General features: G+C 40.5%; 7 protein-coding genes across 7 annotated transcripts in view; 3 read left to right on the forward strand and 4 right to left on the reverse strand.

Moving 5' to 3' along the window:
• Positions 1–1,156: 1,156 nt before the first annotated feature.
• On the reverse strand, positions 1,157–6,735 carry LOC137287830 (peptidase M20 domain-containing protein 2-like). Its single transcript, XM_067820216.1, has 6 exons — positions 6,367–6,735; positions 5,210–5,358; positions 4,857–4,999; positions 4,450–4,604; positions 3,246–3,492; positions 1,157–1,290 (listed from the first exon to the last, which is right to left on the reverse strand). The coding sequence occupies exons 1-6, from the start codon at positions 6,733–6,735 to the stop codon at positions 1,157–1,159; spliced, it is 1,197 nt and encodes a 398-aa protein (XP_067676317.1).
• Positions 6,736–13,986: 7,251 nt separating this feature from the next.
• Positions 13,987–20,235, reverse strand: LOC137286222 (peptidase M20 domain-containing protein 2-like). The gene is made up of 6 exons (XM_067817946.1): positions 19,856–20,235; positions 18,656–18,804; positions 16,981–17,123; positions 16,365–16,519; positions 15,243–15,489; positions 13,987–14,524 (listed from the first exon to the last, which is right to left on the reverse strand). Exons 1-6 carry the CDS (start codon positions 20,213–20,215, stop codon positions 14,391–14,393), a joined length of 1,188 nt encoding a protein of 395 aa, XP_067674047.1. The 5' UTR covers positions 20,216–20,235; the 3' UTR covers positions 13,987–14,390.
• A 24,325-nt stretch (positions 20,236–44,560) lies between these two features.
• On the reverse strand, positions 44,561–53,182 carry LOC137286220 (xaa-Arg dipeptidase-like). Its single transcript, XM_067817943.1, has 6 exons — positions 52,490–53,182; positions 48,883–49,031; positions 47,589–47,731; positions 46,989–47,143; positions 46,380–46,626; positions 44,561–45,747 (listed from the first exon to the last, which is right to left on the reverse strand). The coding sequence occupies exons 1-6, from the start codon at positions 52,850–52,852 to the stop codon at positions 45,614–45,616; spliced, it is 1,191 nt and encodes a 396-aa protein (XP_067674044.1). The 5' UTR covers positions 52,853–53,182; the 3' UTR covers positions 44,561–45,613.
• Positions 53,183–61,878: 8,696 nt separating this feature from the next.
• On the forward strand, positions 61,879–84,336 carry LOC137286219 (leucine-rich repeat-containing protein 74B-like). Its single transcript, XM_067817941.1, has 13 exons — positions 61,879–62,149; positions 70,784–70,971; positions 72,344–72,451; positions 76,467–76,560; positions 77,573–77,622; positions 78,267–78,348; positions 78,692–78,777; positions 79,519–79,713; positions 80,152–80,244; positions 81,424–81,541; positions 82,276–82,412; positions 82,917–83,014; positions 83,366–84,336. The coding sequence occupies exons 1-13, from the start codon at positions 61,957–61,959 to the stop codon at positions 83,841–83,843; spliced, it is 1,920 nt and encodes a 639-aa protein (XP_067674042.1). The 5' UTR covers positions 61,879–61,956; the 3' UTR covers positions 83,844–84,336.
• Positions 84,337–102,441: 18,105 nt separating this feature from the next.
• On the forward strand, positions 102,442–104,794 carry LOC137287649 (uncharacterized). The gene is made up of 2 exons (XM_067820031.1): positions 102,442–102,686; positions 103,729–104,794. The coding sequence occupies exon 2, from the start codon at positions 103,736–103,738 to the stop codon at positions 104,684–104,686; it is 951 nt and encodes a 316-aa protein (XP_067676132.1). The 5' UTR covers positions 102,442–102,686; positions 103,729–103,735; the 3' UTR covers positions 104,687–104,794.
• A 4,738-nt stretch (positions 104,795–109,532) lies between these two features.
• On the reverse strand, positions 109,533–113,010 carry LOC137287184 (ciliary microtubule associated protein 1A-like). The gene is made up of 5 exons (XM_067819359.1): positions 112,796–113,010; positions 111,490–111,679; positions 110,982–111,106; positions 110,397–110,537; positions 109,533–109,711 (listed from the first exon to the last, which is right to left on the reverse strand). Exons 1-5 carry the CDS (start codon positions 113,003–113,005, stop codon positions 109,619–109,621), a joined length of 759 nt encoding a protein of 252 aa, XP_067675460.1. The 5' UTR covers positions 113,006–113,010; the 3' UTR covers positions 109,533–109,618.
• A 30,254-nt stretch (positions 113,011–143,264) lies between these two features.
• The window catches only part of LOC137287831 (uncharacterized protein C17orf113-like), a 2,600-nt gene continuing 1,685 nt past the window's right edge, over positions 143,265–144,179 (forward strand). Inside the window, exon 1 of the mRNA XM_067820217.1 lies at positions 143,265–144,148. Within this exon, the coding sequence (XP_067676318.1) occupies positions 143,265–144,148 (884 nt within the window). The remainder of the gene's footprint in view (positions 144,149–144,179) is intronic.

Consider the following 144,179-nt stretch of genomic DNA (forward strand, 5'->3'; position numbering starts at 1 on the left):
CAAAAGATATCTGACCCAAGGACTCAAGTTTGTATTATGCCACTGTCAGAAGGTTCTGGTGTAGGGATCTTAGTTCCCGTGTTGGGACAGCTCTGATACGTATGCAAGAGATTGCAGAGATTTGTGTCACAGAGAGAGAATTTTGAACTGGATCCTTGTTCTTATTCAAGCCAGTGAAGATTTCTAATAACAGGAGTGATGTGTGATTTCTTGGAGGTGATGGTCGCGATTCATCATGGAGAAGATATTTATCCATACAGAATTGCGTGGCATGAAACATTATAAACATTCTTGATACATGTAGGGAACTTAGCCCTTGAGCCCGACAAGCTTTCGATTTAACCATTCGTAGTGGCAGGCTCTACTATTCTCTGAGCAGGAGCGTGAACAGGTTGATGATTGAATGTTATCTGTGTAACGATTCCGGAATCGATTGTATGATGTCCGGGTCCAAGCAAATTCTTTCGATTTCTCAGATGCGAGACATCACGGTCGTAAGCATTTGGATGATAAAACTGTAGATGTATACCGAGACGCATACCTCACAATGTCTATATTTGTCCGCAGGACCGCAGGTAACATTGTAATAGGAATAACGTGTACTGAACATAGCTGCGTTTGAATATGTGGTATACCCTAATTGACGGTAAATACAGCAACTAATTATTATAATCATTTCTTTGTTATGCGGGCCTGTCTATAATAAGCAAAAAATGTTGAGCCAGGTTAAAACTATTGCAACAATGCTAAATCCAATTTTTAGTAACCAACTATTTTGGTCAGCTGTATTTCACACATTCCAATGATTCAAAATGGCTGACAATATGCAGTATAACTGCAATTTCATAACTGAATAAACTCAGATTTAATGAATACTACATCCGTCATGGGGTAAGGTTGAGATGATTCTGAAATAATGTATTCTCTCATCCACGGGAATGGATTCAAAGAGTGAAAAATGTCTTTGGAAAAAACGTAAACAAAACGCACTTCAGACTGGTTTAAGGGTTTATTTTAACAGCTACTAGAAACAACCAGCACACATACTATTTTACAATTTCGTCAGCAATAACAGGTCGTCAAGTAAAAAAGCATCAGTTCGCAGCATATTTTGTAGCTTATATTAAACACAGAGTGACCTTGCATCCGAAAAGAACTAGGCAGAACTCATGTCTCTTCTGAAGTCCTCCTTCATCTCTGCCAGGGTGTTTGGTGATGTGTAGATGTCAACAGCCGTCATGGCGAGGGCTTTTCCTACGTCTAGCGTGTATGGCTGTGCTTCAGGCGAACCTGGGAACAATCATGTCGCACAGCTACAAAAGTGGTGTGAAAGACGTCACTCTGGACGATTTTAGTCAGACATTGACAAGCGTTTTATCAAGGTGTGAACAACAGTACTGGGACAAATGCTCGTCATAGTATTTGTGTTTCAGATGGAATCATTCCTTGCATAATGTTCGCCAGTTACTTCTTTCTTCCAGTCAAGGAAGAGTTAAGCATATGAGTACTGAGGATGTAGCTTGCTCTAAAAGCAATATTCATTAACAGATTTGTGCTCGCGTCTCGGTGGACCACGATGCCTAAACTAAACTGACGGACAAAGCACACAGGTTGCATTTCTTCCAATAAGATAAAAATAACAAAACCTTTTGATGAAATGGAAAATGTATATTGAAGCACACTGCGATACGCGTGTTTTATCTGTAACAGTAAACAGCGATGTAGTGATGACAACTGCAGACGGTTCCTACGATGCTGAAAGGTCAAGAACATTAACCGCAGCGGTCGTTTGGCCCATATGCCAGCAGCAAGAATTCGTGTTGTTACTGTGAATCGGCTTACGCGATTACCTAATGATGCGGCGGCTGATAACGTCACTATCAACATCCGGTTACGTAGATGAACAAACCGCAGATCATCTTAGAATGTTGTGACTCTGGAACGTCCTATTGCAGGAGGATTACATGTCTGGCCTGTCATATTGAAACAGTTAAATAGCGGAATAATGGTTTGTCTTGTGTCTGTGTCCTTGCAATATGGTTGTTCGAAGCGTCCGCTTGTGACATTCTTGCGCCGACGTCAGTCTTGGCATTTTCTCGTGAGATTTTTGTCAAGTGATCCTTCAGTCTCCACGAAAAATAGATTTAATGTTCTCTCTCTCTACGAAACTTGCTCGTGCGTAGGACAATAGTCATAATTTTGCATTCCTTTTGCATAGGAAATGAAACATGATGGCTGTGTTCTATACAATCAGTGTTCTTTAATAATTTTATGGTTTGAACATAAATTACGCCTGTATACTTTCTTTTGCACGTCATTTCTATTCAATTTTCTCTGTAAATGGAGTCTGGATATTGTAGGACTGTGGACAATCACAAAATGATGTTAGTCATCATCAAGCCAACTGATGGAATTGAATTGATTAACGTCTTCTTCATAGGAGATGTTACCACTATTTTGGCCGATGTCCAGCCTCAAGTTATGTATTCTATATTCTGTATTCAGGTTTCCCAGTGGTGACAATAAAGATAATCCTCATCACTGACAATTTTCGATTCTCTCTGTCTCTTCTCCACTTCGAGTTATTATCCACATGGAAGTGGACAAGAAGGAACACCATTCCCGGAAGTGGGCACTATTTACTCATGGTTGACTAGTGGTGTAAGATACGTCCGTCATAAATATACTCGATGACAAGCCGGTAGCAATGTTCGTCAGGGCAAAGAATAGGTTTAATAGGTTTAAAGGATGCAGACAGATTCTGCCTGTTTGTGCATTTGGCTGTCATGAAGCTTTCAAACATGGAGAGTATGTACTTAATGCACAGAGAATAGAGTGAGTGAACGCTATGACGAGGGAAGACTGTTTTAGAGATATTCCAAGTTCGTAGTTAGGCTCAGCATGTTTCAGTCACCAACTGATATCAAAATTTGAAAACTAAGAACCATGGGGATATTTACAGCAGGTAAATATATAAAGCATGTCTTTTACTAAATCCATTTCTGAAACCTTGAAACAATTGAGATCATCATAGTGCAGTAAATCGTCGACATTATTTCGATTGCCTGAAACTTACCTGAATAGACTAAAACGCGTCTCCAGTAGGGAACTGTTAGCGACCTTTGGTTTCCGTGATCAGTTTAACGATGCTTTGCTATTTGTGATGAGTGATGACATGACAATCTGAAAGCTTTTGACAAAGACCTGTTTTTTATCATTGGGTTGATATGATACTTTTTACTCACCAGCAGCCGCTGTAAACTCCCTCGTGTGGTTGGGACACCCTCCAACTCCAACAAAAAATATGGGATGGATGCTTGGAAGAACGTAGGACACATTTCCCATGTCGGTGGACCCACAAATCATGCCCTTAAGCTGTTCCTGCGGGGTGAACGCCACTCCAATACTCCTGGCGTTAGCTTCAAATGCATTAGCCAAAGTTTTGTTGGTGACAAGGTTGGAATATTTCTTTCGATCGAACTCGTATTCAACCTATGACATAACAATCAAATACATCTCCTTGAATAGTCATCTGGATGGCTACCATAGGCTGACATAGGCTAACATAGGCTAACATAGGCTAACATGTGTTTGCATGAAGATTATGTTACTGTGTCCGTTCTGATTTTGTCATAAGAGAAATAATATTTTGGGGAGCAGCGGCAGCATCCCATGAGCCATGTACTCTTGACATCCTGCCAGTAAAGAAATATTAGTTTTGTTGGACTTTAGAAATATTTTCAACACTCCCATTCAATATATGCTTCGTTCATGTGTTACAACCAATGGTGGTCGGCTGTGATTACATAATACGCATATAACAATTGTAGATGCATACGAAGACTCCGAAATAATCTCATAAAATTAAGAGTGTGTGTTGAAGAATGTTGGAAATCTTATATATCCTGGTCGATCAGGCAGTAAGGACACATGTTGATAAATAATTGTGTGTTTCAACTAACGGAAGACGAACGGCTGGGATAGGAAAATCCGGACATAACGCCCGACACCTGTTTGTGCATTGAGTTAGGAGCATATTTCGGCGTCTTGGGGCTTTATTACTGACATTCACTTTTGTTTCTATGGCCATACTCGTTGGTATACACGACGTCTCGATATAGTGGGCCTTTTGCTGACTGAGGTGTGTTCAAAACACAACCTGATATTCATTTTTACTACTATGCTCACATGAGTATCATGATCACAAACACTTCCTTGGGAGGCACGTTTATAGAAGACAGGACAGTTGCCATTTGAGAAACGGCTAAATGACACACTGCTATACCTCAGTTTAAGACTCACGATAATCTTCTAACATTTCCCACAAGACTGACTGGAAACGTTTAAAGACCATTTGTTCCAGCAGCTCTCGAAAACCAATGTGGACATCTTGTAAGATACGGGCTACAGGTTCTGGTAAAGTGCTGCCAGAAGCTAACAGATACTGACCGTGCATCCTGTTGCTGAAGCAGCAGCTTCAATACACTTGGATACTTTCTCCTTTAGAACGTTCAGCTCTGCGTCAGTGGGCGCCCTCATAGAGAATGTTAGTTCTGTGAGCTCAGGAATGATGTTTTGCTTGACACCACCGTTGTTTATGATTCCTAGATAAATAGCATGTATTCGGTACGATAAGAGTAGTGCAAAATACAATTTTCGTCATTCCAGTTTGATTAGCTTATAATGGTTTCCCGGTCATTGCTAAACTCAAAAGAAACTAGCCACGTTCGCAGAAGGTAAAATGCGCAAAAGTCTTATATACTATTGCAGAGATTGCATACTGAAGCACTGATAGGGATCGGTGTGCTTTATTTTGGAATTGTTGATTAGAAGAACAAATGTGGACCAAGCATTACCATGCACTCTCCAGTCAGGTTTCATCTGTTGTCTGAGACAGGAGATGTTCTGGTAGCACAGTACGGCAGCGTCAAGGGCGTTGATGCCTTCCCAGGGAAAGCCTGCAGCGTGAGACGCCCTACCGTGGAACTTGATGACGCACCTGATTCATAACAATCAAATATGTTCAGGACCACCTGTTTCGTGATTAGAATTTATCAGTCATGGCATGATGGATGACATATGGTAACAATGAAATTAACGGACGGTGCACTTTTGGTGAATATTTTATAGGACAGATAAGTGTATCAAAATATGACCACATCTGCTCTTGTTTACCGAAGTGACAAGTATATTACGGTGTATATCTTACCCTACGTCGGATAGATAGACAGGAAATGCAGTTACATATGGTGTAGGATGCGCCATCATTGCAGCATCAACATCCTTGAAGACGTCGGCGTTGATGAGATCAATTTTACCACCACCTTCCTCTTCCGCTGGAGTACCCAGAACGGTTAACTTAAATAGAACAACATTTTGAAATTAAATTCGTGGAAGCAAATGCATTTCACTTAAACTGTCCTCTTTGAATACTGCTTCGGTTTTCAGACAAACTCTCTCTAGGCCTGGAACTTGCACTTGCTCTTTCCCTCTTTAGCTCATAGTATTAGCGGGTTGACACAAGGGCGGTTAGGTCGGAGTAAGTAAGTGTGTCATTGGACCACGCATGGTAAACAACACCCATAAAATTTCCCAAGGCACGGCATGTACAAGCATCCGTACGTAGACGAAAATGAGTTTGTGTTCAGTCGCATTCATTCTGGTCGTTGTAAAACGTGGTCGCGTGGTTTATCTGTCTTGACTAAAGTGACCATTCAGCCATGTTGGCAAGGTTGGTGCTTTGGGATGCCTGGGTGAAGAAGGCGGAGTTTTTGGAGGAGATGCCAGATGGAGAGCATATACGTCCGAGATTTTGGTGAAATAAGTTATTTAAAGACGATCGACTCAGGTTGAATGTTATACAATTTGGATACGTGGTAACATAGTGGAACTGGCCACACAACCAGCTGACGGCCATCTCTCAGCCTGCACATAGAGATATAAGAACCACACCTATACCAGCACCAAGAGCAGTGGCTCGAGTATGGTCTAACGACGTTATTCGTTTATAATTTGGGCGTTGCTGACCTCTTTTCAAAGGGACAGAAGCCATAGTGCATTCATTGTTGACATGCAACTCTCGGTCCATGTGGAAACTTTGAATCAATATAACGCAACAAAGTAAATTAGTTATCTGTATTGTTTTAAAACAACAGTTCTTGGGATAAAAAAGTGGAAGACAAAAGCAAATTGTATAAACTTACCATTTAAACAGTATGCCATGTAAAAGTTTCGTGCGCGGATGGTGCAAGGGTCCGGCCAAGAATGAACACTGGTATCTATGCAAATGCAATAACGTAAAACCACTTTCACTTGTCAAATGATAACTACCTGTGGCAACATCGACACTGCTTGTACAACACTAACCTTCCCTCCAGTTCCAGAAGCCTGTAACGCTGCCTTCACACCAAGACCCGCAGCAACGCCCACTTCAGCTATCAGGTTGTGGCCACAGGCGTGTCCGATCTCCGGCAGGGCATCATATTCACACAGTATGGCCACATGAGGACCTGATCCATCTTTACCAAACACGGCCCTGAAGGCTGTATCCAGCTTGTAATTCCTCTCAACCTCAAACCCATGCTTCTCAAGAAAATCTGTCAATACATGATGCGCGCTCACCTCTTCGTAATATTGCTCAGGATTTTTCCATATAGCCTGACTGATTTTGTTTAGGTCAGGCGCAAATCTGTGTATTTCCTCACATGCTGTTTCTTTCATGTTTGTGGCTGCCATCGTGTATGAAATCTTGTTGCGGGGGCTTTGATCAGTAAACGCTAAGCCAGCACATCATACCATTCCATTCAGGTCAACTACAATGACACAATCGCTTGCCGTGAGTGCTTATGAATATAGACCAATTACAGCATTGAACCGGTAATGCTTTTTATAACATATACGAGAAATGCACTCAGCGTCATTGATAAAGGGTCAAATGACATATAGCACATGTTAAGGAAAGTTTTGCAGAAATAACAGAACTAAACGTGACACATCGTGGCATATAGAGAAAGAGTTCAACCAACACGAGCAAACATCACTTGTACAGACCAACCCTCTAAAATGAAAAGGACAAACATGAAGCACTCGGTAGTGTACTCGGTTGTGTACCATCGACTGGAGCACCTTGTTCTCATGCTCCTTATCAAGCTCATAAAGAAAGCTTGTGGAATCGCATTTCATTCCTCTAACAAGACCTCTGGGGAAATCCTGGGTGAACAAATGTCAACCGAGTTCATCCCAGGCATGCTTAATTTGGCTTTGGTCTGGCGGGAGTGCTGGCCAAGCCATCTGCCGGTTTCTACTGGAAAAGTGTGGTTCTTAATTTCAAAAATGGGGTAAACTGCACTTTACGGGTCCCCGGAAGTGTACGTGACGGGCATGCGCAGAAGCCATATTTACATCGAAGCGAGCACTAGAGACCTTCATTCCTCAACATTATTTTAGGGTCAGTATTATGTCATGGTATTGTCAACTGCAAAAATTTCCCTTTGATTACTAACGATTGGATTGCTGTTTTGGAGCATTACTAAAAATTCGTGTTTAAAACTCTCGTCTCTTAGACGAAGTTTTGAATTAAACTTTTGCCAGTGAACACGAAAATGACCTCTAAATTCGTTTAAAATGCCTCCTAACGGAGATCAGCCCGCTCTCGCGTGCTTTTCTTTTATATATGACGCACTGCGCGCGTCGCTTACTGCCAAAGGCAGTACGCTCACGCCGAAGACGCGTACTCGTTATTAAAATTCGTGTTTAAAACTCTCGTCTTTTAGACGAAGTTTTGAATTAAACTTTTGCCAGTGAACACGAAAATGACCTCTAAATTCGTCTAAAATGCCTCCTAACGGAGATCAGCCCGCTCTCGCGTGCTTTTCTTTTATATATGACGCGCTGCGCGCGTCGCTTACTGCCAAAGGCAGTAAGCTCACGCCGAAGACGCGTACTCGTTACTATAGAATACATTTCCCACTTCCGGGTGATTGCCGAAGGCAGGGACCCGTAAACTGCAGGTGTCCCCAAAAATGGGAGATACAATGATTTGCCGAAAAGTAAAAATTGTTCGAAAAACGGTATTTTTGTAATTCATTTATCATTAATTCGTTTAGGACTATTAATAACGGAACTTCGCTAGGGTTGATAGAAATGAAGCATACAGCTTTATGGATTACAACTTCTTGTATATTGCGTTGAGCGACGTTTCGATGTAAATTCTTACATCGTTATCAAGCGAATAAATGTGAATACAAGTAAATAGTGAGAAGCTTTATATACATGGTATGTTGTAAGCGGATTAAAGATCACATATGCTCTAGAGGGTGCCAATGCTTAAATCACTTATTGACAGCGTTGTAAATGAAACCCCGTCCTTAAAACTGCTCATTTCGATCTTTAATTACCTTAAATCGACCTTTTTGACAACAGTGCACAATTCTCAGCCAATCAAAGCGGCGCGTTTCCGTGACGTGATAGTAGGTATACATATTAGGGTCTATGCAGAATTGATCTACATTTCAGGGTATAAACTATTTCGTTTACAGGTTTCGTTTACAGGTAGGTTGTAATCCGTGTCAGGTGGTATAAACCTCACAATCTACTATCATTTAGTTTTGTCTCCTGCTTTACCTAGTTTCCGAGTTACAATCCTTGTTTTCATAGACGATTCTTTGAAAATCACTTGGTGTTGGTAGGTTGTAATCCGTGTTGAGTGGTATAAACCTACACGTTATTTGTCATCATTCACTTGATGCTTAGTCAATGAATTTATAGCAGGTATAATTATTACTGAATACGCCATGTAGATTACCCGACAAAGGTCCCAAGTTGGCATTTCTTGTATCTGGATTGATCAAAGGATTAACCGATAACATGCTGATTGATTTATTACTTTTATGCGGATTTAAATGGGGATTTGTCAAAAGGTAGTGTTTATGTATGTACATTTACCACTATTAATCTATACTGAATACCCTCTGTCGTCTCCGTGTCTGTGCAAAAACAACATCCTTCTTTCAAATAACCGCCAATATATTGATTGATTGCTCATTATTAGCTAACTAAATTACTTCTTTTGCACATGTGAAAAACCTGAAACGATACATCACGTTTTCGTATATTAGACAGTTAAAAGACGCATCACTTGGGAAATCTGCAGATGAATTATATGCCACTCGTTTATGTAGATATTGATGGATACATTCCTCGAAGAAGGTAATAGCCTGACATTGCTCCTATAAGTTTAATTTGTTTTAATTTTTATATTTGCATTTTATTTTGTTGTCGTAGCATTCAACACAATCATTGTTTTGGTCGTGAAGTGTAATATTACAGACAACATGTAATAGGGCGTGCGTGCGAAATATTTACATTGTTAAACCATACATTAGTTATAAGTAATGCATACAAGTATGATTATAAACTAATTAGGATTTTAAGATCAAATATAAAGACATACATTGGCAAGTTTGTAGTTACTGGTGAGTGAACGTTTACATACCAAATGAATTTAGCAAGTGAAGACATTTATCGCGCAGTATTTTCACTTCGATCCCACCTCGCTTCCGTGTAAGAAGTCGTTATGTTACAAGTTGTGTCATGCAAAATCCTCTTGGCCATGATTCAAATACATATTTAACTACTAGTAGAAGGTAGTTTTGATTTTCTAGCTTGCTGAAAACAAACCATAATATGACTAATTCAAACGGACTTTAGTCCGTGACGTCACGATTTTCAAAAATGGCGGCGCCCTGTCTGAGGACTATTTGTTATTTAAGTTTGTTTTCACTGACTTACAGAATCAAAATAACTTTCTTCTGATAGTAACATATGTACTTGATTGATGGACAATAGCATTTTGCATGACACTGCTTATAAAATAACTTTGGTGTTCTGCTTATGACTAACCACAAGTCTTTCATATGTAATGGTTAAAAATACAAAAATATGAGTTTATTCGATCTTTAACGTTAACAACAACGAGTGAGAAAATAGCAAGAAGCAATGCCTGTTCTGTGGTTTGTGTTTATGGATGCATTTGTGTAGATGTGTGTGTGTGTGTGTGTGTGTGTGTGTGTGTGTGTGTGTGTGTGTGTGTGTGTGTGTGTGTGTGTGTGTGTGTGTGTGTGTGTGTGTGTGTGTGTGTGTGTGTGTGTGTGTGTGTGTGTGTGTGTTGACAGACAGACAGATTGTTATTCAGTATATGGAATTTGGCCCAAAATACAGACAGATTTAGGGTTACAAAATATCCAAGCGCATGGAACATATTTGTATAAAGTACAAGAGCGTGTCATAAATATAGTATGTATTATTTTGTCTTATTTGTTGCGATTTGTATAAAAAGACTGAAGTTTTATGCAAAATATCATAATCACGAGACAAAAGTCTGGAAACAATGTTTTGTTGAGAGGTGTACTTGATGTATTTGCCAATACGTCTTTCACGAAAAAACCGCTAAGCTTCAAAGATTAAACGTACATGCTATTCATTTTCAATAAAATACTTGTTTGTTTGTTTGTTTTTATAAACAGAGAGGACAGAGCTATTCTTGATATGGTGTAACTTGGTGTTTTCCAGTGTTGACAGCTATTCTAAAGTTACTGCATCTGAAGTGTGATAAAATCCTTTTAAGTGAGATGGTAGTGATGAATTCAGATAGTATTCAACAGTGAGTATGGATTTATATTGTTTATATGAATAAGAGTCTGGTAAGTTATAAACATTTACACTCCAGGTTTGTTGTAGATTGTCAAATAGTCTCTGCTTGAACATTGATTTGATAATATTGTTGTCGCCAACATCTTGGGAGATGCATACATATCCAAATCCGCAGATTGTCGTGATTTTAGCTTGTAATGGGAGGTGCGTGGTGGATAGTATTTAGTTGTTGTGCATGTAGCAGACTTTGAGGTGTGAGGCATTGAGCTTTGGTTGGGTTAGATTTGAACCTTTCAGGGTTTGAGTTTCAGTACCGTTGCATTAGTGTGTAATAACTTTGAAAATGGGGTTGTGTTGGGCCCTATCCCAGTAACTGGGCGTAGATTGGTTTATTATGTGTGTGACTGAAGCGGTGCAGTGTAAGAGTTTTAAACATGTCGATAAGTGCGTGTTTACTCCAGTTAGTGCCATTGATGGCTCGCATTAATTTTAAGTCCTTTTGACATGAGTTGACCAAGTTCTCAGTGTGGGGTGTCCATATTGTGTGGTTGTCAAAAGTTAGTCCTGAGAATTTAGCTTCCCTTTTGAGTTCAGTTTCTGGGTTATTTAGGTGAAGTATATATGTATAATTTTGCAATCATTTGGATATGATGCCCACCGTATGTTTTACATTTATGAGGAACCCCATCTCATGGCGGTCGAGATCCCAGACCATTTTCCCGGGAGGACGTCATGAATCATTATAGCAAAGAAAGTTGGGAATAATATGCTCCCCGTTTTCTTTAAGAAAATGGTCCGAAATGGTGTTGCGAGATTTTTTAGTTATCTGTCTACTATTTAGAATCGATTGTATGGAATTTAGAATTCTACGGTGTCTGGCATTGTTAACAAGTATTTGTATGTGGCCGTTGTGCCAAACCAGAAACAGTAGCGCTTGATCTTTGGACTCTAGTCACATTTGACGTCACAAGTGGAAAGGTCACGTGACTTCCAGCGGAATATGCATAATGGCCGAAGCTCAAATAGCAGAAACTTTATTCGCGATTAAGACGTAAATATGCATAATTTGCAATTGAAAAGTTGGATACATGTTCCCGATGACTTTATCTTTCAACCAACAGATTATTGCAATTCTCTCATATTCTCCTTTAATTAGGTTCTTGGTTTGCATGACATGTTTGAACCTTATATTTATCATTGTTTCAAGTGTGGGTGGCGAGGGAAATGGAACGGTATTTGGGGTGAAAATGGTGTTTTGGTTGTGACCGAGAAGCAAGCCAGCGTCAGCGTTGTCTATATTTGTGGCTAGGTCCTGAAGGCATATTTTTTTTTAAATGATCGTTATGTGTTTTTTTTAAATTTGTTTTACGTGGTGTTAGGATTGTCATGATTTAGCCTTAGGGTGAAACAGAATTTTCTCCAATGGTTTATTTTTGCTGCCTTGATATTTTAGGTCTCTTTTATAGTTATTGAGTCAAATATAATTTTGAACGGTCTCTTTCTGTTTGGTTAAGGTTCTTTTTTCTTATCTTTTAGCGTTAGTGATTTCTGTGTTTTGTGAAGGGTTGAAGCGAAAAGCAGGAATGCATTTATCTGTGATGTCTAGGATAGTGTTTGTAAGGCTGGTGTCAATGTCGTTGTAGATGGAGGAGATGTCTATTTGTTTGCGTAGTGTGGTCAATTTATGCCAGTCTGTTTTATTGATGTTGTGCCTGAAGTGGGGACATGAACGTGTGAAGTGACAGTGATTTTGATGGGTGCACTTACCGCTGCCCCAAATGTCAGTGTGTACCTCCCAGATACAAACTTGTGTGAGTTTGGGTGTGGTGAATGTGATGTCTGTGGCTGTGGGCGGGTGAAATGGGAGAGTGGGTAACGGATGGGTTGAATCTCGTTTACGAAATTGACGTTATGTCTGTCTAGCCTGTCGACGAGGCTGGATCCTTTGATATCGATGAAAGGTCTTGTGCATCACTAATGTGCATGGAAGTCTCCGAGGAAAGTGGTTACGGGGCCTAGGGCCTATGAATTAGAAAGAGTGCACAAACCTTCGTAAGCGATTTTGATACTATGTCTGCTAATTTTTTGCGTTGTTGTTTTCGTTGTTCCTTCGTATATTTCTTCCTCTTGTTTTTGTTTTGATTGTATTTTGTTTTTCCAATGAAAATTCCCACGCACGACGAATAAAGGAGAATGCAGTGAGTGAGTTAATGTTTAGCGTCACATCGGCAATATTGCAGCCATATCGTGACGAGATCCATTAGTATAAAGGAAAATGTAACAAAACGGGGTAGTTACGGCTGAACATACCATTTACTTGGAAACGATACAGGATCATGTATCGAATCGTCATGCTCTAGGATTAAAGAAATTGTCATTCATGCGTACTTGTTCCATCCTCATGTTTAACGCCATAAACGTGTAGGTTATTAAGCACCAAATGCCAGTCATTGCCAATACGAATGGAGCTAGTGTCTCATTTCCATGAATGTTAAAGAGCTTGTATTTCCATGCACTGGAATCATCATCGTCTGCATAAGATGGCATTGCAACGTGAATACTCACATGAAGTAAGATACAGTACCTGACAAAAATATCTCATCGAGATGTTGATATTGGGAGATATAGGTTTCGTGTGGTATCATGTTTGCAATACATACGAAATTTCGACGTAGATGCTAACAACGTTATCAAGGAAGTGTTTCTGTGAAGATGCTAACACCGTTATTAAGGAAGTGTTTCGGTGAACACGCTTACACCGTTATCAAACACGTGTTTCGGTGAACATGCTAACGCCGTCATCAAGCAAGTGTTTCGGTGAACATGCTAACTCCGTTATTAAGCAAGTCTCTCGGTGTAGACGCTAACACCGTCATCAAGCACGTGTTTCGGAGAATATGCTAACTCCTTTATTAAGCAAGTCTCTCGGTGTAGACGCTAACACCGTCATCAAGCACGTGTTTCGGTGAACATGCTAACACCGTCATCAAGCACGTGTTTCGGTGAACATGCTAACACCGTCATCAAGCAAGTGTTTCGGTGAACATGCTAACTCCGTTATTAAGCAAGTCTCTCGGTGTAGACGCTAACACCGTCATCAAGCAAGTGTTTCGGAGAATATGCTAACTCCTTTATTAAGCAAGTCTCTCGGTGTAGACGCTAACACCGTCATCAAGCACGTGTTTCGGTGAACATGCTAACACCGTCATCAAGCAAGTGTTTCGGTGAATATGCTAACACCGTTATTAAGCAAGTCTCTCGGTGTAGACGCTAACACCGTCATCAAGCACGTGTTTCGGTGAAGATACTAACACCGCCATCAAGCAAGTGTTTCGGTGACATGCTAACTCCTTTATTAAGCAAGTCTCTCGGTGTAGACGCTAACACCGTCATCAAGCACGTGTTTCGGTGAACATGCTAACATCGTTAACACCAAGACTCCGCATCTATTGAATTAAAGAAGCTGTTTATCCATAAGATTTGTCCCTCTTCATGTATATATTAGTATGTTTGTTTCATTATTTTCTTTCAATATTTTGTATTCCACTATATTATATCAGAGGCAGTGTCAACTGCAAAGTAATATTATATTTTTAATATCTTTGTTTCCGTGCCACGAATATAACATTCATAAGCTGTACTTCATCTTTTAAACATACAGTCATTTGCAATAGATATTTGTCCTTAACGTAGTCACAATATATTCAATTTACTAATCAATTCTGACCACAGGCCAATGGTTAGCTGGCGTGTACGTCACACCTGAAGTCTGTTTGTATGTCCGTCAGCATCTCCGCTGATGTGTAAACGTCGACAGCCGTCATTGCGAGCGCCTTGCTGATTTCCAGTGTCAAGGGTTGCGCTTCCGGAGTTCCTGTGACAAATGATTACCATCCCTATAAATTTTTTGAATACATAGCATTTCAATTTCATCACATGATTACCGATTCATATGGTGATGGATGCGCAACGGTGGATAGAGGGTACCTTTAACACAACGAACGTTGTCAATATGCTTGAGAATGTATCTAGGTTATGAAAATACTGCCAATGTGAGCAGCAGCTGGTACTATACGCTGTATCATTAGCCAACACAACAGATGTGACTAGGGAACTGTTATACTGTGGTCAACCGTGTTTTGCAATGCTTAAAGCAAGGAAAATAACATTGCAGCTTAGTATCAATTCGGGTTCGTAAGTTTGTTGGATGCTGGTTTATTGCTTAACGCCACACTCCGCAATATTCCAACTATATGTCAGTGGCTTGTAAATAGTCTAATCTGATCCTACCAATGTCAGATCTCCGTTGAACAGGAAGTTGGCAGGTGCAATGGAGGCGAAGAACAAGCGGATACGCCAATAGCGTCACTTCAAATGTTGAATGAAATATATTTTACGAGAGTAATAAAACATATGAGTCTGGAAATCGGACAGCAGAAGTGAGGAAATGGGCGTCTGCCTTTGATGGTCACGATATTCAATTTGGACATTAACAATAGTTTTCGAATCGAAGCGAGGGAAGTGCTTTTGCCAACCGCATATAGGAAGACTGCTCATTTTTCTATCTATTGCGCAACCCTTTTCTGCCTCACCCGATGCTGTAGTGAATTCTCTTGTATGGTTAAGGCAGCCGTCGACTCCAACGTAGTACATGGGATGGATACTGGGTACAACATACGACACATTACCCATGTCTGTAGACCCACTCATCATGCCTGCACACTTCTCCTTCGGTGTAGGTTCTATCCCTAGGGCGGTAGCGTTCGTGGTGAATGCCTTCGCCAGTGACCTGTTTGTGACTACGTTGGAATATGCCTTTGGATCAAAGTCATATTCAGCCTTAAAAGTAAAGAGGTACCCAGTAATATTCCTTCAGAATCTTCATTAGAGACATAATATACGAAATACGGTGATATGCGGGGAAAAAATAGTTAGAGATATATGTACTTCTTGAAATCATGAAATTAAGGATCTATGGATTTATTGACACACTGATAAAATATAGATTTTAAAAATACCAATATCTCTAACTTATTTTGTTCAGTATATATCCTAATGATGATTTTCACATTCTCAAGACGAAAAATAAACTGTCGCTTACATCGAATGTTCTGTTTGTTGTTTAACGCCGCACTCAGAAATATTGCAGCAATATTCCAGCAATATTCCAGGCTATCCCGATAGTTGCCTATTAAGACAAGGTAAGATGGTGATCTACCTTCACTTGTTGGCAATCTACAGCCTGTTTTCATATTGTATTGCCATCTATAGTTAGAATATTTTAGATTTAGTCACTAGTCGTAAATTTATTCTGTGAAAATCTAGTAGTTATTTTGTTGTTCTTCGTCAACAGGTTCTTAATTTTATTGATCCATAATGTAATCATTAGCTGTTTTCATTACGATATGGCTGAAATATTGCCGATGTGACGATAAATCGATAAATGTTACCTTACTCACTAGCATTGGTTACTGAAGATCAGGTCCTACCCGTGTATTCACGGGTGGCATCGGATGTGCAAATTATAACAATGTACCACCTGTGTGTTTCCAATGACAATTTGATATGCTGAACTGCTTTGGTAATACTTCAACACTGTTCCCATAGGCGTTATATTATGTCCAAGGCGCTCACTTTGAAGAGCTGACAAAGATGCGATGAATGCCATACAGTTACTGAGTGAGTCAATCTAGACATCATCTCGAACAATCTACCTTACATCCGCTTGCTGCAGCAGCAGCCATGATACACTGGATAATTTTCGTTTTGAGAATTCCCATGTCACTATCGGTTGGTGTACGCAGGTAGTATTCGAGTTCCGCCAGCTCAGGAATGACGTTAGCCTTGACTCCACCATTCTTGATTATCCCTATAATACAAAATCAGTAAAAAATATTCAGCATGCAGCACGAGAGTGTGTTGATAGCGGTAGGCTAACACAGTGTGTGACTGCATCAGCAGACATGTTCATCATGGATTCTGCGAATTATATACTCGTCATAAAAAGGAAACGTTACAGGTAAATTCATGTTATCGTAATGTTGCAGCAGATTGAAACAATCAAACACACGCACACGCACACGCACACGCACACGCACTCGCACTCGCACTCGCACTCGCACTCGCACACGCTCACGCGCACGCATGCATGCCATGCACACACATTCCGGAATATCCAGAGTTCGTCAGGAATTTCATAGAGATAGAGATGAACTTAAATTCGTTATATCTTTTCATATTCACATTTGTCTAGATGTCTTATACCCATTAGGGTATCTCGTCTTTCAGGTCATGTTTTGATTTGGCCGACTGTTAACGCAGAACCCTTACCATGCACTCTCCATTCAGGTTTCATCTGTTGCCGGAGACAGGAGATGTTCTGGTAGCACAAGACGGCAGCGTCCAGAGCGTTGATTCCCTCCCAGGGAAACCCTGCAGCGTGAGACGCCCTGCCATGGAACTTGACGTTGCACCTTTAGCAATAAAGACATATTCTGGTCATTACTGGCAGCTGTCATAAAAGGCGTTAGAATAAGAGTTTGCATCTCTCACGAAAGCTGTCAGTGAGCATTTCCGTGAGCGGTGGAGAATCTCTGTCAGTTACCCTTGTTCTAACGCTGCTTTTTGTGGTTAGCGAATGCACGTACTGCTGGTTGTAACATCTGCAGGCACGTCTCGTATCGATAAACATGCCATACAGATACTCAGTAGAATAACTGAATTACCATACACAGTAGTCAAACTAACCGTATCCTGTTTGACGGAAAACTCTCTTTAGGCCTTAACACACATGCTGATACACACGATATCACGTGAAAACAATCTGAAAGTATGTGTGAATTGTGTTGTCAGATCTTTTGTGCCATATCATGAATAAAGTGCTATAAAACATTAGTATAACATCCGTGAAGGTCCCGGGGTAGAATAGGCCTTCAGCAACCCATGCTTGCCATAAAAGGCGACTGTGCTTGTCGCAGGAGACGATTAACGGGATCGGGCGGTCAGACTCGCTGACTTCGTTGATACATGTCATCGGTTCCCAACTGCGCAGATCTATGCTCATGGTGTTGATCACTGGATTGTCTGGTCCAGACTCGACTATTTACAGGCCGCCGCCATATAGCTGGAATTTTGCTGAGTGCGACGTAAAACTAGACTCACTCACTCACTCATTAGTACAACACCTGTCGTATGTGCCGAAACCAAATGACGACTCAGTCTATAATTATTTGTTAATTCGTTTCTCTTGATGTAATTTATGCTGTATATATGCAAAATAGCATATAGGAAAGGGACATCGTAAAGACACACTGGCCCTTGCCTCTATTTCGAATTTCTCACAAACAATAACTAAATATTGTGCTACTTTAATAGTAAGCATTGTCATATATGTACATATTTCTGAACACGCAACTGCCCTCGAGTCACTTATGTGTTCTAAGTCATAGAGTAAGCATAGGGGTCATCTAAGTCACAGAGTAAGAATATGGGTCATCTAAGTCATAGAGTAAGCATAGGGGTCATCTAATTCATAGAGTAAGCATAGGGGTCATCTAAGTCATAGAGTAAGCACGGGGATCATCTAAGTCATAGAGTAAGCATAGGGGTCATCTTAGTCCTAGAATAAGCACGGGGTCATCTAAGTCATAGAGTAAGCACGGGGGTCTTCTAAGTCATAGAGTAAGAACGGGGGTCATCTAAGTCATAGAGTAAGCACGGGGATCACCTAAGTCATAGAGTAAGCATAGGGGTCATCTAAGTCCTAGAGTAAGCATAGGGGTCATCTAAGTCATAGAGTAAGCACAGGGGTCATCTAAGTCATAGAGTAAGCACAGGAGTCATCTGAGTCATAAGGTAAGCACAGGAGTCATCCGAGTCCTAGAGTACGCACAGGGGTCATCTGAGTCCTAGAGTAAGCATAGGGGTGCGTCCCTTGGTCGTGCCAGGCTCCGGTGGCCGTTTAATCGAAAACCAGATGTGATCAGTGTTATGAGCATGCACCTACTTCTCTCTCGACAGAAAAGACATGTCCACAACTGTGATTGGGGCGGGATGAGCCATCATTGCCACGTCCACACCTTCAAAAGCATTGGCATGGATCAGGTCAATCTTGCCGCCTCCGTCTTCTTCAGCTGGCGTGCCAAGAACAGTCAGCTGTAAGTGAGTGAGTGAGTGAGTGAGTTAGGTTTTACGCCGATCTTGTCAATATTCCAGCAATAACAAATGCCACAAGAAACATGTTAGACTGGCATATACGGTATCAAGCACAGTTCGAATGCTTTTTATCATAGCAAGGGGCAGTGGTTAAGTTGCCTTTAGCTGTCTAGAATAATAACAGTAGCTCATCACATCACAGCTCATGGTTTGGTTACCTGTAGAGGTCCTGTTTAGAATATTGGCCTTCAGTAACAAAATTAATGTATGTCGTATGAGACGACTAACGGGATCGGGTGGTCAGGCTCGCTGACTTGTTTGAAACATATCAACGATTCCCAAGTGCGCAGACCGAGGCTCACTTTATAGCCACCATATAGCTGGACTAATTGTTCAGTGTAGCGTAAATCTAACCTCACTCGCTCATAGTTTGGTAATGAGCAACTCTTGTCAGTGGCGTTTCAGAAGTTGAGATGATGAAGAGGAACAAGTTATATTCACTGGCAATTTCTTTATTACAATGCCTGCGACAGTTTCATGAAGATGATAACACTGCTGCTTGATATAACCGAAACGTCACCAAAATGTCGCTTCCATTGCAACAAAGACGTTTCAGTTATAATTAATGATTTTTTTACCGTCCTCCCTCTTGAAGCACGGGGGTTGTAAGTGAATGAGTTTAGCAATATTCCAGCGATATGGCTGCGATTTGTGTCTGGACAGACACTGTGTCTGAACCAGAACACAGACAACACAGCCTGGAGCAATGGTTTACATTCCATATATGGCAAGTGTTTCAATAAGCGATTTAAGACAAGTCGTAAAGGATAATAAGCATTTTATTGCATCAAAAGGAACCTAAAGAGATATGCCTCCAATCTATACAATATATGCCAAACTACTGTCGAAAAAGCGATACATTGTGCCTTTAAGGGCAATGTTTTGCCCTGTTCAGACATGGCGTTTAAACGGCCGCCGTGACAAACTGTTACACTACTAAGCACATTTGAACTCAATCACCGATCATGCAAATTCTGATGTTCATACTCACCTTCCCACCCATACCTGTGGCTTGTAGCGCTGCCTTCACACCAGGACCCGCTGCCACGCCCACTTCAGCTATCAGGTTGTGGCCACAGGCGTGTCCGATCTCCGGCAGGGCATCATATTCACACAGCATGGCCACATGAGGACCTGATCCACCTTGATCAAACACTGCCCTGAAGGCTGTATCCAGCTTGTAATTCCTCTCAACCTTAAATCCATGCTTCTCAAGAAATGTTGTCAGGTAATCGTGGGCAAAGGTTTCTGTATAACAAAGCTCTGGGTGTTTCCAGATTTCTTGACTGAGTGTGTTGAGTTCTGACGAGTGACCGTCGATCTCCCGGCAAGCCACGTCTTTCCCTGACATCACAGTTCGTTGGTAAATAACGGAATGACGTTGCTGAACATTGCTATTATTCTATCCGTTGCACACGGCTATGACCACATTACCATCCAACGACAATAGAGAGTGTCCACGCTATTTAAAGATCGATAGGCTACAAAGTATCGTGTTTAAACAAATAAACAAGCATTGAAAACTGTTATACACATTTCAGACAGCATTTGTTATGGAATATGTTATTTGTAATTAAATGTCTTTTGTTTGCTTGTACGTTGTTTTACGTCGTACTCAGCAACAATCACGCTATATGACTTTGGTCTGTAAATAACTTAACCTTAGCCAGACAGTTCAGTGTTCAACAGCATGAACCTCGATCTACGCATTTAGGAACCGATAACATGTGTCAACCAAAATCAGCGATCCTGACCACCCGATGTTGTTAGTCGTCTCTTACGACAAGCATGGGTTGCTGAAGACTAACTCTAGCCCGGGTCTGGTAATTAAGTATATAGATGGATTTGTTGTGTCTTTGTTGTGTGTTTTGAGGTACGAGTGTACGTTCCGCGATGTTTAGAATTCACAACTACTCAATATCACACATCTGGTTTCGTTGATTGACCACTCCGTTCTCACTGGTCTGAAATGACGTTACGCTAGTACAATAACGTTAAGTTGAAGTCGGTCACTTACTATCAGCTCGGAATAAAATTTCAACTTGGAATAATATAATGTGCGTATAGCTGTCGTCTCTTGAACACTTTAAAAGCTTTGAGGCAAGGAATTTATGGGAAACGTTTGAATTCTTAAAGTGAATACATTGCTCCTATCCGAACATGGCCTTAATATTTGGATAGTTCATTAGTATATTACACTGAAAAACTCCTAAAACCTGTTTGGAAGTAAATCAGGAAATGTGCTTCTGTGAAAGAAGTAGGATGGACAAACAAGCAACAGTCTCAACTGCGGATTTACAAACTGGACAACGTTTCCTATTCTTACCTATGAACCTTTTCATACGTTAGCATACCAGTAAATCTAACAAACCAAGTCGAAAATTCATTAAATCTTAAGAATACAAAATAGACAAATATCTATTTTTCTGAGTAAACTTCTAAATGACCTGTATCAATCATACTTTGAGCTGTCAGGATGGGTAGAATGCCAAGTATGATAGAACATAAGCAATAGCTTGGTATTTGAAATTATATAAAAACAGATTGATAATTTCGATGGTTTGTTTCATCCAAATAAAATCAAACCCATGCGAGAACAAAATATTACGTACATGGTTCATAACATTAGAATTGAACACCCTGGATGAACAAAATATGTAGATTGAAGGTGACACAAACAAGTGACACGAGGATTCGGAGCTCGTTTAAACTGCTTTGATGCACCGTGCACCTTTAATGCCTCGTGATGTTGCCTAGATATTGTGCAGCAGAACAATTAGCTAGGTCAGATGAGGTCTATGTATCGGTGCAATATGTGTGAGCACAGAATGTCAGTGAAATAATGTCACGTGCTTTGTTAAATATCTGTTAAAAATCTACTTTGTCACGATCGTGTTGATAAAGTTCCTCCGTGGTCATGATCAAAGTAACGTGTACTATAAATAGTGTCTTTCCATACACTGAATGCATTATTTTAATGTAAGACTCTAGCGATGTATGCATTTGAAGTCCCCTGTTCTATTGTTAATGTTTGATGGTTATTGGACCAGTCAAACTGTAGCCTGGACCCTAGACAGCTGACAATAACAAGACAAAGAACTTTGATCAGTGGAAACATTCATGCCAGCACCAACCATGCAGTAAATATGAAGGGGGTTGTTCAAAGCGTTCGTATGGGGCTCATTTCTGGTGTTCCCTGTCGTGGTATTTGTGGACTATTGCTGAAAGCGGCGTAAAACCCAACTCACTCACTCACTCACTCCTGCTGCGACACATTTGAATGGTGAAGGAAGACCGGAAAACATTTCAACATATAATCAGTAAGTTTATAGCTATGTTTAAATGTCAGTAACGTAAATGAGTGAGTGAGTGAGTGAGTTAGGATTTAAAGTCACATCGGCAATATTTCGATCGATCGTGACTAAAACTAGTTCTAAATTCATAATACATACATATGATATACTATATAAAAACCTGTCTACGAAGGACAGTAAAGCCACTATATTATCACAGATTGAGTTAAAACTAGTTAGCAGATATTCTTGAAAGGAGAATACAATTTGGACAATACAGTGTAAAAATGGGCTGCAGATCTCCATAACTGAGGCTAGATCACCTACAGTGCCTTTGTTACCTGCATGAGCCTAGTTGGTCAGTAGCGTAGGTAACATGCTGTCACATATCTCTAACACAGATGCTACGATCTCATGTACACACTTCACTTGTGTTTGATTTGATATTTAATATATGAAATATAAGACTCTTATCTTCTTTTGATGACACTTTAGGTCAGTTACTTATATCTTTGGAGTTCAAAACATTGAACCCGGGAGGTACGGGTTTTGAAGTGACCTTCAGTAACCAATGCTTGTCGTATGAGGCGACGAACGGGATCGATTGGTCTGGCTCGCCGACGTACATGTCGTCGGTTCCCAGTTACGCAGATCGACGCTAATGCTGTTGATCATTTGATTGTCTGAGCCCGACTCGATTATTTACAGATATCCGCCATATAGGTGGAATATTGCCGAGTACGGTGTAAAAGTAAACTCGCTCGCTCACATCCAGTAATGAAACCAATTATGAGAAAAGTAAGTTAGCATAAACGTCCGTTGTTACGAGTGTGTATTTTCTGTAAGTTGTATTACTGAATAAGTATATACTAATAATTATTATTTGGGTCACAATGTTTAGTGGTTTGAGTGATGATTAGTATGGGTCACATTTCGCATCATAAATGTTCAGCGCTTTTTGTACTTTGGCAGCAGGTCTTTAAGGAAGTGCTTCAGAGTCGCCTCCCTTGATTAATTGCTTACTTCCGGGAGACTACTAGAGAATTCTACGTTGAACCCGATGGTCACATGTCGGTGACTGTGAATTTAAAGGGTGGTTGTCGTGTTGACGACGGACACACACACATTATCTGGAGTACATCATTCGGCCATCATCAATCTTCGTACATAACCGCTGGCTGACCGCTCGCTGTGTTACATTCAGTAAAACTGTTTCTCACTCTGACACCAAGACTTCGGTGAGCTGACATTATATTTGTGGCCCATTATTTTAGATTTGACTCAGTTATATTGTACATGAAATCTCATTTGTGAATCTCTGTATCTTGCCTTTGTGTAGCTGAATAAAAAATTATTGAAAAGACTTGTCATTGTTATATTTTGTTGGTTCTGAAGGGATTTCTTATACCTTTTGTCACGGCAATTTTTAACCGTGGCATCGTTCAGTTTAACACACTGACATTTTACTCTACAATGTCAAAACTAACGCGACAACAATGTCATTAGTGATTGGAATATAGGGAAAGAGATCGAATGAGACAAAATGAACCTGTATGTTTCATCTGATCTGCGTGTACAGTACTTGGCTTTTCGTTAACATCAGTATAACGATCACATTCACACTGCTTTTCCTACTCCGTACATCACAGATCACAGAAACAGCCTGATGCATTCATGTAAGTTTGGGCTCCAGTATTTGGAGGAATCGATGTTGAATCTGGATCGAGAAAAGTTCTTAGTTTGGCATTTTAGAAGGTGTGTAGTTCAATGTAGAGGGGACTAAATGCATAACATCATAACAACATTTTTATTCAAACGTGCGACGTTCTGATACAGATTCAGTCTGCAGCTGATACAGATTCGGTCTGAAGCTGATACAGGTACAGTCTGCAGGTGATACAGGTACAGTCTGCAACTGATACAGATACAGTCTGCAGCTGATACAGATTCAGTCATGCTTGACAATATGTTGTTTGCAACGCACCCTAAGACTAGCCCTGCTTCGTCTCGGTTAATTTGCTTCCTCTTGAACTATAAACAAATAACTCGATTTGAAACTATGATCGATTGTTAAACAACTTGTATCCTACGTTGAATACAATTCTCAGATTAGTTCAATTGGCAAGGTAAAATTATGAGGATTCGCATTTTACTTCATTCGGTCTACTTTTTCGTTTAAAGTGAAATTCATCGGTTCGTTTACACTGCAAACAGACTATAGTTTCATTGTGAACCAAAACTCACAGTGTTCCTTAATATGATTGGTTGAAAAACATGATCGAATGAAGGCCGGGCGGGACAACTTAGGAATGGCCAGCGAGTCCTAACTTCACATACAGAAGGGAGCAAGCAACAAAGACATATTTTATATCATTGGAAAGATCTCGAGGAGATGAACACGAAAAGTTCATTTGCCAGTGTGTTCACGTGTTAATAAGCTCACAAATTGGCTCGGAAAATGGCAATTCCTGAGCTGAAGGAGAGGCTGAGGTAGTTCTATGCCGAAGTTCAGAGCGTGAATGGCCATATATACTCCAAGTCAACCATTGTCAGCCTAAGGACTTCCATTCACAGGCACATAAGAGCGTCTCCTCATGATCGTAAACATGCTCCAAGATACATATTTTCACACAGCAAGCAATATATGTTTGTCCATGATCAGAAAGCTAAAAAAAGAAGGACTTGACAACACAAAACATCACGCCGCAATCCCTCCGCGTGAACATGACACAATCCGCGAAAGTTTCGATACAAATAACCCTCTTGATTTAATTCAGAAGGTTTGGTTTGATCTGACACTCGGTTTTGTTCCTCGTGGTACAGAGAACCAGCGTGAACTTCATCGGTCACGAGTTGCCACGGAGGAAAATCAGCACACGTATTTTTTCAAATGACAAGTTCCGAAATGACAAACAAATCACCGTGGTGACCTGAAAGATGCAGTTGAGCCTAACAAGCGAATTTATGCCACGAACACACGGTTCTGTCAAGTGTCCTCATTTGAAAAATACGTTTCACACATGAATCCCGATAACAACACTTTCTTCCAGCAGCCCAAACGATCTGTTTGTCAGTCTCAAACGCTCTGGTGTAACACCCGTCCGGTTGACAAAAATTCAAATTTGACAAACCTCCTGGTGAATCGTTGCTTTAAAACTGTGGCCTTTTCCACATGCCACACTCTAATGTAATCATCAACAACATCATGTTGTCAATTTGGGGGGGGGGGGGGAGGTTCCAACTACTTTGCACAAAGCCGACAAGATATTTTATTTTGTAATTGTCTTGATCTAATACAATGCTCTTGTGATCTGGGGAACAGAAAAAGACCCATATTCGTAGTAATGATGACAGAACAAGACCAATTTGAGAAACTCCCTTACAGTATCAATGAACACTTTCTTCCAGCAGCCCAAACGATCTGTTTGTCAGTCTCAAACGCTCTGGTGTAACACCCGTCCGGTTGACAAAAATTCAAATTTGACAAACCTCCTGTTGAATCGTTGCTTTAAAACTGTGGCCTTTTCCACATGCCACACTCTAATGTAATCATCAACAACATCATGTTGTCAATTTGGGGGGGGGGGGAGGTTCCAACTACTTTGCACAAAGCCGACAAGATATTTTATTTTGTAATTGTCTTGATCTAATACAATGCTCTTGTGATCTGGGGAACAGAAAAAGACCCATATTCGTAGTAATGATGACAGAACAAGACCAATTTGAGAAACTCCCTTACAGTATCAATGAGCAATTCTAGATACTACCATGGGGACCAGCTGAACCGAATCGGCTGGCTGACGACGCTTCACTCACGGGGGCTTGTATTGCTGAAAATAAAACATCATGGGTCCAACAAGCCTACAGTGATATCCATATACGTAAAAAGAAGGAAAGGGATGTAACGCGCACAAAGTTGTCAAATATCTCAGTCTCGATTATGGGCGAAGTCTGGGTGGGAAATTCTTACTGAAATAAAGCCCGATAAATTCCCTTTCGAATAAATCCAAAATTATCGAAATCAGTGCACTGTGTACCGAGTAACTTCGCTCGGAACTCGCGAAAAGACAACCATTTCATTTGGACGCCAATAACATGCCTACGAAAATCATCGCCTCTCGAAGAAGAAATGCTACGTATTTCACTTAGAACACCCGATCGGCGAAAAAACATAACCTTTCCTTAATCGCTAGATATTTCGCTTTCGTTCTACAACCTCTCAAATGAAATAGGTTATTCCTTTACCTTCAATACACGAATTTATTGTGAAAATAGCGATATCGAGTGATCGAGTCCACCATGTTTGTCCTTCACCCTAAATAGGCTCGCACCAACACGATATATCACGCCACGAAATGAAAATAATACTGGTGTTTTATTTTTGACCAATCAGAGAGCAGCTCGTCGTTGGTGCCAGCCTATTGAGGGTGAAGGACAAACATGGTTGATGGTTGATTTGAGCCACTGGCTTCCGCATGTTTGAATCGATGGTGATTGTTCACCTTATTGTTGATCACGGCAATTCTCATACTTCTGTCTGCTGTACCTGTAACACCTGGTGATTGAATAATCATAAGAACAGGCTTCAGATTACATTACTATTCATGTTGTATGTATAATATAGCAATCACCAGTTTGTAAAAGTCTATGTTTCACTAATGATTATGCAACAGCCGATACCTGTGTCATCTTCTGAAATATCCCATCAGTAGATTTTCCCAATCATCAAACATAATTGCTGCATTGTGACAGATGTCTGTGTTTCGGAATGTTGTCTGTTGATTAACGCCACATACAGCAATATTCCGGCTATATAGCGGCGGTTTGTAAATAATCGAACTCGGATACCCCAGTGATCAACAGCATGGGCATCAATCTACACATTTAGGATACGATGACGTGTGTCAACCAAGCCAGCGAGCCTGACCGGCCGATCCCGTTAGTCGCCTCTTACGAATAAGCATGGGTTACCAAAGGCAAGTCTAACCCGGATGTTCACGGGCCACATGTCAGTCACATATGACTCTCCTGGGGTGATTGTTTTTTACAAAAAAAAAAAAGGTTACTACACAAAGACGGTGCAGGTGATATATAAACACAGATGTGCTTTGATTTGGGCGATTCAAGAATACAAGAATCTGGGTCAGCAAATAGTTTCTGAATATACGCACCACAGTTACATTGTTTCTGCGTCACACGCAAGCCTTAAGGATTTTGACAAAGAATGATAAGTCAGGGATACTGGATTAACAAGATCGATAAAATGCAAATGATGAAGCCAAGGAGGAAACAGATGATGAAGAGAAATGAAGGGAAAATGTGACATGACAACAGCTTCTTGAATTATTTATTGATGCATCGGAATCTATTGTACGATGATTCAAAACAGTACCGTATATGTACATTACACCCAGCTTCACGTGCAAAGTTTTGGAGAGAGTGAGTGAATTGGGTGTTACGCCGTTTCGAAAAGTATAATTCCCGTTGAAAAAAATGCGTGTGAGCTTGATGGGTGAGGGAAGATCAAAGTCATGCAGGCGTTTGAAGTGTACCATGTCGATGAAACCTAAGAACATCAATTTGATGCTGACAAACATGGAAACGAGGAGAACGTAGTTGGAACCAGTATCACACGTTTTTCGTCTGCTCAAGGGAGGTAACCCTATCGAACAATTTGCGGATTGTAAGGAGACTATCCATCCATCACTCCAACAGTGTAGAAACATGATATAGTAATATATAGAGATGATCACGCTTGTGTGTTTTGAAAAGGAAAATAACACCGCAACCAAATAATGGACGTATCCCGATTGTGTGTTCATGCTGTTGATCACTGGATATCTGATGCAGACCATTTACAGACCGCCGTCATACGGTTGGAATACCGTTGAGTGTGGCGTTAACCTTTAGCCTGCTGAATTAATTTCAGCATAAGGCGCTGAGAAGAGGGTGGGTGATTTCAAACAGTCGGGGTGTCACTAAATAAGGAACAACTGAATAAATATTCAGCTCATTAATACTAGATAGAAAAATAAACATTATTATCATAAAATATCCAGACAATTTCAAACGTACAGATATTAATTGCAAGACAAACATAAATAAAGCAAATTTTATTGAATTTAACTGAACTGCTCGATTGACAGCCGGATGCATTTTATATTAGGAGCCGTATAAATTGTCCAATTATCGCAAACCGATTTCAATATTCTTACTACTGATATTTCATAAGTATCTGACTTTAATTTCGTATGTTTGTATGGCAAATATCCGCGCGACGACCAATAAAAAATTAATTCTGAAAAAAATAATCGAAAACGTTCGTCGTAAACAAATCATATTTTCGATGTCATGACAGGTCTTACTGAAATGGCACGATTACGTTTATTTAAACGTGTCATGTTTTGAAAATAGCAGAATAAAATACATGATTTATAAACATTCATGAGTGCAAATTTCAAGTGTTATGGTTCAATAAGTTTTGCACAAACCCGCAAAAAGACGGTGTTAGATCGTGTTACATGTACGAAAAACAAACATGGCGCGCTTCGTCCAACTCCTCCATAAAGTGAGTGAGTGAGTTAATATTTAACGTCACATCGGCAGTATCAGCCATATCGTGACGAGAACGTTAATTCCTGAAATGAAATATATGGATACTATAAAAACCTGTCAACGACGGACAGTAAAACAACTAGAATATCACAATTTGGATTAAAACTAGTGTGGAAAGATAAAACTAATATCACTATTCGGACAATACAACATAAAAACAGGCTATAGATCGCCAACAACTGAAGGTAGATCACCATACTAGGGGCCATGGGGACTTACAGTACTTCTGCTACCTGCATGGTCCCTAGCTGGGTTTACACCATCCCCTGAGCTGCTGGCGACTGTATGCAAGATTAGCCACAATTTAAAATGACACATATTCTACGATTAAAAAAGTGGAAGATTAAATCTGACTTATCCTTTTTTTGATACTTACGTACCCTCTCAGGAGGACAATAATTTTACGGTACTTCAACCCCCTTCGAGGATACAGCCACTAACAATCTTAAGTTGTTAATTCAACTTCCAATTATAAAATAGTAATCTATTTACAAGTCATGTAACAGGTCTAATTCTTTTAAAAATGCAATGATTAAATGAGCACTAACATTACTAAAAAGATCCTTCATAGTTCTTGATTTAAAAAAGTTATCCCTTGTGATGGAATATTCCACACAGTCAAGCAAGACATGCTTGACTGTGATTCTTTCATCACAAGGGATACAAAACGGAGGATCTTCACCTTTAAGGAAATATTCATGTGTGTATCGTGTGTGGCCAATACGACATCGTCGCATGATGACCTCTTCAAATCTGGACTGACAACCCAAGTAGGTGTAACCAATGTAGGGTTTTATTTCATGTAATTTGTTGATACCTACTTGAGTGTCCCACTTCTTCTGCATCAGACCACGGATGTAAGACCTAATGATAGCTTTATAATCAGTGTATGAAATAAGAAGTGGTATCACAGATTTGTTGAGTGCCGCCTTAGCAGTAAGGTCAGCCAATGTGTTCCCAGAAATGCCCACGTGGCTGGGTAACCAACAGAAGACGATGTCGTATTGGCCAGTAGCAAGATCATTATACAGTTCAATTATTTCAATTAAAAGTGGATGTTTACAAGAAATATTTTTAATGGCTTGAAGGCAAGAAAGAGAGTCGGAATAGATTATATAGTGTTTATCTTTAGGGTGTTTTTGAAGATATTTAAGAGCCGTTAGTATGGCATTAGCTTCTGCTGTAAAAATAGAACTGTTGTCTGGTAATCTAGAAGATATTGTTCTGGATCCAATGACAGTGGCAGAAGCCACTGCGCCACCGTCCTTGGACCCATCTGTAAATAAGGATTTATAATTGTTATATTTATGTTTTAATTGACTATATTCTTGTTTATACTGTAATTCATTTGTTTCTGATTTTTTAAACGAAGCTAATGTTAGGTCGACTTGTGGCCTAACTATCTGCCAAGGAGGAGAAGGAAGAAGACGGGAGGGAGCTATGTTTTCCAGCTCAATGCCGGCCGAAGAAAGAAAGGGTTTAATTCTATGTCCTAGAGGAGGGACAAGCGAAGATTTCTTGTTGTATAAATCCCCATAAAGGGGATTGAAAACACACTTATAGGCAGGATTAGATTCATTAGAGTATAACTTAGTAATGTACTGTAAAGCTAGCTGTATACGGCGCTGTTCAAGAGATGGCTCACCAGCTTCAACGTAGAGACTGTCAATAGGTGAAGTTCTAAAGGACCCAAGACAAAGGCCTTGGTGGTGGACAGAATCAAGAAGTTTAAGGTTGCTTTTGCAGGCTCCACCATATACGATGGAGCCATAATCAAGTTTTGAACGGACGAGTGATCGATATAGGTGTAAGAGGGTTGCTTGATCCCCTCCCCACTTTGAGTTGGAAACAACTTTCAACAAGTCAAGAGCCTTCAGGCATTTAGTTTTAAGGAACTTAATATGAGGCAGAAATGTTAAGTGGGAGTCAAAGATTAGGCCCAAGAACTTGGCCTCTTTAACAACTCTGATGGGAGTGCCATCTAAAGATAATTCTGGGTCCTTATGTGGCTTATATTTTCTACAAAAATGTATACAATTAGTTTTGTATTTAGAAAACTTAAAGCCGTTTTCAAGACACCATTTATTTATTTTGTTCAAACACAGCTGCAGTTGCCGTTCAATAGTATGCATATTTTTCCCACGACAAGAAATATTAAAATCATCCACAAATAAGGATCCATCAATTGAATCATTTAAAACTTTTGATAAACTATTTATCTTTATACTAAAAAGTGTGACAGACAAAATACTGCCTTGTGGAATACCCTGATCCTGATTACAATGGTCAGACAGGGTTGTACCCACTCGGACTTGAAATTGCCGGTCTTGTAAAAACTGTGATATAAAATGAGGCAAACGGCCTCTCAAACCAAGATCATGTAGATCCTTCAAAATACCATGCTTCCAGGTAGTATCATATGCTTTCTCAAGATCAAAGAAAATTGATACAGCATGTTGTTTACTGACTACAGCATTTTTAACAAATGATTCTAAACGTACCAAATGATCAATGGTACTACGGTTTTTCCTGAAACCACATTGAATATTTGTGATAAGGTTATTGGTTTCAAGATACCATGTTAATCTATTGTTTACCATCCGTTCCATGGTTTTACAGACACAACTCGTTAATGAGATTGGTCTGTAGTTAGACGGATCAGAATGATCCCGGCCAGGCTTTGGAATGGGAACTACAATGGCATTACGCCAGGAATTTGGGAAATTCCCCGATGTCCATATAGTATCAAATATATTTAGCAGCGTTTCTAAACATGACTCGGGCAAATGCTTCAAGAGCTGGTAGTGGATATCATCAGCTCCTGTTGCTGTATCATGAGCCTGCTCAAGGGCGACATGGAGCTCATGTAGTGAAAATAATTCGTTATAATCTTCACCATTGTGTGAGGTAAAATTGATTTTCTCCTTTTCCTGTTGTTTCTGAAACCTTTGAAACTCAGGAACATAATTTGATGAAGATGAATGTTTGGCTAAAGTTTCACCAAGTTTATTTGCAATGTCAGTTTTATCAGTTAAAAGACTATCACCATCCTTCAGATGGTGAACTGTAGATTTAGAACCTTTGCCCTTAATCCTTTGCACCATATTCCACACCTTGGACATAGGTGTACGTGAGTTTATTTTGGAAATATAGTTCCTCCAAAACTGACGCTTATTCTGTTTGAAAGCGCGTCGAGCCTTGGCATTTGATATTTTAACACTGTCTAAATTATGGACTGTAGGATGTTTGCGGAAATATTTTTCTGCTTTCTTCCTAAGCTTTCTGGCCTGTTTACATTCATTATTAAACCATGGTTTACGAATATGTGGAATTGCAGTGGACTTTGGTATAGCTTGGTCAGCAATGGTGTTTAGTATATCTGAAAATAACTGTATAGGATCTTCGCTGTTCGCTACGACATCATGGTTTAAGTGATCAGTACATAGAGTCTTATATAATGACCAATCAGCCTTGGCAAAGTTCCGTCGTGATATAGGTGGATCATCACCTGGGCTGATTGTTTTGAGAATGGTGGGACAATGATCACTCCCACATAGGTCATCGTGGACCACCCACTCAAATTCATTGTATAAGCTGGAATCAGCAAGTGACAGATCCAGGGAAGAATATGTTCCCGTAGCTGGATGTAAATAAGTGGCTGAATCATCATTGAAAAGACATAAATTATTATCTGATATGAAGTCCTCAAGGATTTTACCTTTAGAATTAGTGCGGTCACTCCCCCAAAGCGGGTTGTGTCCGTTGAGGTCACCCATAATTAGACATGGCTTAGGGAGCTGATCATATAGATTTTGAAGTTCCGATTGTCGAATATCAGAAGAAGGAGGGATATACAAACTGCATAGAGTCAATGCAATGTGCAGGGACAGACGGACAGCGACGGTCTGAAGGTTAGTTTTAAGAGAAACAGGGCTATGAATAATACCCTGGCGTACCAAAATGGTAGCACCTCCAGTTGCTTTATCTCCCGGAGGAGAAAAGGAGTGATAATCTGTATACTGTCTTAGATTAAAGTTATCAGTATTTTTTAGATAAGTCTCTTGAAGACATAACGCTGACGGTTTAAAATCTTGTATCAACAAGTGGATCTCATTGAAGTTATTATTGAGTCCTCTACAATTCCACTGCATTAAAGTGGACAACTGAGTCATGGTGCCTCAATTGGAGATCGTTCTCGCGAACGTGACGTGGAAGTATTCCTCCGTCTGTCTTGCGTAGACAGAGTAAGTTCCATATCGAGAGGCCCAAAAGAGTTTTCAGTAGGAACCTCTGGAGGGGAAGGGTTGGTTGGGGTTCGTTTTCTGTGTAATTTCTTTTCTTTCCTTTTCATGGTACTGGTGTTTGAATTTTGGGAAGGAGGCGGTTCAGATGATGAGCCAGGCAGACTCTCTGTTTGGCACCCAGATGTAGATTTAGTGACAGTTACCTGAGTGACTACAGTCGTAGATGGGTTAGCTGACACAGCAGGTTTTTCTGACTTGACCCAAGTCAAGTCAGTCTGACAAGCAATAGATGATGTTGCCACAGAGCGTGTAACTGCGGCAGAAAAAGTAATATTCATTGGAGGTGTGGTCTGGTATGTGAAAGGTTTTTTGGCCTCAAAGTATGAAATATTCTTTTCACACTTGAGTTTCATGATTTGAGATTCTTTTTGCCATACAGGGCATGATCTGGAAGAAGCGGGATGCGAGCCATCACAATTTGCACATTTATAATCCTTCTCACAGTCAGTATCATCATGGTGGTCTCCACAACGGTGGCACACCACTGAATTACGACAGGATTGTGAACCATGGCCAAACTTTTGACATTTATAACAACGTAGTGGACTGGGTACATACACCTCCACTCCAATGTTCAAATATCTAGCTTTGATTGATGATGGAATAGTAGCGCGAGCAAACGTCAAGAGATACGTATTAGTTTTAATGGTAACCCCTTCTCTTTTAACTGTAAAGCGTTTCACGGCTGTAACAGCTTGGTCTTTTAACTCCAACGCAATGTCTTCTTCACTCATTTCAGACAGACAACGAGCTCTGTCGCGAACAATGCCGCGACAGGAATTTAAAGTTCTGTGCACAGACACAGCAACCTCAATATTTGCAAACATTTTGATTGACAAAAGATTCAGATATTGCTGTCTCCGTGCACACTCAATCAAAAGCGAGCCACAACGAAGACGAGTTACGTTCGCAACTTCACCACAAATTCCAGAAATGGCTTTAGCAATTGCAAAAGGATTCAATTTGATAGGCATATTATCTTTTCCTTCAATAACCAAGAATCTCGCCCATGAGTCACCAGTAGTAGACATATTTCCTGTATTTTGGCCAAGTTCATCCAAACGCCTTTTCTTTTCACTTCTATTTGAACCAGATTGTTGTAATGCCATAATGAAAGAAAAATGATTCAACACCCCTGCTCCCCATCCACCACGGAATGTCAACAAGGACAGTGTCATATAGCACCGGATCTCCGTGATGCTGACACCAAGGATACAGGGATGTTATAGTCCAGAGAATATGACATGAACAGATGCATTTATCTACCAATTTAATGTCAGACTGGTTCGGCCCTAGACACGAAAGTGGAGACATACATTATTCAGAGGTCAGATTCACCAGATTGGCCCATGAGCCACCGCCTTCTGGCATAGGACTCTAGGCAAATATGTAGAATATAATTTGAAATACGATCATTCTTTTTCCAGAAAACACAATAATGAACAATAATTGCATACGAATGTTGTCCATGCACAGGGCATGGCGTGACCAGCCGATTGATAGACCCGGGCCAGTTCTACCACCCGTCTAGGTGAAGTAAGGGTCAAAGGGGTGTGTTGAGCAAAGGGAACGTGGTTGCAGGCTCCCAGTGCCCTCAACCCCCAGACTCCCGTCCTCCACCGACACAGGGCCGCAACCCACGGCAAACGGGTTGGTGGACCAAATATGCCCCCGGGTCCACAACGGGGGTGAACGGCTCTCAGCGTTACCCAGCACCCACCACGAGGAGGTGGCCGTTCACGGGTGCCAACTCCTCCATAAAATATAGCTCTTTTAGTCAGAAGAAAGATTACAGAACTCTTCTGTGTAAGACCTGGCGAAAGAAGGAGAATTTCTCATTCTACAAGTGTTCCATGTATCATTTTCCGTTTAGTATGACGAGAGACAGATGAAAATTAAGATCGTGAAATCTAACTTGTTTTCTAGTAAATGCAAAGGTCACCGGATGTGATGTCACAGACAGGGATTGTCTGATGAAATTCATTCGCAATTGAATATTAACAGAAAAGTTGGAGATATTTCGTCTGACAAACCCAACTTTAGCACAAATAACTGTTTAAAATGATTAATCAGAGCTCATAGATTTTTCTTGGTGTATTTGTGACTATATAATTCGCACATAGCCGAACCAGTTTGACCTTGTATGCTCCTGTGACCCAGAAACAGTAGTCGGTCAACATTGGTCAGTATCTTTATTTGAATTATTGTTCATATTAGGCCCATTACTTTATTGTCCACTGAATATAAAGATAGCAAAGATATAATTGTGATGCATGTTGATCCCAGCTTATTCTTTTTTTCACATGATCCGACACAAAAACGTTTACAAACATCATTCTCAACAACAGGTTTGCGGATATGGGCGTGGCATTTGTGTTTCAAAATAACATTCATGCTTTCCTTTTTGTGACGATTTAGTGTAGTAGCAACTGCAGTATACATGTTTTATAAACTAAAATATATTTTCACTTATAGTTTCAAATAACATCGGAGATGATTTGATAAATATTGCGTTCATATTACATGATTGAAAAAAATATATGTCTCACTTCAGAACAAGTTGAATTACGTTCATAATTTTATGCAATAAATTAACGTTCTTGCTGAATAATTATGATAGATTTGTCAATACTTTATGTTTCATAACTGGTTACAACTTTAAATCTTTTCATATATTTTCAGATGTTAATTGATATTAATAATATAACAATTATTTTTCTCTCCAAAATACACAAGGGCAAAGACACTTAAAGTCTGTCAATGCATTAGCAACGTGTAAATAACCAAATTTTATTTAATGTCTTTCAGTAATGTTGAAAACTGACAATTTTACACAGTTCTTTAATACAACTAAATATATGGATAGATGTTGCATATTATTTTGTGTATTTTATTTCTTTAAAATATCGTGCCAAAATGTACATCAAATACAAATGGGTGATGGGCTATTTTTGTTTTCACCAGTACCAATTTGTTTACTGAATTATTTTGAATCACACATGACTAATGTCATTTATGTTGTTGCAGTAACAGTATATTTATCAGAAAATGTTATCATTTGATAAAAAAAGAAACCATATACATATAATAAGTTATATCGACGTCGCAGAATTAAATAGTCGTATCTGACACTTACGCCCAAAAAACTTTTTTGTTCTCTTTTTACTTGTATTAGTCTTGTGCATATTCTAAATAAAAATCGTGAAATTATCTCAAGTCATTTTTCTGATATATTGAATTTATCAAAGGTCGTAAGTACTCATGCACTGTTGAACGTAGAATTAAAAAGACGTAAGTGACACTCTCACATCACTTACGACCCTCTGGTGTTAAGTTTAGGATGAGGTGGAAAAACAAAGAGTTGTAAGTGGTACTTCCGACTAACTAGATGCACTGCAATTAAACATGTGCAAATTATGTCAAATTTGAAGTTCTACGAAAGAACAGTTTAAATGGTATAGATAAAATATTACATTTCATGGACCAAAGTATCCAGGTTTTGATTTTGGTGGATTTGCAATACCACAGCGATGAATCTACAAAATCAGGTGACCATCGAGTCTAGGAAACACGCACTGTGTGAACTGTGACAGAAATTCGGTAAGTACGGTCTACAAGCAATGCAGAGACTTAAATAATTGAAATATAATCTTGCGTGTATGTTTGCTATTGCATATTTACAGACACATGTGGAATATATGTTTATATCATTGTCAATTTTGTGAGGAAAGTTTGACAGATAATAAAGTCGTAACTGTAAACATTCTGCTGATTCTGGTATATCACTTCAGGGTCGTAACTGACACTTGCGACATTTTGTCACCTGATTTGGAAGTCATATCACAGTTTTTCAAACAGATACATATACACTAATAATTTCATCTTTTGTTGCAGGTTAATGCTAATGAAAACTAGGAAATTGTAAAACACTGGTCTTTGGGACGAATTTAACACGTCCCCAAACTGACATTGTAGGAATTGTTAACTGGGAACTCCTGCTTTTTGTGTTGAACAGATCTGGAAGACTTTAAAGTAGGCATACAAGTTGTTACATTAATGTGCAGTAAAAAGGTTGTACGTTTGCCATCCTTGTCTTTTTGGACTTATTGACTGCAAATCCATAATATGTGCTAATTAACAGATCAAACCAGTGGGTCAGCAACGAAGGGGAAAACAGTCACGTGTGAAGAAGGTTGAAACTAGTGAGATAGGTGAAGATTATATTTCACTGAATATTACTGCGACCTATATCGGTGCTACTGACATGTCTGATGACAGTTTGGATGAAGCTAGTATCTGCATGAATGAAAATATTGACGTCACCATTAGTGACTCTCTATCAACCAGTCTTCCACAACAGAATGGTACTGTTGCTACAAGTAACATCAATGAAGATGAGATGTCAGATGATAGTTTTGTTGAAGCACTTGTCACAAGTTTTGAGGAAATTGAAAACAGTATTTCAAAGGCTCTTGCCCCGAAGTGTATGGCGACAATGGGGTAGAGAAGTTTCTTGCCTTTGATGACAGTGGGGCACGAAAGATTCTTACCCGTAAGGACCATCAGATGGATGAGAGTAGCGAAGAGAATATTCTCGCATTTGAGGAGCAGCAGATGGGTGGCTGTAGAGCAGAGAAGATTCTTACCTCTGAGGAGCAGTTGGTGGATGGCAGTAGAGCAGAGATGATGCCTACCTGCGAGGAGCAGTCGGTGGATGGCAGTAGAGCAGAGATGATGCCTTCCTGCGAGGAGCAGTCGGTGGATGGTAACAGAGCGGAGATGATGCCTACCTGCGAGGAGCAGTCGGTGGATGGCAACAGAGCGGAGATGATGCCTACCTGCGAGGAGCAGTCGGTGGATGGCAACAGAGCGGAGATGATGCCTACCTGCGAGGAGCAGTCGGTGGATGGTAACAGAGCCGAGATGATGCCTACCTGCGAGGAGCAGTCGGTGGATGGTAACAGAGCGGAGATGATACTTACCTGTGAGGAGCAGCAGGTGAATGGTAAGCGAGCAGAGATGATGCCTACCTGCGAGGAGCAGCGGGTGAATGGTAACAGAGTGGAGATGATGCTTACCTGTGAGGAGCAGCAGGTGAATGGTAAGCGAGCAGAGACGATGCTTTCCGGCGAGGAGCAGCAGGTGGATGAGACTGGAGAGGGGAAAATACCTCTACGTAAGGACCGCCAGATGGATGAGAGAGGTGAAGAGAAGATTTATATAAGTGATGGACAGCAAGTGGATGACAGAGCACAGACGATTCTCACCCGTAAGGACCATCTGATGGATGAGACTGGAGCAGAAAATAATCTTACCTGTGAGCAGCAGATGGATGGCAGTAGAGCAGAGAACATTTTTACCTGTGAGGAGCAGCAGAAGGATGGCAATAGAGCAGAGAAGACTCTTACCTCCACGAATACGACATTCAGTGAATATTGTATCCAAGATAGTACATGTGAGCATGCAGAGCGTCCCGATCTGAATCAGTTTCCAGTGCTTCAAACCCATGTTGATAACATACCAAGCTTTACTGAGCAAAGCAGAGAAGATCAGCACTCTCTACCATTTGACAATCCTCCAAGTAATAATTACTGCACTTTCTCAAGCCATAGTCAGACATCTGACTTAATCAAAAACAAACCGTATACAGTTGACATCAATAAGATTCCAGTTTCAGATGTCATAGAAGTTTCCTCAAATGAAGTAAATCTTTGGTCATTCAATGATAGAGATGACGCTTCTAACAGGCAGTGTACACTGATGAAGGAAACCTCAAGTAATGATGACATCCAATTTGACTCAGATGATGACATACCCCTGAGCCATTTGCTGTCTAATGCGCTATTTACATCCAACAGTAGTGGGTATCCTGTAACTTCCATGGAGTTATGTAGTGGTTCATCAACTCCTGAAGACATAAGTTTCAATTCAGACCTTCTTGAATCTAGTTCTTATGATAAAACATCTGCATCTAGCGAACTCACTTTGCTATCGTCGTTTGATGACACAGCAGAAGGGGATACAACCAGCATTTGTAAAATGAAACCACTCCAGAATATCAGTGACTCATATTCACAGGACGAATGTGAATCATCTGGTGATGAGTACAGACCACCAGATTCTTTATCTGACTCTACAGATGACAGTGGCATAAATCTGAAAGAAATATTGAAGCGTAAACGCCAGAGGTCTTCCCGAACTAGAACATTTCAAGTTTTTCCACAAGTGTCTTCTGAAAACACAGAAAAAATCTTTGATACTAATGGAGATAAAGAAGGAGCACAGTTAGCTGATAAAGGACCAAACACAGCTGACAAAAATGATGATAAGCAGCAGCCTCGGTTGTCAAGAAGTCGTACTCGCAATCCTGAAAAATGGAAATCAAATGAACGGAAAAGAAAAAGAAACAATGGAGAGGAGTACACAAATACTCGAGGAAAAAGAGTCCCAATGAGAGAATGTAAACAATGTCCATGCAAATGCAAATATTTCTGCAGAGCATTCAAAGATGAAGACAGGTACCATGTTTTCTCATCCTATTGGAAATTATCGTATGAAAGACAGCGTGATTTTCTGAAACGTCACGTAAAGGCAACTGAGAAAAGCAGACGTACGAAAAAAGAGTCAGCTTCAAGACGTAGTCAGACGTATGAGTACCATCTCCCATCCGACACAAATATGCTACAGGTGTGCAAAGCATTTTTCCTGTCAACATTAGACATAGGTGAAAAGACCGTGTATTACACGATTATGAAAAGAAATGACATTCACTCTGTTGACCAAAGAGGGAAGAAGAGTCCAAAGACCAAAATCCCACAGGTAGAACGCACTCGAGTTCGGGATCACATAATGTCTTTTCCGAAAGTAGACTCTCACTATTGCAGGCTATCTTCTCAAAGACAATATCTTTCAAAGGATCTCTCAATTTCAAAAATGTACAGACTGTACAGAGAAGAATGCAAAAGAAACAATCACATTCCCGTCAAACAACACATATACAGCTCAATATTTAGAACTGAATTCAACTTGGGTTTCCATGTGCCCAAAAAGGATAACTGTGCGTTCTGTTTTTCATACCAAAACATGTCTCAAGAGGACAAAGTGATCAACAAACCCAAAATGGAGGATCACACACGTCGTAAAATGGAAGCACGCACCATGAAGGAAGCTGACAAGACAAGGGCAAAATCCAACAGTGCAATAAAAGTTGTAAATTTTGATTTGCAGAAAGTTCTCATTACTCCCAAATCTTCAGTTTCCGACTTTTACTACAGCAGGAAACTTGCTACATATAACTTATCTGTGTATGACATGGCAACACACAATGTTAACTGCTACATGTGGGATGAAACTAAAGCCAGAAGGGGAAGTTGTGAGATTGCTTCTTGTCTGTTTGAATATAACAAAGCCTTGGGACCTGTCGACGAACTTATCTACTACTCAGACAGTTGCACCGGTCAACAAAGAAACATTCAGTTTTCGACAATGTGTTTGCTTTCAGTCACAAATCTTCCCATCAAGATAATAACACACAATTACTTTGAAAGAGGACATTCACAAATGGAAGGGGACTCTGTACATGCAACAATAGAGAGGTACACCAAGTATGCAGAATTGTACACTCCAATGGAGTGGATGGCTGCTGTCAGAAATGCAAAGCAAAAACCTCCTCACTACAAAGTGATTGAGGTTGACCGCAGGAGTGTCTACAACTTCAAATCTATTGTTGATACTCTGGTGACAAACAGAAACAGAGCTACTGATGGAACCAAAGTTGAGTGGACAAAGATTCACTCATTTCAGTACAGAAAGGAGGAACCTCAGAACGTGTTCTTCAGATATGATTTTGGAGATGAATACAGCTCATTCTCAATCAACAGGGCAAATATCAGACATGCAGCTGGACAACGTGCTAAATCCCTCAAAGGTGTTGAAGTTAGACCTTTGTATTCTGCAGCCATACCTATAAGCGATGCCAAATACAGAGATTTGTTAAACTTGTGTTCCAAAGGCCTTATTCCAGAAAACTGCAGGTATTTCTATACATCACTGGCTCATGGTGACCACAACAAAGACAGACTCCCCGAGCCAGACGAAGAGGAGAGCTCTGATTCAGATATTTGAAAAATATTGCTGAAAACTTCCTTTGAAATGGGGTTTCTCAGAAATAATTATGTTTATGAAAGTGTTGTTCTTTAATCATTCGTTTAACAAATAGGTTTGACAGTTCTTTAATATACTTAATGTTTCAAAAGCGTTACTGTTATTTCAGAGAATCATGTATGGTAACTAAGTTTAATTGGTCTGTGTGAAACCATAGCCATGTTTAGAATTGTCTAGTTTTGTCAGTTTTGTCAACTGAGTATCAGTTTGCAAATGGCTGGTTATATTTCAGAAGGAAAAACATTTAGGTTATTTGTTGCCTGTGGATAATGTTGCTGAGAAATCTTCTCGTAGTCATTCATTTATATCCAGTTGTCACTGCTCTTTTTGAAGTAATGTTACCGATTGATATTGCTCAGTTGAGTAAAGATTCATGCAAATGATAACCTTGAATTTGTTTTTCATCCTAGACTTGTAAAATCCCAGCAATCGTTTCCTCCCGTTCATCAGATACGTTTAACAATGTTTAAAACTACACACAGTACAGATTTATTTGCAATTATATCATAAAAACTCCTGCACAAGCATCCCTCAATATGGTGTACAAACGGGAATACACAGCTGGACGTATCTCTGCGTATAGGGTAGACTATCATGGTCACTTGAAAGGCCGTAAGTGCCATTTACAGCCTTAGTGTACATTTATACAAAGCATCAAAAGGCAGTATGTGTCACTTACGACCACTGTTTTAGGGAACTTCGAGACATGTGTCAGAATAAAAACGAAATTAAACTTTAAAAAATAAATAATGCCTCTTAAAATGGACAATGAATAAGGTACATAGCATGAAAATACTCCTTTGTTATGACTTTACTGACATGAAAAGGTTCAAATCAAAATTTCAAGAAGTATGTGTTTAAAACAGTTTTTCTCGATTATCTCAGAAGTTTAAATATTTGCAAATCTGCAGATACAACCTTCTAATTCTGCGACGTCGATATTGTCTCTGGTGAAAGTAAACAGGCTTCATGTTCTGTAAATATATATTATTCTACCTTATTGTCTTTTCCTGGGTTTAGGAGCAATGTCACAATATGAAATGAGTCTATTGAAATTTCAAGGATTGTTTCTGTTTGCTGAAGTGTCTGATGGTGATACTCCAGTTATTTAGTGTTCAATAGCCTAAACCATCATAAAACAAGAAACATCAAGAACAGTCTTCTTTGAATAACAAAATGCCAAGGACTGAGCAGTCTTTGGTTTAAGATCTGGAAGTATTTGATATATATGTCTTTGTCATATAAGTATTGCAATGAAAAAAATCTAAATTGAAATCATAATGAATAGTTCCAAACTGGACAACAGAAACCACTCACCGCAGAGCTCAGTATTAGGAAAAAAGAAATCTACTTGTCCCTGGTGCCACCACATGATTACCTTGATGCCACAGACTAACACAGGTTGCACCTCCTGCTCAGCACTTAATTATCTGTCACTTGTAGTTCTGATATTCCATATTCAAAACATCACTACAACAAAATTATTCTAGGTCTGGTATAATAATTTCATATTACTTCATGAAATTTCATCACAAGAAAAAAATGAGTCTGTCTTTCAATCATATGTCAGTGTAATCACTGCTCCAAGAGTTTGGAATATCAGTCTGTTTCCCAGATGAAGTCTGTTATAACAGTAAACTACGAACATAGACACTTTAAAAAGTATGGCCATAAACATGAGGTACATTTTGCAGTTCAGATTGCACTAGTGCAATATCTAAAAGCTGTATGGAGCCACTGACTGAGCCACATGCCATGATTGTTTTTATACAAATATGCACACACGTCAAACAATTTGATCTGAAACATTACCTGCATTATACTAGGTAGAATTAACTCCGAAAGCTCTGCTGTTTGGAGTAACAAAATAATTTCAATTTTGCTCCAAATTCGTGAACAAAAGATGTGATGTTTAGCTGTTTTAATGTCTAAAATAAATACTGATTCACAAAGAGAATGACAGTTGTTTTCTAAGCAGTAATTAATTTTTATGAAATACATTTACTGTTTGTTACATTCTCACACTAGCTCTGGTTTCGTTCGTTTCTGCAAAAGGAAAAATGTACTTCTTGTGACGATATACACAGAACAATATAATGTTATTGTTACGACACACTGACAATTTATAAGTCTCCCCGTGTCAGAACATTCTTCGAAAAAAATAGACCGCGAAAATCATCGACTTCGGATTTGCTAAACTAAAGATCAACACATCGACGGCTAACTTGAGGAGAAATACTACAACACAAGCAACAAATGACAACTGCTATTGAACACAACTAACAGTAAATAACTGAGGATGACTGAAAGGTAATTCTGGTGTATAGTATGGATCTTACGGGAATTTGAATCAGTTTAGAAAATGTATCAATGGTCCTTTTCCAACTCGTTCATATTTTACTTCCACGAGTGCCATGCCGTGTACGTGCTTCCGGTTTCATCAAGGGTGGGTACATATTACAAATACTGTGATATTGTTTCATTATCTGCTTTATATAGGTACTGCGTCGTTTTCTTTCAATGTATATGTGTTCAGATTCTGCTTATGAACGCGTTTTTTCAAACATCCTTCGTATCTTGTCACTTAGAATGACCGCGAGTTTGGCCACGCCCTTTCGGGTCACCTACGGCTGTCAACTTTGTGAATGTTGGAAGGTTTATCAAACAAAATCAAAGTAAAATCGCTAAATCTGGTAATTTCTGTGCAGAGACAATAACATTTACCTATTAACACCGTGTAATTAATTCCAGATAAAATAGTCAATGTCAAAAGGATGGCACATTCTCTTCGGCATCACGATACATGTGGAGTTGTTTGTTTACCGCCGTTGCCATGATCGTTCCTGTTCGTCCAATCGATGATGTAACATTGAGATTGGTTTTGTTTATAATTATTTGAGCCGAAAGTTACTAATTTTTAGAAAATGGGAAACTTATGGACTTTCTCTCCGTCAAGGAACAACAAATATTGATTAAACTATCAAAACATATTTCATTATGAAGAAAATATTAGACTGGGTACCACACGACGGTGGTGCGCTGGAAGTCAACAATGGCCGTTATTTTCGACTGCGTGCCGAGAAATTCGGCGATCTCATTTTTAATTCGCGGGCGTTTCGTTTTAAGGTATATAAACGTATTGAACATTATATATTTAAAAGGTGAGAATTAATACATTCCATACATAAACCATATGACACGTAAATCCGACTCGTTGAATCATTATTGCAAGTTTTGTTTGGAGATGTCATTATCCTGCACTGCTGTCGAATGGGTTCGACGGCAGCATTGAGAGGATTAAGCAACAACAAACAAACGTAATATACGTGACATGACTTTTAATTGCTGATGTAGTACGATATCTCCCCGCCCCTTGCTTAACATGAATGACATTGTGATGAAGCAATGCATTATAGTACAGTAAGTCTCGTATTATGTTGAGACTGTTTCTTGGAGCCGGTCACAAAAACGTGTGTCTCTATTAACCAGTGAAAGGATATCACTCCCATTAATTTTATCCCTGCCAATCGCGTATATAATACACAAATTATTCAAAATTACTGTAATTTGTAATTTACATAAATTTACAAAATTATGATGTTAGAAAACATCTAACTGTGCGTACTAAATACAACTAAAGTTATATCTGTACTCCTTGAAGTAAATTGTCAGACACTAAAGTTTCTGATCGACCTGCGTACATACTGAAACATGCAATGTGAATATTGTTTCTTGGTGTTACCAGGCTTGAAACATGTTTCAAACAGGCATATGTTCCAACATCTACAACACTGTTGGGTAATACTAGAATATTCGTTGAGTAAAGTTTCCAATATCGTTGTTACATACTCTTCAAAATTGTAAACCTGAAATTTTCATGTCATACTCCAGTCTCCTAACAAGGGGATAACTGAACAAACAGCTTTGCTTTGAAGGAAATCCATGGGGTGATGCATTCTCAAAATACCCAAGGCATTATTATTGTATCAGTATTGATTCAATCCCATATATCTCCCAATTTCGACAATCGTACATTGAAAGTATAGTTCCCCTGCGTTTGTTTAAGAGTATATAATACAGTCATAATTTACTGGCACGCTCGGCCCTATCTAGCGGTCCTATCTAGCTGAGACACTAAAGAGGTGATAATAAACCTTGCCATTTCAGCGGGACAGTTAAGTAGGACACTGACTATAAAAAATTGTTCAGTTCTCTTAACTTGGCGCTCTTAACCGGAATATCAGACGTGACAGGCAATAATAACTTTTGCTATCAAGTAATATAAATTGTGCATTGTAAAATAGATACAGTATATGATTGAGCGTGTATCAGTATTCACAAAACCAATACATGAATTATGAAATGAATGCATCATCATGATAACTGGAGATCCTTTTGAAAATCACGTTTAACGCTCTGTAACAACGATGGCTGTAGGAGTAGGTCTACGCCCGTCATGGCCAACGCCTTGCTAACTTTCAGTGTGTAGGGCTGGGCGTCGGACGAACCTGAAATACAAAACGTCAAGCAGTGTTAGCATTAAATCGGTTTCGATTAGTAATTCTAATTGTTATATTATCCTAGTTTTCTCTGTGAATTCTTCGTTTGGGCTTTACGGACAAAACCAGTGTCATCCAGCGCTAAGACTAATATTTACACTCTGATATGAACATATTTTACAAGATAAACGGTTTCTAAATTATGTTCATAAAATAAGACACCACATAGCCCAGGGACTATCTTTCACAAAAACTGTGGTAATCTAGTCTTGCCACACGTGGTAGACTTGCACGACATCCATTGCGAGTATTTGCTTAAGATTCTGTACGACAGACACCACAGCCTTGGAGAATCCTTAAATATTGTGATTTTTGACATCGGTGACATCCTCCGTTTGTGTTACCACACATTTGCCTTTCACCCGACAATGGCATTATATAAAATCTCTCTCCTAAACGAGAGGGAACAAGCGGCAAAAATCATTTCCTTCTACAAATACAAGAACAACTGAAGTCATAATGTGATACATTAATTAATTAAGGCCAACAATTCTAAAAGCAACTAAATTATAAGGAGATATTTTCTCCGACCGTTGCTCGGTCTGGGATAGCCGATAATGTGGGGATACTAATACCCATACCTGCTGCTTCGGTAAATTCTGTAGTGTGGTTGATGCAGTTTTCCTTCCCGACAAAGAACATTGGGTGTATGCTCGGCACGACGTGAGAGACGTTACCCATGTCAGTTGAACCAACATACTTCCCTGCCACACGCTCACTGGGCGAGAACTCTAGACCAAGTGACTCGGCGTGGTCCCTGTAGGATGTCGCCAGGGTGTTGTTGGTGATGAGACTTTCGTATGCTTTTGGATGAAAATAATAGTCTGCCTGTAACATAGGAAAAGCAGGTTTATATATTATATTTCGATATCTACTGGCGTTCGTGTAAGTTTTACTGAATAACAGCTGATAACGGTTGAGTATACCTTCATGGCATTTACAGGTGTTCGCAAGAGAATTTACATGTTACAACATAGCTGGGGCATCCCGTTGCAGCCTATAAGAGTGTGTACAACGTACACAGTGAGTAAACCGTGTATTCACTGTTACAAAACAGTGTAGTTGAGGCTTCACCTTACTCTGTTTTAAAGTGTAGTTATGGCATTGCCCTGTGGCCTGTAAGAACACTTACAAGGTACAAGATAAGCTCTGTTGCATTCACCGTTATATTATACTAGTGGACGCGTCACCTTGCAGCCTGTAGCTGTAGCAGCAGCCTCCACGCACGCTGAGAACTTCTTGACGAGCTCAGCCACTTCACTGTCAGTGGGTGCTCTGCAGTTAAACTCCATCTCCGTCAACTCGGGGATTATGTTTGGCTTTACTCCACCGTTGTGTATCACACCTACGTTTCAAACCAGAAGCATTCGTGATTTTGTCGAAACATCACGTACTACTCATTTAATATCTACGTTTACATTCGTAACATATATAAAATCTGGCACAATATTCTTTTGCCAGGACATTTATTCCAACATTGCTTTAAAGAGAACAATCGTTTTCAGAGTCTCATGGATATTCCTACCGTTGTCCACGGACCTTTACATTCAAAGCAAGAAAACACATCATGTAAATTATGAAGGGTTCAAACATGTACGCGTATGACATTTTGATATTCCCGAAGAAAAAAATCATGTAATCTTTCAGCGAGACAAATAGAAATACATTTGGAAATGCACAAAACAATCTATAACCCCTTCTTTACCACTGTTCCACCGAGCCATCATCTCTGTCTCACTCAATAATGCACAACGGTTACATTAAATTATGGCCCACACTAAAGTACTTACCATGCACTCTCCAGTCAGGTTTCATCTGTTGTCTGAGACAGGAGATGTTCTGGTAGCACAAGACGGCAGCGTCAAGGGCGTTGATGCCGTCCCAAGGAAACCCCGCAGCGTGAGAAGCCTTACCGTGGAACTTGATGAAGCACCTTGGTTTATCACAAAACGTACGCATAATCAAGAAACAGCCACGAGGTTAGAAAAAGTGAGAAAAATCGTAATTGCACTGACTCCATTATCATTTCAGGCACATCTGTGTATTGTTGCCGTCATAATGACGGCAATGTTGACCTTACTCGAATCTTACTGTCACGTCAGCTTGGCATGATATCAAAAACAGAAACGCGTACGATTCACGTTATTCGACAACTGGTTTTCTAAAGTGGTTGTCATTACGCTGAATTTCTCAAAAGGGAAACTCAATAGGAATACAAAATATTCACGGGCGTAGCTACCATTGTAAAGAAGGTCGGGCTAACACAGTACTGTTGCTCAAAAGGCTGAGAAAGCCCTCAGTGCTATCTAAATAATATTATAAATTTTGCAACCGATCTGGCTTACATGAAAAAAAATGGTGTGCTTCGCGCCTGATACTGGCAGGGATAGACATGCATTTTTCCGAAGACGTTACAGGTATCATACGTAGGTCTGCTTTTGTCACAGTGACCCTATACCATAAAGAATCTTACCCTCCTATACTATTTGATGATCATGGCAAACTTAAAACATCATAATAATCATTATATTTTAATCTATTGTTTGATAAACCTGTAAACCTGAGAGCAGGATTTCCTGAATACTAAAATGCCTTCAAGTCTAACTTGTCCTGGACTCAACTGACAAACCATGTTACCATCTAAAACGGGATTTTCCCCTTAAACACACTGAATTTGAAATGGCCACCCCCATTTTACGCCGAGAGATTGACCTGGATCAACAGTTTGATGGGTGTAAAATAGGTTTTGAAAATCCTGAATTGGTCATATTTATGTCTTTTCCTTTCCATTAAACGAATCACGGTGAGTACCATGGTTCTAATTATTCTCGAACTATTTGGATCCCTGAATAGGGAATAAAAGAAATAATGTCACTCGCATCTTTGACTCGGGAAATACAATAATAGCCTGGTAAAAATCACCAGATGTCGCGTAAAACTCTGTTTACGTCATGCTAGGAGCCGTAATACCATGAACATTTTGGCTTAATACTCCTGACGAAACAATGTCATGGGAACAGATGTGAACATCCCAACTTTAATTATTAGTTCATAAAGTTAAACAGAACCAAACACGATGAATACTTTTGCCTGGCTAATGCTGGCATGTATTCCGCCGTCTCCGGTGTTGGGTGAGCCATCATTGCCACATCCACATCTTTAAAAGCTTCAGCGTTGATCAGATCGATTTTCCCTCCCATTGATTCCTCAGCCGGGGTCCCCAGTACCGTCACCTGTTGACACAAGTCAGTGAGTGAGTGAGTGTAGTTTTACGCCGCACTCAGCAATATTCCAGCTATATGGCGGCGGTCAGTATATAATCGAGTCTGGACCAGACAATCAAGTGATCAACAACATGAGCATCGATCTGCACAATTGGGAACCGATGACATGTGTCAACCAAGTCAGTGAGCCTGACCACCCGATCCCATTAGTCACCTATTACGACAAGCATAGTCGCTTTTATGGCAAGCTGAAGGTCTATTCTACACCGGGACCTTCACAGGTTGCAGACACAAGCGTCCACGCTGATGACATAAACACATCTGACAGATAGACAGACAGTTTACTTGTGATGTGAGTGAGTGAGTTTAATTTTTATGCCACACTATGCAAAATTACGATCTGCAATATGTATTTGATGGAATACTAAACACAGATTGCTGATTGTAAATACATTCATATTTTATCCTGAAAGTAAAAAAAACCTTCAAAAAAAAACACTATGAAAAGTTGGTGTTATTCAGGGACGTGTAGATCAGCGGAAAACAAAGACACAAGAAAGAAGTTTTGTGCAGCCATGCATTGCTATCTTGTCCATATTTCTTGACAATAAGAGGCATTACTGCTGTCATTACTGCTGTTTACCAGGTGGTTTTGAAGTCAGTACCTCGTATGACAACCTCTAGCTTTACCACTAGCTAAACCATATGCGCTTCCAGGTTCCAAGGCGCCACCGTGTTACACCATCTCACTCGTCAACGTCGATGTAGTCGTGTCAAGGAGGGGGCAACTTTCGGACGTTGGGCACGTATTCCTACTTCTCTGAGACGCCTCCTGATTATCTAATCGGACACTTTTCGGGCCCCAAACTGTTCTTGTGCTGTGTCCAGGGCGGTACGATGACGGCCACGTAGGTGGGTTACCCCGATCTACCGATCTTGAGCAGGTGTGGTGACTCTAGGTCTTCCTGATCATGGACAGTCATTTGTCGAATTTGTTTGACGAAATCGATACCACAGTCGAGTTTTTGTGCTGGCATGAACGCTGAGGATCCTTGCCACCTCTCTCTTTGAATCGCCAGGTTGTAATCGTCCAATTGCCTGATTTCGGTCGGCAGCGTTGAGACGTCCCAATTTCGTGTACAGTACTTGCAAAGATCGTGGGTGAAATTGTGAAATTCATTTAGGTATTTTATAGTCGCACGTGAGAAACAATCATTGTGCCTGATATCCGTGCTGCATGACATCCACGCACATCATGACAATCCTGTGCGTAAAACCTTTCAAAATCATTTTTGGTTGCGTTTGGTCAAGCATGATCTTCCAAAAAAACGATACAGAAACAATGTGCAACCCTAAAAAATGTTTGAGTTTCCGAATATGTGTACAAAACTGTATGTATTTTGTTGTTGTTTGTTTGTTTGTTTGTTTGTTTGTGTTTTGTTTTGTTTTTTTTTGTTCTTTTGGGCCAAGTATATTCAAAGAGCATACCACACCTCATAATTCCCTCTCTTTCAAAGCGTTCTGATAGTGATCGAAAACGGCCACGGAGTGCGCCACAATACATTACGCTATAAGCTGTATGCCTCTCTCGGGGTTATACGGTCTGATAGACGATTGTTTGTAACAGTGCTACTCGAGACGATAGGCGATGATATCACTGCTACAAAAGGGGATACATCAGGCCGTATTGTGTATACATCAGGCCGTATTGTGCGAGGGTGAAGTTTACAAGTAGTTTATCTTACCGCTTTTCTAAATGTACAAAATATCGTCATTTTATCTTATTTTGAAGATCGCTATGCTTGCTACCGACTATATATGTAAACAAAATGGTGTCTGCCTCTCGACTGGATTTTTTAAAGCAGTGAAACATGATCTGACAAGCTTAAAAGTGCTATACAAATGGTTATCATGCTTAGGCTTAGTTTTAAGTTGAGCTGGGCTTGACGTCAGGTCAACATCCAGCCATATAGTGACAGGATCAAGTTCGCATTCATTACCACTTAGAACCATGGTCCATGGTCCAAACGATTTTTGTTTCAAAAACATATATTTTCATTAGACTAACATTTAAATGAGTAAGTGAGTGAGCTGCGTTTTATGCCGCAGTTAACAGTGTCCTAGCTAAATGAGGGCGGTATGTAAACAATAGAGTCTGGACCAGAGAATCCAAAGATCAACATCATGAGCATCGATCTGCGCAATTGGGAACCGATGACATGAATGTGTCAACCAAGTCAGTGAGCCCGACCATCCGATCCCGTTAGTCGCCTCTTACGACAAGCATAGTCGCCTTTCATAATACGCACGGGTTGCTGAAGGCCTATTCTGCCCCGGACCTTCACGGGTGACTACCATTTAAAAACAGACACCAAACACAAAAGCAAACAATTCGTTATTCTCATAATTGTTTATGGTCAACTTCCATTAGGTAGTTTACAATCAGATTCCTCGTATAATAACGCGAGTCTTTTGCTGTCGAAAAGTCCATACAGTCAAGCAGAAAATGCTTGATGGTGTTTGGTTGATGGTGTTTGGTTGAGCATACAGAAGATACACTGTATGAAAAGTTTAAATAAAGTAGAGAATGTCGGTAAAATACATGTGAACATAGTGAACACAACAACAGCTTATCGAACGGTTTTCTAACTCCGAGCACTGCATGCGTCATATTGTGACGTCATGCGATTGCTGAAACGCGTTAAAGAGTCATTGACCAATGAAATTCAAATATTTTACCAGGGACCATATAATATAAGATATAAAATAAAGAGAAAAAGTCCATCCTTTTAATAACCTCAGAGCAGTACATAATAGAAAGAACGACACTCGGGATCACCTGCCCTGGACATGCACCTTTTACAGCTGATACCGTTAGTAATCGTGAGCTGAATATTCCAGAAGCATGTGCTTGCATATTTTCACTAACGCGCTGCTTAGGTGTTACTAAACTTTGAACCCTTTACGAGCAAACCTGGAAATGTTCAACCCAAAGTATGAACACCTTTGGACAGGGACAGTACTGAAAGGTTAAATTATTCCTATCAAAAGACAAATTAATGGTACGGGTTCGTTATGGAGTATCTGTATATACAAAATTTATGTCGGACTGAAAAACGGTCAGTAATTAGGTTAGTCCTATACATCTTGACAACGATGTGTAGTGATATAAGATTAGCTGTAGGGAAAGTTATCTGCGGGCAGTGAATTCCTAGCATGTGTGTTCAACTCTTGTGTGTCATTCTTTCGAGTCACCCGTGGAGGTCCGGGTTAGAATTGATCTGGACGTAACAGGAGACATGATCGGATTTTCAGGTGCGCTGACTTGATTGACCCATGTCGCATCCCAGTTGCGAAGATCGTTGCTTATGCTTTTGATCACAGGATTGTCTGGTTCAGACTCGATACAGACCGCCGCCATATAGCCGACATATGAAACAATAACCCAACCAACCGACCGATCATACCTTTCCAATTGGTTTTCCCGCCGCTTGAATGGCTGCCTTTATCCCAAGCCCCGCTGCCACGCCCACTTCAGCTATGAGGTTATGGCCACACGCATGACCGATGCCCGGGAGGGCGTCATACTCACAAATGACAGCCACATTGGGGCCTGGGCCGCTCTCTCCGAAAACTGCCCGGAACGCTGTCGGGAGTTTATACCTCCGCTGGACGTCAAACCCGCATTTCTCGAGATAACCCGTGATGTAGTCATGTGCGAAGGTTTCTTCAAAAGCAAGCTCAGGGTGTTTCCAGATTTCTTGACTGAGAGTATTCAGATCTCTAGCATTGGCGTCTATCTCCCGACAGGCGACTTCTTTCAAGGACATGATGACGCGAGTGTTGTTGATACAGCTACGTGTACTAATACTGATCAGCTACAAGTCGCGCAAAGTAACCCGGGACCGTTGTGCACACGGCACTTTAACCACCGCCCATTGACCTGACATGCTGAGTGTTAGTCTGTCGCACAGTGACCCACGTTATTTACCATACTGCCTAGCCCTCTCTGCAGTTCAAAAGCCCCACATATAAAGGCGACATTTCTGAATCTCTGCTCTCCCTGGGGCTCGTTTTCAATTTATAATAGGTTCCTTACAATCAAAATTATATGATCTATTCAGAGACTAAGCATTAGTCTAGCTGACAGCCTAGCGACTGATAATCACGCGGGACTGATGACGGAAGATGCAATGTCGTTCCCTTGCACGTGGTGTTGACGAACAAGGACGCATTTATAAAACTAGGGCGAGGACGGGTAACCCGGATATCCTGGACGGATGGGTATAGGTTTGGAGCCAGACTTCCGTTTTGACCATGTGCCTAATTGCCTAAACGATGTAGTATGTTATTTTTCAGGATTAAACACGGGTTGTATTGTCTTTAGAGATTTAGACATAATTTAAATTAATTTAATTTGAATATAATACACGGTTAAGACAATAAAACACTTGCCTCCGAGCTGAATGATATATTGTCATTTCTTGAAAATTCGATGTCAGGAATTATCGTAACGGGTATCCGGGTGTGGGTAATAATGGGTGGGTTTCCCACGTGGAAAATTTGAACCCGTCAAATTATACAATCGGAATTTGTATGAGAACATGAAACTACAACTTCACTGTAGCCACTTCAGATTTGAAGCAGTCTGTGGTGTACTGGACCATGCAGGTGTAGCTCACTGCCTAAATTGGGACAACTGGTGTGACCAGATACGATCAACTAGGTCTCGTCTGTCGATTAAGCACTGAGGAGGTATGTAAAAGAGGTTAGAAAAAGAAGGATGTCTTATTTAGATAACTAATTTCTGGAGTAGTTGAAAGAGGGAAGTTCATCTCACATACTAGAAAAGAAGGATCTTTTATTAGATGACTAATTTGCGGAGTAGATGAAAGACATCATTTCTTTCTGCTTGTGGCAGTGCGCTGGCTGGAGCTATGGAACATAAGGAATACTTTGCAAATGCATTGTGAATAAAACACTCGTCACCAACACGTGTGGCAGTGTGCTGGCAGGTGGAACATTAGGAATAATTTGCAAATGCATTGTGAATAAAACACTCGTCACTAACACGTGTGGCAGTGTGCTGGCAGGTGGAACATTAGGAATAATTTGCAAATGCATTGTGAATAAAACACTCGTCACCAACACGTGTGGCAGTGTGCTGGCAGGTGGAACATTAGGAATAATTTGCAAATGCATTGTGAATAAAACACTCGTCACCAACACGTGTGGCAGTGTGCTGGCAGGTGGAACATTACGAATAATTTGCAAATGCATTGTGAATAAACAATCGTCACCAACACGTGTGGCAGTGTGCTGGCAGGCGGAACATTAGGAATACTTTGCAAATGCAATATGAAAAACGTTATCATCACCGATAAAAATCTTTGTTATTTTGTCCTCTTCTTCACTCTACATAGGAGTTGACTTTCTGATCAACACACACGAAAATTAAGCGGAAAATAATTAATTCCTTCATATTTTCCAGACTTTTTAAAAGCGGACCAAGAAAACTGCAAAATGTTTATGTCCTCTGGTTTATCGTGCGTAAAGGTTAAATAGCAAATTACAATTTCAAGTCACAGATATTGTTTGTATAGCTATTGCGGCCTGTGTAGAACTGGCCTCCTGCAATCCATGCTTGTCGCGCGGCTTGACAAACAGAATCGGGTTGTCAGATTCATTGCCTTGGATGATGCATGTCATCCCATCTCAAATGTGTAAACCGATTTCATTAGACATTCGTGTCGATAGGTTTAATAAATTATTCACCTACCGGCGTCATATAGCTGGAGGTAGTTGATAGTAGTGACTGGGTGAATATTGTTTTACGACGCTTTTGGCAATATTCCAGCAATATCACGGCGGAGACCCCAGAAATGGGCTTCACACATTGCACTCGTGTGGGGAATCAAACCCGGGTATTCAACGTGACGAGCTGGCGCTTTACCATTAGGCTATCCCATCGCCCACATATAGCTGGAACATTGTTGAATATATACGACGTTAACTCCAAACTGACGCTCAAACGTGTTCTCGTCCTCCTGAGAGGGTACGTAAGTCTCAAAACATTTCCATGTACATTTAGACTTCCCACCTTTTTAATCGTAGAATATGTGTCCTTTTAATGTATGGCTAGATATGTATAAATTGCTAACGGCGAAAGGGATAGTGTAAATCCAGCCTAAAGGGATGGTGTAAATCAAGTATGTGTAAGTCCGCATGTTTCCTAGTATGGTGATCTACCTTCAGTTGTTGGCAATGTATAACCCGTTTTTATGTTGTATTGTCCTCAATAGTTCAACTCTTTTAGATTTAATTGCTAGTTTTAAAGGGATCCTGTTGTTATATTAGTGGTTTTACTGTTATTCGTCAACAGGGTTTTAATTTCTGATTTTCTTGATCTCTGATTTCTATTCAATGTAATTCTTAATTGTTCTCGTGGCTGCAATACTGCCGATGTGACGATAAATATTAACTCACTCACTCAAACGTGTTCTCTTTATGAAGGTTGCCTCTGCTTTGAACAGCTTTCCAGGTTTATCACGCCTGTTGGGCTGATGGAGGAGGGCAGATTGGAGAGATACAGGTCCTAATTAGATGTTCACCATATTGGCGAAAACCACATACATCGGCATGGTACGGAAAACCTACAGTGAGTGAGTGAGTTTAGTTTTACGCCACACTCAGCAATATTCCTGCCATATGGCGGTGATCTGTAAGGCGGTGATCTGTAAGTAATCGAGTCTGGGCGGCACAATCCAGAGATGAACAACATGAGCAACTGGGACACGATGAGGTGTCAACCAAGTCAGCGAGTCTGACCGCCTGCCGCCGATGTCGTTAGTCGCCTCTCACAACAAGATTGGTTTACTGAAGATCAATTTGTCCACTGGTCGGAAAACCTATTAGTACACAGAGGGAAGGGAATGTTTACCGAATTTGTTTCGTTTGTTTGTTTTGGGTGTTTTTTCGTTGTTGTTGCTCTTATTCGGGGCGGTGGGGGGTGAGGAGGTGTTAGGGTGTATCAAATTTTGTTGCAGAGAAATTTTTGTATGCTCTTTGTACCATTACTGATTCGTGGTAATGTAAAGCCGTATAATTTTGTATAAAGACAAACCGTTTTATCAAGTTGATTGATTTTCAAATTCTTTCAAGCGTTGCATTCCCGTGTATAACCTACCCAAACCATAAATACATCCAAACACGGTCCTGCGATATCATACCGATAACGAAGGGTAAACGAAGGTGTGACGACAATCTTCAGAACACAACACCCCCGCTGGGATTCCGGTTTAGACCAGATTCTCAAAGGCAGGCCAACGAATAATATTATCAGATTACTTTGTCGTAATATGTATTGATTTGTCCACACTGTAAAATCTATAATACATTTGAAAACTGTATAACATTTTTTGTTGCTATTTATTAGGTTCACACCGAAATCCGTTAGGAACACTTTCCTTATTAATTTGTTGTTTCAACTTGGAATTCGACGTAGCACATGTAGCAATGCAGACTGTATGGTCAAGCATCGACGGTCGACCACAAAGAAACTAGAGAAAACGACAAAACTTTATCCTGAAGTAATTTTGTTTAGAAGCGTGATATGAGAAAAGAAACATTTTGTATGATGGGGATTTTAAGAGCTCTTGCATTCTGTCGTGAATTCAAAGAAGCGCTTGTACAATACCTCAGTGACCATGTACGTTGATCATATGATGCCTCGAACAACTACAGAGGTCACAGTCGATGACACCACCCTTTGCCTGAAAATATAATATGACTTAGTAATGCTTTGAACAGATGTATTTGTGGACATCAATCAGTGTTGATATTTGATTATTATTTGTCTTTTTATTTCTGTTTGTTCCAAGACCCCTGAAGATCCGTGGTAGAATAGGTCTTCAACAACACAAAAAGCGACTGTCCTGGTCCGACTGGATTTTAACTGGCCACGGACTAGAGTGCCCGTGCCTAGTTCGCACACTGCCCGCACCCATCACAAGACCACCGGCCACACTAACGCTTTAGTGTCTGAATATGTATAATTTTGACTATGAACCAAATGCACCTATTACGTTGATGCTCCATGGAGAGCAGAGGTGAAATCTAGACTTGCTTATAGAGGGGCTTTACCACTACTGTTTGGGCTAAACTGAATGGAAAATAATATGGTTCAGGGACTGTGAGACTATAACGAACCACACAACTGACGAGCCTAACCCCTGACCTCGTTACATCCTCCACGAGGTGCTTGCCAAAGGAAGAGCCGGCATACAGTACTGACACATAGTGATATATCTTGATATACTGCATACTGCATGTGATATGCTATGTGTGAATCTGGAAAATGTATGTTGTAACTCGTGAATGTGTGTTCTGTAGTATTCGACTGAATAAATATATCGTGTTAAGTGTATGTTAAGACGACATGATTAGTCGTCTTTACCGAAAGAGACTGATCAAACGTGGAGTGTGTGTGATCCATGCCATTGAGAGAAGAAGAAATATGTGTGTGTGGGAGTGCGTGCGTGAACATGTGTGTACCCTGGAAATGTATACGCGAGACATTAGTAAGAGAAGATTTGTTTTTTCGTCAACAAACAACACCACTCATTCCTGTTAGCTGTTTAGAGTGATCGGACTCACGACATGCTGGAAGGGATCAGGATAATCGGTTCAGAGCACACATCGTGACACTAAATGTAATCTGCTTATGTGGGTCACATTCAATAACACCGGTACCTATCATCAGACTAACCGATCTTACTTCCACGACAAAGATTAGGAACGATTCACGTGTAGTACAATGTACGCTGATATGAAAAGGAAATCGATTCTTAAAATATTCTTAAATCGCACTTTTACGTGTAATTTTCATTGCGATACCTACAGCGTCAGTACACAGCGTTAGAAGTGTTAGCAGCAGCAGCAACAGTAGTAGTAGTAGTAGTAGTAGTAGTAGTAGTAGTAGTAGTAGTAGTAGTAGTAGTAGTGCTGTAAGTAGTACAAGCTATGAGAGTAGTACTCTTCATGAGTGGTTTCGTAAAACACGGGTCAACGTAGATCTCGTCTGCAGGGAAACAAACACTGAATACTTCAGACTTGGTCTGTCCTGGTAGTGTCCTACCGAACCGGACCGAATCGAATCAAACCGAACCCTACCCTACCCTACCCTACCCTACCCTACCCTACCCTACCCTACCCTACCCTACCCTACCCTACCGAACTGAACTGAACTTTATTGCACTTAGGCCGTAGAGGTACAAGTTTACATCCTCATGTGCAGCGTAAATACATGTATGAAACATGAAATGCTCATAAGTACATTTCAAGAATAAACCGCTGGGAGACAAACATGCCGTACTGAATACATAATTTGTACTGTAATGCAACATGGAGTACAATGGGTACAAGGGACCTGGTCTGTCTTGGCATTCGCAGGGAGACACACATGGGGTACTGGGGACTTGGTCTGCCCTAGCATTACTGCAGGGAGACACAACTGGGGTACCGGGGACTTGGTTTGCCTTAGAATTACAGCAGGGAGACACAACTGGGGTACCGGAGACTCGGTCTGTCCTGGTATTAATGCAAGGAGACACACAAGAGGTACGTGTAACCAACTCTGTCCCTGAAACCCTGCACTTAAACCAGAGATGTATTTGTGCATTGAATACTGGCACCCAAAAAGTTTTATTTCTGCATGAAGGTTGTTCACTTAAATGTACATACGTAAGAGATGGAATATTAGTGACGGACCATGTGATGAAAAGAAGATGGGGCACTTGATGGGATTCTTTCAACAAGAACCTGGTGTTCAAATAGGTTTACGTAAATAACTTTCAAATAAGTGACATCCGATTTCCAAGGCAAAGCATGTAGATTACAAAATCCACAAATCTATCCGTCTCTCTATTTGCGTATGAGGCTAAATAAATATTGTTATCCCACTGAGATCCCGACTTGCAGTTATAAATCCGCCTCAGATACGATATATACACTGACTCGGATAGGACCACTACTTGCTAATTGCTGCCTTTGCGTAGGGTAACGACAACTAGTAGACTGTTGCCTAACTCCTTTTTGGCATGGCATGGCCAAGTATCAACACCGACCTTCCCCTGCAGGAAGCAAACGGCACCTGCGTCAGACAATGAAAATTGTCGCCTTTACAGTCCTCGGTGCCAAGGTACATTTCCATTAATAGAAAGATGCAGTTAGTAATCGATCAGTCCTAATAGCTAAGCTATTTTATACTGACGCAATCATGTGTACATGCATAGATGGGATCTTTTACAAAAACATTGATTACAAACACTGGATTTATTAGATATGTTTCATGAGCAGTTAGTCGTAACAGTGCAGGTTCTCACAGTTGACAGCACACAAGCATGCGGGTGATTCTACATCCTCACAGCGATTATAATCGATTCTGCCCAATATTCTGCACCATACATGCACATGTGGGGAGTATAATCAGTGACTATTCACAGCGGAATCTAGGAAGAGGACAATAGATGGCGTATGTCCACATATACTACATCACAATCTCCTTCACACCTCCTTCAGCCGATGAAACAAAAAGCGGACGAAATTAGGAACTCACTTTTACTCTGTGAAGGCATTTTGCTAAAGATTATGACCGAACGAGTGCCATATTTCTGTTCTTCATGTAAATGCGACTCATGCATCATGTAACGCGTGCCAGCACAATTACCATATATATTTTACACAGATAATGGATCGATTCTAAATGGACCGTTGTCGCGGCTGAGGCAAACGAGAAGATAACAGATTGTTGTAAATTTCGATTCATTGACTAGCCCACTTGTTTCACTTTGTTTGCCGTCTCTTGAGCTATTGTAATGTAAGTGAGGTCTTTCTTCACAGTACACACGGGCTGGTGTCTGTCGATATGTTCTCTTGTGACGCCAGGCTTTTGTCACGCTCTGCTGATAACATTAAACTTTCATCGTGCAGTACCTAACTTCTACTAGCATCCTGTTTATTCCCAGACTGCATTAAACTCATATTAAATCAATATAGACCCACGACAACCAAACACACAGGAATCGATTATATTCTGTCAGTATATCCAGTGTGTTTTGCCCTCGCTGCTGGAACCATGGCAGTCGTATTAACTTCCTAAATAAATCTGAGGTATTACGATGTGAATGTAATGATTTAATAATGTAATAATTCCTCTTCAGCCAGGAAACCCCAACTTGCGGGATGTAGCTCTTTACATTTTACGTATGACCGAGTGAGTGTAGATTTACGCTGCTTAAAACAATATTCCAGCAATATCATGACGGACGAGACCAGAAATGGACTTCACGAATTGTAAGCATGTTGGGAATCGAACCCGGGTCTTAAACGTGACGAGCGGACGCTTTAACCACCAGGCTATCCCTCCGCCCCTTTACATATGCGTGAGTGAGTTTGGTTTTATCCCCTTTGAGCAATATGCCAGCCACACCAAGTCTGGGCATACCAGAAATGGACTTTTTCCGACGTTGGGAAGCGAACCCGAGTCTCTCTTTTACGCGTGGAACGTTGGTAGTACTCTTCTCCGTGAATACTTTAAAGTAAAAAAGGATTACTTAGTTTAGCTATTATATAGTCACATACACTTACATGTATATAATCAATCATTGATAAATAATATTTTGCGAGTCTCAGTAAATAAATTTTAACACCTCTTGCTGGAACAAATATGGGGTTTGCTGTCCTACATCTCATTTCAAAGTCATAAACATGTCCGTATATTACCATTTCTAGACCCGACCGAATGTAATGAAAATTCTGACATAATCGAACATGAACATTAAAGTCAGCATAGATTATATTGATTGAGGAAATTATACACGCATAACCATAAAACAGCACCAGGCTGTTTAACATACCTAATAAAGTTATTCTTTTGAAATATAGTACACTGAAATGTAACGTATGTTTTGTTCATGCATGCGCGTTCGATAGAAAACAATAGATTGTGTGAATTCCTCTCTGTGACAGATCAACAAAAGCTTTACTATCCAACACATGACATTTATAAAATAGTTCGTGCTGAAATGAATCAATCGTAATGACCAGTTTCTAAATTTTTCCACATCAAAAGTTTTGTGCAGATAAGAAAATGCGTTATGTCATACATTCGCAATGATTTGCAACCACACAAAAACACCACGGTTCCGCTCAATGGGGTTGTCATGGCTGCACTCATGTTGTGGGTGGCAGACGACAAGTCACTCAGCAGATGACATTGCTAAGGGCAGACGACATCCATTCAAAAGCAACATGGCGTGAAATATCGATCACATTTGTTTGGAACTTTCTTGGATGTTGCTTTTTGTTGTCAAGGTAGCATTTAGGTGATTATATACATCCCAAATTAATTATTGAGTACATTTCATGGTGCATTCCCCTTTATGTACAATGAACATCTTCTTCAAGGACAGACAAGGCATTGGCGGAGAGTTGAATGTTTCTGAGCCATCAATGTGTCAGTTCACGTGTGATGCTCCACGAAAAATGATCGTTACGTGACACAGTAAATGCCTCGGCGCTGAGAAGATACGTGAACGAAAAGGGCAACTAAATATCGAATTTGTCTTCAGTTTCTGAAAAGATATATTGATTCGTATTTCGGACTTTTCATCCCCCCAAACACCGTTTGTAGGGGACAGCCGAAAACCACAATTCGCATAAACGAAATGGGAACTTTAAAGACTGATTATCACATATTGAGACCTCAACTATAGATGTTGTATATCTGTTGATGAATCAACTGCATTCGTGATTGGACATTGTAGACTGGTTACATCGGCGTTATTGATATCCGAACAACACTGGAACATAAGGATATAGAATATACTGCCGACTGGTCCCTTGAGAAGATTCAGTGACATCACAAAAGGTAGCCATGAGTGTCCAGGTTTTAACGGACAGTGGTGTGAGCTCTGCGGCCAAATCTGAGACTATATTTTGTGGTAGTCCTGACGAGGAGGACAAGATGACAAACACGACATATTTCTCTGAAGAAGGACCACTTGATTCATCGGACGAGTATGACACAGATCTGGATCTACCACTGCATGCAAGATCACCGCCTCCTGGTAAATATTAAATATTTTAAGAATTTGTTCATAACTACAAAACAAAAGTGATCAGGGCACAGGGTTGATTCAAAGATTAATCTCGCTGTCGAAATTTGAATCACAAATGTAAGACATTCAGATAGTCAGGGATTAACATATACTAGTGTAACATAAATGACAACCAACACATAGGTCATTACCATGTTGATAGTTTTGACGTCACTGTTTGTGATGGCGGGTATAATTAAAAAATTTCCTTGTTATCTTTACAAAAGCACATTAAAACTGGGAAACATTTTCTAATTACATGCATCTTTATTGGAACAAGATTCATATATAGATAACAGTAGCAAAACATCAGTAGAAGTTGTCTTTAATTAAAAAATTATCTTCCCTTAATTGTTGCTCACCAGCTTCTAAAATGCCAATCAAACAGATCAAACGTGTGTCTCACTGTGTTGTAAATATCCAGCGTTACCATGTTCATTCATCATTACGTCATTTTATGGAATCCGAGAAGGGACATTGTCGCGTTGTCGCATTGTCGCGTTGTCGCCCTCTCAAAAACAAGCAAAATGAGGTGAAAATTAACCAAAGCGCGACAATGCGACAATGCGACAACGCGACATTTCGCCTGTTTGTCGCATTGTCGCGATGTCGCGTGTCGCGTTTCGAATAACATTTACTCTGTTCCTCCAAAGTGCGACACGCGACATAGCGACACTTTTCAAGGTCAAAATATGTCGCGTTGTCGCATTGTCGCCCTATCTAAGATATGTAAGAATTCACTAAAACGCGACACGCGACAATGCGACAACGCGACATTTCATCAAAATGTCGCGATGTCGCACTGTCGCGTGTCGCGTTTTATTACAATATTGACCATAGTATGCATTTAACAAATTAACTGAAACGCGACACGCGACAATGCGACAAAATGTATGTCGCATTGTCGCGTTGTCGCCCTTTTTGTTACCTGTGCGCATGTGTAGAAAGTAAATTAATCTACGCATGCGCAGAAAATGTTATACTCTATTCCATACTTCACTGGTCTTTCGTTACCTCCAATGGTTTTTTAAATGAAGTAGTGCCCGAAATGGCCTTTTCTTCTTGAACTTAATGCAAATCTTTCTTTATTGTTTTACATATTGCAAATGTATTTAGCCATTCAAGTGTGTTCTAGCAGCAAAACGAATTAGTAGCGCAACTATTCATTGTAATCACGGCGCACTGTACCCCTGTCATTCAAGGCCGGGCAATTTGCTGAGCAGTTAGTCTCTTAGTCACACCAGATAGTTATTACCATACGTTCGAATACCAGCATCATACACATTAATCACGTTGGAAATTTCGATGACAGGTTGTGATTACAGGTTGTGAAAAACTATAATATTGTTAAAATTCAAGCCACATCGGCAAATTCATCAGGTGATGTCCTCGAATGGGTCACTATGTTCCATAATGTGGCTCCTGACAGTTTCGTGGTACAGTCCTGTCGGACGCTGATGAATTTGTCTGGGATCTGCCTCTGTTCAGCCAGCAGTGGATGGATACCAAGTAGAATTAGATATCACTTAACCATCCGTCACCTCAAGGACAGTTTTGGTCGACTTTGAACGTGATAATGGGAAAACGCCTTACAAATGGACTGTTAGCAGTAGGATATTAGAAACAATGACATCACTTGGTAGAGTTGCGTACACTTGTAGTGCCAGAAACCAGCTTTCCCTCCCTCACTCCTCTTACTCTTCTCGCCGCTCCACTCCACTCACCCAAGGGTTATTGGTATAAATAGCACGGTATTTCATTACAATCATGTATTATGATGCCCGTTTTCATTTCTGTTTGAATCCTATATTATTAATCCTGCACACAGCCTGATTCACAATATGCCTCATAATGTTTTCATACGGATACTATATCCAGCGATATACATGTACTTGTATCGTTTTAAACCTACGGCTGTTATATCAAAAAAGAAATTCAGCAAAAGGGTCAGTCTGAATAGAACATTCCGTTAAGCAACGACACTCAGCCACTCTGGACTTCACGACTAGATGTACGTTCATTTATCATTGTTCTGATGTCGATCCCTGGCTATCTGAACCCTTTAAAAATATCGAAAAATAATCATGCTTGTCATATTTTCTTTTTACATTCCGCTGTAACTACTACAATTTTGATGAAATGTCGTATTCACGCATTACCGCGCGTCGCGCTTTGTTAAAATATTGACTACAGTATGTATTATAAGATATTAACTAAAACGCGACACGCGACAATGCGACAACGCGACATTTTGATGAAATGTCGCATTGTCGCATTGTCGCGCGTCGCGTTTTGTTAAAATATTGACTACAATGTGAATTATAAGATATTAACTAAAACGCGACACGCGACAATGCGACAACGCGACATTTTGATGAAATGTCGCATTGTCGCATTGTCGCGCGTCGCGTTTTGTTAAAATATTGACTACAGTATGTATTACAAGATATTAAGTAAAACGTAGTCTGTCGTACAGACCCTGAGGTATATATATCCAAGAGAGCCCAAGCAAGTCTAGAAAATGTGGCAAGTCTAGATTTTCATAGCTTCAGGGTCTGTACCAATCTGCTGAATTCATAGCCAGTATATGGTTAGTAATTATCAGTTGATCTCTAGCTGTCACTGGTGTTTAGTATAAATTCATGGGGAGGCTCCCCTACAGCTCCGCCATCGCCCCACACTTGGCTAAGACCTCGTGCCCTGTCCTCTCACCGCGAGGCAACATGTGTCGGGTTTTATTCAAGATTCCTGATCTTCCTCCCTGGAATTCTTCCCTCAACTCACAATGTCATCGGTAGACTAAGAACTACTCTCTCAAATGAACATATTTTACTGGGAAAAGGTCATAGTGAAAAAATAAGAATAACATAACTAGGATTGCCTCATGGGCAATACTGACGGTCTTCAGACTTCCTCCATACACCCTCCGAGGCTATCTTCACTTGAACAGTTTCTTTGGACGCCAGCTGGACCGTCCATTGCGGTAATTTTTACATTCATTTGGCACTGAGTCAACACTGCTGACACGACCACATAATTCACAAACTGCAGAAAAAGAAACTGGATGGCAAAGTCAGATATACAAAGTATTGGAAAGATTACAACCTGACATTTCCCATACACTGTTTTGTTTGTGGGTCATAGGTTCCAAATTGGGTAGGTCGATGCTCATGCTGTTGATCACCGGATTGTCTGGTCCAGATTCGATCATTTAGAGACCACAGCCATATAGGTGGAATAGTACTGAGTGCGGCGTAAAATTCAACTCACTCACTGTAACAAAATCGACTATTTCCTTAATCCTCATGTATTTCTGTGAACACTCACTGCTATGCCAGTGTAACGCAGGAATACGACTGAATGTGGCGTAAAGCAATATACAAACTAGTGGAAAGATTAGAATCTGACATTTCCATACCACTAATACTGCTGAGTGCGGCGCAAAGCAATATACAAACTAATAGTTTCCACATTGCGCAGATCGATGCTCATGCTGTTGATCACTAGCTGGAATAATGCTCAGTGCGACGTAAAACTCAACTCACTCACTTTTACACAATCGACTTTTTCCTTAACACTCATTTATTTCTGTGACCATTCATTGTTAACCCAGTGTAGTGCAGGTGAAGGGAAACTCGAGTTGTAATTTCAGTGTGCCAAAGCGGCGTTCAAAATAGATATCTGCCTGTCACAGCCGGACGGGAACATTTTGTTAAAACTTGAGTTGATTCAGGCTGGAAATGTACAAATGTTCTTTCCGTCGTAATTGTGACGTAAGTATTAATTTTTTACATAACCATAATGTGAAGCAAAGATGTTCGCCGTTCAATTAGCTACAGTTTGGTACCCTGAACGATGAAATCCAGTGTGTTTTCGCAGAGTTATGACATTTTAATGAACCCTGTGAAACGTTGACCAACTTTCAAGGGCGATAACTCCGAAGCTATGTAAGATATCACGATGCCTTGAACAAATTAAGCTTTCCAGTGTATGAGCTTTCTAATGGTGTAACAAATGGTGATTGTGCTATATGCCGTTCTGGAAAAGAAGGTTTTCAAAGACAGGCACTGGCAAAACGCGAAAATCGGCGAAAATTTCAGTTTTTTCAAAATAGCGGAAAATCTGTCACGGCGGCCAACTTCCACTGTGCTTTGAGTCGATGGAGAATGATGTTGTCTCCCTTGTGTGAAAATTTGGTGAATTTATCTCTTATAGGTTCCGAGATATTCAGGGTGAAAGATTTTTACATTTTGTGTTGTCTGCCCTTACCGGAAGACGGTAGAAGTTTTTTCCATTGTATCAATTTCAACATACAGGCTATCATCCCTGAAAGTTTGATCGAAATTCATCCTGTGGTTAGGTCAGGAGAGCTGGTACAAAATTCGTACAAATAATAATAAGAAGAAGAAAAAGAAAAATGTTCGGATAATAACAGTAGGTCTTCCAGACTTTCAGTCTGAAGACCTAATAAAATGGAGACTGAGACCTTCTTCACTAAGCCTTCTTCAGAAGCTAAGGGAATCTAGACTTGCCACATTTTCTAGACTTGCATGGGCTTTCTTGGATATATTTGCTTCAGCATCTGTACAACAGACTGGGTTTTTTTTATCTCAGTTCTTTTGCGACTTCAATTCCACAGGACAGGTACAAATCGATGGCAGTCTTTTCAAAGGGTTTTACAAGACGGCACAAAGTATCGTCGGTATGAGTGGCCTCGTGAACATTTTCTACACGCTGTGTGTGTTGAACATTTTCTGTTAACTGTTACTTGAAAAACATTTCAATCAAAGACATGGATGGCTCTCTTTTACTACTTTCAATAAACAGTTTTCTCCTGTACCATGCGATTTCAATCAAACTGCCGTATATATTGCAGACAGAATATTTTGATTTGACAGAAAAATTATATTTGATATCTTTGTTGGAGTTTTGGATACATCCAGTTTTCCAGCCATAGCATTAGTCTCAAGAGATGCTAACCCTGAGCTCTGTGTTTGCTACAGTTGATACTTCCCCAGAGCTGCTCACACCACACTGAGAGGGAGTAGGGGTCCGGCTGGGTAGGGTGATGTTGGGGGCAATAAAAAGTCCTGAAAATGAAGAAAGTCTCAGGACTCCATTTCATTATATTATTTTTTTTTTACCTATGAACGTTTTTCAGTAAAATATGTTCATTTCAGAGACTAGTTGTTAGTCTAACTAAAACGCGACGCGCGACAATGCGACAATGCGACATTTTGACGAAATGTCGCGTTGTCGCATTGTCGCGTGTCGCGTTTTAGTCATTAAGCTACAATACATACATTGGTCAAAATTTTAACAAAGCGCGACGCGCGACAATGCGACAACGCGACATTTCGTCAAAATGTCGCGTTGTCGCATTGTCGCGTGTCGCGTGTCGCGTTTTAGTCAATAAGTTATAATCCATACTGTGATCAATCTTTTAACAAAGCGCGACGCGCGACAATGCGACAACGCGACATTTCGTCAAAATGTCGCGTTGTCGCATTGTCGCGTGTCGCGTTTTAGTCAATATGTTATAATCCATACTGTGATCAATCTTTTAACAAAGCGCGACGCGCGACAATGCGACAACGCGACATTTCGTCAAAATGTCGCGTTGTCGCATTGTCGCGTGTCGCGTTTTATTAGTTACGGCGGAATCCAAACACTATCACAAGCATGAATATTTTTATATGCTTTTTAAGAGCTGAGATACCCGTGATTCGAACTCAGAACAATGATAAATGAACATCCATGTTGTGTTAGTGTGTGGGTTAAGGGTGCGTGGTTAATGGAATGCCGTATTCAAACTGTCCATTTTGCTGAAGAATATTATGATTCAGTAGGTGCATGTTTGAAACGATACAAGTATATAAGTATCGCTTGATCAAGTATCCATAAGAGAAAAGTATGAGATATATTGTGAATTATCTCATATCAGGGTTAATAAGACAGGATTCAAATAGAACTAAAAACAGACATGACAACACATTATTGTATTGAAATACCTTGCCAATTTGCGAAGCTTCCCAAACCTTGAGAGAGTGCAGCGGCGGAGTGGTGTGGAGCGAAGCGGAGAGGAGTGGGCTAGGGTGGAGTGGAGTGGAGTAGAACGGAGCGCCGGAGGAGTGAAGGAGGAGGAGGGTAGAGGAGAGGTGTGGTGTGGAATGGATTGGAGCGTCGCAGAGTAGGGGGAGGGAGGGAGGGAGAGTTGGTTTCTGGCACTTCAAGGGTACGCAACACTACCAAGCTATTTCATCGTTTCTAATAAACCATCCCTCCAAAAGAAACGCATAGGTGATTTGTATTTTTACAACTCTTCTGTTGCCAGGCGTCTGAATGTTAGTCGGAGCAAGATATAATGACTTGCAGCTCGTTGCAGCCAAACAGATGTAAGAAATCACCGCCCCTTTTCAGGCAGACCTAGAGTTACCACTGCAGCTCAAATAGGTACATGCGGGTACTACAGTTGCGTGATGGTACTCCCACGGGTGAGAGCACAACAGCCAGGGCACCTGGGCTTCAGAGGATGTCAGGTCAAACTGTACGGAACAGGCTGAAAGTGATTCGTTTGAGAACCAGAAAACAAGACGTCGGGGTCGTGCTACGTCGTCATCAACGTCTTCGCTGTCTCGAAGTATATTATATGCTTTATAGACATTACCTTCTTCTAAAGCACATGCACTCATTACTGATGTAAAATTCATGCACAAAAGTCTGTTTATGGACGAGTTATAAACTTTTCTCAACAGATTTCTCGTCTATGCGTTTACTTCTTGGGATAGTATATCACAATGATAACAGTCCATTTGTATGGCGTTTTCCCATTATCACGTTCAAACCGACCTAAACTGTCTTTGACGTGTCGGGTAGTTACGTGATATCTCATTCTACTCGGTATCCATCCACTGCTGGCTGAACAGAGGCAGATCTTGAACAAATTCATCAGCGTCGGACAGGACTGTACCATGAAACTGTGACAGGAGCCACATTATGGAACATAGTGACTCATTCGAGGACATGACCTGATGTTTCTGCCGATGTGGCTTGAATTTTAACAATATTTCAGTTTCTCACAACCTGTCATCTGGATATCGGCGAAATGTTCAAAGTGATTAATGCGTATGGTGCTGGGATTCGAACTTATGATAATAGTTGTCTGGTGTGATTAAAAGACTAACTCTACACAGCAAATGCCCCGCAACCGTGTGCCGTGATTACAATGACAAGTTGCGCAAATAATTGTCTTGCTGCTAAAACACACTTCATTGGGTAAATACATTTATATGTGAAATAATTTTCAAATCAACAATGAAGATTTGCATTAAGTTCAAGAAAAGCAGCCCAACTGCCATTTCGAACACTACTTCATTTTAAAAATCATTGGATGTAGCAAAAAGACCATTGAAGTATGAAATAGAGTTTAACTTTTCCTGCGCATGCGTACTATAATTGACTTTCTACGCATGCGCACCGGTAATCGAAAAGGGCGACAACGCGACAATGCGACAATGCGACATTTCAATATGTCGCATTGTCGCGTGTCGCGTTTTAGTAAATGTTTAGTTTTTTCTTTACACATCTTAGATAGGGCGACAATGCGACAACGCGACATATTTTGACCTTGAAAAGTGTCGCATTGTCGCGTGTCGCACTTTGGAGGAACAGAGAAAATGTTACTCAAAACGCGACACGCGACATCGCGACAATGCGACAAATGGGCGAAATGTCGCGTTGTCGCATTGTCGCATTGTCGCGCTTTGATTAATTTTCACCTCATTTTGCTTGTTTTTGAGAGGGCGACAACGCGACAATGCGACAACGCGACAATGTCCCTTCTCGGATTCCATATCATATTGTTTGATTTTGTCACTTCCTTGTCACCACACAGCGGGCCATATGAGCCGGATTTTGTTGACAAGACCAGTGTATTTCCCATACTTTTATATTCATCGAAATATTACACGTGTTATGCTGCATCCGATTAGGGCGTAGAGACAAGGGAGAACCAATATACGAATGGATCACTGAAAACAGACGACAGAAGGTCTACGCGGACACAACAAGATACGACAGTCAGATGGGACTTTAGTCTGCAGTGAAGATGTGCCGATGAATTTCACTATAAACAAGTAAATCGACTAAAGTGAAATTAAGGCTGCGAAATAATGTTACCTTGCCAATTGAACATGTATATCTCAGAATTTGAAAGAACTTAGGATCACAGCTGTTTATCAAACGATCCTCGTTTCAAATCGCTATAATATGTTTGCATTACGAAAAGGTATGCACATTTACTGAAACACCGAGCACAAGTAGGGTTGGTGTAAATTAACGCTCATCACATGCCGTACATGCATTTGTTTCGTTGTTCTATTTCACTTCCTTCCTTGTAATAGAACTAGTAATAGCGATTTGAATCTATGATCATTTTTTCACCTCAAAATGTTATCCAAAGTTGAATAAAAATCTGAGATTTAGATGTTCATTTGGCAACGTAAAACCAGATTCTCAGACCGCGATATAGGTGTTGTTGTTGCTACAATGTTGAAGTGGCAGTATTTATAATATTACTAACAAATATGGGTTTGTTCGTTCCAGAAACACCCGAGAAAGATAAACTGGACGTGATCTGTAGGAAGGTGTATCGGAGGGCATGCAGCCGCCAGACCCCTGTCACAACGTACCCACAGCGCCGGATAGAGGACGGGTTGGCCGAAAGGACCATGCACCTTAAGTACCGGACGCTGGGTTGTGACGCCGTGAGACCTCTGTCAGTTGCCCTGACGGTAAGTACACATATATTAATGTGCATTTTATAATGACCATGATTTAAATACATAAACATATGCTGAACAGCAAAACAAAATCTCATAAAAGTAAGCGTTCGTGTCTATGCCTTCCATTTAAAAACTTGCTCAAAATGATGCGTTTCTTTTGCTGTCAGTATATGTATGGCCGCGCAGATCTACAGAACGAGATCGGTGGTAGACTTTTTTTAAGGGTAGTCAAGCAATATTTCGGCGGTGAATATCAGACATGGGATACACACTAGAACCCCGGGTTACCTTCCTGCGCCATCACATGAAACAGGCCATGCTGGATGAAATAAATACACCCGCAGCACTGACAACAGGTTTAGCCTCGTCTTGAACATCGAAGACATGCCATGTCTTTAGGTGACATAATTATCACTTATGTCATCAATAGCGATAGTGGGGGTAGACTAGTGGATACGGTAAAGTGTCCGCTCTTCACTGTGATCATTCTCCGCATGGGTACAACGTGTAAGAAGGCCAATTCTGGTGTCCCCGCCTTGATATTGCTTGAATATTGCTAAAAGCGGTGTAAAACCGCACTTACTCATTTGCGATAGGGTTGTCCTGACAGAAGCACCAGCTTCTATTTTCACAGGTCGCACTGAGAAGACGATGCCATTCGTACGTGACATACTTCATTCTTGTTACACAGTAGATCGGTTCCTTCTCGAATGAAATGCATGTCAAACAGCAAACCAAACACTATTCACAAACGTTATTGTTAACCATTGTATTCCTGTAATGGAGTGTTGAGTGATAATAACGGTTTAATCCAACTAGTGGCTAAAGTCCCTTCTTGCGCAAAGTCATATTTTATACTATTAGTAAACCCTCATTAATCAGGGCTCGTATTTACATGTTTTAATTATCCAGGTGAACTGGGGCTGGGAGAAGTATTACACTTACATAGCGAATTACGTCACTGTTGGTTCTTGAGACTCCATGGCCTAGTTTAAAACAGATACCTCACTCACACACAATATACTCTCACCGACCCGAACCTCTGGTTCTTCCCCCGAAATTGCAGAGCACGAGCCACGGTAACAACAAGTATCCTTATTCTTGCCGCCTATAACTGCAGCTTGGATCGCCAGGTTTCATACATCTCCACATTATAAATCGACTGTTTTCACGCCGCCTTCATATATACTGAGCAGCAAAAGAAACGCAAATTTCGAAAGTATGCAGTCTCAAAAGTAAGCGTTCATATTCATTTCCTCTGTTTGAAAGCTTGGAAAAACAGAGTTGACTTTCTTTTGCTATTCAGTATAGTTGGTTGTGAATCACTAAACAGAATGATGTTACTGATGATGCTCACGCCACGTATTGGACTTTCTTTCAGAACAACCTGCGCGTTGAACGCCTGGATCTTCAATACGCAGACATGAAGGCTGAAGGCGTGAAGGATCTTGCCATGGCCCTGTCGGACAATATCACTGTGTCTTACCTGGTAGGTGTAAGGATCTGCACCGTTTGTAGATGCCACCTGTAAGTTAAACCTTTCATGCGTCAGTACAAAAGAATAATATGCTAATGTATGTTGTAAACTAATCTGCGTAAAGATCGAAAAAGGTTAATGCAAATATGTGAATGAAACGTTAATCCTGCTGAACTGAACTCCTCAAAGTTCAGATGGACTTCGTACTATGGCAATTACGACCGCCTTTCTGAAGGTAGAATGGGTCGTGTTTATGTATACGCTTCCCCAAAAGAAACGCAAATGTGACATTGGCATATTTTATTTCAATCATCGTTTATTTTGTTTAAATTATGATTCGACTTTGTGTACGACCCGAAAAGGTCCGGTTGGAATTAGCCTTTGTAAAGGGACAACCACGTAATCGGTTGGTCTGACTCGCTGACTTGGTTGACACATGTCATCGTATCGCAGTTGTGTAGATTAACGCTCATGCTGTTGATCAGTCGTTTATGGGGCAAATATGAACAAACCAACTCGACTCAAGTTCGGTTACAAAATAGTAGGTCTCTGATTACCACTGCAATACTGTATAGTGCACCCGAGAACCGAACTGTCAGAGCAAATGCTATTGCAAAGAGTGTGCCTGGTTTGGGAAGAGAGTTGGCGCGAACGAAATTCAACCCAGAAGGCACCATTTTGGCTGGAACGACTCAATGGCATGGGCGAGTTCAACTGCGCAACAACGTTCGAAACTTGAATCTAGCAACATGTTGCGTTCGATGACGAATCGCAGCTTCCGCTTCAGTACCACGAGGGAAGGTTGCGTTACGCCGAGACCTTTGTCGCCAAACTATGTAACTGCCACTTGGTACAAAGCACATCTTCCGATCCGATGGTTCCGATCATTGGTCGGCAGGGGGATTCTTTCCAGCAAGATGCTGACAGGTCTAACACAACACGAGCCACTATTAAATAATATCTTTAGAATCAGAGAGCATTGTGTTTCCATGACCTTCCTAATCGCCCGCCCACCACATCATCGAGGATTTGTTAAATGGCCTCTGCTGACACGCAGTTAAACGTCAGCCGGCGCCCAACACGTTAGATCAGCTCTCGCAGACTGTGCAGAATTCCACAAAATCGAATTCAAAGACATATTCATGTTTCTTTAGTATACTGTTAGCAAATTATACTTGCGAAAATACACATGTGCATTTCTTTTTGGAGCATATATCTTAGCCATGTCATGACCCTGCATTTAAACCAGGGAGTCTATTCGACTAAAGTGTTACATTTGTCCAGCCATCGTCCCTAAGGGCTCGGTGCTGGAAGTTGCCTTGGTGTTTTGTCATTTCTAAGACCCCTGTGGATTAGCCTGGTGGTTAAACGCGTTCGCTCGCTAAGTTCGACACGCTGAAAACCAGGGTTCGATTCCCTACATGGGTTCAATGTGTGAAGCCCTTTTCTATTGTTCCTCGTCGTGAGATTGCTGATATCACTCACTCCACGTTCAAATTCTTCACTCACAATTTAACACACTATAGACTAACATACCCTACTCCAAAGAGGTTAAACTACACTATCCCCATGGTCCCTAGTGTAGTGATCTACCCTCAGTTGTTGGCAATCTATAGCCCATTTTGTATATTGTATATTGCTCTATAGTTAAACTGATTTAGATTAAATTACTAGTGTTAAATGGATATCTGTGATATATACTGGTGGTTTTACTGTTCTTCGTCAGCAGGGTTTCAGTTTCTAATTTTCTTGATCTACAATGCGATTATTATTTGTTCTCGTCACGATATGGCTGCAATATTGCCGAAGTGACAAACATTAACTCGCTGACTTGGTCACTTAAAATACACTCACGTTTAAAAGGACATGTCTTTCATTACGAAGCAACCATGACATAAGTTCGTGTGCATTTATCACATGTCATGTCCAGATACAAATACATGCTAACGGTATAAGTGACATTCACACATGTGTAATTGTAATATAAACTCCGCTATCGTCATTTGCATGGAAACTACATTTAGCTTTTGTCTGAATGGTGTTATGCTCACTGGCACCAGTATTCTGTTCTGGTATCGTGACCCACAAGCACGCCCTTTCCATGCCAGTTGTGAAAGTTGCCATTAGGTCTGCAATATATGAGATCAGCAACTGTTCTTGTGGTGATGACAGAAACGCCTGAAACGGATATTGTTGTCTCTTGTGTTGCTTTCTTTTGACACAAGTCACGGCGCAAGAACTGGTATCAATAATTTATATACCTCCTGTAGGAGTGTAAGAATGGTAGGCGAGAACGAAATCAGCAAGTCAAAGTAGCCTATTTAGACAACTGCAACTCGATATACAGGCATACTTTGTTGTGATCGTTAGATTCGGGAATGTGCTACCTTCATTCATTAACTCACATGGGCTTATATCAAACACAGCACCATTGTTTTATTGAACAATTTGGAAACGTAATTTATATGTTTGTGTAGCATAATACATCATTTATCATCAGCAGAAACACAAAGCTCTGTCAGTGACAAATTATACCGAACATTTTGTGTACATGTCTTCCAAATCGTTATTACGGCTTCACTTTGAGAATTCATTATTATCCTCAGCCATCTCATAATATCGGCATATTGATTCATTAAACACATGACATATATGTGGTCATTATGGCGCTTGTGAGTTTCCATAGGTGTTTAATGTAACGTGAGATGGGATGAAATAAGGCTTAACGTCTCATTTAATAATAGTTTGTGATTGAGTTTAGTTTTACGCCGCACTCAGCAATGTTCGAGATATATGGCGGCGGTCTGTAAATAATCGAGTATGGACCAGACAATCCAGTGATCAACAGCACGAGCATCGATCTGCGTAATTGGGAACCGATGACGTGTGTCAACCAAATCAGCGAACCTGACCAACCGATCCCCTTTGTCGCCTCTTATGACAATCATAGTCGCCTTTTATGGCAAGCATGGGTTGCTGAAGGCCTATTCTACCCCGAGTCTTTCATAATACTGTTCGCTCATATGACGATGTGCATGCGTGTGTATGTGTGACTGCTTGTACTAGTCCAAACGTAAGCTGGTTTTACGGAGGTAGCTTACTGAGATGCCATGCAACAGTTAAGCATAAATACCCCCACTCACACACATTATACTGACACCGAGCCGACCACTCCTTGTTTTATTCACTGATGCCGAGCGCCAGGCAATGACCAACAAGAACCATGTTCTTTTGGCATGACGCGTTGGGGTATCGAACCGCTGTCAAGGCGGAGGCTCTAACCTCTATAACCAGGCTAATATTTTAAGTTGTTCAGTGGTCCCTCGGGGATCATGGGTTGAGGTACCCTCAATGTTTGTTTATGTTCCCTGAGCCTGATGGGCGAGGAGAACATAAGCAAACATCGAGGGCACCTCAACCCATGTTGCCCAAGGGACCAGTGAAGAACGTATTTATCATACCGAACACCTCAATGTTAATTTTGAACTGTTTGAAGCATGGGTATCGGACCGTACACTTCAGTCACCCTGTGTGAATCAAACGATTCGAATTTTGCATCTTGCTGTTTTTTCCCCCGCATGTATTGTCTTAGTAAAGTACCCGCGATGTACTTCCCCTTCTTAATATTCACATCATATTCAAAATTTATTAATTGGAAAGAGGGTCAAATTTGTACGTAGCCAGCGCTAGATTTTGCGGACGACACAAGAACAAGAGAGTTAGAGTTATCTCCCTTCTATCGATTTCCCTCGGCAAAATATCGGTAATTTCAGTGCATCATGCGTTCGTTAATGTTAATTGTTATCTGAGATAAGAAAAGTAACTACCACGAAGTACCGTGTTGCTTCTGGCTTGTACACCGGGTACATTGAAAATAATAGAAGAACGCTCAGCCAATCAGACAACGAAATTTATGTGTGAGGTGAGATAAAAACCCATGTCTGTTTATCACTTGAAATAATTCAAACATGTTACCCTTACCAGGATTCATTGCTCGTCAAAGATTGCACATTGTTGTCTCTTCCAGAATCTTGGAAACAATGACATCGGCACAGACGGAACAAAGTGGATAGCATATCTGCTTCTTAAGAACAAGCTGATAAAGCACCTGAATTTAGAAGGTATGTCAAATCACACGTTATCTACATTTTTATTTTTTGTTTTGCACATATCAGTGACTGTTTGACAATCCCGGATTACAAGTATGACAAACACTTTTCGTCTAGCCATCCCGACTGTACTTACTGCATGTCAGCATGAATGTGCAAATATGAATTGCGTTTTTTCTGTTCCCTGTACGCTACTTCAAGTGAGTGACTTTAGTTTTGCAGCAGGGCAGTGAATGCACAGACGACAAACACACGCTGCGGGTGTGAGCTATTGCCCGTGGAATCTTTACTTTTATGGTCGATAAGTCACCCCTGTGGGTGAGACTGGGGTGACGACAGAGCACAGCAACAATTTGTATCCCGAATACATCTGATTTGTCAAGTGTCTGTCAACTTGTCTGTGTGGTGACTTTGTGCAGAGTGCAGGCTATTAGACAAAAGATTTAACTTGGAGGTTTAGCTTGGCCAATCAGTTGATCACGTCATGGCTTGGGTTTGTTTAGGGCTTGAGGGACACATGACCCATTAAGTAGCCTACAGGTATACATATACAGAACAGAAAACATTACAATAATAAAATCCCTATGTACATAGTTGTGTCTGCCACAGTTTTACGCCGCTTTTAGCAATATTCCAGCAACATCACGGCAGTGGATACCAAAAATGGGCTTCACACATTGTGCCTATGCGGTAATTCGAACCCCGATCGTGGGATGCTAGGCTGCCCCACCGCTCTTCGGTACTTCACGGACACCTTCAAAACAGACGTCATTTCTATAGGATGGTAACGGCTATATCAGGATCATATCAGGCATAAAATCCATCGTGTACGTGTTGTATAGGGTTGATATTTGCGATCTTCTTGTGAAGTCTGTTTGTTCCGATGTACTGCACTTGAATCTTTGTCTGGCTTTAATGAACATCGGAATCAAAATCATTTCAATCAAATGAAACGGATATACGATAATATCAATTCCATGTCGGTGATATTTGTTAATTAGCATTACGGATTTGTATATTTCAGGAAACAAACTCACGGACAATGCCGCTCCCCACCTCGCTATGGTGCTGGAAGTAAGCCAACTGAATATTTGAATGAGTCAGAGCACAAATGTCGCTTAGAACAGTTTTTCAGTTTTAATGTGACATGTGGCCTTTCTAAGAGATTTTAGTTTACTAGTTACTACTTAACTTAGCCCTAGTCCAAATGGTTTGTAAAAGTTCTTGTTCAGACCAAACAATGGTTGACAAAATACACCTCCGTCTACGCAGTTGTATACGATGATATACATCAAGCAATTCAGCGAGCATGATCACCGGATGTCCTCGTTCTGATCGGCAAACAAGGACATCTGTTGATCAAATCCTACCTGGATTTTCAAGAGGATTGTTGCAGGACGGTTAATGCTATGTACATGGGAAACGTTAAGCACTTGACTGATACACATGTGCACTGGCAACTATCATGATCCCGATGAATGTCAGCATTGAACCCTGTACCAGATCGCTCGTGTAGCCAAGGGACGCAACCCATCAGAGTTCTTCAACACCGTTATCCTTATTATTTTTGTGGAATAATTGTAAATTTGTGAAAGTATATTTACATAAACGAAATTAAAGTCAGTGCATATAATTATGTTTAATTTGGGTTTGGTGATATTGGGTGTGGGATGATTAAGAGAAAGGAATTTATGAATTAATGGTCTCATACTTTTCAGCACAACACTAGCCTGAATATTTTAGATCTAAGCCACAACGAATTCTGCGACAATGGACCAAAACTTCTAGCAGCAGCTCTTGGTGGGTTCGCTGATGATAATATCTTACTATTTACTTCTTGTATGTCGGTAACATGATCCATACAGCGATATATTTAAAACAACTTATACGTCCTTGTCACTATACTGCATCGACGAAAATAGCACAACTTGTCTTAAACTGTGTTTAAGTCAAGATATAACAGTACTGATTGGTCATATTATAACAGAGCACTTCTCAACACTGTTCATTTTAATGATGATGGCAATGAGCTGTATGAACCCATGAGGGTATGTTAATGAAGAGATACTCTGGTGATATGCTGTTTTACGAGATAATGGTCAACCGACAGGTGTGATAAATATTTATCTGCGTCTTCTTCCAGGCCTTAACACAGGTTTAGAAACGTTTCGAATCAGCTGGAATCACGTCAGAGGGAAGGGGGCTGTGGCCATGTGCCAGAGTCTAAAGGTAGGTTCACATGAAGGTGGCATCCTGTAGGAAATAGTTGGTCAGTTAATCCTGCCCGGGCTATTTGCAAACAACGAAAGAAATAATATACTTCGGTAAATGTTTGATAGCACATGCCCCTACGATAATAGATACAGATCATAATAGTTGCTTGCATACTTGATACATCCCTGCAACGATGTCTGAATTAGGAGCCGATGGTAATAGATATTTAGAAAACAGTAAGATTGGTTCTCGGGAAATGAAAGGGTTCAAATCCACCACGGCATCATCTGAATTGGAAACACTGGAGGTTTGTGTCCTTCATGGACAGTTAATGTCGTGAATATTCAATTAGTCATGCCGACACAATTGTCACATAAGACTCCATACACAATTTAGTGATCAGGCCCCGATCTCGAAACAAACGTAAGCCTGAACTTTGATTTACTTAAATTTCAGAAAATTAATTTCCCAGAATGAACTGAAATCGATCTTAAACTCAAACATAGTACATGATTTGAGTTTGATGGAAACATTACATAAGTTGCTTGGGCATTTGTGTTTTAAAAATGTAGCTGAGTTGAAAATTCAGCTGTCACAAATTGTCTCAATTTGAAATTTGAGGAAAACTTAAGTGTGTTTCGAGAAGACTATCCTTAGATCAAATTTGTCCAATCTGTTGACATGACATTCGAAGGCGTCGCCGATACAATAATTGTAACATTGTAACATTGTAACATTGTAACATTTCACCATCAGTACAACGAAACCCTGAAACTGTTCGATGTCTCCATGAATGGATTCGGGTACGAAGGTTCGGTGGCCATGGCAGAGGCTCTGAAGGTCAACACGACCCTCAGAGAGCTGGATATGTCCTCCAACCGGATCACGTGGAGGGGAGCCCTCATCATATCCAGGGGTCTCAAAGATAATGTTGGCCTTGAGATACTGAGGGTAAGAGGAATTACGTTAATGTGGTACAAACAAAGCGTGTTTATAGTTCTTCTGCATAACCCACGATAAATATTATCATCCGAGGTATAATCGTAAGTTCAGAAGAAGTTGAGGGGAGACCAAGTCGATTTTTCTTCCCGGTTTTTGGACACAAAAATGTTGAGGTCTTTAGTATAAATTCCAAAGTTTTTGTTTTAATATGCAGTAGCGTCAAACAGAGGTAATTCACAGTGCAATTATCACGTGCAAGTCATACCTTCTGTTGGAAAATAGGTGAAATATGCTGCTCTATACTGCCAGATTTTAAGCATATATAAATATCTTATATACGTTTCTAAATGGTTAAAATTTTGAATATACCCTGAGTTTATTAGGCATGAGTCGTTATCGGTCTCCACTAATGGTGCTTTGTGTTTACATGTCGTTTTCATCCTGCAGCTTGGCAAGAACCCACTTTCGACTACTGGATGTATGGATATCACGGAGGCAATAACATATCCCGACTCCAAAGTAAAGTTCCTGGATCTAACGGTAAAATCTGACTGGAAACATGTGTTAAATGGTAAAACCTAACATAGCAAAATATTGACTCTGTAACTATGATGACGGACTCTTTATAATCAAATCCAGACCAGGCAATCCAGTGATGAATCGTAACAATTCGGTCCATAAGTCACTTCTTACTATAGGCAAAGGGTATTGCAAAGACCATCCCGTTATTCCCACAGCGCAAAAGGATATAAGCAGTTTTGAAACAACTGAAACCAAATTCATACACACAAATGTATACTTTGAACAGTACAGATTATTCCATGAGACCTTATCACCGAATAGGCCTTCAGCAACCCATGCTTGCAATAACGACTATGCTTGTCGTAAGAGGCGACTAACGGGATGGAACGGGTGGTTAGGCTCATTGGCGTGACTGACATGTCATCAGTTCCCAATTGATGCTCATGCTGCTGATCACTGGACTATCTGGTCCAGACTCGATTATTTTCAGACTGCCGTCATACAGCTGGAATAAGTGCGGCGTAAAACAAAACTCACTCCTCACCCCCTCACTGTACAAACAAGTTCATTCAAAACAGCCATTATCGGTCATCTTCTATTTGTACATTGTTACTGGAGGATTTTCACATTAAGCAGAATCGTTCACGACGAACTGCTCCGTACACAACTAGTTACGAAATCAGCGAAGGACCAATGGTCATATCAAGACCCACATGTGGACGTGCATGTTTATCTGAAAAGTCAGATATAGCAACCATAAGTCACAGGACTTATAACAATGTCCAGAATGTTGTCACTGCCTGAGTAATGTAGTGATTAGAGCGTCCACCTGGAGTGCGGAAGGTCGTGGGTTCGATCCCAGGCCGCGTCATACCAAAGGACGTGACGATATGGTATTTGTCGGTCCCTGCCGGACGCTCGGCATTAATGGGTACAACAAGGACTGGTCGGTTCCGAGTCAGTAAACTGTGTCAGAGTGGATTATTCATGTTTAACGCTGCCATGGAACATTATTTATGCTACAGAAAATGTAAGTCTATGGAAATTACACCAAGTGTCCGAATACTTTTTGCATTTCCCATCCAGAAACTACCTAAACTATTACCCTTGTCACGTTTCTAAACAATATAGGGACGATAACCCTTCCACCAAATGCTTCGCCATAATTCTGATCGGCATTAACCTTTCTGTCAACAGGGTGTCTCCATAATTGCCGAGAACGAGGTGTTAGCTGATGCTGTCAGAATGAGGAAGGAATTCAGGTTTCTGCACGGAGGGATAGTCAGTACCCCAGATAAATTTGGGGAGCGTATAGGTTAGACGAAACGATGATCATCAAGCTTACTTCACTTTCATTACAATAACATATGAGTTGACGTATAACACGTACTTGTTCAAGGGGACAGTTGAATGTTTTAACTATAGATTTAGAATGAGATTCCTGATTCGTTTGTTTTGGTGTATTAATATTAAGCGTGCTTCTAAAATACATTGCCACCATATAAGATGGTAGAAAGAGAATAAGCAATAAAATTAATTTAATACAAACACCCAAAACCCGAGGTCAGTTGACTCAAAAATCATGTATCGCGTTAGTAGAACACTGACTACACATACATTGGCGGATCAAGTGGGGTTCAGGGGGTTCGAACCCCCTCTTTTCAAAATTACTTATGATCACATTGAACATTTGTCTTGTTTTGGCGAAGCCACTGGGGGATTCAGGGGGTTCGAGCCCCCTGACCGCCACCCCTTTCACAATTCCTGGATCCGCCCATGACATCTATTGACTCGGGGTTCTGTACACTTTCGATATTAGGCTATCGATTACGTGATGTTTCACTGTGAAATCAGTTGACTCGAATTGTCATGCACTTCAGTTCTTCTATTAAAATTCTGTCCCTTAGTTGCGTCACCATCCACTGGAAGCTTTTTCTGTTACTATCATAGGGAACCCATGTTGACATGGATTAATTCTACATACATGTTGATGATCCCTCATTCCCAATCAGGCGATGGTAGTAATGATGCACTCATTGTCATTCGCAGCTCGGAAGAAGAGCCACATGGAGGTGTTGATGGAATACATGAGAAAGACGTGCATCAGACCAATGGAAATCATCCGAGACTACGACAAATCGGTTAACTTCAAAGTAGCTCAAGACAACTTTGTCGACAGACTTGTGGTAAGATCATTTTGTGTCCACTATTCTGTATCCTACCAACAACACGACAAGTGTTAATAACGACATCCAATTCATGACACACATCCATAAACAGAGAGAGAACAGTAACAATATACCATGGCAATGAATGACCTGTTGATGGAAGTCGTTTTCACGCCCATTGTCCAGACACAGACATTGTATCAACTTATGTAATTCCTCGAGTCATACAGGATCTTCTTGAATCACAAAGTCCTAATTCTAAATTGCGTGCGTGTTTTGTTTTTTTTTGGGTTTTTTTTGTTTTGTTTTTTTTTGTTTTGCTATTGTTTTTGTTGTGTTTTTTGTTGTTGGTGTTTTTTTTGTTTTCGGTTTGTTTGTTTTGTTGTTTGTTTTTTTCATGTTTGTTTTTTGTTTGTTTGTTTTTGTTGGGGGTTTTTTTTGTTTGTTTTGTTTGTTTTTTGTTTGGGGTTGTTCTGGTTTTTGTTAAATATTTGTAGTATTAAAATGGTATGTATATTTCAGCGTGCGAATGTGCCTCTTCACAAGTTTGAGATGCGACAACTAGCCAGGGCTATAACGGAAAATGAAAGGAGCGAAAATAAAGACAAGATCGACTACGTGTATGTATATCTTCGTCGGCTCCCTTTTTTGAAGGAGTAATAAATTTATATAGTGTGTGTGATGATAAAGACAGATATTTGTTGGGGCTTCATTAGACTGTTCGAGGTATCTTAGATTCGGTACAACCGAAAAACAATGAATAAAGAAGGAATGAGCGCTTGTGCACACAGCAATCTGTAACTCTGCGGCAATCGTACGTTCGACACAATGCTGTTTGTGTGTATATGGTGTATATGGTGTATATACTATTGGGAATTATTCCTAAAGTAGAAAGATCAAAGACTTTCCTGACTGCTACCACTTTTGAAAGCTATCAGCATCAGAACCAATAATGCTTCATTATTTTTCAGGAAACTAGTTGAGTCGGTCACTGAGCAGATATTAGAGGACAGAATCCGCATTAAAAGCGAAAAGCGCAAGATTCGAAAGACCAAACAGCACCACAAAAGAATTCTTGCAAGCGGACTGCCACAGGTACTGTATGACCGTGGCAATGGAACGGACAGCAAACAACGCACTTCCAGAACAAGCGGTTCCTCATCCGTGAGTGCAATAGACTTCAGCCAACTTGATCTTGGCACCATGTCCTATACTTCTCTACCTATTGTACCCGATGTCAGCAAGAACATCCAATCCCTTGAGAGTTCATTGATCTTTGCCCCAAAGAAGACCGTAAATACTCCTGCTCCAAAACCAAAGGCGATATCAATGTGTGCAGACCTTGGTGATCAAGGGAAAAAGAAGAAGAAAAAGAAGTCCAAATCAATTCGGAAAAAGAAGTCCAAGTCGAAAACACACGTAGAAACATGGATCTCGAAGTCAAATTGATGGCTTCAACAGCTTTCAAGAACTGGATTAAAAACGAAATGTGTACTTATGATCGTTCCATAAACATCTTATGGAAAACCAGTGTCACTGTGATGCCCTTTGGATCTCAAAACTATGCATTTGGAACTAGTGGAAATGTTGCTCGCACACTTCGGCAAGGTTCAATGTACATCCAACGTTTTAGTCCAATACTATTTACCAGGCGTTCTCTGCACAGTATTAATATTATGTTACTGCCTACAAGTATGTCACTGCAGGATCAGAGGGATAGGACTACAGTGAAGGATTGCCTTTTGACCCAGTTTTAGTATGTGTAAGTTCAAATTCCGGGTTTGACATTATCCAATCAGCCCAAGAACCTGGGCTTCATCAAAAGAGAATAATAACTTTTGTTACGTTCGGTAACTTTGTAAATGGAAAGTCGGAACGGAAACGTTTCTTTGATTACATCAACATAACATTCCCATTACATAAATGGTATACAGAACTGCTGGGTTGGCTTCCGTAGCATTTTGTGTTTGCTATCATTATCCTGTGCTTGAGTTGCATCAGCTAAACAGGAATCATACAAAGCATTACCATCTCATCAACTTGTTTCACTTACTTGAAGTACATGGGTCTGCAAACCAGTAATGATGAAAAGTCTTGGATTCGACCCCAGAGGTGTTACATCAGCTAAACAGGAATCATACAAAGCATTACCATCTCATCAACTTGTTTCACTTACTTGAAGTACATGGGTCTGCAAACCAGTAATGATGAAAAGTCTTGGATTCGACCCCAGAGGTGTTACATCAACTAAACAGGAATCTTACATAGCATTACCATCTCATCAACTTGTTTCACTTACTTGAAGTACATGGGCCTGCAAACCAGTAATGATGAAAAGTTTTGGATTCGACCCCAGAGGTGTTGCATCAGTTTAACAGGAATCTTACATATCATTACCATCTCATCAACTTGTTTCACTTACTTGAAGTACATGGGTCTGCAAACTAGTAATGATGATAAGTCTTGGATTCGAACCAAGAAGTACAAGATCAAGTGGTAAACATGGAGAACGGATCAACCAATGAATTAATAATGTACCTTCATGTAATCTTAATCGCTCTTTATGGCACAACATATACCTCTGCAACTGCAATGACTTTGTTAGCAATGGTGGGTGGTTGTGTGTTGGATATTTACACTGTTTTTGGATTACTGAAGTATTTTATTACCACACTCAGGTTACTATTATAGCTGACAGTTCTTGGATTTTCATTGCTTCAAACATGATATTTCCGCACTGAATTCGAATATGTGAATGCGATAATCTGTTTTTATTATTGAATAAAAGTGAACATCATCTAGGACCTTTCGCCATTCTGAGGACATGAACCATGATGATTTGCTCTCTGCATGAGAAATACAAATATGCTTGCCGGGAGATCTTCATGGGTATCTAAACAGGTAGGCGGTTTCCAAATGTAGATGTTATGTGCATGTATATAACCCCCGCTTACAGTCATCCGAATCGGCTGTTTACAAGCGTTGGGGAGTAGATTTCATTCTGTCATCTGCTAGCTGGTGTTATTTGTAAATGAGGGCAGTGGGTTAGACTGGGTTCTTCTCATGTCGAATATATAGCATGTCATATGGTGCCATCAGTCATGATAACGATGAAATATTACCACAAAAGGTATGAAACTATAAAGCCGTATGTCCTAAACCACTTCATTCCTAACCGTTACGTCAACGATCAGGGGCATAGCGTAGTCTTGTGGTTGAAGCGTTCGCTCGTCACGCCGAAGACCCAGGTTTGATTTCTCACATGTGTACAATGTTTCCTTCTCCATTTCTGGTGTCCTGAATGATATTGCTGGAATACTTCTAAAAGCATACTCGCGCTCGTTAAAGATGACGTGATATGTTGCACTATAAATGCTCTTTAACAGATCAGTATCACAAGAGACGGAATAGGAAATGGTAAGAATTTAGACGCCATAGAGAAATAAGTGTTGATACGATACTCATTTGAAGATACAGATGTACCTGGGGGTAGCATTAGTCAGTATAACGAAGAAAGAAGAAATCCATTGTTCACGCCTGTTTGTCACCATTCAGTGTAAATATTAATATCACGTACATTTCCATCTTTAAAGAAACTTAATACGTTATTCAACATACATTAAGGCTTCAAGTTTGCGTTAGGTTGGTCCAGTAAAATGACCGTATTATTATGGAAGAGTGGACAGTGTGTACTTGACCTTAATCCATTGTACAATGTCCAGAGAGTGTCAATAGGTAACCTGTATACCGGGTTATAGTATATCATGTAGGCCAATGTCGATGTCAATCTTCTTGTGTATTTAAGGATAACTTGAACTCCAGTCCATTAGGGAACGAACTTGGGAATTGTGATTGCGATTCCCATTTTGGCTACAATCCAGGTCACATTATTCGTTGCTCACAGAGTACAGTTGCAGAGAATCAAACCCAGGCGTGTTTAAGTGTGACGTGCGTATGTCATGTGATTTGAGTACCAAGCTGCAATTAATGTAAAACTTTTGCATGGAAAGGGCTGTAGAGTGATCTTATCCCTCTTTGTCTGGAACAGGATGGGCAACTATCTCTCAAAGGAATTTCATAACTAGACATATATAATGTTAGTGGATATTGTAGAGTGATCTTCAGTAACCCATGCTTTTAAGAGACCAAATATGATATCGAGTGGTCGGGCCGTTGACGTGTTTAACACATGTCATAGATTCCCAGTTGCGTAGATCGATCCTCATGCTGTTGATCACTGGAATATCTTTTTCTGCCTCGATTATTTACAGGCCGTCGCGATATAGCTGGAATATTGGTGAGTGCGGCGAGCAACATAACTCTCTCGCACATAAACGCACGCACGCATTTTTTAACACGACGTTTAATTCCATTTCACCGATACCAGGCGTACCGGTTTTAATAGTGCAGTTGTTAAAACACTAATGTGCATAGTTTATACAATTACGATATTTCGATAAATACATGTACCTCCCTCTACCCTTGCGTTATGCAGCACCATGAACATCAGCCCAAACACATCGGCCACGTCCGAGGTACAACAGTTTCCGTGGAACGTTATCCCTAGGGACTGTCTCAGAACAAACAAGGGATGTTTTTTCAATCGATACCAATATGTGTACTTTGAATAAAAACGAATTACGGAAAACAAACATGGTTTAACGATTTTTTCGTTTTGTTCAGTCTGTCAACACGGTTAGTCCTGCATGTGTCTGTGGTGAGTATTGATGTATTTGCATCTGTCCACAGACAATTTAGATGCATGGACATTCGATAATTCAATACATCGTTAATCAACACCTGTGTTGATTATACAGTGCCTGCATACTTCTCATGTACATACGGCCACGTTCAAGTATTAAAAGTTCAAACAACGTATTGATTATCTGACCACACTGAATGAACTATGTGAGTCTCGTATGCTCACTGAATTCATGACCCTTAAGCACATGTTGTTCGACATCAAAGTGTACCTAATGTGGCTTAACCAGAAAACAAACTTCTCGCCCGTGACCGCCTCTGAACGATAACCAGCGAGAATGACAAGTATTCCTGTGTAGTTTAGAGTCTTCCCAAAGGCATCAGGCCGGTAACGGAACAAAACGAGTGGATCTGTCAGGCTCACGGAAAAGGTTTTACACAGCAGGTACCTCTGAACCGGCGTATCAGATTCTGAATTCAAACTATCAAAATGGTAACTGTAAAGACTGATATAAATGCCGTATAGTTACTAAAACCACATTTTGTATACATTCAAACCATGTCATGTTTATTGTGACACCTTGCAAATATGGGAAGTATCCGGATAAAGAAATGCTTAGATTACCGATGGATGATTAGTAATCCTATGTTACATTAAATATACACGCCCATTCCATGATGGTCCGCTAGGAGAGGTTTGCAGATTAATGCGGATTCGCTGAGGCGAAATTTTCAGGTTGTACTCGGACTGATATTTCTTGGGATATAGACATTCACCAGAGTCGATCTGTATATAAACACGTTGTTTATCAGTATGATGAAGAACTACTCCCACAGCAATTCTTACGGAACATGCATTTGCTGTTACAATATCATTATATAGCTACATTTGAATGTTTTATTTATATACATTTCATTAGTGCAAGTAATGATGAACATGCAGACTAACAGATATCGGTCTGTTTGTCTGTTTGTTGGTTCTTTTGGCGAAATTCGACAGCAGCCATTTTCTTCTTGTTCATTCGTTGTCTTATATGAGACGCTTGGCCATAAGGACAGGCCGTAAATAGTCCAGGAGACAAGAGACCAACATACACACTGAGAATGTATTGATGTATTTAATGCAAAGAAACTGTTCGAAAAGACACGGGTTGGATGAACAATGTCGATAACAGGAAACAAAAAGACGAGTTTTACCCTTCTGAAACAAACACAATCACAGCGTCCGTACATACCATAACCGGAATTGCGTATGTTTCATGATATTTCCTGACGTTAGGCTCATATTTCGTACGGAGGTACACCTCCGAAACATATGCTCACCACATACTGTCATATGCATAAGCATCTGTTCCATGTATTCTGTGACCGCACTTGTAGACATGCCTATCATTATTACAACAGTCGGTATATATACTGTTCATCATAGGGTATGTCCAAAACATTACTTTTAACTGTAATAGGTGCTATAAATTCTTTTGAAAGTAGGGCTGGGAAATATGGACATATTCTTAATGGGTAAACATTTATATAGAATTGTGTATTTCAGGACTGGTAATAATGTGTATCATTCCAGAAAGCTGGGCTATGAATTTGGACTGTTTCCTATGGCAACACTATCATTAATAATACGAGAAAGTCACGTATTTGTTCACATACAAGATGCTGTGAGGTGTGAACATGAGACGAATGGTTCCTTTAATTAGTGCGATAACCTTGCATCAGAAGCTACACGGTGACCCAATCAGGTGAGAGTGTTCTAAGCAGGTCGTCCATGCTACATGTGTGCATCAGACTCGTCTTGTGTACCGGCCGACGACTTTATAAGTATTATTATCCCTTACAATAACTACATTCAGTCAATATTAACTCCTGATGCAATTAGCGTTTTGAGACTCCTCAAATTATATCTGATGACATACCAAGACAGGAAAGTTTCCTTCTTCGTGGCATGATGCTATAATGCTATAAATTATCGATACATTCACTAACAAGGTACGTCTATAAAACCATGGAACGTATAATCAATAATCGATTAGTTTTGTAGCTGTGAACTAATAATCTACTTATCGATATGCAAAGTGGTTTCCATATTAAGAAACTGATGTACCATTCATCATTTAGTGAGTTTAGACTCATTAGTCAAGATGCCAGACAGTCCAAATCGACTGGGCGGAATGTCGGGCACAAGGTAATCACTTTGCTCGGATACAGTATACAAAAACACACCAGATTCTCGATGACATAACACATACTACTTACTCACCCAGGACAAGTTTCTAATCAGTATCAGTTTCAAATCGGTATGTAAATAATTGCGTCTGGGCCAGATAATCCAGTGATCAACAGCATGAGCAACTGGGATACGTTGGCATGTGCCAACCAAGTCAGGCGCCTGACCATCCTATCCTCTTAATCTCCTCTGGGATTGCTTAACACAAGTTCCAATCGGAGCTTCAATGTTTCGACAACTAGGTGCCGGAAATGATCCATTAAAAAACAATAGACAGCATATTATGTCTATGTACTCTTGCTTTGCTTTGTTTTTGCATGCACGTGTAGTCCAGCGTGTAGTGCAGTTATCCACGTTAGTCAACCAGATCGGATTCAGCCTTTCGAAGGAACCCTCTTAAGATTGGATGGATTTCACAATCAGAATTGTGACAAGAGAGTCGTGTTGCTTTAAGTCATAATACTTCTACTAAATATGGGAAGAGGTTGACACGTGATCCTTTAATATGAACCAAGAGGCTATTTAGTCTTCGAAGTGAAAGGATAGTTTTTGTAAGTTATGTGCTAAGATATATGTTTGGAGCCCAGAAATTCCATTCACATTCTAATTGAAGAAATAAACTTGTATTGCATTACATTAATACTGTAAGCTTGTCTGCATCTTTCTATCAAATGACGAATGATTTACGAAAACGATATTCGCTCACTACACGTTGATAATTAAGAGGGGAGAAAATCGATAGATGCAGAACTAGCTTGAGAAGATGAAAACATTTCAGTTCCAGTGTTGGTTATAACGGTAAACAATGAGTGAGTGGGTGAGTTTAGTTTTACGCCGCACTCAGCAATATTCCAGTTATATGGCGGTGGTCTGTAAATAATCGAGTCTGAACCAGACAATCCAGTGATCAACAGCATGAGCATCGATCTGCTCAACTGGAAACCTTTTACGTGTGTCAACCAAGTCAGTGAGCCTGACCACCCGATCCCGTTAGTCGCATCTTACGACAAGCATAGTCGCCTTTTATGGCAAGCATGGGTTCCTGAAGGCCTATTCTACCTCGAGACCTTCACGGGTCTTGTAAGAGGAACTTTAAACGGGAGTGCTGGGTCCTTCATTGCCTACTAGCAGAGGGGAGAATGCTGGCTCTTCATATAGTTAATGAAATGACAAAATTGCAAATGTTCAGAAAGGGAACTGCTTCAAAAATTTGATACTTGGCTGATATGCATTGAGATAAATTCGGAAAAAACTGACTGTATTAGAGTTGATGCTGTTTTGGGACAGGTATGCCAGGCAAGAGTCGGTCAAAGTAGGGGCCGAATCAAAGATGATCGTCAACGGCGCAAGAAGTCAAGATTGTTGGTAAAAACACACCACTACCAAGGCACTGGGACAAAACAGCGGTCCTCTCAACAAGTCTAGCCTTGTCGCACATACAAGAGAAAGATGGCTTTCTATTGGTCCGGCCATGCTACCTGTTGGTAGGTCCGAGCCACACCAATGTACATTTGTATTTCTTAGGACGTCCTGACCTGTCTTAACAATAACTGTAAGAAGAGATTGAACGGGATAGAACGTGTAATGATTATATGAGTTACGATGCTCGTTTGTTCATAAACAGTTGTCAGTATATCTACCTCATCTGTGCCCAGTCCCCAGACATGATTACACGATGCCATTTAGAAAGTGGTCAAATGCAACATGTGTCATATTTGGGATTTCACTTTCTTAGTAAAGTACAAATTCTATAGCTAGTACTTTTTGGTTGAGTCTCATCCGGGATTCGAACTCGCACCCTCAGAGTCAGGCACCTAATCGCCAGCACACAAACTCAGCCGCTTAGCGCGCTCAGCCACCGCGACTTCCACAAAAATGAAAGTCGGACAACTGGTAGTCTAGACTGCGTACTTTGTGTACCCCTCTGATAAGTGTAAATTGGCACGGCTCCCACGGCCGAAAGCTATGACTACACGGTACCATTTAGAAAGTGGTCAAATGCAACATATGTCATATTTGGGGTTTCACATTCTTAGTAAAGTACAAATTCTAGTACTTTTGGGGTTGAGTCTCATCCGGGATTCGAACCCGCACTCTCAGAGTCCTGGATAGGACTCAACTCAACTCTTTCTTAACTCAACCAGCTCGTATTCAGACACCTCTTCCAGTTCGCACTACATTCTCACTCTGATTCTAGCGTGTGCAGTGGTAATAGCATACATGTCCTTGCTTGATTTCTGTAAGTACCCACACCATTCTTATTTCCGTTATCAGTTTCAAGATGTAAACATGGACATCACCATGCCTCCACAGAAAAATGACGGTGGACCAAGAAAGACATCCTATTTAATGAAGGGGTGATGCATTCAAGAACTTCATCAAACATGGGGGGGGGGGGGATTCTCAAGAAATTGTAGGACTCATGATCATTAAGGCGGAGATCCTGTGTCAGTTGATGGAATGTTCCAAAGCTGTTGGCCTTTCATGTTAAAGCCAGTTTCTCACCCAACATGTTCTCGTTCGTTTCCTCCTTTCTTGCTCTCGCAACCCATTGTACTCTTGTTCTGCTTCCAATAAAAAGTGCAGGAAATAAGCATTCAGCATGTTGACAGCTGCAAATTTGTTCGTGTTCCACAGGCAGAATTTTTATACCAAATGGAGAACATGTTTAAAACGCATGTCTATATACCCTATCGTGTCATGTCCTAATGCACACAGTGTTGACATAGTAAGACCTGTGTGAGACCTACATACATGCAGAACGAGTAGAACTTGATGTGAATCCATTGCGCTCTTTGAGATCCGAGTGGAAATGTACTACAAACAATTCACTTGGTATTGAGAATATTTGCACGGAACACCAAAGTAACTAAGAACCTTATGCGGTCGAATTTCGTCAGTCTGAGAACGGAGTTGACCTGGTGGTAACTGTGTACAAACGCGTTGCAACAGTACTGATGTCCAACTATATTATGTCTGCACATATCCCCATTAAGTTTAAAGTACGGCGATTCCGTTCGTCATATGGCAATCTTGTTTAAGGTGTGTTATCACTCCGTCCCATTTTAGAACATGTAGAACATTTGACAATGGGAATTGTCTTACTGAACTCATCTGAAACTCATCAAGTACATTCACACAATTAGGTGACAATCAGGATTTTGTCGGTCATTATATCTCGTAGACAGTTTGCAAATAAAACCGTCCCAAATCAGATCTCCATTACACCTGACAGCGTCTTATTAACACACTTTGGAAACAGGTCAAAACACTTCAATGTAATGTCAGAGAATGCTCCAGATTGTATACGCTTACAACGCGGCCATTAAATCCCAACGTCCAGAGTAGCTGAGTGAGTGAAGCGTTTTGACAATTAGTGTAGTTTCGATCCCCCAATATGTTATTTTAAAGCCTTTCTCAAGGATTCTCACGTTTAGTGAAGTCCTATATTATTATGTCCTCATTTTGTGCAGTTGATCCCGTCTACCGAATGTGATTTTCCTTGAAACAAGACACATGAAAGGTCATCAAAACATCGGAATTTCACAATGTCTGAAAATTCTAAAGGAATAAATCGGAATTTGATACACTTATATAAAACGTGTATTAATATGTAGGCAATGTACGATTGTTCAAAACCAGAATTAATCCATAAATGTACACCCTTCGATCATTCACATGCAAATCTGAATAAACACATGTACAGTCTTCGATTATGTAAAACCAGATCTAAACCCACAAATGTTTAACCTACAATATACGATGCCTGGAAGATGCATCCACTCCATGACTTGTATCTACGTGACAGTTGATTCAGCAAAAGTACACATAGCTGAAAATATAGCCAAGAGGTATTCTAAACACGCTAGTAAATATAACATCTTATGATCTAATGATAGCTGACTAAGATCAAGAATTAGCTCTGAAACGTAAAATGAAGAATCAAAAAGAAGTGGTTCTGAAACGTGGTATAAAGAATAAAAAAGAAGTACTGTTATCAATAAAACGTGTCATGTGTTTAAGGATATATTGCTGTTTTTTAAGAATATCGCAAAACTGGGAGTATATCATATGTACGGGCGTATTATAATACTGTTAGTTCAATGTATGTACCAAACAATCCCGTGAGGTCTGTAGATGAGACAAGACATTAAATGACAAGTTCCCACCAACATCCAACAGTCTAGAATATCACATTCAGCAAGTACACAACAAAGTGCATGTTTGGAAACAGTATCTGCAGCCAGTCATATTCCGTCACCAGTTGATCATGGTTGGAGCATTTGTGATGGTCAGCCTATCCCTTTTCTGGTGTTCTGATGTCGAGAGATTCTGCTCCCCGTGGATTGGTTGAACTGACATAGAGTAAATGCAATAAAGTCAGTATGAAAGCAGAGAGATCTATGTCAATGCAAATAGACTGATTTATTGTGCACAGAGACATGTCTTTTTGTATGGCAGGTGATTGTTGCCCGAAGAGCTTTGGCTTGTACATTCTGACATTATGTAACATATGATATGAAAGAAAGTGAAGAGGAGAGTTAATTGTAAGCTTCTGAATGTATCAAAAAGCGATTAAGTGTTATCTGACAGACCATTTCAATAGCTACAACAAGAGTTTAGACTCACCTATCGGCCGTGAAGCACAGTTTTCTAATACCTTGGATAATGTTATTTCATCAAATATTTTAGGAATGTGAAGTTTTTATTAACCATAACATTGAAATTTGGTTGGTTTTTTTTCTTATACTGTGTTAAACATGTGACACCAAATGAATTGTTATATATATCAGTACAAATTTAGTCCTCTGCTATGTATAAGTAGTAATGTCAGTCATTTTGAATTCTGGATAATTTGAAATAATTCCGTATAACATGCTGTCACTCTAGAAGTAAACAGGAAACAAAAACAACTGATTTTAGTTACAAGAACAATGTAAACTTTCAATAAATGAGCCACCGCCACACATTTCCATGAAAAGCTGGACACTCGCTAAAATCCCCTGTCTCAAAGAATAAGCTGTAAAACATATTACCACGACATGACCATACAAAATTACTTGTTTTGTGCCCAAGCCACCACTCTAGAAGAGACAAGTGTAGAAAAATATCAAAAGTATCAACATTGGATGTAAATGGACACATTCGGTGTTGTTTGTTATGTACATTTAACTGCCGAGAAGGCAACACACGACAATTCAAGATGGCGGTCAAAATCGCGGTCATTTTGATTATTTTCAAAAGCGAAAATATGTCAAAATATTTATACATCCTTTAGCAATACACAACAGTCAAAATGAAAGTGATCAGATTGATAGTAGTAAAACTAGCCATGAATAACTTTGAGATGTTGTCGGGCAGCAAACCAAATGTAATGAAAATGCTCACAAACCCCACCACATAAAATGGCCTGTGAAAAAAAAATGATACCACAATGTGAGACTTTTCATGAGCCAAAGACATCATACTAACTGCAAACAGTATCAAACCAAATCAGTACTGGGGAGGCTACGACATCAGATTTTTCAGCTGCCTCCTCCTGGACTACAACCATAAAATGTGTTGTTTTAAGCGGTCCGTCTTTTTGGAGGTCCATACCGTCCGAAGCATTTTTTCCTAAACTGTTGGTGATAACTTCATCAGACTTGGTACACATATCAAGCATGATAGATAGGTTTGCCATTTGGGGTTTAAACTCAGATATAATTTTTTGCGGTTTCCACCCAAATGTGCCTAAGGCTGTGGGTATGAGGATGTCACCTCGTTCGGAGCAGATTTCCATAAACTATACATAAACTATACATGCTTGCGAAATTTCACGTTTGTGACTGAAACTTGAAACGACGAGAAAGTACTCGAAGTCACGAAACATTAATCGAAGGAACGACAAAATAATTGAAATAGAAAATACTCGAAATTTCAAGTTTTTCACTGAAACTTGAAGCGACGAGAAAATTCTCGAAGCAACGAGAAATTAATCGAAGGGGCGAAAAATAATTGAAATAACGAGAAAATGCTCGAAATTTCATGTTTTTTTTAAAGAAACTTGAAGTAACGTGAAAATATTCGAAGTGACGAGAAATTAATCGAAGGAACGACAAAATTTCTGAAATAACGGGAAAATACTCGAAGCAACGAGTAAATAACGAGTAAGTAACGAGAATTGTCTTTGAAACAAATATTGTATACTACAAAAGTGGCAGCATTAGGCTTTCGTAGTTTCTTTACGTTTGGTTTGTTTGGGTTTTTTTAACTACACTCTATCATCAACTCCTATATGCGACAACTCCTTTGCTGAAATCTAAGAAAAATCCAGAAATATCCATGAGGTGACCATGAAATTAGGCAATTAATGTTTTATATTTATACCAGTACATTTCTGTCCGAACAGTTCTTCATCAATTAGTAATCATTAATGTCAACGATTTTCATCAACCGTGCGAAATAATGGTTGAAACTGTAAACTATCCAAATTATTCTAAATGGTATATCATATGGACAGTTCAATGTTGAGGGTCAGGATTCCCAGGTACAAGTGTTGGTGGTATGTGGTTTAATGCATGTGAATACGGCATGTCTGTAAGATGGCTGGTCCTTTTAAGATGTTGCTGTTTCTTGTTGGCATATGAGTTACAGAATTATGTCTTCATGGATATCTATGATAGTATATGAATAGCAGCGTCTCTCAGCTTTACTTACATTGTGTAGATGTTGCAGTGACATTTCATGTTGTATTTTATATTTTGTTTTATTTGTAATGTCAATAAAGAAACATACAAAGACATTTCTTGGTGTTATACAATTCTATGGACAACAGTATTTTCTTCCGGGTAGCCCAGATTAATCTGCATTTCGCGTGCATTTCATGTTTGAGAATCTTTGCCCACACGCACGGTAGATTTTGATTGGTTTATTGGGTGATCCGCTTCAATATGATCATACCTCGTGTCTCGTGGTTTTCACTGGATTCTGAGAGCTGATGATGCGAGGTAGTTTGAGAAGTCACAGGTTAGTTACATTTTGTTGTGAAATACATTCTACTAGTTTAGGGTGTATAATTTCATCAATATGTGTAAATTAAGTTTTAAACTATAAACGTTTATTATATATATGAAGAAAGTGATGAGAATACCAAGCGTGCAGTTGTAGATATATAAGGAGTAGTTTCCGAAATAATAACACAGCACAGATCTTCTCCTACATGTTTCAATCGTGTATCTTCAGGTAGAAATATATATTTGCAGTTAGAATGTGCAATTATGTTGCGCAAACACGGGTTAGGCTGTGCAGTACGTATATACATTTCATAGCACTTGTTACTGTCTATATTTTCTTTTCATCTCGTGTATGGGTGTCGAGCGTGTATGCTGTGCGCGCTATGGTGATGAGTGTTGATACTATGATATTCTCCTGCGTCTGCCTAGGTTTTTCTGTTTGATGATTGTGTTTCATTTTGTAGAAAAGTCATCTGACCACGGGTCACCGTCGGTCAAGTCACATCTAGGTGCAGCTTCGTCTTATAGATGGGTGAGCAGTTATTAACCATAAACGTAAACATGTGAAATATATTTTGTGGTATTAATTGTAACCAATATTGATGAGTTTATGCTTCAATCCCATTGCGGTCATATTTGTTAAAAAAGCAAAATATTATAGGAAAGTCGTGGTATAAAGGTATTTATTATTTTATCATTGTACTCTGCATATTCATGTGACCATGATTTACATGTAATCAGTTGTATCCCTTTTTTCTCATAAATGGTGCCAAGATGAATCTATGATATATACCCTTGCGATAATTAATTACATATTGTGATCATATTCATGCAATGTTTTCAGGGTATTTGTCTTGCCCTCTGAATAAACAAACGGATTCACACCAAACAGCTAGTCGGGAGTTTTATTTCACCGGCCAAGTAGCTGCGACATAGACACTAAATTAAATGTTTAATAATATACGTTCTCGATCTCATCAAGTCACATTAATCATATCACATACTAAGCACCACTGATTCTACGAATGCGATTCACTTGCATTTTTGTCTGAATGAGCAAGATATCATGGCTTGCAGCTGCCACGAGTTAGGGCACAACAGCCATGGACTTCAGAGGACATCCGGTCAAACGGTACCGGTTGAAAGAGATTGGTCAGAGAGCTAGGAAACCCGAATCGGTGATGTGCTGCGTCGTCACCATCGCGCTCAGCGTATCCACTTGGTTAAAGTCTGTTTCATGTATTTATGGACGAGTTATACATGTTTGAAAATACAATATTTTGGTAACAGATATCTCGTCTGTGCGTTTCTTTTTAAGTTATACATATGGATAGTGGAGTGCGTGAAAGTCATTTACAGTATAATCCATCACTGTGCTGAATGACTTGCATGGTAGAAACAGTTATCTGTGAAGTTTCTGTGATAAATATCGAGAAGTTCATTTTCCCCGTGTGTTTCACGCAGGAATTGTTATAGCACACTCGATTTGGGAACAGGTACAATCCCAACGAATTGAATCAACACAATATACTGAGCAAATGTATTTAGGACCACCGATCCATTTCACGAAGCAAATGACGTTTTCCTGGTTTGTTTTTTTAACAAAATTGTTGAATATCTAAAATGCCTGTCAATGCCAATCATCTATCTGTCTTCGTCTTAACTAAAGGTTAACGTGGAATATCAGTATCTTGTGCCTGAAATTGCAGTCTTATCATTCGGAGGAATATGCGGTGTTGTTTTTATGGGTAGAGTTGACTTTTCATCTGCTAAATATTAAAATTTATAGATAATAACTACATATAGTTAATTGTGTTTCATTTAACTTCTTAATATGTTAAAAGTTATCTGTTACTGAATGGTGGTGGCTAAATCACAGTAGCAAGGGGGAAATATTTTTATCCCATAATTTTGTTCCTATTTTTCTGTACGGGCTGATTTTCGTCCATAACTCCGCTGGTGATCGACCGGGAATACATGTCTTGGAAATTTATAAAACCGGTTCCAGAGAAATGGTTAGTATTCAAACAATATTACCAAATTTCTGTCATATTTTTATAATGGTCACCAAAATTGTGTCCAGAAAACTGAAAATACCTTTTGACATTGATAAGTCAGTGAGAAACATCTTTGTACACAAATTTGTCGGTTTGGGGATTACTCAGTACCAGACTCAGTAGATTCACCAGTGACTAAAAATATAAAATGCAGACAACTCACCAAAGATTACTCTTTTTATGACAGAGTATGGGAACAGTAAAAACCTGATATCGTATGTGTCAATTATTATACAAGACACAACAATGCTGGAAAATTAGGCGGACTTACTGATTTATGCTTTACTTATCACTCTCTGAATCAGTCTCGGTGTCTGAATCACTTGCAAGTCCTAAGTCAATCACTAGTCTGTCAATTTCCCTTCTACTGCGATTTCGCGTTGCCAGTAACCATCTTCAATTGTTTGAACATGTTTACAACATTCCGACCATTCTTTTGCACCGATTGCAGACATCCTTTCATTTATAGCAACTCTTAAGGAACTTTTTGTGAACTGCAAGTTTTGTGAAGCGACATAATTTTTCGCATCTGCCCAAATTAACTCAATCGGGTTTAGTTCTGCGTGGTATGGAGGGAGACGTAGTACATCATGACCATGTTGCTTCAACATCGTATCTACTCTGTAGACAGGGCCCGATTTGTTGGATTTTGCAAGAAACAATAGTTCGGCTTTAAGCATTTTCTCATCATATGAGATATTGTGCCTTTGTAGCCACGCTTTTATATCATCTTTTCAGTTGTCGGTTGTCGGACATTTGTCCACTTGCTTGCTATGATATGGTGTATTATCCATAACGATGACAGAGTGCAGTGGAAGGTTTAGGATCAACTTTTCCTGGAGCCATTTGGAAAAATTACCAAAGTTGATCTCGTCATGATAGTCTGCTGATTTGAGTTTGGAATCAAAGACAAGCAAAGCATTTGGAACAAAACCGTTTTCACCCCCTGCATGAACCACAATAAACCGAGGTTCGGTGCCAGACGGAGGTTGAACCCCATTTATTACGACTTCACTCTCAAGTTGCCAACACTTTGGGACAATGTGGTGTACATGCAACCATGTTTCATCGATAAATATTTTCTTCTCTGTATTTCTTTATTGCACGAAAGTATTGCAAACGCTTGGAAACAATGTCTTTACGTTCCATTAAAAGTTTACGGTTTGACTGCGTTTTTCGCCACCTAAACCCCATGTCTTTGAGATTTTTTCGAAAACTGTCCTTAGAACCCTTGTAGTTCAACTGGCACTTTGCCATATCATGCATCGTATCCAGAGTGGGTAGTTGTTTTCTTACGCCATATAAACTTTGTACAAATCGACGGACTGCACACCGGTCGAAATCATCAAGTTTGTAACTGCAGGTTTTGGGTTTGCGCAACTTGGTGGGACTGATAAATGTAGGTCCACTCGCACTCCTACCACCTTCTGCCTTAATTCGCTTTAAAGTTGCCGTTGAGAGTCCAGTGGCAAGGCTATTTTGTAAAAGAGATTCTGCTTTGGTTGCACAATTTCTGTCCATATACATGATAACATTGTATGCCATCTCCCTTGCCTGAGAATGAACTATTTGCCCATGTTTTCCTGACTTGGACATTTTTTACTACAACAATCTGTTTAACAGTATTGAGACAGGCGTAAAACAGTAGCGAGACTGGTGTTAATCAGTAGGGAGACAGGTGTTAATCAGTAGCGGTGTTGATTTCATGTCACGGTTAGCATGTACTGCACGTGCATAATCGTCAAGCTACCTGTAGCAGCCAAGTGTACTCGCCCAATTCGTTGTACCGCCTCTCTTGTCACAAATGCGTTTAGTGCGCAGGATCATCAAATATGTGTCTAGCAGTACATATATTTATTTCAATGTTTGCTAGCTGGATTATCATTAAAACGCATCCATCTTTGATCAGTATACTTCGAGTCGAGTGTATATTCGGTTTGCTCGTACCCATAGACATATATAACTTCATAACATTTCGAGTTATGTAAATATTATAATCATGATAAACAAGCCAATTTCATACAGATCAATCCATCCATACAAATCCCAAGGACATTATTCATATATGCCAATATATCTCACACAAAGTTAACACTAAAGGTTTGATACTATTGGCGATAAAACCCCAAACATGTATAAATCCGATTCAGAGCAAACAGTAAATGCTGTTTATCTACTATAGTCCTATATATGTAACCTATCCCAGCTGTGACCCGAGGTCTTTCCTCGGACATACACAGATCCAAACGTCGCTGATTATTTATAATACCCACAGCACTCAGCTGACCACTTATCTCCCTCATGGACATACATAATGATTTATGTTCAGACTGAACCAGTCCAGGACCAGATGTTGGACATACTATGTAAACACGGCATTAGTACAATGCAGTGCTCTCGTTAATATAACGTTAACGTTTCAAGCTACAGATCTGTTCAAACTATGCTGTTTCAATGTCCTTTGTTGACAGACTTTCTGTAAATGCAGGGGATATATTTTGCGGGGCCTATATACTGCTAGCCAAAGCCAATACATATGAGAAAAAAGAAATTGACATGCCTTGTTAACTAATATCTGAAGAACGCGGCAATACGCTATTGGTATCTCAGTACTTGAGTTTATTTGCCGACCTACAAAAGCCATAACATGCTGCCGGTCGATGAAAGGGTTATACAAGTTGATTCAGCTACAACGAAACACTTAGCACACATGTGGCCCAACCTTAAGCATGTGAGTTTGTCAAAAATTGCCTCTGTGAACCCAGCAGACAATGGGTACTTGGTGAGACTATTAGTACCTGGGGTAATAATGATCAGATTTTGCGCTCTGAGCATAATATCTAGCCTGGAAAAGGCGCGTTATAAATATTCTGAATATTATATACGCCGCCACGTCTTATAAAGTAATACAATATCCACAGTATCACTGTAAGTGTGTAATGTATACAAAACCCTGTCACTAATTATCCCTTGTACCCAGTCAGTCTATCACCACGACACAGGCAGATGATGGTGAAACTGAACTTCACCTTGACACCGTCTCATCTGGTACGCTAGTATCATTTTCAGCGTCACTTTTGTTGGTGGTTCGGGTATGATCAATGCTAAAAGACGTGAGAACAATTGAGCAGTTTTTAAACTCGACATGAAACGATATGATTGAAAGTTGTTCTTTTACTCTCTCATATGTTCCATTCTTGTGAAATCATACAACGGGTATTGAAGATTTCCAATTCGAAACGAATCTGTCGTTGCTATTTTTATACACTCGTCATACAAAATGTAAATTCTTCACGAGTTCAATAACGTGTCATATCATATCTCATAGTTACAGTCAACAGAAGTACATGTGCATTGAGCCATGTCCTTAAGTTACTTGCTTTCGATTTGAGTATAATCAATACTAACAGGCATATGAGCAGTTGATGAGTTTCTAAATTCGACATTAAGAGATATGACTAAATGCTATTCTTTACATCGCCCTTACGCCTTTACCTTTTGAAATCTGAACTGCATACAGTGGGCATTGTAGAATTCAAATTCGGCATGACTCTGTGTGCCACTAAATGCCACAAAATAATGTCATACAAAACGGTAAACTCGGTATACCAGTTCTATAACGTGCCATATGATATCTCACAATTTCAGTCAACAATAAGTATAATAATATGTAACTATAAGCATGTACTTAGAGTCAGTTTGTTGTTTGAGTATGATCAATACCAAACGACGCGTGAGCCATTCTTAAAATCGACATGAAACGATATGATTGAACGACATTCTTTAACTCGCTCGAATATGTTTTCTGGGGAAATGTATCACACACATCGGACATTGTACTCTTCAATGTCGGCATCAGTCTGTATTTGTTACTATGTTTATTTACATGTCATTCAAACTGTTCAAGAGCTCAATAATATACCATATGCGATCTCACAATTACAGTTGATGAAATTGATTTTCTTTGAGAAATGAGAGACACTCATGAACGCCAATACGCTGTTAACAGATGGCAGTATTTATGTCACACGTTTCTACCACGTGATGCTGTCTCAATCTACGACAACATGGATATCATTGTGAACTGGGTCACAATACGCCTCTGAACTGACCTAGGGAAAATCCTTGGGACCTCCGTGTCCATGAAGTGATTTAAACAATCCCTTGCTGAGTCATGCTGGCTTGTATAATGTTATCTTTATGTTCATCAATATATAAGCAGAATACTTCTACGAAATATTTATTCCAAAGGAACCGTCAAGCCGGAACAAGGCTTAGGGCTGGAGCAAAACTTTGACGCAATAAGGTAGGAACTGAATCATCTGTGCATATTTGCAGAAAAATAATTCCTCGCTGCAATCGTTTTTGGAAACGTCTATCGCGAATACGTGAAGTTTTGAAACTTGAATAATTATATCGCTCATGTAAATTTGTTAACCATATTTCAACACAGTACACATGTTGACAGTTATACATATTGACAAAGTGAAATTATGGTTTTAGAAAATGCACGAGTTTGCTTTGTACACTTAAGTTTCAAACCAGAGTAACGACCTTTGACTGAAATATTTCATAAATATCAGCTGTTTCCGTCCTAACAGTTTTTGGATTTTCGGGAGTTATTTTGAAATAATGTTGTCCAAAATTGTAAGTTGATTGAGACATTGTTCCTGCTGTAGTAAAATCATGTACCAAAGTGTATGCTTGACAGCAAACGACGCGACCCGTTATTCCATCCTTCAGCGGCGTCGCTCGGCATGAAATGTTTCGTATGTTTAGTTCTGTTTCGGTTTCGGATTTGCTTATTTTTAAGGTATCTTGGAATGAATAAAAACATCTCATTGACGATGTATGCAGGTATTGCTTACACTATCTACCTTTTGCAAGGATAATGCATTTTAATCATACGTTAATTGCACATTTTTCAATAGGAAATCGCTTTCGCGAAATGTAATAGAACTTGAAATGTGATGGTGTGCCAATTCCTTATCACAAATACTAAAGGAGATCAAAACGTTTTGAGAATACACTACCTAACGATTTGAAACAGCTACGCCGCTATGCCGCTACGCCGCTATGCCGCTATGCCGCTATGCCGCTAGTGATATTGCATATATTGGTCATTCATGAGAGACGTGTGAAAATTGTGCTACTGGAAGAGAGGTACGTTATTGATATCAAGGAGAATTTTAAAAGTTGTTTGTCGAGAACCTCTTCAAAATATTGATACCTTTTTATCTTTGAACGAAGGAATGGTTTTAAAGTTCATGATATGTTTACTATGTTGTGACGTTCCAACGAATGCGCGCATTATATATATATATCTTGTTTTGGTTTCCACCTTTCAGCAAGAACATGTCAGGCAACGGTAAATACAAAATCATTATCCTCCATGACAACAAGGAATGGTTCTCCTTCCTGAAGGAAGCATTCAAAGAATATGACGTCACAATGGAACAGTGGATCTCTGACGAAATAGACTTCGAAGTGACCTCTGAGCCACCCAAAAACGCTGTCTTTTACAACCGCTGCAGTCCATCTTCTTACATCAGAGGACATCGCCTCTCTCTGGATCAAGCAAGAGTCATAATACAGTGGTTGAGAAATCACAACCGAATTGTTGTCAATGGCGAGATGGCCATTGACGTTGAGGACAGCAAAGCCTACCAGTACGTCATGGCCAAAAAGTGTGGATTAAACGTACCAAAGACAATTTTCACATCCAGCCCAAATGCACAACTTATTGAAGAAAACTTTGGAAGGGACTCACCATTTGTTATAAAACCAAACCGAGGTGGAAGAGGTCTCGACGTGAGAAAGTTCGACAACCTGGCTGATTTCGAACACAACACGGAACCCCTTGCATCAACAACGGGTCTATACGTCATACAAAGTTTCATTCCGTTGACCAGCGGTCTCTTCCGGGCGGAGTTTGTCGGCAAAAAGTATCTCTACACCAGCAAGGCTACAGCTTGTGATGGTTTCAATTCCAACTTTTGCCCGTGCGAGGTACCTCGAGACAGGTTCAAAATTCTCCCCGAAGTGGAGGATCCATTTATTGAGAACTGTACCAACTTTTTTAGATCGACCGCCCTTGATAACGGTGCGATTGAGTACATTTACGACGCTAATGGTGTTCCATACGTCATCGACATCAACTGCAACACAGGTTACAACACCGAAGCGGAAGAGGAAGCTGGTTCCAGACGGGGCTACGTTGAAGTGGCTAAATACGTCTACAGCAAAGTGACCGAGCTACGGGAATCTCATGCGGAAAGGGAAAACGGCATCACACAAGAGGAGTAGGGTCTTCATGCCATCTGATCATGGGTCAAGATTATAATATGATGGACTGATGGGCGCACAACATTCAAATAAAATGTAAAACAAGCACTATAATGCTTTTTATTAAAATTTTTGGGTTGTTTTTTTTAAAAGCACCAAGGTGGTCGTAAATCAGTGAGGTTACCTGAGTGCAATGCTATATATATTTACAAATGGAGATGGAGAGAGAGGGGGGGGAGAGAGAAAGAGAGATATCATATTATCATTCATCTGCCCTATAAACCTTATCTTCTCTCAAAGGTGGCTTGAGATTTCTGGGTCATAGCCCGTCCTTTGTGTAGTTACTGACAACCATCATTGAGAAATATTTGGCACACTAAGCGAATGCCAGTTTAATTACAGATCATGTTCATGTGGATGTCATCCATTCTGTTTATGTAAGTAAGTATCACGTACAAAACTGTATGCCGGTACTTGTATTGCGAGGGGAGGATCCAGTCGGAGTGACAGGGGTACCCATTGCTCCGACTACTCTTCACTGGTCCCCGGTCAAGTACCTGGTCTACTGGGTTGATTAGGACTGAACTGATTAGGACAAACGAAACAAAGTACAAAACTGATATGGCATTTATTCATCAAGATTTAAAACATCGCCATATGAAGGAGCTTCGACAATACACCTGTTTGAGTACCATCAGCATTAAAATTGATTGACACGTCATCGGTACCTAGATGAGCAGAATAATGCTCATACGGTTGATCAGTGGATTGTCTGGTCCACTTACGATTATTTACAGACCGCCGTCATATAGCTGGAATATTGCTGAGTGCGGCATAACATTAAACTAACTCAGTCTTTGGAACCTCTGCATTTAATGTATGAGTGGGTTTCGTGTTACCTCACCTTTAGCAATATTCCAATGATATCACGGAAGGGACACCAGAAATGGACTCAATGTATCCATGGGGTTATGGAGTCGAACCCATTACTTTTATTATGAAATTGCATAGTTGGGAAACGAACTATCTTAGCAACCCAGTAAGTGAACATGATATTATTTTGCCAGTCTATTTAAGTGCAGGCGAGATCCAACGAGTGCCTTATCTTATATTACATATCAGGATACCCAAACAGCTGGGTGTATTCTCAGTGAACAGATGTTTGGAGTTGGTTTACTATTTCCTTCAGATTTTTGCTCTTGCGTCATTATTGCAAACGCTATCAACACATATATCATCAAACGTAGTTTATATTTCCAACCACAAAATCGAGTCGTGAAGACCCGTGTTAGAACTGACCTTCAGTAACTCATGCGTGCGGATGGGTCAGTCAACGGAACCAAGTGTGTGATATTGAGAAACTGTGGACTCGAAACATCGCGGAAAGTGTTCTGTTACCTCAAAAGACACAACTAGGAAACAGCAAACCCATTTATATAGTTAACTAAACGACCCGTGAATACCAAGGGTTACACTGCTCTTCAGCTACCCATGCTTGTCGTATGAGGCGACTAACGGGATCGGGTGGTCAGGCTCGTGAGTGGGAGAGTGACTTTAGTTTTACGCCGCACTCAGCAATACTCCAGCTATATGGCGGCGGTCTGTAAATAATCGAGTCTGGACCAGACAATCCAGTGATCAACAACATGAACATCGATCTACACAATCGCGACCCGATGACATGTGTCAACCAAGTCAGCGAGCCTGACCACCCGATCCCGTTAGTCGCCTCTTACGACATGCACAGTCGCCTTTTGTGACAAGCATGGGTTGCTGAAGGCCTATTCTACCCCGGGACCTTCACGGGTCGGTCAGGCTCGTTGATCTAGTTGGCACGTCATTGAACTAAATTAAAGAACAGATTAATAGCATGATTAATATATCTCATCGGAACCCAGTAGAATACTTCTTATGCTGTCGATGACTGGATTGTCCAGTCCAGACTCGGTCATTTACACACCACCGCTATATAGCTAGACTATTGCTCAGTGCGGCGTAAAACTAAACTCACTCACTCACTCAAACCGAAATAGATTCTAGTTTAACAGCCACTGTGACGTTGGCGAACAACTCCAAGTTTATATGTGTGAACATTTTCCAAAACAGTATTTTCCCAGTTCAATCCATTTAAGGTATTAACAAATCAATTACAGGGCAATGTCTGAAAGCGAGTTCTGGTGTCTCCCGCCGTGGCATTGATGAAATTTGCAAACCCACCCGACTTATTCAAAACAAATAGCATCAAAGATTTACAAATGCATTGATAAGTTGTGGCAAAGACGTTCCTTTGGTCTTCATTCCGGAATGGTCTAACTCAACATCTTATCAACTTTCAACATCTATCCAGATCTTATTTCATCTGCTACAACAATATTAGCTTTTCCTCTTCCATATTTCTCATCACTTACCATCATCGTAACACCCGACCTCCCAACTTCGCCCGAACATAACGTTCCGAATCAGAAAAGTAAAGGGAGGGCTGCAATGTTCACATAAGCATCAATTTACAATTTACGAACTGAACAAATACAGCGTGATCACCGATCAAATGGGGTGTCCCCAGTTTGCCAGCAGGTGTTGTTTAACTGGACTATGTTAGTCTCTTAAAACATCAGGTGATGCAATTTTCAGTTACCCCGAGCAAGTAAACGTGGTGCGCCTTACCACTAAGCTGACTTGGTGAACACACTTCAAGTGCACTGAAGCTAACCCGTGTGAGTAACTAAATTAAATGTCTAAATCATAGCATTATGGCAAACGCACTAATTCAGCTCACATCCATCCCGAATTCTCGAGGTGGTCACAGTTTACTATATGATGGAGACAAGTTCCGGGTGAAAAACCAGGACACGAGAAACTGTGCATTGGAAGTCTTGTAAGGCTGGATGCCCTGCAACAGTCAACACTGGCAACAATCTCATCACCACCTGCAGGAACATCATCCACGACCATGTCCCAATTCCTACGTAGCTGAAATCAGATGCCATCCTTGTCAACTTCAGAGAAATAGTCAAAGATGATTACAGACCAGTACCGAGTACCTACCAAGACGAAGTTGATACAGCAAAACTGTATCGATATTTTAGCAAAATTAATGATGAAATACCTGTCAATATGAAACATCTAGTCAGTAGTCTCATATATACCTCCTATAAATATCCAACCCCAAAATAATGGATGCATGTGATGTTGTGTATACAATGTGATATTTTGTAGTGATGTATGTTTGTAACATGGTGGTAGCGCTAGTGTTGCCTAATGATTGCATTTCATGATACTGTTGAGGAGATTAATGATGATGATAATATACCATTCAAAAAGCAGGAGAATTGGATTTACGAAATTGATAAATGCAAGATGCTAAGGAGGAAACATGTGATGAAGGAAATTAAAGAGAAATGTGGCAATCGTTTGCATTCCTTTGAAAACGTTTCATCAGTATGGATATATATTGGTTTTTCTTAGGCATCGGCTAGTTGTATTCTCGCAAAATGGGCCCCGTGAAGGTCCCGGGGTAGAATAGGCCTTCAGCAACCCATGCTTGCCATCGAAGGCGACTCAGCTTGTCGTAAAAGGCGACTAACGGGATCAGGTGGTCAGGCTCGCTGACTTGGTTGACACATGTCATCGGTTCCCAATTGCGCAGATTGATGCTCATGTTGTTGATCACTGGATTGTCTGGTCCAGACTGGATTATTTACAAACCGCCGCCTTATAGCTGGAATATTGCTGAGTGCGGCGTAAAACTAAACTCACTCACTCACTCTCGCAAAATGGAATCTCCTCAACGTTTTTGAATGGAACAATTGAATGATAGACGTCACGGTGTCAATTTTCTTGGTAGCGTAATCACCTCGGACCATATTACACAGGGAACAACTTGCCCTGCACGCTCATTTATGTATGTACTCTAATCCCAGATAATCCCCTGCTGGCTGCTGCCGATCAAATGAATGCACAAATATGCATAGAGAGAGAGAGAGAGAGAGAGAGAGAGAGAGAGAGAGAGAGAGACAGAGAGAGAGAGAGAATATGGAATAGAATAAATTGTCCCATTTTTTCTTATTTTCTCTTCATCGTCTGTTTCCTCCTTTTCTTCATCATTTGCATTTTATCAATCTTGTAAATCCAATATCCCCTACCTTTGTAAATATACACATTACTCAAGTTGTTCTCATCTCTTTATGGCTGCCATGTTCCCGATGCAATGCGAAATTTAACTCACTCATTAGGGAGAGAGAGGGGCGGAGAGTGTGTGTGACATTGATATTACACAGGTGTTTTACCTGTGGACGTTTAGAGATTTTTGGGTACTGCAGCACCAATCAAACTGTTTATCGGCGATCTGTTGATAATCAGAACTCCGAAGCAGAAATTCAAGTGATCATCGCTCTTCACCTCTGGGAGCATGGCATTGCCACAAACATAAGTGACATTATGTGTGTCGAGACTGAACTAACTTAAAGGACAGATGAATAACATGATTGATATATCTCCCAAATGTTTAATTCAAAACTCAAAGCTATATATATATACATTCATAGATGACATTAAACATGTACAAAAAACATGAAACATTTAAATAATATTATTGACAACCATATAAGTAATACATGTTCGGAAAAATATATAATATATGTCCCCCTATGTCTCGTCTCCTACCGCGAAAGAATTGGCGAAACAACTTGGTAGAAAATGCTAGTCCTAATGTGAATTCACGGCTATGATTGCACAAATACTGTGCTACATGGATCTGACTTGAGCAATACTCTGATCTTTGTCAAATTGACTCCAACATGTACACAAGGTAATAAGTTAAACTATAACACATAAAAATGACGTATGGCTGCTCCGTAAATTGAGGTGATTGAGGAAGATAGTTATCATGAAGTGAGATGCTTTTCAGTTTGCATTGAACAATGTAGATTTGTTTGTGTCGGTTTCTGTGGATACCTATTCTTGAACATCAACAATGAGTGGGGTAAGGTACTGGCTGTGGCGGATTCCAAAGGAGTAGTCGGGCTGCTTCTTCTTGTTGATCCACACCTGGGAAGAAAACATTCCACGTTATATATCGCTCACACACGGGAAAGAGTAAAGGAGCATTAAAAACGTTGACTGAGAGACTTCATAAAAGGGGCTTGTTGTAAAGACTGGGAAAGACATTCACGTGGGAGAGTTATACCCTTAACAAAATATTACTAAATGTAATCAAAAGATGGACACGTGAATATGAATTAGAAACTTCACCAACCCTTGATTTTATTAAGATTCTACTAACGGGATCGGGTGACCAAATTGACTGACTCTCTTAACGCACGCCATCGTTCCCAAGTGAGTAGATCGATGCTTATGCTGTTGATTGTTTATTCAAGGCTTGATCATTTACAGATAGACGTCATAGAAGCTTGGATATTGCTGAGTGCGGCGTTAAACCACAAACAACACGCCATAGAAGTGGCTTGTTGAAAAGACACTGAAGTTCACAAATTGTGAAGGACATTCGGGAGGGTGGGTGGTGGGTCCATAGATTGATGGGTCCAGAAAATGCACACTCCACATTCTCATTCATGTTACAAGCTAACCTTTGTTAAATATGCTCGCCTTCTTTGCAGCCAGGATTTGCTATTGGTATTAGATCCTTCATTAATTTTTCTCTGTCCACAATCTGAATGCCGGATTAATGTTTTAATGATTGATATATTGTGTCGTGTTGAAGATGAATACTTACATTCTGTGGTGAGTGAGCTCCTGGTCCTGGCTTCTTGGTGGTGTCTCCTGGCATGATATTTCTGCTGGTCATACTGTACAGAGGGGCCTTGTTCTTGAACGTGCTGGGTTCAGTAGTGTTGTAGGTGCCTGGTCCAGGGGCCTGAAGAGCAACAAAATAAGCAGCATGTAAGTATACGTCCATGATCAGGTGTCTTGCAGCATCGAGTAAGGCATGTGTCATTTACATTCAACACTTGGACATTTTACATCTTGCTCAAAAGTAACTATTTTATTTGTCGGGAAAGAAGTTGGATAGAATGGCTGGAAAAGCGTAATTGCATTTAGTTCTTGACTATCCGTACCAGATGAATTCATTAAACTTGTTTCTATAGCTGGGAATGAGTTATATGCAAAGGAACTAGTGTGACAGTTTACACGTTCACTCAGTATACATGTGAGCTGACATAGTTCAGAAGTTCACAGGTTACACAAACGAGGTTACATATATAAGGGCAATTCGGGCCACCAAAGTGGAAAGTTGGGGATTACTTCCTGCCATATGCAGTTCATTTATACGGACACAATTCAGTCCACGTGTGCCTACCCTGGCCAGATCCTCTGAAGATCCTCCAATGGTCTGTCGTCCAGAGAGACTGTAGCAGGCTGCCTGTTTCTTCCCACTCTGAACCGTCTTGCCGACCATGTTGGGCAACGTGTAGCTGTTGGCAGCTGGAAGTATTCAATCGAACAGCTTCACATATAGATACAATAGAGACACTCAAATATGTTCACACCTTCAGCCACTAGACTGCAATCGCTAGGTCTAAACACACCATTGTCTCCCCATCAACAGCAAAAACATTTGAATGGTACGAATTTGAACGATCTATTCAGATTCAAGGTCATGGAAACAGTATCAGTTTAATAACTTATCCAGTCTTAAAGTGTAATTAGTACTAACTAGAGAGTGTTTTAATTCATTAATGTATATGATAATTATATGTCTCCATTTCCTTGCATTTGGTATCCGTATACATTGTTTCAGAAATTCCATCGTTATTTCTTGTTATGATTCACTCATCATTTTCTTCATCAACTTCCGTGTCTCTCACCTGGATTGTTGTCCGTCCTTCTGTATCTGTGTCTCATTCCAAAACTGTAGGATGGATGACGGAACTTAGCGCTGGGACCCACTTGCTCTGGATTGTAAGCTCCTGGCCCGGGAGTCTTAAATGATTTGGCATCTTGCTGCCGAGCGTATAGGGAATAGTGGGGGGTACCATCCATACCATCGCGGTTGACCTGCGGGAATGAAGTCTCAGTGAGTGAGTGAGTGAGTGAGTGAGTGAGTGAGTGAGTGAGTGAGTGAGTGAGTGAGTGAGTGAGTGAGTGAGTGAGTGAGTGAGTGAGTGAGTGAGTGAGTGAGTGAGTGAGTGAGTGAGTGAGTGAGTCTAGTTCTACGCCACACTCAGCAATGTTTTAATTATATCGGGATGGTATCAATAGCAACATCAATAGCATCGACAAACGTAATTATGACACGATGACATGTGTCAACCAAGTCAGCGAGCCTGACCATCCGGCCCTTTTAGTCGCCTGTTACGACAAACATATGATGATTAATTCGTACCCGGGTTTCCATCGGTGATTGAAGTTTCAAGATACAGGTGGTGCACAGAATAAAATTTCAAGACATCCTTAGAGATACCATACACTTTCTGATGCTGGTTTCTTAGGTTTTCTATTTTCGCATTTTGTTTAAAACCATCTTTTACATATTTTTGTACTTGACGGACGCAATATTTATTGTTTGTTTGTAATCATATAGAACATTAAAATCTCTAATACAGCCTAAATTGTATTTATCTAAACTTGCTTTTAATGGTAATAGAACCACATTTGCCAAATATAGGATAGGTTTGCTCGACATATTGGTAAACAGAGGCAGAAAACTGTCAATCCCTAAATCTGAAAGATCTTGTCCCTTTTTGCAATTCTCCATGTGGAGATAAAATACATTTTAGCCTTGACTGTCCAGTTTATGATGATTTACGTTACAAGTATATCCCAGAATGATCTGTCCAAACCATCACTGATACCTTTTACTAGTATATTAACAACTAATAAAGAATCCACCTTTTGTAACTTAGCTCTCTATGTTAAATATGCATTTATTTGTCGCAACGAGCACTTACAATTGATCCTGTCCTAATGTGTATCCCTATAACATGTATTACAACTCTGTGTGTAACTCTCTTTCATAAGGACCGGCGGCCTAAAATACAATAAATGATTGTCTTATCTTGTCTGCTCTAGGTATGTCTTGTGGTAATACAGATATATGTTTCTCTTTGAGAACTTCTGGATGGACGAGGGTGGTGGATGGTTGGTCTTGGGTGGCTGACATGGGATCCTTACCTTGGTGTCTGGGTAGTAGCATGGGCCAGGGCTGCAGTCATCCCAAAATTTGCCATGACGGATTCCAAAAGAGTAGGAAGGCTGTTTGATGTGAGAACTGCGAGGATCATGGGCGTTCTGGCCAATCAGTTTGGGCAAGCCATAGGCTGGGCCGGGGCTTGTGTACATGGCAGCAATGGCTCCACGGGGCTTGGTTACGTTGTGTGCCATTGTAATGGAACCTAATAAACAAAACAGTCAAAAAGTATATTAGACTAAGGTAAAAGAAATGCAAGTCTGGACTAAATATGATTGCCAGTGTAATGCGACATCAGTACTATTATAATAGCTTGGGGCCTGTGTAACTGCAATTGCCAATTATATTTACCAAAGTTTTAAATATAATTAGTATTCGGTGTTTGAAGTAACATGACCTGCAATTGGACAACGTTATGATTATATGTTTGGACCTAAAAATGAATTTCTGTTCCCCGACATTGGGGGTATAATTGCTCAAGTACAAAAGCACTCAGGTATTTTGATTGTAACATCGTTACAAAGGCGTCAAACGTCGACGCAAGAATTAACTGCTCATACGCTGAAACAGATTCGGTTACACTCAAATGGAAAAGCTCGATTCTATACACATTCTAAACTTTTCAATAATTTCCAAATATCTAGCAAGCTGTGGATCACATTAACAAGAATACATATCTCAAAACAGGTTACACAAACGGATCAACAACACACAGCCAACGGTTCAACACTAATGATAACGAACCTTTCTTCGCAATGTTCAAGTATGCTAAAATGTCCAACGTACCAGGTTTTGATACTCAACAATGCCTTTGCCCAACTGTCCTCGCAATAGTTGTGAAGTAAGTGACAACTTATCTTGCTCTGAACAACCTTCAACTCGGCATATATAGTCACCCGTTAATTCCCTAAGCACCTTCAAAGCAACCAGTCCGCCGTCCCTGGCAACGTAATGCCGTGTCCTTATCAACTCATCCATAAGCCATAACGAATTATTAATCCTACATATGAGGTAAGTAGTTTACGTCACGTATACAGCAGCGAAGCTTATTAGATAACAGCTTAACAGAAGCCCTGACGCACAGATTCACTCCACGGCTAACACCTGTATATCTGAAGTGATGTTTGCAAGTTACTTCTCTGAGAGGCACTTGGACGTTTAAGCAGTTAGGAAAGAAAGATAACAACATGTGGATGAACAATAATATTTGTTTGATCGGCATTCTGGAAGATGGTGAGTTAAAAATTAAGCAAGCAACTTTATAAATGACAGCGTCTTGTTCATTGCACAGTGAGACGTTTCGATGTAGATTCTTACACTATTTTCAAGCTAAAGGGGCTTCCATCTATGTATGTCGTAATGCCGTTCTATGCAATAAACAAGAAGTTGTCATCCACAAAGTTGCATGCTTCGTTTTTGAACAAAAACAACATATGGTTGTCATTGAAATAAATTTTGAAGAAGCTGTTCTTTCAAGTCTTGTTATCTTTCCTTCTTTGTTGTTTTTGAGCAGTAGACGGACCAGGACTGCGGGTCATGAAAGAAAGCTCACATTTACACATATGTTATCTAATCATCTGTATTCTGATATTTTATATTATGCTTGATAAGCAAGTGATTGTGCTGCTTCTGTTTGATTTTGCTTCTCTTAGCTTAATACCGAGTCTTTATGTAGTCTTATTAAAATCGTCCAAGGTGTTGTTTAACAGCGCATTATACAAAGAATTAGTTCAAGCCATTGATTGACGTCTTGAACATCGAACTATATATTTTGAATGCGATGAAAATCAGACGCCAAGTTTTAGTAAGCCTGACCATCTGATCCTCTCAGTCATTGCGAGAACCGTGAAGGTCCGGGATAGAATAGGTCTCAGTAACACATGCTACAAAAGGCGACTATGCTTGTCGTAAGAGGCGACTAACCGGATCGCGTGGTCAGGCTCGTTGACTTGGTTGACATATGTCATCCGTTCCCAGTTGCTCCTAATGGTTCGATGCTCATGCTGTTGATCACTCGATTATTTACAGACCCCCCGCCATATAGCTGGACTATTGCTGAGTGCGAAGTAAAACTAAACTTACTCATTCACTTATTGCGAGCAGCAAGGGATAGCGAACATAGTTCTAATCCTTATAGTAACGGGGCCGTAACTACAAACGTGGTTCTGTGTGGAGGGTTAACTGCTTGTTGTATTGCTGATTTGTTCCTTTGTGCATTTACAGACATGCATGAACACAACCATGAATATAGATAAACGGTAGGTTGCTGCTACAGAATTGCCTAATGTATCATTCCTCCCTATACGAACAAAGTTAAAGCGGCCATTGAGCCCCTAATATACACCTGGGCCTCACCCCACCAGTGCTAATCAGTTTCCGCTAAGTACCTAATCGATTAAGGTGCGACCAAGCGAACGCTACAAACTATAGCCTACCCTCTGAACGCCAAGACCAGGAGTACTCGTGTTTAGGGTTATGTCCGAATAACTTACCAAGCTTTAGTACTAAGTCTTAACTGACACCGATTGGAGTTTGCTTGCATTGTTTGCTCATCTATTTATGTGTTTATTTCTTTGTTTGTTCATTATTGTGGGTTTTTTTCTTAAAGTACTGACGGAAATAGTAAAACACAGGATTTTTTTACATTTATCTCTACAACTTATGTAGTTGATATGTGAAAGTGTGAAATATATGTTCGGCCTAATTACAGTCTCAGTGGTAGGGAGACAGGAAAAGTGGAAAAAGAGTGAATGTACTATGGAAGGATTAGTGAAATGAACAATGCGGGGTTTTTATGTCCAAAGACACTTATTTGGAACAGACCGTGGCTTTGTGCAAATTAGTGTGCGATGATATTGTATTAAAATGACACCTTTTGAATGCCCATTTTGAAGTTCGACTTGGCTTCATTACAAATTATACCTGACATGAAAAATAATAACTTTCAAACTATTAAAGATGCAGTTACCATTGAGTTTCACTGTCACCAGTTGTTACTCTTTAATGCAGCTTTTATTACAATTTACCGCAGTTCTGTTATTACAATTGCCCGCACGTTTTATTACAATTTACAGCGGTGTTTACAGTTTATTACATTTTAGCGCTACCGCGTTATTACAGTTTATGTGTCAACAAACTTCGAATTCCAAGAAGATATTCAAGCATATCTGAGCATACGTTGTTCCCATATACAAACGAGAGAGAAGAATATTCAGGGAAGACCATATACTATAGGACACGCTAGATTCCCATGATTCGAATCCCTGTTCAACCCGAATGTGTTTCTATGTACTCATTTCTCACATTGAGCAGTCTCATGACATTCCATCATCGCATAAGTGGAATATGAAAGTAGCGTTACTCACTCACTCACTCACTCACTCACTCAAGACATGACCATTTTTCGTCGCCCTGTCGGAAGGCTGGACGTTTGCAGAAACACGTGGCTCGAATACCTCCCACACATGCTTGTTTGTTATTAAACGCCTCCGCAAATACGGACAAGACAAACCAGTGATCAAAAGCTGAGTGCTGACGACCTATTCTAAATCAGATCCTCACGGGTTATCCTACGTATGGCTAGTGTGTGTAGATTGTAGTAACTCTGTGTGGTCATTAGTTTCCACTATGCTTGACTGTGCTGTGAAACACTAAAATACACATACAATGGAACAATGTTAGCATTAGGAAACAAGTACCAAGCTAACACAAAGCTAGGCCTCATTTCTGCGATTTCCATCCGGCACCATACAGTCTGATGTGTGTTGACAGAATGAAAGAAGAAGAAACTAAAGAACATATTTTACTGTATTTATTCTCAATGTTGCATTGATCAGAATGAACGATACAGGGACTTTCACACATGTCTCTCATAAACTGTTCAACTGAGGCTTCATATTAATTCATCACATTACGATTTATTATAATTTACTGTCTGTTACCAAAGTGCCTATGAATAGCTTTATGTTCATCGTGAGAACACTAGTTCTTACACATCCCCTTGTATTGGCTGTTATATCGTTTGTTCTTATGCGTGATTTAACTGTCTAGATAAACAAATAAATCGGAGATGAAACAAAACATTTAACTTACAAGGCATGTTGTCATTTGCTTTGTGTTCACCCCGCACCCTGTCACCCGTCTTCCCACACCTTGTCACCCGTCTTTCCCATCCCACACCCGTCACACGTCATCCCCGTCATACACCCCATCACCATCCTCCCAAACCTGTCATCCATCATCCCCGTCACCCGTCTCCCCATCCCACACCCTGTCACCCGTCTTCCCACACCCCGTCACCCGTCTTCCCCATCCCACAGCCCGTCATCCGTCTTCCCACACCCTGTCACCCGTCATCCCCGTCCTCGCCATCCCACACCCGTCACCCGTCTTCCCCATCCCACAGTTTGTCACCCGCCTTCCCCGTCACCCGTCTTCCCACACCATGTTACCCGTCATCCCCGTCACCCGTCTTCGCCATCCCACACCCATCACCGGTCATCCCTATCCCACACCTTTTCACCCGTCTTCACCACCCCACACCTTGTCACCCGTCTTCCAACACCCCGTCACCCGTCTTCCCCATCCCACACCTTGTCACCCGTCTTCCCACACCCTTTCACCCGTCATCCCCGTCAGTGTCTTCCCCATCCCACACCTTGTCACCCGTCTTCCCATTCCACACCCTGTCACCCGTCTTCCCACACCCCGTCACCCGTCTTCCCTATCCCACAGCCCGTCATCCGTCTTCCCACACCAGTCACCCGTCTTCCCCATCCCACAGCTTGTCACCCGCCTTCCCCGTCACCCGTCTTCCCACACCATGTCACCCGTCATCCCCGTCACCCGTCTTCGCCATCCCACACCCATCACCGGTCATTCCTATCCCACACCTTTTCACCCGTCTTCCCCACCCCACACCTTGTCACCCGTCTTCCAACATCCCGTCACCCGTCTTCCCATCCCACACCCTGTCACCCGTCTTCCCCATCCCACACCTTGTCACCCGACTTCCCCATCACCCGTCTTTCCCATCCCACACCCCGTCACTCGTCTTCCCACATCCTGTCACCCGTCATCCCCGTCACCCGTCTTCCCCATCACACACCCGTCACCCGTCTTCCCACACGCTGTCACCCGTCATCCCCGTCACCCGTCTTCCCCATCCCACACCGTCACCTGTCTTTCCCATCCCACACCTTGTCACACGTCATCCTAGTCACCCGTCTTCCCCATCCCTCACCCCGTCACCCGTCTTCCCACACCCTGTCACCCGTCATCCCCGTCACCCGTTTTCCCCATCCCACACCTGTCACCCGTCTTCCCACACCCTGTCACCCGTCATCCCCGTCACCCGTCTTCCCCATCCCACACCCTGTCACCCGTCTTCCCCATCCCACACCTTGTCACCCGTCTTCCCCATCACCCGTCTTTCCCATCCCACACCCGTCACCCGTCTTCCCACACGCTGTCACACGTCATCCCCGTCACCCGTCTTCCCCATCCCTCACCCATTCACCCGTCTTCCCCATCCCTCACATGTCTTCCCACATTCTGTAACCCGTCATCCCCGTCACCCGTCTTTCCCATCCCACACCCCATCACCCGTCTTCCCGCACCTTGTCACCCGTCTTCCCACACCCGTCATCCCCGTTGCTCGTCTTCCCATCCCACACCCCGTCACCCGTCTTCCCTATCCCACGCCCCGTCACCCGTCTTCCCCATCCCACACCCCGTCACCCGTCTTCCCTATCCCACAACCCGTCACCCGTCTTCCCATCCCACACCCCGTCACCCGTCTTCCCTATCCCACGCCCCATCACCCGCCTTCCCATCCCACACCTTGTCACCCGTCTTCCCACACCCGTCACCCGTCTTCGCCATCCTACACCCGTCACCCGTCTTCGCCATCCCACACCTTGTCACCCGTATCAGCCATCCCATACCTTGTCACCCATCTTCCCACCCCCGTCACCCATCTTCCCATCTCACACCCCCGTCACCCGTCTTCCCATGCCACACCCCATCTCCCGTCTTCACACACCACGTCACCCGACTTCCCCATTCCACATCCCGTCACCCGTCTTTCTATACCCTCGTCACTCGTCACCCCCGTCTCCCGTCATCTCCATCCCCCTCACCCGTCTTCCCCATCCACACTCGACACCTGTCTCCCTTCTCATCACTCCCCTTCCCTAACTCTGTTACCCACTCAATCTCCAACCCACTCATTTGCCCGTATCACTAGGCCTGGGTCCCGCTGTACAAAGCGATCTTCACGTTCAGGTGACGGTAACTTTCATACCTTAGGGCTATGGTTGTTTTGTACGACACCTAGGAGATTTAGATCTCGAAAGGGGAACCAAAGCAAATGACAACAGAAACAACCTGTTTTGTTTCCAACTCAGACATGCCTGATTAATCACTTACTACCTGTCTAAGGTAGTGAACGTCATCAAACTCAAGTTTCATGGGCCATTATCAGTTTTTCACAAACAGTAAGGTGGGTGCATGTCCGCTGGACACGGAGCACCATGTTGACATCTTTATTTGTCTGAAGGTGCTCAAGCCGGCTTGGTCATTGCTGCTTCTTCTCACCGTGTACTGAAACAGTTGCGTGAACGGAACACTGTTATTCCTTGGAAATAGACAAATAGAATTCCCAAACTATTCATTACACTATACCTCACAATTATGTTTCCATGAAGTTTCATGTCTCTAAGCCAAAGTTACTGGTTATTGAACGTGAGTTAGTGGAATTAAACAAACTGTTGGTCGTCTTCAGTAAGAATTGCACGTACTGCTAATGAGAATTTTGATCATGCTACATGCTACTAACCTTCGAAGTTCTTGTTTTCGAGATAAGCATTTGCGATTCACTTCGTTGCAACATCCTGAACAGCATTATGAGTCATCTGCTTCTTGATTGGGATGTACAGCGACAGAGATCTCCTGTTGAATGAAGGACTCTCAGTTCCATCTGGCGTTTGGCTCCTAGCGACTCCAGCACTTCACCCAGCGTCTAATCATTATCCACTGACGGAGAAAACAAAAGGAAATCAAACTTGTGTCAATACTCGCGCATGAGAAGAATAGAATGATTCAATGCGGTTACAGGATTAACATGTACTTGAGAGGGAAACACACATGACAAGGTACACTTTAGATATGAACACATGACAGCGTGTCGGGAAAATAATCGACATGACTGACATCAAACATCTGTGAAGATTCGGGTGAGAATTAATTTTCAGCAACATATGTATTTCGATTTTAAGAATCGCCGCTGGGTGGCCAGGTTGGATGGATTGGTTGACAAATGTCTAGATCGATGTCCATGCTGTTAATCACAGCATTGTCTGGTCCTGAATCGACTCCAGTGAGCGGCAATCGACAACAAACAACCCAACAAACGTTTCCATTACTCAGTAGTTCCTAGCCAAGTTGAGATTGTGTTGAGTTGAGTATTATGTCGAATCGGCATTATTTCAGCCACGTATACCTGGCGACCAGAGCAAGTCTGCATTCATACACTTTTACAGTAAGTTTAAATGAGTTGGTTTGTTTTATTCATTACATAATTACTTCTAACCAAAAAACGTCATAGCACCAAATTAAAAAACGAGCAATCAGTCATTAACATTACATTCTTACAATTTATGATACAGATCAAAATCTCAAGTAGTCTATAATGAGATGCCCGAAACGCGATGAAACAGATCTTTCTGATTTGAGGACAAGTGAAGCATGAGGGTTGAAAACCTCAATAAGGAAAGGATTGTCCGCCGTGCAGCGGAGAAACGGAGTTGACATAGCATACCCGACTGGTCACATTGCAAATCACATGCACTAAGCCTTGCAATGACTGCACTGGGATCACGCTAGTAACTCACTGTCGGTTTCTTGGAGGGTCCCAGTGCAGAACACCGTACACATTAGATTTCCACGAGCCACTTGGAAGAGGCCGATGTGGGCAGATAACTCTTCACCTTCCACACTTCCTGCTCTGTCTCCGAATGGCCGGGCAGTCTGTGAGATGTTCAGAGAGCCAAGTTTGGGGATCGAACCCAGAACTCCGATTTTAACCCGACTATCGGCTCTCATCATGGCCTCTATCCCAGGAGGTAGGTTGTAGAGCTGAAACACGATCTGTACAGTCTGCCCTTGCATCGTGAGGAAATTATAGACTGACAAATCAGTGGGAGTAAGTTGAATGCGACTGTGTATCTAGGGAAATAGACAACAATAACGTCACGTGATACGCATTTCTACCATCATCCTGTGACGTCATGACTAACCTGCGTCATCATGACTGTGAGGTTATTATAATTATGACGTCACGGGTTTTGTTCAAGGAAATCGGCAAGAGGCAGGACTAGGTTCGTCCCTGCTCAATATTGGAACGGTTGTGGACTGAGAACGCTGTTTTATTATTGTTTAACGCCACACTCAACAGCTACATGAGGGCAGTCTGTAGATTGTGATGTTGGGATCAGACAACCCTGTGATTGACGTGTCGAGGTAGCAGTTCTTTCCACAACATGCGTGTCGAATCAAGGGTTTTCGCTTGGAATATCATATGTTTCTGATACATACGTAAATTATTATTGTTTTAAGAAACTGTAGATACATTTTAACAACGAGAAAATGGTGCCCTTGAAGATCAGGGTTAGATCTTGTGGCGGCAAGCAGTGCCTAACGAGACTTGCTGACTTAGTGCAGACACGTCATCGTATCCCAATTGCACATGCGCCAATACACAGCCATTCAGCTCTGCTTTCAGTCTATCTCACGGTCCCTAAATCACATTTCCACCACAGCCTAGTCCTCCCTGCAATACTAAAACCCTGAAAGAAGCAAGTCTAGACTTGTCCGGATTCTGAATCACTGGTCTCCCTGGAACTCATTTTCAGTTTAAATGAGTTTATTTGTAACAATCAAACTTATACATATCCACAGACTAAGCGTTAGTCTACCCTGGTATACTCATGTACCAATATACAATACTGGGAGACTAGACAAGGACCGACTGGCTGATATTTTAAACCTAATGCTTCTGTTTATACCCATTCTATGATGACTATCAAAACCCGGGTTCGATTCCAAACATGGATACTCTGTGCAAAGCCCATTTTAATGTCGACGCTGTGATATTGCTTGAATATTGCTATTGTTGAAACCCATCACACTAGGATCGGATGTGCCTCTCACATCATTACACCACTCTCATTTATTGTAGCAGGCTTCGTGTACTTCCGGACACCCCAAGGCCGTTGTTCGTCAGTACGCGTGAGCGGGGTCCATATCCGTAGATGCATTACAGATATTCCCAAAACGGAAATAGAAATTATAAAGAGTTGTTACCGAGGTCAACTTAGTAGGCATCGGGGCTGAAGTGGTGTAGAAAAGAGGCATTATATGCAGTGTTGCACGTTATAAGTCGCTAGAAGCAAGATTGAAAGAACGGAAATAGTAAAGCACAGGATTTTTTTCACGTTTATCTCTTCAATTGATGTAGTTGATATGTGAAAGTGTGAAATATCTGTTAAACGAAGTTCGGCCTAACTACAGTCTCAGTGGTAGGGAGACAGGAAACGTGAAAAAGGAGTGAATGTACTATGGAAGGATTAGTGCAGAAATGAGCAATGCGGGTTTTTTATGCCCAAAGACACTTATTTGGAACAGACCGTGCCTTTATGCAAATTAGTGTGCGATGATATTGTATTAAAATGACACCTTTTGAATGCCCATTTTGAAGTTCGACTTGGCTTCATTATAAATTATACCTGACATGGAAAATAATAACTTTCAAACTATTAAAGATGTAGTTACCATTGAGTTTCACTGTCACTATAAAAAGAAACAGATAGGATGGGTCGTCTCAAAAGCAGAACCAGGATAGGTATCGCAGAAGATGGTTGAGGTCGGGTTTGGGGATAGAGATATAACCTGAGATATGATCCTTTAGGAGAATTAAACTGGAGGCCTAAGCGGTTTTTCATAACAATTTACATATATCAACCAGTCCTGTCGATATTCGGGTGGTCATACCACCTATATATTTTGAGCCATTTATGACGACGGGAATCAGGTATCATACTCTTTTAGATATCTAAACAGAACCTTTCTGCAGAAAGACAGGGATAATCGACAAAATCAGGTTAATAATTGCATGCTCTGAAATATGTATCTATGAAGGTGCGAATATCGCTAATATCGGAGCCTATACAGCCATATACATACATGTAACTTGCTGTACAGCCTTTGTTATCTTCAGTGTTAAACATGGACTATATCCAAGGCAGGTAGTACATTATTAAGCAAATGAAGTATGTACTGATGACTAACATTTTGTAAAGCTATCATATGAACAGGTTGTAAATGCCATACAATTTGAAGCATAATAGTACTGGCAGCAGAATCTAAAAATATTCTTTTGATCTGGTTCGATTCAATCGTGAAAAACTCTCTGTTAATTAAGAAACAAAATTATATTCGAAGGATCACTTCGATTTTTTTTGTTAGCATTGTTTTCTTTTTCTTCGTTATTTTTATTTTTTGTATTTATTTTAATGGGGTTTTTTAATCCGACTGTGCTTATTAACCACACAGACAGACATGATATTTATGCTTTTATTTCCACCAATGATACTCGTACGTTGACTAGAATTCATTTCCCGGGTCATATATACTTAGCTAAATAATCAGTATTGGTCGACACGTGGCGAAAGTACACTGTTTTTAAAGTCCGGATTTTCTATAAAGCTTAGTGTCACATTTCACTATCGTGATTGTTTCCAAGCATCAAAGGCCAAAAATGCATTTTAGAACAATTTACTGGTTATAACTGTTTACCGCGGTTTACGTTGTTACTCTTTCCTGCAGCTTTTATTACAATTTACAGCAGTTCTGTTATTACAATTGCCCGCACGTTTTACTACAATTTACAGTGGTGTTATTACAATTTAGAGTTTATTACATTTTAGCGCTACCGCGTTATCACAGTTTATGTGTCAACAAACTTCGAATTCCAAGAAGATATTCAAGCATATCTGAGCATACGTTGTTCCCATATACAAACGAGAGAGAAGAATATTCAGGGAAGACCATATACTATAGGACACGCTAGATTCCCATGATTCGAATCCCTGTTCAACCCGAATGTGTTTCTATGTACTCACTTCTCACATTGAGCAGTCTCATGACATTCCATCACGACATAACTGGAATATAAAAGTAGCGTTTCCCACTCACTCACTCACTCACTCACTCAAGACATAACCATTCTTCGTCGCCCTGTCGGAAGGCTGGACGTTTGCAGAGACACGTGGTTCGAATAGCTCCCACACATGCTTGTTTGTTATTAAACGCCTCCGCGAATACGGACAAGACAAACCAGGGATCAAAAGCTGAGTGCTGACGACCCATTCTAAATCAGATCTTCACGGGTTATCCTACGTATGGCTAGTGTGTGTAGATTGTAGTAACTCTGTGTGGTCATTAGTTTCCACTATGCTTGACTGCGCTGTGAAACACTAAAATACACATACAATAGAACAATGTTAGCGTTTGGAAACAAGTACCAAGCTAACACAAAGCTAGGCCTCATTTCTGCGATTACCATTCGGCACCATACAGTCTGATGTGTGTTGACAGAATGAAAGAAGAAGATACTAAAGAACATATTTTATTGTATTTATTCTCAATGTTGTATTGATCAGTATGAACGATACAGAGACGTTCACACTTTCTCTCATAAACTGTTCAACTGAGGCTTCATATTTATACATCACATTCCGATTTATATAATTTACTGTCTGTTACCAAAGTGCCCATGAATGACTTTATGTTCATCGTGGGAACACTAGATTTTACACTTCCCCTTACATTGGCTGTTATATCGTTTGTTCATTGAAGTGATTTAACTGTCTAAATAAACAAATAAATCGGTGATGAAACAAAACATTTAACTTACAAGGCATGTTGTAATTTGCTTTGTGTTCACCCCACACTCTGTTACCCGTCTTCCCACACCTTGTCACCCGTCCTTCCCATCCCACACCCGTCACACGTCTTCCCCATCCTACACCCCGTCACCATCCTCCCAAACCTGTCTACCGTCATCCCCGTCACCCGTCTTCCCTATCCCACGCTCTCTCACCCGTCTTCCCCATCCCACACCCCGTCACCCGTCTTCCCCATCCCACACCTTGTCACCGGTCTTCCCACACCCCGTCACACGTCTTCCCCATCCCACACCCCGTCAGTCGTCTCCCCCAATCCCACACCCGTCATCCCCGTCACCCGTCTTCCCCATCCCACGCGGGTCACCCGTCTTCCCACGCCCCTCACCCGTCTTCCCATCCCACACCCGTCACCCGTGTTCACCATCCCACACCCGTCACCCGTCTTCCCATACCCTGTCACCCGTCGTCCCCGTCACCCGTCTTCCCATCCCACACCCGTCACCCGTCATCCCACACCCCGTCACCCGTCTTCCCGCACCCCGTCATCTCCGTCACACGTCTTCCCCATCCCACATCCCGTCACCTGTCTTCCCACACCTTGTCACCCGTCTTCCCACACCCCGTCACCAGTCTTCCCATCCCACACCCGTCACCCGTCATCCCACACTCCGTCACCCGTCTTCCCGCACCCCGTCACCCGTCATCCCCGTCACACGTCTTTCCCATCCCACATCCTTGTCACCCGTCTTCCCACACCTTGTCACCCGTCTTCCCACACCCCGTCACCCGTCATCCCCGTCACCCGTCTTCCCATCCACACCTTGTCACCCGTCTTCCCACACCCCGTCATCCGTCATCCCCGTCACACATCTTCACCATCCCACATCCCGTCACCCGTCTTCCCACACCTTGTCACCCGTCTTCCCACACCCCGTCACCCGTCTTCACCATCCCATGCCCTGTCACCCGTCATCCCCGTCACCCGTCTTCACCATCCCACATCCCGTCACCCTTCTTCCCACACACCGTCACCCGTCTTCACCATCCCACACCCCGTCACCCGTCTTCCCACATCTTCTCATCCGTCTTCCCACACCCCGTGACCCGTCATCCCCGTCACCCGTCTTCCCATCCCACAACCGTCACCCGTCGTCGGCATCTCACACCCTGTCACCTGTTTTAGCCATCCCACACCCCGTCACCCGTCTTCCCACACTCTTCACCCGTCTTCCCCATCCCACACCCTGTCATCCGTCTTCCCACACCTTGTCACCCGTCTTCCCACACCTTGTCACCCGTCTTCCCATCCTACACCCGACACCCGTCTTCTCACACCCGTCTTCCCACACCCATCACCCGTCTTCCCCATCCCACACCCCGTCACCCGTCATCCCACACCCCGTGACCTGTCTTTCTATACCCTCGTCACTCGTCATCCCACATCTCCCGTCATCTCCATCCCCGTCACCCGTCTTCCCCATCCAACTCGACACCTGTCTCCCTTCTCATCACTCCCCTTCCCTAACTCTGTTACCCACTCAATCTCCAACCCACTCATTTGCCCGTATCGTTTGGCCTGGCTCCCGCTGTACGTTCCCGCTTCACGTTCAGGTGACGGTAACTTTCATATCTTGACATTGACTTGAGGTAGTCATGGGGCTATGGTTGTTTTGTTCAACGACACCCAGGAGATTTAGATCTCGAAAGGGGAACCAAAGCAAATGACAACAGAAACAACATGTTTCCAACTCCGACATGCCTGATTAATCACGTACTACCTGTCTAAGGTAGTGAACGTCATCAAAATCAAGTTTCATGGGCCATTATCAGTTTTTCACAAACAGTAAGGTGGGTGTATGTTCGCTGGACACGGAGCGCCATGTTGACATCTTTGTTTGTTTGGCTGAAGGTGCTCAAGCCGGTTTGGTCATTGCTGCTTCTTCTCACCGTGTACTGAAACAGTTGCGTGAACGGAACACTGTTATTCCTTGGAAATAGACAAATAGAATTCCCAAACTATTCATTACATTATACCGCACAATTATGTTTCCATGAAGTTCCATGTTTCTAAGCCAAAGTTATTGATTATTGAACGTGAGTTAGTAGAATTAAACAAACTGTTGGTCGTCTTCAGTAAGAGTTGCACGTACTGCTAATGAGAATTTTGATCATGCTACATGCTACTAACCTTCGAAGTACTTGTTTTCGAGATAGGCATTTGCGATTCACTTCGTTGCAACATCTTGAACAGCATTATGAGTCATCTGCTTCTTGATTGGGATGTACAGCGACAGAGATCTCTGGTTGGATGAAGGACTCTCAGTTCCATCTGGCGTTTGGCTCCTAGCGGCTCCAACACTCCACCCAGCGTCTAATAGTTATTCATGGACGGAGAAAACAAAAGGAAATCAAACTTGTGTCAATACTCGTGCATGAGAAGAATAGAATGATTCAATGAGGGTACAGGATTAACATGTACTTGGGAGGGAAACAAACATGACAAGGTAACTCTTCAGTTATGAACACATGACAGCATGTCGGGAAAATAATCGACATGACTGACATCAAACATCTGTGAAGATTCGGGTGAGAATTAATTTTCAGGAACATATGCATGTCAATTTTAAGGAGCGCCGCTGTGTAGCCAGGTTGGATGGATTTGTTGACAAATGTTAGACCGATGTCCATGCTGTTAATCACAGCATTGTCTGGTCCAGAATCGACTCCAGTGAGCGGCAATCGACAACAAACAACCCAACAAACGTTTCCATTACTCAGTAGTTCCTAGCCAAGTTGAGATTGTGTTGAGTTGAGTGTTATGTCGAATCGGCATTATTTCAGCCACGTATACCTGGCGACCAGAGCAAGTCTGCATTCATACACTTTTACAGTAAGTTTAAATGAGTTGGTTTGTTTTATTCATTACATAATTACTTTTAAACAGAAAATGTCATAGCACCAAATTAAAAAACGAGCAATCAGTCATTAACATTACATTGTTACAATTTATGATAGAGATCAACCTCTCTCAAGTAGTTTACAATGAGATGCCCGAAACGCGAAGAAACAGATCTTTCTGATTTGAGGACAAGTGAAGCATGAGGGTTGAAAACCTCAATAAGGAAAGGATTGTCCGCCGTGCAGCGGAGAAACGGAGTTGACATAGCATACCCGACTGGTCACATTGCAAATCACATGTACTAAGCCTTGCAATGACTGCACTGGGATCACGCTAGTAACTCACTGTCGGTTTCTTGGAGGGTCCCAGTGCAGAAAGCCGTGCACATTAGATTTCCACGAGCCACTTGGAAGGGACCGATGTGGGCAGATAACTCTTCACCTTCCACACTTCCTGCTCTGTCTCCGAATGGCCGGGCAGTCTGTGGGATGTTCAGAGAGCCAAGGTCGGGGATCGAACCCAAAACTCCGATTTTAACCCGACTATCGGCTCTCATCATGGCCTCTATCCCAGGAGGTAGGTTGTAGAGCTGAAACACGATCTGTACAGTCTGTTCTTGCATCGTGGGGAAATATAGACTGACAAAATAGCGGGAGCGAGTTGAATGCGACTGTGTATCTAGGGAGATAGACAACAATAACGTCACGTGATACGCATTTCTACCATCATCCTGTGACGTCATGACTAACCTGCGTCATCATGACTGTGAGGCATTCGTAACTACTCGCCTGTTTCCGTAACCGGCTTTCCGGAATGACCCGAGTAGTTACGAATGGACTGTGAGGTTATTATAATTATGACGTCACGGGTTTTGTTCAAGCAAAGCGGCAAGAGGCAAGACTAGGTTCGTCCCTGCTCAATATTGGAACGGTTGTGGACTGAGAACGCAGTTTTACTACTGTTTAACGCCACACTCAACAGCTACACGAGGGCAGTCTGTAGATTGTGATGTTGGGATCAGACAACCCTTTGAATGACGCACCGAGCTCCAAAAAGCCGTTCAAATATGTGGACTTATTCTTTACTTATTTTGCACCGTGGTATATCAGTATAACAAAGAGTACATACAAGATAACGACAATGAATGTCCTTTTAAACCACAAAAACTGCATAATTTAGGAAATGAGCAACACTTTTACAAATCGTCCCTCCTTGCTCACGTTTTTATAATCCCATAGCAGTTCTTTACACAACATACGCGTCGAATCAAGAGTTTTCGCTTGGAGTATATTATGTTTCTGATATATACGTAAATTATTATTGTTTTAAGAAACTGTAGATACATTTTAACAACGAGAAAATGGTGCCCTTGAAGATCAGGGTTAGATCTTGTGGCGGCAAGCAGTGCCTAACGAGACTTGCTGACTTAGTGCAGACACGTCATCGTATCCCAATTGCACATGCGCCAATACACAGCCATTCAGCTCTGCTTTCAGTCTATCTCACGGTCCCTAAATCACATTTCCACCACAGCCTAGTCCTCCCTGCAATACTAAAACCCTGAAAGAAGCAAGTCTAGACTTGTCCGGATTCTGAATCACTGGTCTCCCTGGAACTCATTTTCAGTTTAAATGAGTTTATTTGTAACAATCAAACTTATACATATCCACAGACTAAGCGTTAGTCTACCCTGGTATACTCATGTACCAACATACAATACTGGGAGACTAGACAAGGACCGACTGGCTGATATTTAAAACCCACCGCTTCTGCTTATACCCCTTCTATGATGACTATCAAAGCCCGGGGTTCGATTCCAAACATGGATACTCTGTGCAAAGCCCATTTTAATGTCGACGCTGTGATATTGCTTGAATATTGCTATTGTTGAAACCCATCTCACTAGGATCGGATGTGCTTCTGACATCATTACACAGCTTTCATTTATTGTAGAAGGCTTCGTGTACTTCCGGACACCCCAAGGCCGTTGTTCGTCAATACGCGTGTGCGTGTGCGTGTGCGTGTGCGGGGTTTTCATATATACGGAAACAGAAATTATAAGGAGGTATTACCGAGGTCAACTTAAGTCGGCGGCGGGGCTGAAGCGGGATAGAAAAGCGGCATTATATACAGAGGTTTGCAGCTCACTCACAGTAATGAATTGTGTGATTTCTAAATGTCTGTCTGTTGCAACGTTTCATAATTGTGGGCAAACAAAACTGTACTGTCATGCCTGAAATGTCAGTGTATCCTTCATACATGTCTGTAGGAATGAAACATACATGTCTGTAGGAATATGTCTGTAGGAATGAAACATACATGTCTGTAGGAATGAAACACTTTAAGAATACAAACTATAAATAATGTTCCTTAGTTTCTGCTTCGTCACAATGTCAACACACATTAGGTTATGACTGCATGCTCGGTGCTGGAAGGTAACAAGAAAGATGAGACCCTGCGTTGTGATGGCTTGGAACTTATTTCTCTGATATGAGCATCTGATCCGACGAAATTGAAATTTTACGTGTGCTTGCATCAATTATTGTTGTGCTAAACCCGTAGATGAATAGTAAAAATATAGCCCGTCTTAACTGCAAATGTAAAGTGTCAAACAGAATGAGATATATAACAGATCATTCAGTTCCATTTTGTGTGTTGAACGTAACGGCTCTTGTGCCGCCTCTTTTTTTACCTTTAGCAGCACTCTAGTAAGAGATGAACAACAGAAATGGACTTCACACATTCCTGTGTGTCTTAAGTATGACGAGCCAACGCTTTTAGCCACTAGGCTACCCCACTGAACATTTTGTTTGGAAGGTACTAAAAGGCAATCGAATAGTAGTCTAGTGATTAAAACGAAGACTCGGGTTCGATTCACTACACGAGTACAATGTGTGAAGCCCATTTTTGTGTCTCCCGCCGTGATGTTGCTGGAATATTGCTAAAAGCGGCGTAGAACCAAATTCACTCTGATCAAGAAGTTCATGTAACCTATATACCCTTGCGACTGTAGTGTTATGTCTCATGATCAGAATGCTGTTTGACTATTCCTTGTATTATAAACATTCTTTCAGTTGTGAAGCAGTAATTCTGAATACAGTAGTGATCAGCTGAATAAATAAAGATAGAGGTCCGCATGCATTTGTACATATTTGTAACTGTAATTGAAGTAATAGTACTTGTCATTATGTTGCCTAAATGCTCCGTCTCTGCTTTTGTTACCTTGCCTTGTGCCTTGCAAACAGATGAATGGAATTCACCGTAACCACTAATTCCATATAGACATCTTGAGATCAGGTAAAAAAAATACAAAATAATTAAACTCATATGCTATATATCGAGAAGTATATTGACATGAACTATACATTAGTTTGCGTTCCCGAACACCAGAGATCATAAGAAGCCCATTCAAATTCGCTTCTAACGATGTATAACATGCCCATGTGCACGGGTATGGAAAGCTGCAAACGTCTGCATATCATGCTGCATGTCCTTGGCGCCGCCAACACTATCAGTGCATGTTTCGTTTGCTAATTATTTCTTGTAATGTTTACATACCTCCTGTGATTCTTAATATCTGATATTCATTTGAAAGTCATAGAGCATTTCAATACGCATCTGACAATGTATAGCATGTGCCACATTGAGCAAAGGAAATCAAAAAGGTCCGAAAATAATGTCTCATGCAGCGTCCGTGTCTCCCGTCGTGTTAGCGGTAGTCGACTTCGGTCCTGATTTCATTATCCATGTTTGATTTTTAATATCTATGCATTTGAAATGCATTTCAAAGGTCTTTCCATAGAACACGCACATTTGCAACGTTGTACAAAGGTGCAAACGTCTGCATATAATGCCGCTTTTCTACGATTGATGGTCACCTTCGGCCCTGTGGCTTCTAATATTGACTGAAACTGGGTGCCATTGGCACCATTTTTCACCAAACTATATTCATGCTTATGAACATAACGACCCTCGGACACCAGTCGCCAGGGCCCAGATTTTCATCGACACTTACTGCCATCTTAGCGCTAAAAGAGCTTCGAAAATCTAGGCCCCGGGCTGTCTGGCGACATCCCATCGCCGTTCAGTTAGGTCTTCATTGACGAAAATACGCAGACCCGATTTGCTTGGCCTCAGAAGTTTCAACTTAAGGCGATTTTTTACAGGACTCGCGAACTGTACTAGGATTGGTCTACAAGTGTCCTGAGACGAGGCTGGTCTGCGAGGCATCCTATGGCTAATAAATATCCATGTCGAATGTCCATAAATGTCCATAGCCGAATGGATCTGGCTATTTTAAGAACATGATCATTCTTATCCTCATCCTGCTCTTCCGGTATCCCCGATATCTGGATGTTGCTTCGAAGGGAGTTATTTGGTTGTGTCTAGTGCTCTAAAACCCTCTTTCACATACACCTTTATTTTGTATGAGGGGAATATACCATCAAGTTAAAAGTGTTTGCAAGCAATAGTGATAGGTTTATACCCTTAGAAAAATTCTCGAATGTATATGATGTTTGTGATCAATGTAACACATCGCCCATCTGATCTGATCCGCCATTGATGTGTGTGATGCTTGAGTGTTATATAGTTCAAAAACTTCTTTCTTTCTTGTTTATCTTAGTAATTGACAAAACTGGAAAAGTGTTTACAAAGCTTTGTGATGATTTAAATCTTTTAGTTTCTGAGGGGTATGTGACAGTGTCGTGCAAATACTAGCTCCGCATGCTTAGTGCAGAAAGGTCATCCACGTCGTCAACTTCAATGAAAAACACATGTCCGTGTGCCCTCACATATTCACTGGATATTACACGCTTTTACAGGTGAAACTAAGTTCTATTTTTGGTATTTTCCGTGCATATGGATATCCGTGCATCTGTATAGTCTGCTATTTTCACATAAACCACTCTAATTTAATATCAACATGTGTGATAAGTGATGTGTGTACAACGGGAACGTCAATATGTAAGGGGAGATCACTCTAATATTGTTTTCTTATGTCTTTCATATATTCATTTTGTTGAAAAGAGCGTGAAATAGGTTTATTTTATACCAAAATGAAATTTTCATAAAAACGATATGATTAAAAGTATTAATGTAACTGACTATTGAAGGAAACATTTGCAGAAAAATTTGCAGAGGTTTATTTGCACCTATCACACATAATTTCCTCTTCATAAACCCTTAAAACATGTTTAGAAATATGCAGTTTGCAAGGATAAGAAGCAACAGAGAATCGTTGAATAAAATGTATTTTCAACAAAATTCCCCAGTTTGTCTTATCAGATTTTTTCAAATCAAATGTGTTCAGTTCTTTAAACACAGCAGAGTGCTTTAGGGACATGTATTACTATTATTTATTTTTGTTTAAAGTAGTTCTGGTCTCAAAACACCAATGGTGGGTGACAAATCGCTATAAGGCATTCCACAGTGTAACTAGAGTTGGTCACGTATGATTGTTGATTAACATTGACTAAACATTTCATAATCAATCGACTTTACATGATATTGAGATGGAAATGACATCAACAGATTCCTTTCATTTGATATTTGGAGATATTTTGTGATCATTTGAACGATTTCCTTAGGTGAAAAATTATGCTTTACTACTTTCGACATGTATCACCTCCACGAATATAGTACAGGTTTAGATATTGTAGTGTTAACATTCAACTTCATGTTCAGTACTCATGCAAATGGGGAGTGATGGCCGTGGTGTATCATTCATTCACATATGCATTTCTTTCTTTTGTTCTTGTTTCTTATTTCTTTCATCCATTCACATAGAATTCTTGCTTATCATCCGTTCATTCATTCATCGAGAAATGAATACACCAATGCATGACCGCACACACTAAGCATGCACACACACACAAACACTATTTGCAAGGTATTTTTGCAAAGGATTAATGTTATTTTGTCTGTATTAATATTATATAATGGCTGCATAAAGATCCCACACACGCTCAAGGTGCCAACACAATATCACCCGGGACAACTGTAGCTGCCTATGAGGCACTAGGTTACCACATGACATCCAACCGTGTACCCATTCACTGCTGGGTGAACAGGGGGAATTCATATTGAAACATTCAGCATTAACGCATCAATAACACAAATGGTTGAAAAAGTAGACAAATGTTTATTAACAACAGCTTTTCTGATCATTCTGTAACAATTACAACATCATACAGAGGGTCTTGTTGACTCAGCACTCTGCCAGGTTCTAAGAAACTCATGCTACACAAAACAGAACAGAATTTCATCATAGCCAACTATAGCATTAAAAAAGGTAAAGTACTGGACATTCCTTCTTGCCAGCATACCACTGGAAAATGCCACTGCATATGAGAAAAAGTAATTTATATCCATACAGATGAAATATTTCCAAAGGAAAGGAATGAATTGTCATATCTTCCCTTTATTTCTTTTCATCATCTGTTTCCTCCTTGGCCTCATCACTTGCATTTTATCAATCTTATAAATCCAAAATATCCCAAATTTGTTTCAAAGGTACATATCCAGATAGTGTACATTTCTGCAAAATTTATACATTAAAGCAGTTTTTACATCTGTCATTTCCATGTAAAGCAAGCCTGGAAGAGATGGTTACAGAGGATACCATCAGAGACAGATCGGAAGTGATAGTGTCAGAGCATGTTCCTTCTGTCAGTGACACAGAACTTCCAAACAGCAGGAATAATTAAGAAACAACAACAATAAAACATAGGTATATTCATATATACATGTATACTTAAGCACAACGTAAGACAAACACAAAATTGGATTGGTAAACAAGTACATATTACTCAAGGACACAAAGTACATGATGTAAATAATAGAAAAAAGAAAGTCGATTTTAATACATGCTATATATCTTAAATATATTTGCTGCTTATATATTTAAATGAAAACCTAACAGTTTCAAATACGACTGGAGTAAAACCTAACGTTAGGAAATAATCCCCATGAATGAAATAGATTCTTCCGTACAACCTGTAACATTGATGCATTTTGTAAACTGAAAGAAGATATGTAAAGCTTGTTTGGTACTGTATACATAGAAACAAATTTAGGAACCAAAAATATATCTAAACGTGATTAATAACAGTTGTTGCAATGAAGCCAGTTTGGCAAATGACTGCTTTGCCTGTTTCTATAATTTAAATCACAGCAGATCCTATTATCTGGTCTATGTAGCATTTTCCTGGGTATTCCTGGAGAGCCATACAAAGATTCTCAGTTGAGATGATTCTTTTGTCAAACATTACCAGATCTGAGTCCGAGGTTTTATGTTTTAATGACTTAGTTTGTTTCATTGTAAATTTTCTGATAACTCTTAATGGGAAAAAATTGGGAAAATACAGTCTGTATTTTCTTAGGTATTTCAGGAGAGACAAGATTTCCAACTTAGTGAGTGTACCTTTTATCTTTAGGTAGTTGGACCATGACAGTAAAGTTCAGGAACTGAGAGTCCAATGATGATTTCCAAACTTCAACTATATGGATGTCCTTGTTTTGCCCACCTTTCTGCATACACAATATTACTGCTATGAAAAGATGGCCCTGAATATCTCTGACACGCTTTTACTGCTTCAAGAGGAGACTGAATGAGGTGATGCAAGGTCTATAAATGAGGACAACCAGGATCTCTGTCCTTGTCAAGACTTTAGAAGATCTGTTTTTCCTTGTAAGCATATTCTGGCAGCATTATATCACAACACTACCATGGGAAGCTTTACCCAAGCAAAGAGAGGGTCAACATGCCTTGACCACTGCAACAGGAGACTGAATGAGGTGATGTAGATACTATATAGGTCTATTCACAAAGGTGAATCCACTTCCATAGTGATCTCTGATCTTATCAGGTAATCTAGTAGCATATTCTAGGGTGTTCCAGAAGTTTGTGATTATTCATTTTATCTTTATGTATGATTTTTGTTTCATCAATATTATTTGTTTCTTAAATGTTTGCATCTTAAATTTACTATTAATACAAGTATTTTCAAACACCATGTCCTGCCTGGAAGTGTCTGACTATGGAAGTAAAGTTCAGCAACTGAGAACTCAGTGGGGGCATTACACAAACTTCGTCGACTGTATGGGTAACTCCTGGTTATGACCATGCCAGGCATATTTATTCATAGAAAGAGTCACAAATGCTAACGAGTGTAGGTTGATCTTAAGAGATGGGTTTTCTCCCCTGCTTAAGAATATCATCAGATTTTCCTGGGGATAGACTGTTGAAGGTGGAAGTTTACAAGAGTGTAAATTTTCAGTGAAACTTGAAACTGCTTGTATGTGATACTTATCATGAATGTCTCCATTCAAGCCATGGGCAATGGCCTTCAGACCTTTCAACCCACATATGGGACTGACCACTACAATAGAGTTGAGAGGCTGCATTCTCTGTTTAAAAGTGAGCAAAAACATCGGACAGACATCAGCATAACAGGGCTGAATGAACTTCTAAAAAAGAATGAACCACAAAGATGGACAAGGTCCCTCTTCAGACTGCTTTAGTGACTCCAATAAGACCTTCCTAATGTATCATCCCTGAGTTTTGGAATTACTCTGGAAGTTCTACCTCTATCTTATTTTCACATCTCTTTAGATGCAGTACGATTTCTGCCCTGAAAGCCTGAGTTTCTAAACTTAAGAGTTGATTCCAAGACTGGAAGAACTGGAAAAGAAAGTGGCTTCAACTATTTCATCACCTACACCATTACCTTTGCCATCACCACTCCTATCATCACCAAGGCAACATCTACCATCACCAACAGCAACGCCATGGGCACTATTGCCACCACTGTCATAAACATCACTGGTGCCAGATGTTGGAGTGAATAGTCATGGAGATTCTACTGATTTGAAGACACTCTTGGCCAGTATACAGAATGTTCCAAAGACTGATGTCTCAGGTTTGAGTGTCTTCTCAAAGGAGGAACTATGTGACTGCTCACTCTCTGGAAAGCGGTCTGTTTTCACTACGGAACAAGCAGGACCAGCACTCAATCCAACACTTGTCAACAGTATTGAGCAAGCCGCTTCCCAGCACCTGTCAATAGTCCTTGACAAAAACACTTTTGTAGAAAAATTCAAAAATGTACAGAAACATCTAAGGGCACCAAAGATGAAAAGAAATGTGTGTAAGTAAACTAAGTATGAAATGATATCTCCCATGTATGTAACAGTGACATAACCCTTACCTCCCTATTTCAGAAATAAACATCACTTGAATAAGAACCAAACAGTATTCCACTAAACATTAATTCTGTTTTTTTTAATAAAGAGGTGGGAAAAAAGCAATCCAGTATTTGCTTTAGCTTGCTCGTACACTGCAGAATATCTGGGGGAAAAAATGTTGAAAAAGTTTAAAAGGGCTCCAGATAATTTTTACATACTTCTTGTTTGTACAATACTTAAGAGTACTGGAAATACTTATGAGTACATTAAGAGTACTGAATGGAAGTCAAAGGAATAGTACGGTAATAAAATCTTGTGCTTCATTTCATATATGCACCACAACATTTCTACTCTTGTGTAAACAGGTCAATAATCAATAAAACAATTCTCTTTCAGCAGATAAATACATCCCTAAATGATTTGATTCTAAGGCTCTGATCCATTATATATAAAGAAAGTGATGAGAATACCAACCATACAGTTGTAGATATATAAGAAGTAGTTTTCCGAAATAATCACACAACACGGATCTTGTCCTACATGAAGCAGCAGCTTAAGGACCCAAAAACCAGGTGCATCCCCTTAAGCACTCACATCGACAAATGCGCAGCAGGTAAGGAAATAAAATTTAAAATGTTCCCTTTTTACATGATGAATACTGCTGATGCCATGCTGCGTAGAGCTAAAGAAAACTTTTTCATTAAAGAATTATGTCCATCATTAAATCAGTAACGCAATGTATTGGAATAATACTTGTTTTTCTTATGCTTCTATTGCATTACTGTCAATGTTAAATACACCAATGCGACATCATGGCAATGCCGTGTCACAACATTTGTGACATACAGTCTATTTAACTGAAATCACTTCTCCCTCAAGATACACGATAGAAACATGTAGAAGATCCGTGTTGTGTTATCATTTTCTAAACTACTTCTTAGGCACGCACACACTTTTGTCTTTCCCGTTGGTTCTGTTAATGTGACTTAAAACATATTATTACTGTCCTTTTGTGTTGTGTCATCATTGACTGGAGGACTTCACGCAACAGGCACACTTGCCCATCCCCTTTCATCATGAGACGTAATTGTCACGGAATTGGAGCAATTCACCAAGTCTTACACTTAATTAACGCTCATGTGTATACAATGAGCAGGCCAGGTGTCCTGTTGTGGTTATAAATTAAAACCAGTTTCTGTATATTCCAAATGTATACATTTTGCTCCACGTTTAATCTTCCCCACTGGCCCTTTAAATATATGACTTTCACCTCACCTCAGATGGGTGTCCTATGTAAATCCATTTATAGAGGGATGTGACGATTCTTTGGGATTATCATATCAAAATATTTATGTACATACTATACATACTACTGTGATTGTATGCTCACATATGCATCTACGTTTTGGTACCAATATTGTGTTTATATATTCTTTAATAATATTGTTTCCCCTACTAAGTATTGTCGTCACATTCGGTATGTCACTCAGATTATTGTTAATTTTCATATTTGTATCTGTATGATAGCCTCTTTCTGCCTGCACTGTCTTGGCGATGATAAGCCATCTCAACCTCTGTATTGTGTTTTAGGTTTCACCACGACTGTGCAGTAGGAACTTGCAAACCCTAAGTCTTCTGTTTTGATACACATTATTACTTCCCTTTTGTGTTGTGTCATGTTTGAACAGAAGACTTCTCGCTGTAGGCACACTTGCCCATCCCTTTTTACCCATGAAAAGCAATTGGTATATATCTGCAGCAATTCACCAAGTCATACTTTTTTTTTCCCCAAAGGGAAATTTACGATTTTAAATGAATTCTGTGTACTAAAATTGTCTCCTTATAATTGTTTGCATGTGATTACACTACATACAATTTATAAAATTCTTGTAATGTACATCATTTATGTATCTATATTTGTATACCTTTAACTACTGTGTATATACTTGTAGTTTATAGAATAGTGCTACTGTTGAAATGTTATGCAATAAATATCTTAACTCATATATTAATTACTTCATCACTAATGAAAGCAAATGCACACAGCATTCATCCAAATAAGAAGACAGTGATAGAAACACACTTAAGAGTAGAAAATACAAGCTATGCTTCTGTCATTGTGGTGTCACCGTTGATTTCCCTGATGAAGAAACAGAGAAAATGTTTGTTGTTGGCGCTTAAAGCAGTGGACTTGAATTATGTTACACAGGAGGAAAATGATGACAGTATGGGATCAACAGTCCAGAGAATGTCTGTGGAAGACATAGGTTACACAGGAGGAAAATGATGACAGTATCGCATCAACAGTCAAGAGAATGTCTGTGGAAGAAATAATAAATGGAGTAGCTCATATCATATTTCCCAGCCCCGGAATCTATTCTTGGACAGTATCAGAATTTAGTGACTGAACTTGACAAAGAAACACCTCTGAAGGCAGTGTTCATACATGAGGCACATCAGCTGCCCTGAACTATGTGGTTTAGACACTCCATTTCACTTGGAGTGGGGGTCAGGTTGTGTAGGGAGGTGTTGGGGTGAGGAGGCAATAAGAAGTCCTGTTACAAACACTTTAGCAGGATGTCAGTAATGGGAGATAGGAACATGATAAAGAAATTCCGAAAGATTATCCCTCTACTGATCTGTCTAGTCTCTGAAAATGAAAAAATCTCTGGACTCTTTTTCAATCATTTTATTTTCATCATTCACTATGAACTTTCTTCAGTACTATCTAAAGATTCAGATGTAAGCTGCTACTTATTTCTGTCCTTTTCATCTTGAAATAATAAATTTCAAAGTCTTATAACAACCAAAAAATTTATAATTGACCAAATAGCAAAACCATAACAAAACAAGATAACTCTATCACTCAAAGGCATAAATTCTTGGAGTACGCAAAATTTATGAATATTTTAATCAGCACCAAGTACCTATTCTTGTCCATGCTCATGACAACAATGCATCAGTGACCAATTTTGTCAAGGAGCAAGGTGACACACAAAACACCAATGACACCTGGCATATGACCAAAGGGTTATCAAGAAGTATGTGTTCCATTACTGGGGGCTCCAAAAAAGCTGAAGGGAAAGTATGGTTTGCTCATCTTGATGACAAAGCAGGCTCAATTCATACCCACATATAAAACAAGTCACGAATTATAATGCTGCACAAGCTGTACTGTCTTATTTACACAAGCTCCCTGTGTACAAGAATGCTGATTTATTTTCTCTATGTAAAGACACTCATTATGTTGAGTCCGTCAATAATGCCATGCTTGCAGTATGTTGACAAGTGGGTCGTGTATGGGGAGAGTGCCTACCGGATGCGCGTACGACTAGCCATCCTTGATTGGAATGAAAACGTGGATAGGCCTATCACATCACGCCATTTGTCAGAATATGTAAAGAACCAGAGGGCACAACTTGGATACCCCATACACAAGAAAAAAACCTACCAGTTTCTGGATGTGTTGTGGCTATTGTGGTTGAAGTACTCTTATGGCGAAAATACTCACTAGTATTGTTTAATTTGTATTATTCTCATCAGCAAGGACATTATTTGGTACTCCTATGTGAATATGTAGTACACTGTGTACATTTTTAGAAACTATGGATTGTTAAATCAAGGTTGATTTTCGGAATATTGACACTCATAGCAGTTCACTGTAAGTACTATGCTTTCTTATGTATGTGTTAAATATCAGAAGCCTAATAGCATCCTAGCCTAATTTATAATCCCGGTGAGTTATCACTAGACCTTAGGAACACTCCTTCCCCTCTACCACTTGTCCACACTCAGAGCCCCATGTGCTATATATTCTATAAATACCTCTAGCCAGGAACTCTGGCATTGCCTCTGCCTGATAGTGAGGCTTAGCCCTGCCTGCTGTAGAGAGGACTGCACAGTACTGCCCTACCACCAGTTGCAGGTTTAAGCAGACTATAATTGTGTCCAGTGATTTGGAGCTAATTGGAGCTGTGAAGTGAAATGGCTCAGCAATCTATGGTTGAACTGAAACAGGCTAAATTACCTGAATTGTTGAGTTTAGCTGAAGAATAGTTAAGTGAAATGGGCTGTTGTGAGATATTTCGATGGCCAGTTGAGTGGAGTTCTGAAGGGAACGGAAGTGGAGGTTGAAGAGACAGGGTTGACACTCCAAGACGGCTACCTACAGGAAGGAGACCATTGCGTGGCCAAGTGGTTAGACAAGAAAATGTACAAGGCCAAGATTCTCTTCATTATAAATGATGTAAGTATAATAATTATAAACAGTAATGATAGAAGCGAGAGTTAGTTTGTAAGTCTGAGTTAGCATTATAGTTAGTTCCATTTTGAGGTTTGATTAGTGCTTTTTTTAAAACAGGTAGTTGGATCAACTGTTCCTCAGGGTCCCATTTCAATCACACCAGTGGTTGGTTTATATGTAAATTGCATTGTGAAAAAGTAATGTCTCACACAAAAAGCTCATTTATTTTAAAAAGCAAGGTATCATCAAGAGATCGGATCGATAATGGAAGAAAACTGTAAATCACAGCAGTGAACATAATTATTGATATATATTTTTTTGCAAAATAAAGCATCATGAATATCCGTAAGTACAACTCGTCTGAAACACAAAGCACTTAGGCTGGGTCCAGCCTTAGTCCATGCCCAGCAAGAGAAGACTAGTCCAAGTTCATTCAGAACATATTTTGATATTCAATCACTATTTGAAACACATTTATATTTCAAGAAGTTTTCATAGTTTGAAATATTTTAGAAATTGAAAATAAAAAGGACAAGAGATTACAGTTTCCAGTAGCTCCTTGGAGAGGTTAAAAATAAGTTGAAATTTGTTTTCTATGAAATCATTCCTCCACTGAAATTTGTTTTGTCCTTTCAGCTGACGAAGAAATAGCTGCGAAACCGGCAACTCTGCTGAAGGTGGCCTATCCTGATAGGAAGCAGGAGAACAAAGCTGATTCTGATAAGGAATCGACTGAAACCAAAAGGAGTAAACTGGCCAACCCTTACAAAGCTACACAACCTACAAAGGTATGCAATACTTTCAAAGAAGATAATTCTCAAATAAAGAAGGAAAGAGGAATTGTTAATTGTAGATTTCAATTTAGTTAAAACCTTCAGATAATTCTCAAATAAAGAAGGAAAGAGGAATTGTTAATTGTAGATTTCATTTTAGTTAAAACCTAACATTGCTAAAACAATAATTGTTACTGTATACATATATGTAAAAGTATAAGAAAAATCAGCTCGACAAAACCCAAATGGGCATCTTGCTTCATGAAGTCTAACTTGGATCTAATTGGGACTAGAAAGGTGAATTTTGCCTAGAGTGACAGTGTGCATATAAAACTGAAGTAACTACAAGCGGTTACTTGACATAACTATCAATATTGACTACTGCTACTTAAACACCACTTATGGGCAATTAACCAGTGATTGTGAAATTACAGAAATTAATGTAATTTATTGACAATTACTTACAAGTTCTTTATGGGCAAGTGTTTTCAATATGACCAGGGCCTGTGGCAATTGAAACATTGAAAACAAAATAATTAGAACCACTATTATAAAACAAATTAAAACTCACTTTGCTTATCACAAAATATAATTTACTGCAAGACTGTTTCAAGGTAAAGAATTCTTGACACTATAAAGAGATATCATGATGTTTGTATGAAGTAATACAAGTATTTTTTTATTGTTATATTGACTTCATTACATTGACTTAATAAGCTTTCATGGATATACTGAATTTTTTTAAAAATAATATTTCAGAAAGCACCTGAGACTACAGAAACGGAAAAGAAGGCCCAGATTAGAGCCCTGGAGAAGATGGTGGAGGAGCTCCTGACAGTGTAGTACGGCCATGGAGACCAGGTAGAGGAGTTGACACGGAGCCTAGAGGAGAAAGATGTTATTATCAAGGAGAAGGAGCAGGTCATCAAGGACAAGGAACAGATTATAAAGAACAAGGAACAGATATTAAAGGACAAGGTAGAGGAACTTGTTGCCATGAAAGCTAGTCTGGCCAGATTGCAGTCAAAGACAGTTCAACCATGCCTATGCAGTGGGCAGTGTTTCCGTTATCCGGCATATACCGGCTTTTGGCCGGTAAAAATAGCCAATATCCGGTATTTTGAAACACTGCCGGCCATAGTAGCCGGCAAAATTTTTTTACCAACAAGTTAATAATTTCATTATTACTTCATTAAAATATTTCCCAACCAACCTGTTTGTGTTTTTTTTATCACGGCAACAGATCATTACGTGGCCAAAAACGGAAAAAGCCCAAGCTAAAAATAGCATTCGTTTCGATGTTCATTCTGAACTTACCAATACGACATTTGAGATTTTGTTGATGCGCATGTCAATTTCCCACGTGCTCGCTTCCATGACATCACTATGTCTGCCAAGAAAAAGCAAGCTTGTTTGTCCGCCTTTTTTGGGGGCAAACATTCAAACTTATCCTCAGAAAATGAAAGTAGTTTGAAACGGAAATTACCAGAAGAAAATAACTCTAAGTCTGATGGATCATCGGCATCGGGGTCGAAAAAAAGTGCCAGTGTCAAATCAGTGCGGAATTTCAACAGTGACTGGTTGAAGCAGTTCGGTTGGTTGCGTCACGAACTTACGCCAGATGGAGAATTATTGTTCTGTACTATATGTGAAGCTGCCAAAAAACAGAATGGATTCACTAAAGGGTGCATCAACATGAAACTTTCTGCACTGAAAGAGCACAGGGATAGTGCTTCTCACTACCAGGCTGTAATCGTCGCTGGTCAAGTCAGAGCAATGGCGACTCATGTAAATAAAGCTGCTGAAAAAAGTGATGAAAAACTGACGGCTATGATGAACACCGTCCTTTTCATGGCTAAAGAAAATCTAGCGACTTCAAAGTTTTCCAAATTAATTGACTTACAGAAGAGAAACGGATGTACCAGTTTGAGTGGTGTGGTGTATTCCCATTCAGATTCTGTGGAGGAAATGGAACATTGTATTGTGCAAAGTACCATTGAACAACTCAAGGAACGCGTGCAAAACAGCAGATTTATCGGGTTAATAATTGATGAAACTGTAAACATTACCGTGGAGAAGAAACTGATCATGTTTTTGAAGATTCAAAATAATGGAAAAACTGACACTGTATTTCTTGGGAATTTTTCCGTTCACAGCGGAACGGCCGAGTGTATTACTGAAAAAGTGAAAGAAGTGTTGAGTGAATGGAATATTTCATTGGAGCAATTAGTGGGCCTTGGTTCCGACGGAGCCAGTGTGATGACCGGACGGTGAGCAGGGGTAGGGGTCAGACTTCAGCCA

Source organism: Haliotis asinina, chromosome 6, assembly GCF_037392515.1.
Source record: "Haliotis asinina isolate JCU_RB_2024 chromosome 6, JCU_Hal_asi_v2, whole genome shotgun sequence".
Taxonomy (NCBI): domain Eukaryota; kingdom Metazoa; phylum Mollusca; class Gastropoda; order Lepetellida; family Haliotidae; genus Haliotis; species Haliotis asinina.

Excerpts from the sequence above, each read along its gene's own strand:
- LOC137287830 (XM_067820216.1), bottom strand. The coding sequence starts at position 6,735 with ATGGCAGCCACAAACATGAAAGAAACAGCATGTGAGGAAATACACAGA. Across the intron at positions 4,605-4,856 it reads ACCTGACTGGAGAGTGCATG|GAATCATAAACAACGGTGGT; the intron begins GTAATGCTTGGT and ends CTATTTATCTAG. Across the intron at positions 3,493-4,449 it reads CTTCAGCAACAGGATGCACG|GTTGAATACGAGTTCGATCG; the intron begins GTCAGTATCTGT and ends GTTATGTCATAG.
- LOC137286222 (XM_067817946.1), bottom strand. The coding sequence starts at position 20,215 with ATGTCAGGGAAAGACGTGGCTTGCCGGGAGATCGACGGTCACTCGTCA. Across the intron at positions 16,520-16,980 it reads ACCTGAATGGAGAGTGCATG|GGATAATCAAGAATGGTGGA; the intron begins GTAAGGGTTCTG and ends TTTGTATTATAG. Across the intron at positions 14,525-15,242 it reads AGAATTCACTACAGCATCGG|GAACTCCGGAAGCGCAACCC; the intron begins GTGAGGCAGAAA and ends CATTTGTCACAG.
- LOC137286220 (XM_067817943.1), bottom strand. The coding sequence starts at position 52,852 with ATGTCCTTGAAAGAAGTCGCCTGTCGGGAGATAGACGCCAATGCTAGA. Across the intron at positions 49,032-52,489 it reads CGGGAAAACCAATTGGAAAG|GTGACGGTACTGGGGACCCC; the intron begins GTATGATCGGTC and ends TTGTGTCAACAG. Across the intron at positions 47,144-47,588 it reads ACCTGACTGGAGAGTGCATG|GTGTGATACACAACGGTGGA; the intron begins GTAAGTACTTTA and ends TTTGAAACGTAG.
- LOC137286219 (XM_067817941.1), top strand. The coding sequence starts at position 61,957 with ATGAGTGTCCAGGTTTTAACGGACAGTGGTGTGAGCTCTGCGGCCAAA. Across the intron at positions 62,150-70,783 it reads TGCAAGATCACCGCCTCCTG|AAACACCCGAGAAAGATAAA; the intron begins GTAAATATTAAA and ends TGTTCGTTCCAG. Across the intron at positions 80,245-81,423 it reads TAAAGTTCCTGGATCTAACG|GGTGTCTCCATAATTGCCGA; the intron begins GTAAAATCTGAC and ends TTCTGTCAACAG.
- LOC137287649 (XM_067820031.1), top strand. The coding sequence starts at position 103,736 with ATGTCAGGCAACGGTAAATACAAAATCATTATCCTCCATGACAACAAG.
- LOC137287184 (XM_067819359.1), bottom strand. The coding sequence starts at position 113,005 with ATGGCACACAACGTAACCAAGCCCCGTGGAGCCATTGCTGCCATGTAC. Across the intron at positions 111,107-111,489 it reads AAGGACGGACAACAATCCAG|CTGCCAACAGCTACACGTTG; the intron begins GTGAGAGACACG and ends GAATACTTCCAG. Across the intron at positions 110,538-110,981 it reads CTTCAGAGGATCTGGCCAGG|GCCCCTGGACCAGGCACCTA; the intron begins GTAGGCACACGT and ends GTTGCTCTTCAG.